At 36.6% G+C, this 129210-nt stretch overlaps 2 long non-coding RNA genes across 2 annotated transcripts; one reads left to right on the top strand and one right to left on the bottom strand.

The window, feature by feature from the left end:
* Window positions 1–30725: 30725 nt before the first annotated feature.
* Window positions 30726–105171, bottom strand: LOC308189697. The gene is made up of 5 exons (XR_013946520.1): window positions 105099–105171; window positions 82691–82768; window positions 39768–40009; window positions 32886–32994; window positions 30726–31984 (listed from the first exon to the last, which is right to left on the bottom strand). It is a non-coding gene; the product is annotated as an uncharacterized lncRNA (long non-coding RNA).
* LOC308189693 lies at window positions 78128–80830 on the top strand. The gene is made up of 3 exons (XR_013946514.1): window positions 78128–79113; window positions 79318–79407; window positions 79629–80830. It is a non-coding gene; the product is annotated as an uncharacterized lncRNA (long non-coding RNA).
* Window positions 105172–129210: the final 24039 nt, after the last annotated feature.

Below are 129210 nucleotides of genomic sequence, written 5' to 3' on the forward strand. Positions count from 1 at the left end.
GCAAGACTGAGAAAATGCTCATAAATATATATAGCCATATATTCTTATTTTTCTGTGACCATCTAGAAGTTCTTTAGGTATTCCAGAGAGTTATCTATGTCTGTGTTTTGGCTTTTTATTTTTTTATTATTATTTTTTTTTTAACGGCTGAATCTGATATTGACAGGCATTTTCTTTGTAGTCCAGAATCAACTAGGTCTGCATTGTGCACCTGCAGGCTGCTAGAGATGGCTGCAATTTCCAGTCCACAGCTTCAGAGTTGCTTCACACCTTTTCTTCAAAGGCATAAATCTGGACCTGTGTATAATTTGTTAGACCTCAGAAAAGAACAGCTCACCAAAATTTTCAATGATCTCTCATTTTAACAAAGGAATTTCCTACGATATAAGCCTCTAATCCAGAAGTTTCTGAAATTCATTACATTCAACAAAAAGAGACTATGACAAGTGTGGAATTGGAAGATATTTTGCTTAGTTTGCAAAAATAAATAATAAATAAATAAATAAATAAATAAAAATGGGTTGAAAGAATCCAAAATTGTATATGTATATATATATATACGTACATATATATATATATATATAAAGTTATTTCTTGAGTTCCTAGCAAAGTTTTTTTTTTCAGAGAGAACCCAAGAGAAGTTTTCTGCAAGCCTGATGATATATAGTACTGGCAGTATGTTACTTTAATGTCGAAAGAATTGACATGTATATTATAAAGGATAGTTATAAGTTCTAACCGTTGTGAACAAGGGAAGTATCAGACAAGTATAAAGCCAAAGTATCACTATTAAGACAGATTTTATTCACCTTATATAGAAGTAACCTGAAATACAGAATGTGCCATAACAGGGTGAAATTTGATGACTGTACAAAACTGGAAAATAAGTCAAAATGAAGGAAGTGGACACTAAAATAAAGAGCAGTTGGGAAGGCTGAGACCAAGGACAGATATATGGTTATGAAATAATACAGAAAAATGTAAGAGAAAGACACTGAAGATTAAAAGATTTTCAATTTTCTAATGGCAATATAGAAAATCTAGGGGTAGTGGAATACATCATGTAAACCTTTGACCTGTTGCTTATATGCAGTAAATTGTAAGAAAGTGAAACTGGAGCTGCATTAGAAGGCTTGTGAAATGTAACTGAGCGGTAATTATTTGACTAATATACAAACGGGGCCAAGAAAAGAGTGTTTTACTGGGCATAAAACCCACAAATAATGAGTTGCAAGTGTTAGATAAGGAAATTCTGGTAAGTACTAAATTCTATCCTGGGAGAGATTTTGTTGAGATGAATGGGCTTCTGCATATGTATCCATAAAAAATAAAGATGACATAATCTTCACTTTCACTTGTTTTTAGCTAGCATTCTGATTACTCTAATGAGAAACTCAGGTAGTTCATTACATTGTATCGTTCAATTCAATGAATACAAGTTCATTGGAGTTCAGCTTTTTGGGTAACAAAGGCTTCTCTCAATGCCCAGAAGAAATGGGCTGTCATTTGATAGATGGCTGCAGCCATCCCTATGCCTAATCTCCCCACGCTGTTATTGTTGTACCTTTCTAGTAGGTCTCCCTCCAGGAACAAGCTGTCCAGGGATATGTTCACTTTTGGGACTGTAGCACCTGGCTATAGATTATCCATGATCTCAGTGTTCTGCTTTCAGTTGGGGCAGCAGCATTGAGATATCTCTGCAGCAGCCAGGAAATTTGTGTCCCCAAAGGCAGAGAAAGATCTGTTTCTCAGCAGCTGGTTCTTCATCTGAAAGTTTCTGGCCTCCTTTTTTTTTTCTGTAATTGTCCTGGGGCCACACAGCCCCTGAATGGCTTTTCTTTTCATTCCCTAGTCATCTGTGTAGCTTCCCTGAAGTCTTTCTTTATTTCTTCTATCTAGTTTATTGCCCCAATGTTGAATGTGAGGTTTACACTTCTGTTTTATTTCACTGAGATTGTCTGGTGAATTGGTGGGAGTTTGTGATGTTCATACCCCAGTACACTTCCAGTATGAACCCCTATACAAAATAAACCAAAGGCCTGTACGAGAATGTGACTAGTATTCCTGGTTCTTCTTTCTGCCTTCAGATAGCTATTGTTGTTGTGTACACATGGAAGAAACACAGAAAATAAACAAGATAGAAATCCTGGGCTGACTCCAAACCATCCACACTTACCTGCATGTCTCTCACATTCTAAGCATGTGATTTACAAGCAGGTAGTTCAGGGAATTTCAATGAAACCTAATAGACAAAGCAAAGTCATTAGACACACTGAACGCTTTGCAATATTTTTGATGCTTTAAATATAATTAATAAGTTTGGTTAACGGGGTTTTGTGAAATGTTACAGTGGACAAAAAAGAGAAAAAGAATGGATTTTGAGAGAGAGAGAGAGAGAGAGAGAGATTTGCTTTTTATAGTAATTGGGATATAAACACCTAAAATCAGGATTTTGTAGGAAAAGGGCAAGCTAACCTTACTAATGGTGATTACTCACTGTATAATAGAAAAGGAAATAAAAGCTTTTTTATAAAATGTATCAAATCCTAAGAGTGCTGTTAAACTCATTAAAGAAAAAATGAAGTTAGAGAAACTGGTCTTATTTTTTTTCACTCCCAGTAGAGTTCATTTCTACTTCAACAACTAAGCCAAGGTCACATTTAACTCACTTCAATTTCACCCAGTGCACAAGCTAATGTCAATAGTACAGCTGCCATGCAGAGCTAAAGACTGATGGTTAGACAAAGCCATTTACACAAGGCTGGGTCTTTCATCTTCTCTCAGCTAGTGACATAAGAAAGCACTGAGGTTATTCTCAACTAGAGACTAAAACTGGCATATTAGAAAAAATGTTATTCTCCTTAGCTGTCACACAAAGGATCTGAAGAAATGTAGAAATGTTTTTTTCCTTGGTCATCTAGGGAGATCACAAAGTGACTCTAATAGCCTTCACTCTGAAATTTTCACATGGTTTAAGTGATTGCCAAGTCTGATATTTTCCATTTACACTTCATTGCCATCAGAAAAAGAAAAAAATCAATATACCTACCTACTCAAGTGTGTCACAGGATGAGCTTATAAAAGAAGACATCAGTCTTTTTAGGGCATGAAAAATATACTTATTCAAATATATCTTATTTAAAATGACATAAATTGCAGTGGTTAGTCAAGATTCGATTTCCTCTAAAATATAAGACTTAAAATATTCCCTGACTTGCCAAGGAATAAGAATCCTTCAAACTGTTGATATGTACAAATGTACTCGTTTACTGTTGTAAGTTATACCCACTATGGTGTACCAATATTAGTGGCTATACTTATGAATTTTAAAGGGGAGGTGAAACCTAACATCTTTTCACATTTTTTTCTGAGATGGAACAAATAACTGGAACATTGCCAAAACATGGGTGCAATATTTTTGTATTTCAATTTTACTGTGTATAAAAATATGAGGTGCCTTAGCTTGTTGGCCCTCATATGATTCCATGTGATGTCACACAGCACTGACAAACTCATACACCCTAAGCAGAGCTTTCTTTCATTCATCTGCTATAGCTGTTACATATCTGCCCTATTAAAGATTTCTAGCAATTTCCCTGCAGCAATATGCAATGCCTTTGTTTTAGATTAGTAAGTATCATAGGTACACTGGAATCTTCTTGTCAGGCAAAGAGATTTGTCTGCTTGACTGTTATCAAGTACATTTGACAAGTGAGAGCCAAATTTGTCCCTGACTGTTTTGCTCTCAATGGAGGCTGAAAGGTCATTATTCACCTTATGATGTCGTTTCAACCCCATTATCTTTTTTACCTTGTTTTAGCACCTTTCTCTGGCAAAGGGAGTGAGCAAGATCTTGAAGATCTGAGATGGTATTTCAAGCTATCTGCCAGCAAGTGCTAAATAATAATGAAATTTGTTTGCTTACAAATTGAGCAATTGAACTTAGGCATTGAACAGGTCACCTCAGTGATTTTTCCCATCTTTGCCTGGTCAGTCAACTAAAAAGGCAGAATTACCAGGGTCAGTCCCAAAACTCTCTCCCCCAAGTGGTAGCACAACATACCAACCATACAGCTACTAGGCCATCCCCCACAGTTACATGTATTTCAAGGTCAATTTATCAATTTAACAGCTTCATCTTCTTAATCACTAAACTTCTGTCTCTTTGAGCTTGTGCTGAAAGACTGTGGCTGCTAATTAAAATGGAGCTTTACTAGCAAGTACACAAATTAGATCCTGTCAGTAAGTTTATTCTAACTATTGGTCATTTCTAAATGCCTTTTTAATCCCCTAATTTTTACATTAAAATTCAAAAGCCTAACAATCTTAATCACCCCTACATCAAATTCATCATTAAGAACAGGAAGCCAGATGGTATAATTTTGATTTACCGGACTTCAGCGTGAATTAATGTACTGAGTGCCGATAATGAATACATCAAACCTGATATTGCAGAAACCTATGAATCTGGCATGTTAAATTAATAACACACTTTGCACAATGAAAGCATGTAAGCTCATATAAAACTGAGGAGTAATGGTCCCTTTTATTTTAAATGGTCTTTATTAGCCTGCAGTTTTGACTCTTTGAAAAAAAAAAAAAAAGATGAACATTGTTCTTAAGAAAGTTCTGTCAATTTCATATCTTTTCTTCATCATGAAAGCATGAAGTGAAATATAAATAAAAATCCATTTGATAATAAACTTTTTTGTTGAGAAGGATATACTGGAGGAGAAAGATCTCCAGTGACTTGACTAAATCCATTCAGTTTATGCTGAAATTATGGGTAAAAATTGACTGGCATGATGGAATTCACTTAGCTGTAGATGTTGTAGTACAACCTTGTTTATGGCGTGGGATAGTTACTAACCACACGGCCCGCAGCAGATTTTTTCTTTTATCCTTTCCTTTCTAATATGTATTTGTTCTTGCTCCAATAAACCTTAGCATTTTCTGGTGAATAACATTTTGTTGGAAAGGAGAGTCAGAAATTGGTTATACTTAAAAAAAAAAAAAAAAGAATAATCGAACACTCAGAAACAGTTGCTATAAAAATACTGTATAATGGTGGTCTATGTCTACCATGTATTCTGGTATAATGGTATTCTACCATTAGCTGGCTATTATACAACATGGAGATGGTGTGAGGATTAGAATTTTTGAAACAAAATGGATTGATCACAATTTTAAATATTCCAAACCTTGTGAGTAGCTTAAGTTCTAGCAAGAGAGGTTACATGAAAATACTTACAAATGTATAATTTTAAATATACTTAGTGCAAATCAAAAATATGTCAGTCATTACATAGTCTGGTGGACCTAAAAATAAAAAGATGCAATGTAATTCCTGTTCAGACCAAAGACAAAATTGCCTGTCACTTTAATGACAGCAGGATTAGGCCTAAACACTTACAAGAGGATCTGCAGTTTCTGTTAAAGATAAGTAGTGGTAACAAATAGAAGTAGATTCTCTAATATGAATTTGAGCTCTGAAGTATGTCCGAGTTATATAACTTCTAAATGAAATATAGTTTTCAGCAGTTATATACTGAATGACCTAAAACATACAAACATAGACTGATGGACCATCAGCCAGAAAGGTAGGATGAGAGCAGTCTCTGTTTTGGAAATCACAGACTGTTTGTTATAAAAGCATTTAGAGAATTAGAAAAAGCCTAATCCAGGCCTGAACAGGATAAAGCTGACTGAATAAGTTAACAGGAGCATAAACACTTCCCCAGTTTTATTCTGTCTCTCAATCTCTGCACAGTAAGTGAATGTTTCAACAGTCCCAGCATAGCTGTAGGAAATATATTCAATATAGTGTGGGTAGGATAACATCAAGGAAAATGTTGCAAACCTGAATTAGGTGCTACTTTTCAGCTAGTTCTGCTTATTGCACGAATGTGTTCTTGCACTTAGAACTACAGCATATAATTTGTATTGCTTAGAGATGAACTGCTAAGGCTGATTGAAAAAAAAAAAAAAGATGCATTACAGATTGATTGCATTACAGATTTGTCTAGAGAGGATATAAAAAACCTCTTATGCCTCTTCCTTTTATATTTTACTGTTTTTATTCTTCAAAGAAGGAATACTTTACTAATATTTGGGGAGGTTGGGAGGGAGGAGTAAAATGGTGGTTCCCAAAAAAGAAATACATGTTGCAAACCATTCTAGCAACTTGAACAGAATGTCAGTCTTTCCAGGATGAAAATGTTTCTCACTCTTAAATTTATATCAGAAGCTCATTTGACAACCCTATTATAAAATGAATAAATGTAGCTCTGTGTGATTTGTCCATTGTCAACATGTTAACACACTTTATTTGAAGGTAGATTGATGAAGGGTGGCTGAAGGAGTTTACCCTCCTGAGTTAAAGAATAGAAAAGCCTTTTTTCTTAGTATTTTTTTTTCTTAGAAGTTCACAAGAGTAGATATACAATTATCCCCGACTTGCTGATGCAAAGGAACAGAGCATTTAGTTTCTTGTCACTGTCTCTGAAATTCCTAAAGGTACAATTAGCATTTCATTTGACATAATGTTGAAAGGTTCATAGATTGATCTTCCCTAAAATGCAGCAAGAATTTTTTGAAATGCAAATTTTGACATTTATTAACTTTTATTCCAGATCTGTTTATAGACTGTAAAACTGTGCATACATTTAACTCAAAGAAGCTAAAAGGACAATGTTTAGGTGGATACTCTGTGTTACAATAAAAGTCTATTTTATTGTTTCAACAATGAAATTTTTAGTATCAGAGATTTATGATATCAGCACAGCAGTTTTTACTGCATGATTCACAGTGTTTTTATAGATGTATATTCAACAAAACAAGGAGAGAAATTGTACTGCAGTGTTCTCTCTCAGGAGTGCATTTCCCCATTGAAATAATGTCAGCAGTTTTCCACCTTCAAAGCCCTATGTTTTCAAATCAATTAACAATTCTAATTGTGCTGGAACAGTTGTTCACTTAGCTTGGCAAATGGGACAGGAAACATTATTTCCTTTCTTTGCCTAAAATGAAGACTTTAATCTTCTGAACCATATTTAACATATAAAATACACACAACTGAAAAGTTAGGCAGTTTGGAAACTCACTCAATTGTAATTTTTTTTTTTTTTCTTCAGTGTTCAGGCCTTGGTAGCAGAGTGGAGCAAGGGCACTACAGTTTCCCCTCTGGGTGCCAGCAAACCATCTTAGGATTCATTTTGAATATTTCAAGTGAGATTTGTATCTATCTGGACAGCTGTAAGAGTTATTGCTTTTGCAAGATGGTAAAATAAACACTGATTCTGACCAAACTAGTGATACCAGAATGTAGATCTGTATCGTGTTACACAGGACTGACATCAAGTAAGTAATACAACATACCAGAGCCCAGACTTAAAGGCCAAATTTACATTCCATTTTATTTATATACATATATATAGTGTGCTTGGATAGGAGCATAGCGAAAGAAATAATTACTGTGACTTCATGCAGAGACTAACACTGAACAGTTAAAATAAATGTGCCTGTTTCTTCTGCAAACCTCAAAGTGATTTACCACATGACCAAAATAATATTACTCCATTTAGCAAATGGGACAATCTCATGATAGCATGTAGAATCATGGGACAAACCTTTTTCAGAATTAAGGAAGTCAAGAATCTTGTAGTTGAACATCATGCATAATACTCTACACTAAATGTAATGAGAATCCTTTAACCAAGAAAATGTACGAATATGAATGTAAGGTTATATATTTTCATACAGCACCTTAATTATTCAGAAGTTCATACAAGCAGGAATAATGTATATGGTTCATATCACAAGTAATTTGTACAGATTATCTATATGAATGATCTGGTGAATGCTAACATATGTATATTCACCTTAGTCTTAAACTTGTATAAGAACTTGCCAAGAGTTTGGTCATATTTTGTACATGAAACTCCTGGGTGGTTAGAACATCATTTTTACCACAACTGTAGCTGTGTCTTAGTGCAATCTAAGCTGTCTTCACACAGGCAGCATTGTCCTAGTTCCTGTTTCCAATATGATACTTATTCAGATCAGTTCCAAGAAAGAACAAAGTGTTCATTCCTGTGGTTATTTTTTTTCTTTTACTGATTTTTTTACTGATTTTTTTTTCTTTTTACTGATTTTTTACTGATGACTGTGGAGTCATTTATTTCTCTGCTATTTATTTGTTTACTTGTATGTAGTGCAGTTAGACAGGAGGCCAAAGTAAAAATAGAAGGAAACTTTTAGGATTTTTACTTTTTTACTTTTTAACTTTTTAATTAATTAGGAATCCATGGTCTATGGTTGAACTTACCTTAGTATACATAGATAACTTTATTATTATTATTATTATTATTACTATTATTTTATTTTATTTATTATTATCATTATTTAATTTCCCCCAGGTCTTCCTCTGTTTAACACTAATGCAATTGTTTGGAGTTTGGCACACTGCTGACTAAACTTAATAGATCATTGCTGGGATGGACAATACTTTTATATTGCACAATTTTAATTATTTGCTGATGAGCAAACTCTCTCATTTGTTGCATCTGTTAGATGAATGGCATCATATGAAGATACTCTTTATTGTATTGTCAGGTTTCTGACCCAGAGTCTGAGACTTCACATAAAAGAGAATGGAAGCTAGATGAAGCTAGTGTCACTCTGGGGTGGTGAGGAAAAGGTTGTGAAAAATGGGTGGATAATGGTCAGTACCTATCGGCCATTCATGAAATGATAATAATATTTGGCATGGATTAAGTTCCTTTGTCTGCTTTATCAACATACTCTTCTCTGCATAGCTTGATATCAATTCCCTATTTTGTAAATGATGAATTAAGCCAGACATTATTCAGTGTGTTTAGTCACTGTGACTACAGCATCTAAATTCAAGAAAGCCTGTCTGCCATCCAAGGCTGCCAAATCTTCACTTTTTCTGTCCTCTCAGTGGTGATGAGTAGTCATAACATCTAAACTAGGTAATGATAGGAGACAATATTAATGTGATTTACTCAATGATTTTGTCTAAACTGATAGCAGAGATTACAGTAGAATACAGATATGTGTGTGTGCTACTACAGATGCACAGACATGTTTTACCCTGGGTGACTATACTTTTGGAGCAGTACTAGTCGCAAGACTAGACTTAAGCAACATATACGGAGATTTAGGAGGAAATATGATCAAAGCAGCACTCTTAGAAATATTTGTTGCTCACTGGGCATCTTAATCACTTTCTAGGAACAGCAGGAGGCCCATTATCAAGCCCTAGTTTCTGCCTAATATTCCTTTCATTTGAGAAATGGAGCCTCTATTTAAGTTTCCTTGGGGCTCCACTCTGAGTTTTCATACTGATTTTGTCTAAGCACTACCAAGCTTCTCACAGAATACCAGAGGATTGTCTTTTTGACTGGATAGAGCATTCATACAGGCAGTTCCTCTTCCTTCATACCCTTCTGGGAGAACACTCTGGTCACTAGGACTGTAACATTCGCAAATCTGAGTGTGAATGTTTAGAGCACCTATTTCAACGGGAGAGACCTGGGTTTCTTGCCCCTGACTGCAGTTCCATCGCTGAGTTTTAAATTAAACTATTGTAGGCTAATATGCCAAAATGCCAGATATTGTTGGAGACGGAACATAGAAGCAGCCCTCCTCACTGGGCTTTCTAGAAAGCTATACTCCCACCTTACTTTTTCCTTCTGGCCCAATGAATCTCAAATCCACCTTGGTGTAGTATGGAAATATCTTATAAACAAGTAAAAATGAAAGCTGTTTGTTCCAGCGTATATTTAGCTTTGAAGACTGAAGCTTCTACAACAGACATTTTTAAAAGTTTTTGTCCCAAAAGCTTCTTTTTTCTCCATTTCAGGCAGATGGTGTAATACAATATATTATCCCTTCTTACCAGCCTTGCCTCTTTCTTGCAAACTTTCTTATGGAGGGTGAACAATGCTCCTTCCTCCCATGCAATACTCCTGTGCTCCTAAACAAAAGATAACGGCAGAGCAGGCTTCAGCACTGAATCCTTACTGCCTCTTAACTCTTAGCTTACACCACATTTATGCTGCCTGCAGGGTAAATCTACTCCAGAGGAAACTTCTCTTAAGGAGTATAAAATCTGCCAGTTGGAGACTTGAGGCCTCACAGCCAGGCCTTGGTCTTTGGTACCCCTTTTTTTTGCCAGTATATACACACTCAGGCTACAGTGCTCTACTGTGAGAAATGGGTTTGAGAAGTGTGATATGCAGATAGCTACACAAAGCTACCTTTTTCTTTGAATTGGAGGAAAAGGCATTGCTAAATTCTTTGAAAGAAGAGAAAGGAGAGCTTTTCTTCATAAATCAGTTCTGAGCTGTGGATTCTTAGCTGGCAAAATACTTTTCCAAAGCTCACAGTGAGACATCTCAACTTGAGGATGATATTGGACTTAGTTGAGTTTTGTCATTAGTGTTTCTCACTTAACCATCTTCAGTTGTTCTTGGTGCCATTCAGATACTCCTCTTCTATTATGCAAGTGTCTTAGGTACCTAATACAATGTTAAACTCTGCTCTGGAGTCACTGCTAAAATTTAGAAACCACAATACCTGTCTCTGTCCTTTAATACATATAACCTTGTTGAAGTCTGACCCTGAGTAGGTCTCTTTGACCTGGAAGCAACTGCTTTTATAGAATCTGCCTCTCATTTGCACCTCTGGAGAAGAACAAGTGGTTCCTTTCTGGTTTGCTTCAAGGTTTATTCACTTTATTATCAATTCTCAAATGCCTGTGAGAAGATCATCTCAGTTATGGATTATGTGGCATGCTTAAAAAAGCACAATTTTTTTTTCTGACTTCTTCTCATGATTATATTCTCATTCTTAAAATGTACATATATTAAAAAGAATATGTTAGTGCTTACGGTACATGTGCTTTGAGTTATCTGTGCTTAACTTTATTCAGTTATATTGTTCCCTCCTCTCTCACTACTCTTGACAGTCTTGACAGTACTTATGCTTGAAACCTGCTCCTGTAGAGTTAAGGGTTTTTTTTCCTCTCCTCTCCTCTCCTCTCCTCTCCTCTCCTCTCCTCTCCTCTCCTCTCCTCTCCTCTCCTCTCCTCTCCTCTCCTCTCCTCTCCTCTCCTCTCCTCTCCTCTCCTCTCCTCTCCTCTCCTCTCCTCTCCTCTCCTCTCCTCTCCTCTCCTCTCCTCTCCTCTCCTCTCCTCTCCTCTCCTCTCCTCTCCTCTCCTCTCCTCTCCTCTCCTCTCCTCTCCTCTCCTCTCCTCTCCTCTCCTCTCCTCTCCTCTCCTCTCCTCTCCTCTCCTCTCCTCTCCTCTCCTCTCCTCTCCTCTCCTCTCCTCTCCTCTCCTCTCCTCTCCTCTCCTCTCCTCTCCTCTCCTCTCCTCTCCTCTCCTCTCCTCTCCTCTCCCTCTCCTCTCCCTCTCCTCTCCTCTCCCTCTCCTCTCCTCTCCCTCTCCTCTCCTCTCCCTCTCCTCTCCTCTCCTCTCCCTCTCCTCTCCCTCTCCCTCTCCCTCTCCTCTCCTCTCCTCTCCTCTCCTCTCCTCTCCTCTCCTCTCCTCTCCTCTCCTCTCCTCTCCTCTCCTCTCCTCTCCTCTCCTCTCCTCTCCTCTCCTCTCCTCTCCTCTCCTCTCCTCTCCTCTCCTCTCCTCTCCTCTCCTCTCCTCTCCTCTCCTCTCCTCTCCTCTCCTCTCCTCTCCTCTCCTCTCCTCTCCTCTCCTCTCCTCTCCTCTCCTCTCCTCTCCTCTCCTCTCCTCTCCTCTCCTCTCCTCTCCTCTCCTCTCCTCTCCTCTCCTCTCCTCTCCTCTCCTCTCCTCTCCTCTCCCTCTCCTCTCCTCTCCCTCTCCTCTCCTCTCCCTCTCCTCTCCTCTCCCTCTCCTCTCCTCTTCCTCTCCTCTCCTCACTTCTCTTTCTTTCTCTTTTTCTCTTTCTTTTTCTCTTCTCTTCTCCCCTCTAATACCTACAACACTGTAAAACACTCATCATGAATTTGGGATGCCTTGTTCTTGACCACTCTTGTCTATTCAGCCTGTAAGTCATTCCTGCTATTCCCTTTTTCCTATTCTTTGTACCTGTGAGCCATTTATTTCTTTTGATGAAAAGTTTTATTGATGTTGTCTTGGTTAGATATCTGAGCTTTTTGAGTCTTGTTTTAGTGTTTTTAGTGCTTTGTACAGTAGTAATTGTATAGCACTTAAATATTTTAGGAACCAGAGAGATGATTAAAATAAATAAAATTGTGTGGTATGAAATGTTATCCTACTTTGTTTTTCTTCATATATTTTGGTTTACTTAATTAATAGCTCGCATTTTTTCAACTGATATTTGTTAGGTATATAGTGTAATAATAATTTGTGGATTTCTATACTGAATGTTCTTTCTTTTTATACAAAGTATTGTATGACGCTTATTCCAACTAAGTTGATTATTTTTCCTGTCATTATTTATTATAGTTCAATGTAACTGTGATTACAGTTCATAATGAGAACATGCTTATTGATCTTATTTTAATCCTTCAGTTTTATCTAAAATATAGAATTTTAAAAAGTGATTGTTTTCCCTTCTGCTACCAATGCTTATTGCCAAAGTCTTATCTAATGGAAATATTTCATCATCTTTTATGGAATTTTAGTCATTTAACATCAATTTAACAATTGCATTTCTGGACCTCATGCACAATTATGCAAGTGCCTTTAATATTCTGATAAAAAAGATCAACTGTTCAGGGGAATGTTGCATGAAGCTTAATAGAACCTGTCCACCTTTTGTCTGACTTGTTCTTTCAGATGAACTACAACGGTTGCTTGGATGATGATGATGTTAGTTATTAGATTAGAGCAACAACAAAGAAAAATATTGAAAACCTGTGATTAGGTATATAATAAATGTTTTGAATCCAGTTGAACCTAACAGATATTTTACTTAACTAGAATGTAATTTATTGTATGATTATGACAAATGTGAAAGCTTTTTCATTATTATTATTTTCTTTATTTTTCCAACATATTAAAATACATAGTAGTTTTTGTGATTCAATATTCTTACTGCATATGCTACAGGACATTAGTGCAACAAAAATCATAAATATACATTAAATATACATAAAATATACAAACACATTCAGTATCATATCTAAGAATACAGACTTGAAATTCTGGCACCAAGGTTTGGTACAGTTCACCCTGTACAAAACAGGACAAAACAGGAACCACTACACATTATTTGAAGTCAATTAATTTGATTTTCATTTAAAAAGTACCCTGAATACCATCATAAAACATTTTTCATTTTACCCATTTTAATGGTTGAAAAACTGAGGTAGAATGTTACAGTAAACTTGTGTCAGCTACTGTCCCAAGAGAAGTGCCCAAAGGAGGTGAGCAACTGGTTTTGATAGTATATTTTCAGCATTGGAATTTCCATTCAAGAGCTCTACAGCTAGCTCAGCAGCATCTTCCAAGTTTCCAGTTTCCCATGATCCCTTTATTGGGCTTTTGCAAAGGCTTTTGTGAGACCAAAGGCCGTGTTTGTGAGAAATATTGATATCTGCAGGAGGATTTTTTGGTTGAATTACTTTCATGATTATTAATTCTGTTATTTAACAAGTATGTTCAGATGCACATAGGGAATTTGATCAGTAGCTTGTACTAAAAAGATTAAACATTCACCAATATTTTCATTTACTATTATTAATCATGCAGAATGTTAATCATACAATTATGATATGTAAAACTTTAAATGTCAATAAATAAAAATGTAATTTCAGTACTTTATTACATTATTAGGGTGAGGGCTGTGGGTGTCATGATTGTTATATAATTCTGCAGGGGACAGGGGGAAGTGAGGAGAGAAGCAGGTGAAGGTTGGAGAACCAGACAATTTGGCTGGAAGACCTTCACTCTGAAGTGTTGCTTTCTGGATTACCTCTACATTACACATTGCTGAATTAGACTGTGAGCCAACAAATAGGCACACGCTTCCCTTCTTTTATCTTCAAAAACTGACTGAATTGCAGGTGTTTTCAGAAGTAAACATTCTCAGGGACCTTTTTATCATGAAAATGCTGAGACTTTGTTACTATTTTTTATTATTTTGTTCATTTTTCATATGCACCATGAGTGCTAAAAAATGTAGTATTACAGAAAAGAGTTATGAGAAAACTTATGAATTTGTTGAATATGTTAAATTGCCTTTTCCAGTTTTATTGAGTGCAATTGTGTACCGTCTTCCTCCATTTTGGGCACCTGTTACTGCCAAAGCATTTCTGTATGTATATATATATAAAATAAGGCCATATATAACGATTCATTACTGAATTATTGTGTAGTATAGGAGTGCAGAAACTTTGCATCTGTCAGTTCTGGCTGATTTTCAAAATCATGTGGAAGTGTCAAAAAAATGACTTGCCAGTCTGTGCTAGTGATTAAGGTTCCACTCAAACTCTTCAGTGATTTTTAAAAAGGTGTTTATCCTTGAAGGGTTATTTCTGTATGAATCTGTCTATCTCACACCTAGCATGTGAAAAGTTTACTGTCTAAATGAGAGATAAAATGATAGCTCCAATGACAGTAGCACAGCACTGTCCATTTTGTGGTTAGTTTGAAATCACATAGGGTGAAATACTGGGCCTATTGAAGTCAGTATGAATTTTGTCATAGATTTTCAACCTAAATTATTTTGTTAGATTAGCTGTATCTACAGGTGACTGGTATTATAACAGTTGGGTTCTTTTTCCTGGGACCAAGCTGTTCCCTGAGGGAACAATTCACATTTCCTAATAAGTGCCTAAATGATATGCCCAGGCTGGAATTCCTAAATTCTGTATAGGTCATGGAGAGAGAGGTGGGATCCATGGTCCTTTCAAGAGGGTGATTCAGAACATCTACATTAACCTCTTTTTTCAAAGTGCCCTTTGAAGAAACCTGTTTCTCTTCTTGTTTTTTGAACATACAGAGGGCCTGGGAAGATCACAAACCTCAGTTAGGTGCTGAGTTTAGACCATAGAAATAGTATGTACGGTCAGGACATTTTGTCTGTCTACTGGGGAATGTCACATCTGTGAAGAGGTGAGCAGGCATTTCATTACCCTTTCAGCTTGAAAGTAGGATTAGTGAATTTTCTCAGTAAAGGCTGAGAAATTCATTTCCCTGAGAGACAGAAAGACCTGGAAGAGCTAAATGAATGTTGGTATCTTCTTCTACACACCATTTCTTTACTTGGCAGTCTGAAGGAAGCCATGATATTAAGCTCAGTGTTATGCTGGGAATCAGAGCTGCTGGGGCTGGCAGGGCCTCTTATCCTATTGTGCATTGAAGACATTCTATTAAATACATTTTGGAGTATGCATTTAAAATAAAGACAGTTATACCAGTTACATAGTTATAACAGATGAGTGTTTACCTAGCCTACTACTGTCTAAGCAGACCTAACACAGTATATGATGACTAAGAGTTGCTGCACATACTAAGGTCCCTTCAACTAACTGTGTCCAGAGGCATTTAAAATCAGTATTCACATAAAGCATACATCTCTGCAAATGCAGTCGGTATGCTGTAGGAAGCATAGCCTCTTGGAAGTCAACAGTGGCTTTCAAACACTGACATTACGTAGTACATGTAGGAATTCTCCACAGATCACAGTTAAGAACGGCTTGTGGGGCTTAACATTGGGTAATCATATTTTAGTTGCAGAAAGGCAAGCAAAGCCATGAATCTTTTCTATCTTCTACATTCCTCTATGCTGGGCAAGAGTTATGTATTTACAAGAACAAGTAAATGTGGCGACACTGGGTAAAATCAAGCTTGCTCTGAATAACAGAATGGTCCTTCTCTTGAGCAGGACCAACACATTGTCTAGCAGGTTTAGATACTTGCATAATGAATCCTTCATGGGACTTGATCTTGAAGGTGTTGATTATCTCCTACATGTCAGGACTAACTCCCTTTTCCTGCTCAATAGAGGTTTGGGGGTTGTAGTTTCTTTTATATATATATTTATTTATTTATTATTACTAGTAAGGAATGTCTTTCCTGGATCTTCACTCTGATGGGAAGGAATGAGCTACATGTATCATCAAGATATAAAATCAAGAACATATGAGCTGAAAGAAATAAAGGATTTTGGCCATCGCTTGCTCCAAACCATGTTGACTCACATGGGTTGTGTCTGATTACTGTCTTTTTAGCTGCATGCATTTTGTTTCCTTGGGCTGTGTTCTGATTTCTAAAATCTGGTGTATCTTCTGCAGCACTTATTTCAGGGTTTTGTGGGAGAATGGTTTGGTCAGATTTATGCTGACATTCTTTCTCCATATATTAAATGGTATAAAATTAAATCAAGTAAAATCTTTTTTATTAGGACAATTTATTTATTTTTTTTAATTATCTCACCTGTAGTGTAGACTTTAACCATGTTCTAGACACAAATACCAAAAATCATTCAAAGTCTCTGCTTACAATTTTCCTTTAGAAGATGTGCTGATTATACCTGACTTGTTTTTCTATGTCACTGCAAAGACAAAGCAAATGCTGATTAAAGCAATTAAAACTTTCCTTTGTTTGTGGAAAGAGATGTATTCAGATATGGCTTTTTTCTTTGTAGACATCTTAATAAGCACCAGCAGATTGAAATGAAATCTGTCATCAGTTATATTTTCTCTTAGAATAACTGTCTACTTCACATACATATTAAGGAAGATTTGTTACCGAAGCTTCCTTATATGTTTTCTATTTGTTGTTGTAAAATAGTAAATGTTGAAATAACACTAGATCTATCAAACTGATAATATAATGCAATACATCTGACAGCTGAAGAGAGGAAAAAATGTAATGACTTACTTATGTAGTATTTGGAGTACTGCATTTTTTTGTTGTTATGGTTTTCTTCAAAAACACAACTGTGCTGTTTGGGTGTCTGCCACCATGGAAGGATATAAAGCATTATTGTGGATGGAGAATTCAGCTTTACAGAATATAAATTAACTGCCGTGTAAATATAAACATCAATTAAGTTCTGTCACTTGTTAAATATTTATTTACTAAAATGATTTAAGCAGAAAGGCTTGCTGAGGAGAAAATTGTCTGCTTCTATCTATGCAGTGCTTGTTCGCCTTAGGAGCCTGCTTTGTTTCTATTGTTTCGTTATTTATAATCTCTTATGTGTGATTGCACAGGTTGCTATTTCAAGCAGCTGAAAATTTAAGGTGCATTTCTCACCAACGTTGAGCAGAATTAAGTGACTCCCATTAATACTAATGGAAATTAAACATAAATACCTTCTTGCATTAGTGGATAAGTGGACTCCCTTTTTCTAAGGTGATGCAGACTTCATCTGTGCAGCTGGAACATGGTTGTGCATAACAAGATCAGTGAAGTACTCAAATGCAGAGGGGAAAAATAAAACATCTGCAATGTATTTAGTCTTCTATTTTGATTATCTCATCACAATAAATTGTCAATAGCTTTAGAATAAACTCCCAATAGCTTGCAGAGGATGGTTAGGTTTACACAAACTCATGGGGAAACATTGTTAAGTTTACACTCCTGGCTAGAAGATATGTGAAGGGATAGTTATGACGCTCAGTGGTCCCCAATTCTTTCTCATATTAACATTATTCAAAAGTGGGTTTCTTTTTTCTTCTATTGTCATAAAATAAGAACATCAGAATAAAGTCTTATGAAATAGAAGTAACGGAATGAGTAATTTATATCTCAAAAATATCCACATAATCATTTTTATTTCCCAAAAGAATAATTCTCTTACCCTCATTTGATCTCTGTGTTATGCTGGATCCCATATTTATCTGACTCAGGCAAATGAGAATTATTTCAATGAAAACCTAGCTATTCTTGACAAATGGCTATAAAAATTCAGAAAAATCCTATTCCTGTTCCACAAATAAAGATTGACTGGAAGCAAATGTGGTCCCACAATTAAACCTTCTGGTTTATGGTTCAACTTTATTTCAGGCTGGGTTTAAACTATAGAATGCTTCCATCTGTGGTATAAAAATGTTTGAGTTCAACTACACAGAAATAAGAAGACACTGGGAAGTTCAGAACAAGCATTAAAATATAATATCACATGTGCAGAAAACCATCTCTTTGGAGCCATGTAGAAATTTTAAAAGGCAAATCAAATTTCTTAAGATTTATTTGATTTCAATACTAGATTTTTACCTGTTCCTAGATTTACTTTCAGGAAGTCTTGTCAGATCTTCTTAAGCACAACTAATCGTCCACAGAGAACCAAATTGGTCAATACAAACCACACCAAAGACTCTAAAAAATCATTGTTAAAAGTGTCCAAGAGGTAGGTTCCTAATTGCCATAAATACTAATTCCCAAAAGTTCTTTTTGCATCCCTATCTAAATTTTCAATAATGATAGCAATCACACAAACCATTTCAAAATCCTAATCAAATGTCTTCTCAGTGCATTCATAAAATGAAATGCTGATGCAGCACATTCCATATAATTGAGATACACTTAAACTAGGAAGTCCGCTTAATCAGGACGTCTCCCTGGGAACAATTTAAGTCCAATGATAGTTAATGGCAATGACTACTGCTTAATGGGGATGGTAATTCTGCTTAATTGAGATTTCTTCCAGTGATGTAGTAGTTCATAGCTATACACTTTTAAATAACTGAGACTAATTTTGTTATGTTTTATGTTTTACTAAATGTATTTTAAGTAAATGTGATGAATTGCATGGAATAACATTTGAAAAATGTTAGTCTGATGCAAACAAGGTCTTATAGTATTTTAAAATCTATCTGTGGCAAAATACGCAAAGCAGGAGATATGCTAGAGAATATTACATCTGAAAACTGTTGTGTTAAAGAAAATGAAAAATTTGGCCTGTGTTTCTTTTCTGTGAAATTACTAGCATAGGTAGTCTTAGTGGTAGAGGGCTTCAGAGCTCAGTTTTTTATCTAGATTAGTGTCTTCTCAAGCTTCCACTGTCAAAAACTGGGGACCAAACAAGTGGGAAGTACAACCTAACAATAGGGCCACAAGAGTAAGCACAAAAAGCAGTAGATACTGCATATCCATCATGCACATATCACGAAGGGCAAGAGGAGAGATCCCTGGGGTGTCTTTATTAGTGTTATATAACAGTGTTATATATAGTGTTATAGTGTTATATAGTGTTGTATAACAAGATCTTCTCGTATATGAGAATTGGCATGGAAGAAAGCAGGAAGGAACATGTTTAACATATAGCTATTCAGTGAAGACTGGAGTGCAACAGAAAGGGGATCAACCACATGAAAAACAGAGAGGGTAAAAAAACCTCCAAGGTGGATGTGAAAGAGAGAAAATGTAAGTGAGGAAGGGGGTCCAAATCCTACTCAAGACTACTCACATCTTTAACTATGTCTTGGAAAAGAAGAAGAATGCAATGTGGCCTTCATGGGTACCTAATCTAGCAGCTACATGGAACTGTTAATGAATTGCATATTTGATCTGTATGAATAGCCACATCATCTATGCTATGACATAAGTTCATTTTAAAAAGGTGGGCCAGATTATTATCATTGTACAAACAGCTGAGGAACAGAGCTGTAAATGTTTAAGAAGACTACTGTGCACACCAAAGATTTCTGGCAGTGGTATCCAGAGCAGTATTTGGGATGTGGAACCACATAGACTTTTGTTAGAGCAACTCAGCCATAGGACACATTTGTAAAACAAGGAAGTTCAGTAAAATTCTGAGCAGATTAGGTGAAGCAACAGGCTATTATTATGAGAAGGAAAGCTTAGGAGGACATAACATTGAACAAGGGCTTCTCTCTGGGGAGCAGCTAGACATCAACATTGCAGTAGGAGTTACTGATTTTGAAAAAGTCCTTTTTCTACAGTGGACAGTGGACTCTGTATGTTGATGAAACATTGCACAGATGTGACAGTTGATAAGTGTTTTCATCAGCTTTAAATTTAACTTGTGTAAACCTTTTAAAAGCATTTGAGTAAATGTAGTGCATTTGCGACATTAAGATTGTGTGGCTAAGGAAGTTATAATGCTGTCACATTTCACAACACTGTCTGCCTATAGCTCTGCAAATAGTGCTCAGTTCTCATCTTCAGCATCTTTTCCATCTCTTGCTCTATCCCATGCTGAAACTGCAGGTCATGCAAAATTTAGTGTGGTGGTTTTATGATGTGCAGAATAACAAAGAAACTACCTATGGTCTTTAAAGAAGTAAAACCAGGAACATGTTCCCTTCTTCTTTCTTTCTTCATGCTTAATAACACAATTCCTTCCACTGTTTCTTATTTGATAGCTGCAGCACAAATTCTAAGAAGTGGAATTTAAAATATGATACTCTGTCAAGCCTACAAAAATCCTGAATAATCTGTAGCAAATCTGCAACTTCCGTATCATCAGCAGAGGAAGGTGGTTCAGACTTGTTGAACCCTAGTTATTATAGGCTTGAACAACTCCTGATATAGAAGAGAGATATGCATGATTATGCAGGCAAGCACAAGTTAAGTAAGGCTGACTCCTGCTCACTGCAAATCTAATTGACAATTTTGTTGCCCTTCTCTGACTATTTAAGAAGAGTAGTGAGGTCAATGGTAATGACATGTCTCATGGTTGGAAAATGCCACCCACTTGGTTTCTTTTTACAAGGCATTGATTTCAAACTTCTAAACTCAGCTTTGTTACAAGGAAAGAAGATTTTAAAAAGCCTTGCTGAGTTAATTTTCTGCTTGTGAAAGGTGACTCTTACTGACAACTGCAGAGACTGGAATGCTCTGTTTTCACAGAGTAGGTGCTGTGTTCTTCCTTTCAGTATTATGATGGGAGTTCAGTGCCCTCTTCCTCATGTTTATCTATTTACTTCAACCTTGATCTTGGGGGGTTATTCCTAAACTAAGCATTTCTGCATCTTGGCTGATTCTGGAGACTTACAAATTAGGGTCCCAATTAATGACATTAACCAAGATGGTAACAGATTTTTCAACATTGCTCATTTTGAAGAAATAATGATATAATTTTATTGTTATTGTTGTGTGCATCATATTATGATTAACAAAAGCAAAGCAGAGACAGAAATAGGACAGAAGTGATACAGTAAAGCCTTCCATCTGTGTAAACAATTCTCAAAACTAACACACAAATAAATGAGTGTCCTCTTGTCCTACAAGCCAGGAAAGCTCCTTGAATTCATACAGTATAAAATACTGTTAAGTAAGAAAGACATTGAAACAGAAACAGTTTCTCTGGTGGGTGCCAAAAAATAGTAGCAACAAAATATGTCAGTTACTCTTCAGCCATTAACAACACTTTCTGGGGAATATTCATTAACTGATTTCTGTATACACTTAATATTTATTAAGAAGTTTACCACCATATGGCTTCAGATGAATAGTTTTTATTCCTAGTTTGCTGAAACTAGACACATGGTTAGGAGTGGCTTAAGAATATTTTGTTGGTATCTAGCAGACATGAAGAAGATAAAAGTTACAGTGTTAATTTTTCCCTAATTAGAATACACTAGCGAAAGAGATTAAACCTTGACATTTTAGTGGTTGTCCTAAACCCAAAATAACTGTGGAGCATAAAGAAATACGACAGCTTCAGAATACCTCTCCCACAGTAAGGTCTAACTGTGTTTGATTCCATGTACTGACACTTTGGATTCAGCTGGCACTCAAGTGAAATTTCTCTATTAAGAACTTCTTTTTCCACCACTGGCTTTTAGCAACCATATAGTGTAGTATTGCTCTTCAAAGAGCTTTAGACAGATTGTGAGCAGAGGTGATGAATCAGTATTGCTTCTAAAAGAGTATATTTTACACATATTTACCTATGTAGAACTGTTTCACTGAAGGTGACATTTAGCTCCAGACTGTACACCTACATTTAGGTGTGCAAAGATAGTTGGTTATGTGTAAGCAAAGTGTCTGTCAAAGCAGTTGATGAAATCTAGAAAGTGGTCAAAAGTAAAGGGTCAATTTGTTTGGCCAAACAGAAGTGTCTAGTATTATCTGAGATGCCTCAGAGTATCTGAGATGGACATATGTACTGTCAGATAAGGCACAGAATGTATAGAAAACATATACTCTCCTGGAGTGTCAGTTAGACACTGCACAAAGAAGTTAAGTAATTTTAAATAATACTAGACATTTCTGTTTTGGCAACAAAGTAGAGCCATTTTAAGGGGAGTTCTAGGCCTTTTGAGTAGTACTTCATTGCCTACAAGAAGAATTCGGACAAATGCCTCAAATAAAGACACCTACATTTAGACAGATAAATTGAAATGTACACTGTCTGTAGCTAAATTCCATGTTGGATGTCTGAAATTTAGCTAGAAATGCCTAATTCTCATGCACTGGATCTCACCCTTATGGTCTATGAGCAGTTTAGAACAGCTGCAGTTGAGCAAATACTTGCACTAGAAAAAAAGAGAAATGCAAGAAGAGAGACGGCCTTTCAGCTTTGCTCCTTGGTCATGGTATAAACTATAATTTTGACCTCTCCTAAGGACTTGCAGAAGTAAAACTTTTACTTTTTGTTTGCTCTCTGTATCATATTCAGTAATCCCATACTTCATCTGTAGTTGGTGGAAATGCTGTAGGTACTGCCAAAAATGATTCCTTTTGTAGATGGGCTGAGCTCTCACATGGTGAAGTCTGCCTCTCCCCATTTTATAATAAATATATATATATATATATATTAATAGTATCCTTGCCTAACACCTTACAGTTCAGTGATAAGAGAATTCATCAAAGATGTGAGTGACTTGGAATCTAGGCTTCCTCTATCTTATTTCAAATAAGGAATTGGATCTTTCGGATGAGAGCATGAACTACTGTCTGGGACAGTGGATATGTAAATGTTCGGTACAAGTAGAACAACTTTGGTAAGTGATACCTAGAACAATGCATGCCAACCTGGGAAATCAAAGATTTGGATTCACTTCCCATTCTGCACATACAGTGGAATACAATCCAAGCTTGGGTTCGAATGTCATTACCTCCCTCTGATAGGGATTTGCACTAGACCTAGTCCTATAAAATAAGTCTGGATTGGTCAGCAAAGTGAGCAGGTCTGCGGGTTTTCTCACCATGACAGAGAGCTCAGTGACTTCCGCATGAGGGTAGTTATGTGTATGGTCAGCAGAAGAAATTTAGGCAGAATGGGAAAGGTGTATGTCATACAGAAAACCTGTTCATGGACTGCTGACACCCCAGCTCTCCTTCAGGGCTAGAAGCAATAAAGACTCATCAATACAGCACGGAGACTGGACTAATGATACCCTGTTTGGAGAACCCTGCCTTGCCCTCCAATAGGAAGATTTTGTTCTCACCAAATCTTTGGGTCCTTCCAGAATAAGCTGTCACATGGGCAAGAATTTGGGGATCTATACATCAGGATTAGTTACCAAACCTTGGATATGGTTTAAATACCAAGGTTGCAGGGAGATAAACACAGGTGTTTTAACAGTGCACTAATTCCCTACTGAATCACTTCTCTCTACCCTGTGCCTTTTGGAGCACATTTGTAGGTGCTAAGAAATTTATATTAATAAACATACTTGCAAAATTTCCTGAATAAAGCACTTCACATCTTGCTTTCAGTAAACAGAGGTGCTTATCTGCACAGCCATGGGGAAAGAACTGTGACTCAGAAGAACAGATTCCTTTGGACCCCTGTTTTTGATACAGTTTTTTACAGTTCAAACAAACATTCCCAGTTCACAACCAGTAAAACACTAAGAAGACACAGCAGCTTTTCTACCTGTTCCCAGTTAGTCCCACCCTGGCACCGTAATTTGTCTACTTCCACTGAATGAGAAATCTAACTTTATTTTAGCATTGTTGAAAAAATAACAAATGATAGACAAGGTTTCATTGTAATGCTTAACACTGATGAAGATGGTCTCCTGTGGGTATTGGACAAATTAACAAATGTTTAATCGAAAGACAGAGAGAATGTATACATGCCCATAAGCATCTAGGAAAACATAGGTGCCTTCAGGGTTATGTGCCAGGTGAGGAGGGGCTACCCTATTATTCTATAGCATAATTGAATGCTTATTTTATATCTGCAGCTCTGCCAACTCTTCTTGTACTTAAAACCCCAGCCCTGAGTTCATCTGTATATGCTCAGATTTCATTTTAAACAGTAAAAGGAAGTTTCTAGCATCACAATTGAAAGGAAAGCTTGAAATCAAGAACTATAAAGACCCAAAACAAAAAAAAGAGATAGAATTAAATTGTGTGTGTGTGTATGTACATTGTTTATAAATGTAAATATACTTACACATGCACACGTACTTTTAACTAACTGGTTATTAACATAATCTTGGTTTTCTTTACGGTTTAGCTCATGACCTTTTAGAGTATGTATTGGTAAACCTGTGTCTATCAATTTCTGGTACAGAGTTATAAATGTAGATATCGCTGGTTGATTAATGTACTTCAACATATATAATAATTAAACATTACCTTAAATCATTCTCCAAACTGCAAATCCCTAATGGGATAGAGAGATATGGTTTTGATTTTACTAATGTGAACATCAAAACCTGTAGGATTGCCTGTATTATAAAAAGAAACTAAAGTCTCCTCGTTGGAATCTCTAAGAACCTCATTGAACTTCAGCAAATAAAACCTAGGCTGTGCATTTACTAAAATGAAAAATATATAGTCTACACACATTATTTTATTGTTTAAATGGTTCTCATTCATGTTTCATTTCAATAATATTTCCCCAGCTTGTAAAGCTTATGTTACATTGAGCTCCTCTTTAAATTCACAATGCATAAAACTGCCAGGTGGCCTAATAACAGAGCGCATTAACAGATTGAACTATAAATCAGATGGTTGTGTTCACATACTGTAAAAACACCACCATTTTCTTTCAGATCTGAGTTTGTACACAGGTTCCTCAGAGAGCATGATTGCTCTCAAATATTAAAAAAGCCCATATAGCTAAACTTTAACATTAAGATTGATTTTATATTTGAAACATAAAATTGTTCTCTTCAATGCTACCAGAAAATGGAAAATGTGCACAAAATATGATTTAGTGCTATACTAAATAGCATACTAAATGATACTCCCATGTCAAAACCATACTGTGACAGAAATGAAAAAAAAAAAAAAAGGAAAAAAAAGGAAAGAATTTGAATGAATACTCATAATCTGTTTTTACTGATTTCACAGTAAGAATATGACTCCAAACTAAAAGTACAACTCTCAGCCTTTGTTACTATGTGAAAAATACCTGACCTAGAAGAACTGAACCCCTTGAAAAAGCATCGACAACAATCATAGATTAAGACCATTCCTGAGAGGGGTATATGAAAATAGTTTCTGATTAATGCATTCTCTGATATCCTAAAATAAACTCTTGAGTAAGCTTCATTTTTATTTTCCCTACTAAACATAGTGAATATATTTTCATGGGACTAGAAACAGAAAGGGTTTCTGAAATACTATTCTCCTTACACACCAAAAATCTTATTCTACCATTCTACCAGTAAGTGAGGAACACTGACGAACTCTGAAAAAGATAAAATTTTATTTCAGAAACCTTTAGTAATAAGTTTTATCTGTATAGGAATAGGACATTATCTGTATATTTGTATATATACATATCTTCTTTCCACATTTGTATATATATTTTTAAACAGAAATGATATTTTCCTGATATTTTTTATGTTTGGAGGAGACAAATGGATGATAAGAAACAGTTTAGGTACATAAAATCATAGGATAGTTCATATACAAAGGGAGCTAAGGAAGTCGTTTAGTCCAATCTTCTGCTCAAAACAACTTCAGCTTCAGTGAGCTCAAACCAGTTTACTCAGGTCTTTATGCAGTTTGGTTGGCTTCAAGATACTGGATTCTTCTACTACCATTTCTCATCATTTACTGTTATTATTATTATTACTATGATACATTAGTTACTAAATGATTCACATTTATGTGCCAGCCATGTGAGATACCTCTTTCAAGAGAAAATATTTAGAAAAATATAGAAACCACAGTCTCATTCAGTAAAAGAAAATTATTTTCAAGTGAGTAAAACCTATAAATCTATACCCCAGAGAATCTCATGAAGCAGAAATTTGTCAGAAGTAGGGCACCAGAAAATAAATAATGACCATTCAAATAGTGATGAAATAGCTGCTCAGGATGTTAAGAAAGAGTCCAACATTTTCCTCTATGTAGAGGGACTATCTTTCCACATGCCTGGATAAGACATAGCAAAGACCGAGTACAAATGAAAAAAAAAAAAGTTAATAATGTTGGTGTGGTTTTTAGAGAAGTAGTTTCTATAGATTTTTAATGTTTAGTTTTTTGTGTGTGATCTCTGGGTCAAAGACTATTGATAAAATTTTAAAAACACTCAAACTACTTAATATTTTCATTTTTGAAAGCACTAAATATCCCAGATTCTATGCTTTTTCAATGTTACCTTAGAAGTTATAGCTTTTTTGTTTGTTTTTTTTTTGTTTGTTTGTTTGTTTGTTTGTTTGTTTGTTTGTTTGTTTGTTTGTTTTGGGGGGGGGTGGCTTTCAGGACAGAGAATGGCATGAAAAATAAGACAGGAAATTGTTTGGAAATATCTGATAAGTTTGGTCCGTATTTGAAGAGTATCCAGTGCTATATATTTTTACAACCCCTGAAATGCTGCCTCAAATTATTTTTAAGTTTTTCAGAAGATGTTTCTCTTCAGAATATTTGTATCCTTCTGATGTTTTCCACAATGTATAAAAGTGCATTGCCATGATAAAGGTCGAATCAACCCCCAAAACTAACAGCATTAAACAAAGTTGAAACTCCTTTATTTGTGCTTCTATGTAAAAGATTATTCTAGACAAAATGAAGTTTATATTTTTTCACCCTTGTGTCAGGTCAGAGCTGGGATCCATGTCACCTCACCTGAAACACCTAAAGAATATTTTCTCAAGATAGATTTACACAATCAAATAACTGATCTTCATAGTTCACTCTTGGGTCTCAGTTCCCTGGATATTTACTTTAGTTCACTTCTGAATATGTTTTTTGTTCACCATCTAGTTCTTTCCAAACTAAAACTGGAATACTTTTAGAGATAGTTTTTGATGGGATTGATCCCGAAAGATAGGCAAGACAAGACTGAGCCAGGCTTGGCTCTCTTTGCCATGTGGAGTTCCACAGCTATTCCTGAAACACTACCTTACACCCTTCTTCCAGGCCTCAAGGTATGAAATGGAGCCTGAGTTTTGTGTTATAAACACATCACGTGGTAACCTGCAACACAGGTTTCATATTGTTTCAAACTTTCTGAAATAGATAAAACAAAAGAGACAGATAATGTTTTAGGTTCACAGGAGAAACACACAAGGATAAGGGTCACTCATTACCGAGCACAATGTTTTGTGGATGGAGACAAGCTGCTTCAGATGAGTCAGTTTGAGCAGTGTAAAATGAAACCTATTGTGCCACTTGGCCTCAATAAATAAGTTTGCTAATAGATTCCTTGGGATTGGACATGGTCATTGTTAGGAATATGTGTAGTACTGGTCTAAGTTAGTGACTCTGGCTTTCCTTTTACTCAGTGGACCATATGCTGACTAGCTGAGACTAGTGGAGATTTAGGGCAGCCCAACTACGGCTGGGCATGCAGGGCCCCTACTCGGTTCTGCCAGCAGCACTAAGAGGCAGGAGCCCTGGGAACAGGGAGCATATGGAGGAGCTCCGAGGCCCCTTGGTCCCCAGCCCTGCTCCTCCAGCCCTGACCCTCCCTCTCTAAGGGACCACTCACCCTCACCTGGGGTCCTGACCACCCCCAGCACGGGGGCCATCTCTCCCTAACCACTCCTCGCTCCCAAAACTCTGTTGCCTCCTTCATCCTTCATCCTGGTGCACATGGGGAGGTCCTGTGTACCTCGCCCTGCCACAGGCAGGACCCCTGCCCATGGCCTTCTCCAAACTGGGTGTCTCCCTAGCCCTGACATGGCTGCAAGGAGCCCCATGAGGGTTCCAGACTCAGGGAGAGCCTCCCGGATGCATGCCCTGTGGGGAGCCAGTCTTTCTGTGCTTACCGTCCTTAAAGATCATGGAACAGATCCTTCTGGAAGTAATGCCAAAACACATGCAAGACAAGGAGGTGATCCAAGACAGCTAGCACAGCTTCACCAATGGCAAATCATGCCTGACTGATCTAGTGGCCTCCTGTGATGGAGCGACTGCATCAATTGGCAAGAGAAGACCAACAGTTGGCATCTACCTGGATTTCTGCAAGGCCTTTGACACAGTCCCACATGGCATCCTGATCTCCTAATTGGAGAAATATGGTTTTGATGGGTGGACCATTTGGTGGGTAAGGAATTGGCTTGAAGGTCACACCCAGAGAGTGGCAGTCAATGCCTCTACGTCCAGGTGGAGGACTTTGAAAAGTGGTGTCCCTCAGGAGTCTGTCCTGGGACTGGTACTGTTCAATATCTTTATCAACAACATAGACAGTGGGATTTAGTGCAGCCTCAGCAAATTTTCAGATGACGCTAAACTGAGTGGCACATTTGATACAACAGAACGAAGGGATGCCATCCAAAGGGACCTGGACAAGCTTGCGAATTGGGTCCACGTGAACCTAATGAGGTTCAACAAGGCCAAGTGCAAGGTGCTACACCTGCGTTGGGGCAATCCCAGACATGAGTACAGACTGGGAGAAGAACTCATTGAGAGCAGCCCTGCTGAGAAGGACTTGGAGTTCTGGTGGACAAAAGGCTTGACAGGAGCCGGCAGTGCCTGCTTGCAACCCAGAAGGCCAACTACATCCTGGGCTGCATCAACAAAGGAGTGGCCAGCAGGTCAACGGAGGTGATTGTCCCCCTCTACTCTGTCCTTGTGGTGCCCCACTTGGAGTATTGCATCCAGGTCCGGGGCCCCCAGCACAAGAAAGATGTGGACCTGTTACAGTGGGTCCGGAGGTGGGCCGTGAAGATGATCAGGGGGCTGGAGTACCTCTCCTATGAAGAAAGGCTGAGAAAGTTGGGGATGTTCAGCCTGAAGAAGAGAAGGCTCAGGGCAACCTTCTTGCAGCTTTTCAATGCTTAAAGCGGGCGTATAATAAAGATGGAGAGCAACATTTTGCTTTGGCAGAAAATGGCAGGACAAGGGAGAATGGCTTCAAACTAAATGAGGGGAGATTTAGATCAGATGTTAGGAGGAATTCTTCACTGAGAGGGCTCTGAGGCACTGGAACAGGTTTCCTGGAGAAGCTGTGGATACCCCATCCTTGGAGCTGTTCAAGATTAGGTTGGACGAGGCCCTGAGCAACCTGATCTAGCGGGTGGCATCCCCAGCCATGGCAGGGGGATTGGAACTAGATGATATTTAAGGTCCCTTCCAACCCAAGCTGTTCTATGGTTCTATGACTCTATGACTTAGGCAATTAAACTATAAATTCCCAAGGTGGATGAGATCAATCTCATCATCAGTGTAAATCATGAAAATATAAGGAGCATGCACGTCATTGTATATGAGAAGAACTTTGGGAATGAAAAAATATATTTACCATTTAAAGAATTATGTAAGTAGTAAAAAGGAGAATGACTTAGGAGCAACAAGTGGGAAATAAGAGATGCAGTAAAGCACAGAATTTCTTGTTTGGGGACTGTTCTTTCACCAAGCTGTTGATTTTCACTCTCTAAACCCAGAAGCTTTATTTAATTTAGAAGTTCTTCCAGTTCTAGTCTCCAGTGTCTTCCTCTATCTAGTTAAGGGCATTTTTATACAAACATTAGATTTTAAATAAGCATCTCCTAATCCACTGTGCTGGCCCAGCTCACAGAGGCACAGGCTCTGTCACAGTGTTTCCTTTTTTCTGACTGATGGGGAAAATGATTAGGGAGCGAGGGTGTGTGTTTATACTATGGATAAACTAAGGTAACACACTAATGCAGAGAAAAGTCATGAAAAAAAATCAACTGTTTTTGTCCAACAGACGCAATCCTACAAAGGAGAAACCAGGATCTGAAGCAATCTTATTAAATGATCCTAATACAACCACCAATCTGTGAGTTTTGAGTCACGGTTTGTATAGCTACCCCATAGATGCACACCTGCCTGGCAAAGGATTGCAGTTTAAATACTTTTACTCTCACAAGGTCAATTGTGGTTACTGCTCTTGCTGGGACCCTGAAGCATGGGTTGGAACTGCACAAATGAATCAGGCCTCTAATATGAAGTCTTCAGCTCTTTACCATCTGTCTGTATATTGTTTTTGTCTCTCTTTTGGTTTTTAAATATAGAACATTCCCATATAGAAGAAATCAAGGTAAAAAAAAATCCTAGTGTTAGAAGTGGACATTAAAATGAATATATGATAACCTCAGGGTGGTAATATACCCACCGCTGTTACAACTCTTTTTTTTTTCCATTCTTATAACATTTCACACACTTGTTGTTTCTCATTATGATGTGGGAAAACTTTTAGATTCAAAGGTATCTTAAAACATACAGCAGCTGATATTTACAGTTACACGTGTTGTGAATTGATGCCCTTTAGCACTGCACAACAAGAAAATTAAATAATGATGATCATAAGAAAACTTTGAACAGGGAAACACAGAGGAAAGAAGTTCAATTAATGACTATAGTTTCCAGTTGCTCAAACCTTTATAGAAATTTGCTTCTTTATCTTAATTTCCATTTCCACAGTAAGTATAGGTATTTATCTCAGCATATGTAACTCGGGAAATTATTTAAAATCAATTTTATATGAATAATCAAAATAACCAGAATCCTCAGAATATGTTGCTGGATAACCATGACATTCAAATGGTAGCTGATGTCCACACATTGTTCTAGGGGAAATATTAACTTTCTGATGTTATTCTGTTCTTAGCACATCTATCTCTCCTTTCAATCTCCCAAAGTCCCTGACCTTTCTTTTATTATCCCTACTTTTCTCTACAGAGCCTGCACTTATTTCTTGATTAAAACAGCTAGGACTGGAGCACACAAGATTTAGAAAATTCCAGTCATAATGGGTATGATGAGTTTGTTGTTTTTCTAAACAAACAAAACATCCATGCAAAAATTAGATTCTAATGATGACACACTGGGTGTCACAAACAAACAAACAAACAAAATAATGATAATAATAATAATTATAAAACCCACTGTTTTCACACTGGCGATGCCTGTGTGTTTGTTGTTTTTTTTTGTTGTTGTTTCTTTTGCTTAGTGTTTTCAACTAATGCATTTTTGATGTCTAACATTCAATGCAAGTATTTATTCAGCTTCATTTAATTTCTTATTATGTCCCACTCTTTTGTCAATAGTGCATTTGGAAAGCATATTTTCAATGCTCTACACAATAGGATTCTTATTGCTGCAGTCTTGACAGGAATTGGGATATTGATGCCAATTGTAGGTATTGATCTAAATTTGTTTCTTGCCCACACGGAGCCATACAGGCTGTATACAGGATGTTGGTAATAGTGTTATCTTATGCTATACAGTTCTGGGCCAGAATGAGGCTTTTAGTTATTGAACCATAGATCTAATGATCTAGAGCTTATGATGGATTATTATTATTTAATTATTTGTAATTGATATTCATGATTTGCTCTCAAGGAACAATTCAGATTAGGTGTCCCTGCTCGAGCATGGGGTTGGATGGGAGATCCCTTCCAACCTCAACGATTCTGTGATTCTGTGATATAGAGATGTACTCTGATTTGTAGTCAATAAGTCAAATAAGTATGTTTAGGCAATAAATATCCCATTCTTAAGTAAACATTGAAAACAGCTTAGATATATGATGAGAATCATGTCTTGGAATAGTTTCCTCCTTCTGATTATGGGACAAGTGACAGGTAACCAGATCAGATGAACACATTTAAATCTTAGGTGCCTAAGTTAGATAGATAAAACCCACTGAAGTCCCTGGTTTGTATTTCTGTAGCAATGACATGGTGCAGTTCTGATCATTTCTTGGGGCTTCTAGACCTCCTGCAATATAATTAAACAGAATTCAACAGATAAACAAAATAAATGGTAAGATAAAAACAATGACATGACTTTTGAAAGACCGGGTGGAAGGAATAGGCAGTAGTTGAGGCATGAAATAAAATATCCTGGACACATCTTTTCTTTGTCTTTTTACCTCTGGGTGAGACCCTTTTAGTAATAACATTGGAATTTGACTTTCATTCTGGCTCTTTATCAAAGAGTACAATGGCATAAATCTTCTTAGTTTTCCCTTGGACTGTGATTAGGAAAAAAAAAAAAAAAAGAGTTATTATTTTACATCTGTTTGTCTTTTTCCCGGAAGAGGTTCTTTTATAGAATCATAGAATGCTTTGGGTTGGAAGGGACCTTTAAAGACCACTTACTCCAATCCCCCCAGCAGAGACATCTTTCATTAGACCAGGGTGCTTAAAGCCCCATCCAATCTGAAACATTAAGATAGTGCATCCTGTCTAGTGCTCCATTACAATATTTGGTAGGATTAGCTTCGGACAGTGTTTAATCTCAAACAGATGAAAAACTGGCACAGATGGCTTTTTGCACCACTGACAGGCAACTTAAGGTTCTTGGTTTTGATTTTTTTTTCCAGTTGTGCATTCCAGTGGGAATGTCTTCATTATTTTTGGGCAGCACATTGTTAATGGCATGTTTGGTTTTTTGTTTGTTTGTTTTTGGTTGTTGTTGTTGTTGTCTTTTGTTTTGTTTGTTTGTTTCAGCATACATTTAGTTACCTTTATTGTGTTTACATGGTTTTCTAGGTTTGAAATTTTTCTATATATTATCATATTAATAGTGGAATCTATGATATTCTGCATGAAGCCTAGTTTCTCATGGTTGAAGTAGAGATTTCAGACTACTATGAAAATGCCATACTAATACTCACTGCATTAGCTTTGATCCAATAGAGTTTTATACATGATTCTTGCATCACTGCTTCAGCTTGGTGTCTTTCAAGAAGGGAGATGCTAAACTGATGAGTATTTTGAATATTCCTAGGGACAGGTGTTAAAAAAGACAGACTGTCATAGTTTGTTTTTGTTTGTTAACATTTCTTTTTAATTTCTAATAAGCTCTGTTATGATGGTTAATAAATTGGCTCCAATGCAAAAGTCTGTAAGAAATTGCTGAATTTATGATAACAACCATTATGACGCACACTGTATCATATCACCCTATTTCTTTCTTTCAAAAGCAATATAGGATGTAACAAAATACAGTCCCTGTTTAAAGGTCAATGCAGTAGAAAGTCACTGGAGTCAGACTGGAAAAACTGCACGAGCCAACCTGGCTGAACTTGTTTTGTCTGAATGCTAATCAAATCTGTATCTTCATATAAACTTCTGTGCTTGCTTAGCCTTGTTTTAAAAACAACACCTTCTAGCAGTTGGGATCAGGTCCAATTTTACACAGTTTAAGGTTGAACTATATAAATATTATTTAGCATTAAGATGAAAAGTAGAATTACACTTGTAACACTGAACATATTTATCCCAAAATATTACTCAATAATGTAACCACAACAGTAATCATTTTAATTAAAAATACCTTCTAATCTCTATGTGAATAAGGAAAGAAAATCTCTGCCACAAGTACACATGAATACACAGAATAACAACCATCTTTAGGAAGAAGACAATACTGCTCTATTGTTACTGATTATTCATTGTCTTTAAAGACATAAAAAGCACCCTATATATGGATGAGGAAAAAGGTGTAAAATTTTGGTTTTAATGTCTTTTTGATAATTTCAGTATCTAAGGTTATTAGAAATATATCTTGTGATTAAGAATCTCCGTTTCCTCTAAGTAGGTTGCATTATGGACCAGGACTTGTCAACAAAGCAGCCTCAATGTTTCAGGTTAGATATCTAACCTGAAATTTTAAAGATTGTTCTTTACATTAAAACAAAACAGAAAAACTTTGTATCAAAATGAGATGATCTTAAAATCTGAGTCTAAATGTATTTTCACAGCATTTGGAAAAGTTCAGACATCAAGGTTGCAGTTTAAGCTGCAACCTGGGCTATAACCTGGGCTACAATTGGACTATAACCAAGTCTGTTTTGTTAACAAGATGGAATCAAACTATTTCTCATTATTCACACAGTGTGAAGAGACATTCAGAACCAAAAGAGTGAAAATTATCTTTCTCTAATAAAGTCCATATAAATTAGAGGTTAGTTGTTAAAACAGTGTGCAGAGTGCATCAGAGGAAGGCCAGGTATTGGGTAGCTAGATTAAGAAAGAAAAGTAACCTTTAAGTCTCTTGTCTTTCATGTTAATAATGTTGAATCCAGTGAGTCCTTCCCAATGTTTTACTTGCAGAGCAAATATTTTCTCATTCAGTTATGGAACCCATGGTGTGATGTCAGCTAACAACACCTTCAATTCCTTTAACTAATGAATAAAGATTATCAGAAAAGTGATGAACTACTACAAAGTTTTAAGGGATGGTGAGACAAACAAGTTTTTACTTGTAGTGCAGAGGTTATCTCCGAGCTTTTTTGATGGTAAGTAAAGAAGTTTGATTCTAGTAGAGGTAGACACATAGAGTAATTACAAGTCTAGGAAAGGTCCCCTGTGGTTTCAGTGAGACAATGTGGTAAAATTCAGCTGACCTGTCTAGAGAATATTTGGGAACTTGTACTACAGTAAAAGGGAAAATATTCAAGAAAAAAATATTTTTGTTTTCATTTTTGTTATGTTAATAATGCTAAGTAACAACTCAGAGAGAATTTTCAAGTGTTACTGGATTTATCATGCATCTGGCAATTTTGGCAGTATTCAGTTGTATAGTTTCCTTCCTTATAAGAATCTAAATGCAATGATCAATGCACTGGTACACTTGCTGCCTTTAATTGTGACAGATATTCACAGAGGTTTACCTACCTTAACTTAGGAGTCTAATGGTAAAATTATACAATCATAGAATGGTTTGGGTTGGGAGGAACCTTGAAGATCATAAAGTTCCAACCTCCCTGCAGGGACACCTTCTACTACACCAGGCTGCTCAAAGACCCATCCAGCCTGGCCTTGGATACTTACAAGGATAGGGAACCAACCACTTCTTTGGGAAATCCGTACTAGTGCATCATCACCTTCCAAGTAAATAATTTATTCCGAATATCTCATCTAAATCTATCTTATTTTAGTTTAAAGCCACTACACCTTGTCCTATCACTGCACTCCCTCACAATGAGTCCCTCTCCTGCTTTCCTGTAGGCCCCCTTTAGGTACTGGAAGAAGGTCTCCCTGGAGCCTTCTCTTCAGGCTGAACATTCCCAGCTCTCTCAGTCTGTCTTCATAGGAGAGGTGTTCCAGCCCTTTGATCATCTTCATGGCCCTCTGTAACAGGTTCACATCTTTCTTGTGCTGGGGGCCCCAGACCTGGATGTAATACTCCAAGTGGGGCCTCAAAAGGGCAGAGTAGAGGGGGACAATCACCTGTCTTGACCTGCTGATTATACTTCATTTGATGCAGCCTGGGATACAGTTGTTTCTGAATACTGCACATTGCTGCACATTGCCGGCTCGTGTTGAGCTTCTCATCAACCAACTTCTCCAGGTCATTCTCCTCTGAACTGTTCTCAATCCATTCACCACCCAGCCTGTATTTGTGCTTGGGATTACCCCGACCCAGATGCAGGACCTTGCACTTGGTCTTGTGTAACCTCATAAGGTTCACACAGGCCCACCTCTCAAGCCTTCCCAGGTCCCTCTGGATGGCATCCCTTCCCTCCAGCGTGTCGTCCACACCACACTGCTTGTTGTCATCATCAGACTTGCTGAGGGTGAACTCAATCCCACTGCTTATGTCGCCAGCAAAGATGTTAAACAGCACTTGTCCCTGTACTGACCCATGAGGAACACCACTTGTTACTAGTCTCCACCTGGACATTGAGTCATTGATTGCAACTGTTTGAGTGTAACTATCCAGCCAATTCCTTACCCACTGAGTGGTCCATCTGTCAAATCCATGTCTCTCCAATTTAGAGATAAGAATATCACTGGTGGAGACAGTTGCTGCCTCAAATGCTTTACACAAGTCCAGTTAAATGATGTCAGTTCCCCTATCTACCTATGCTGTAACCCTGTTGAAGAAGGCCACCAGATTTGTCAGACACAGTTTGCCACCAGTGAGGCCATGATGGCTGTCACTAATCACCTCCTTATTTTCCTTGTACCTTAACATAGATTCTGGGAGGATCTGCTCCATGATCTTCATGGGCACAGAGGTAAGACTGACTGGCCCATTGTTCGCCAGGTCTTCCTTTTTTTCCTTTTTGAGTGGTGTGTGTCCGTGTGTGTGTATGTATCCCTTTTTCCAATTACTGGGAACTTCACAAGACCACCACTACTTAAATATGAAAAAGAGTGGTTTAACAGCTACATCTGCCAGCTCCTTTATGACCCTATATCTTATCATGTCCCGTGGACTTGTGTACCTTCAGGTTCCTTAGATGGTCTCAAATCTGATCTTCTCCTACAGTTCTTCATTCTCCCAGTCCCTTTGCCTTTGCCTTCTGAGACTTGGTATGTGTGGCTAGAAGGAAATCCATTTTTGCCTGACTTCCTCTTTGTTGGGATGCATTGCTCTTGAGCTTGGAGGGGGTGATCCTTGAATATTAATAAGCTTTCTTTGGTGCCTCTTCCCTACAGGGCTTTCTCCCATGGTACTCTACCAAGCAGATCACTGAAGAGGGCAAAATCTGTTTTCCTGAAGTCCAGGATAATGAGCCTTTTGTGTGCCCTCCTCACTGCCCTCAGGATCCTAAAATCCACCATTTCACGGCCACTGCAGTCAAGGCTGCCTTTCACCTTCACATTCCCCACCAGCACCTCCTTGTTGGTGAGAATGAGGTTCAACACAGCACCTCTTCTCATTGGCTCCTCTATCATTTGGAGAAAAAGTTATCATCAGCTCATTCCAGGAATCTCCTGGATTCCCTATGCCCTGCTGTGCTGTCCCTCCAGAAGATATCAGGGTGGTTGAAGGACCACCCTGAGGCCACCATGAGGACCGGGCCAAACATGAACCTGCTCCTATCTGTTTATACGGGGTCTCATCCACTCAGTCTTCCTGGTCAGGTGGCCTGTAGCAGACCCCCACTATAACGTTATCTGTCCCTCTCCTCCCTTTAATCCTGATCCATAAACTCTTGGTCAGCTCCTCATCCATCCCCAGGCCAAGCTCCATGCACTCCAGCTTATCATTGACATAGAAGGCAACACCCCTCCTCGCCTCCCCTGCCTGTCCTTCCTAAGGAGCCTGTATCCTTATGCTCCAACACTCCAGACATAGGAGCCATCCCATCACATCTCCATAATGCCAATGAGGTCATGGCCCTGCAGGCATGCATACATCTCTAACTCCTCATTTATTCCCCACGCTACAAGATTTAGCATAGAGACATTTAAGTTGGGCCCCTAATGAAGCTGATGGTGTTTGAATTCCTTTGTGCTGCTCATCAGGTGCTCTCCTACTGACCCATTATATTTCTCCAGGCTCTGGGCATCTATCACTGACACTGTCATCAAACTGAGAGGAGTGGGATGGACTGAGGTTCCCCTCGCCCAACAATTCTAGCTTAAAACCCTCTTCACCAGCTTAGCAAGCCTTTGACCAAAATGTTCTTCCCATTCTCTGAGAAGTGGACCCCATCTGCTCCCAGCAGACCAGGTTTATCAAAGAGAGTAGCCAAACTCCTGTCTGTGGCACCAGTCCTTGAACAATCTCTTGTTGTGCCAGATTAAAATGGCCTTTTCAAACCGCTTCCATTTGACTGGGAGGATTAATGAAAAAACTATCTGCATTGATGTGTCCTTTACTGCTGCTCCCAGGGCTCTGTAATCCTTCTTGATACACCTCTAATAGCTTATAGTCTAGTAGCCTAGCTACGACTCTGCGGTCTCCTTGTGAAAAGAGAAAGAAGAATTTGGAAAGAAAATTTAAAAGATGTAGAGGGTGATTCATCTGACTTAAGAACCCCTTTTTGGATTGGAATTTACATCAGCAGGTACTTAACTACTCCATTGACTATAAAAGGAACCCTGGATGAAACTATGAGATTTAAATATTTGTAGGAATATATGATATTTATTCATGTTCAGATAAACAATATTAGTTAATGTCAAAAAGAAGCAATAAACTACAGTTTGTTCAGTTAATCTGTTGCATCTGTTGATGTCTAGGTCAAATTATTATGTATAATAAAGGTTCTGTTAAGGTGGTAGATGGTTTAAAAAACCGAAGATTAAAATCTGTGAAAAGATTCTGTGGTTTTCCTAAATCAGATGAACTCTTCATTCATCTAAACCCATACTCTAGATCCTGTACCTGTATCCTGTACTTAGTGACACATGCATAAATATGCATACAGTGCTGTTTACCATCATCAGAGGGTAAATGGCTGATCAGTCCATGAGATGAACCAAATTTTATCACTATTTTGTATTTAACAACTTCTGTTAGGCTTTTCCATGTATTAGTTTTTGTGTTAACACCTTTTTCATATCTGTCATCTTTAATATATTACTTTGAATTGTGAGAATATTTCATTTTTATTTGATGTTCCCAAGATTTTTATTGAGAAATAATCAAAATAATCATCTCTTATTCACAAATATTATATGTTTAATTCTCTACAATATTATGATTTTAAATAGCCTTTCTTATTTTCTCTCTGTCAAGTTGGAAATATCTCTTTTTAATCTATTTGTAGCATTTTGAATATGTTCTGCTTCTGATGTCTTTGAAAAAAAAGTTCATCATTAGTTATTTTGGCTTTAATGAGTTGTTCTAAAAAAAAGACCCATAGTTTCATGATGGATTTACATTTGTCTTGCCAAAATTTATTCTTTTTATTTATTTATATATATTTTTTTCATTTATACATCTGGACATGTTTTCCTTTTTTTTGACAGATTTTTTTTTTTTTTTAACTTCTAACATCTCCTTTAATTTAACAGTTAATCAGAGTAAAGCTTTAGTAAATCTTTGTTTTCTCAGTCCTCTTGAAGATTTTTTTGATGAGTATCATACATTTACTCTCTGGTCTTGAAAGACTACTCATACTATCATCAGATTTTTACACTTTTGGCTGCTCCTGCTCCTTTTAATTTTTATTTTTCTTTCTCTTTCTTTTTTTTTTTTTTTTTAAGAAGTTAACTCTTTTTTTTTTTAGAGTTGTGACTTGAAGTTAAACATTACAATGGTTGATTATTTTTGTTTTGTTTTGTCTTGTTTTCAGTCCTACAGAAAAGTTGAATTTGTGGATGATATGGTCCCTATTAGACACGTTTTTCAAAAATAACTGTAACCTCTTTTTTTCTTACATCAGTCTACTTGTTGAAATGTACATATCTTAGCCAATATCCTCATCTACAGATGGTAGTGCCCTGAATCTGCTTTTTCTACAGATTTTCTACAGATTGTTCTATCTCATCAGGCTTTAAAAACAAACAAACATACAAACAAACAAAGTAAAATTATTTAGGAATCAGCTTAAAAGGCAAAGTAAAAATAAACATAAAAACCCAAGAGCCTATATTGTGGTTTAACCCAGCAGACAGCTAAACACCATGCAGCTGTTTGCTCATTCCCCCACCCTGTAGTCATAAAACTTGTGGGTTGAGACAAAGAGAGTTGAATAGGAAAGAAAAAGGAGGTGGAAAAAGAAAAAAAAAAAAAGAAAAAAAAGCAACAATAACAACAACAACAACAAAAAGAATACACAAAACAAGTGATGCACAAGGCAATTGCTCACCACCAGCCAACAGATGCTCAGATAGTCCCCAAGCACAACAGTAGCCTCCTTTGCCAGCTCCCCCCAGCTTTATTGTTGATCATGACACCATACGGTATGGGACATCCCTTTGGCCAGTTTGGGTCAGCTGTCCTCATTCTGACCCTTTCCAGCTTCTTGTGCACCCCTAGCCTCCTCCCTGACAGGGCAGCGTGAGAAGCTGAAAAGTCCTTGGCTCTGTGCAAGCACTGCTCTGCAACAAACTAAAACATCAGTGTGTTATCAGCATTATTTTCCTATTAAATCCAAAACACAGCTCCATAACAGCCCTTATGAAGAAAATTAACTCTATCCCAGCCAAAACCAGGACAGCCTAACACTCAAAATAAGAACATCCAGAACTGAATGGGAGCTTTGGTGCACAGCTCTTTTAAAACTTGGATTTGTATTACTTTTATAATATTGCACTTTCCAGAATCTCTCTGCTAAACCCATTCAGAGGCTCCAGCACATGTGAAGGGATATATAAGTAATAAGCAATAAGTGAATACGGAAAGATCATTTCCTTTTCCATGCCCTTTTTTTATTTAGTAAGTTCCACTGATATCAATTGTTGATTTAATGTCATGTTCTCCAGAGTTGGAATATTGTCCTTTTTCCTTAAAAACAGCTATCCATTTTCATCATTGCAAATGAAACAAATGATCAGTGGGATTAGTAAACTGTAAATTGCATCACATTTTTGTTCAGGACAGATGAAAGACAGTTATTATAATTTGGCATATGTGAGAAATGGAGTCCTTGCCTTTAAATTCGTGGCAGTCCCACCATTATTTCTTATACACCATTGCCTATGTTGGCATTGCAGTTTAGTTATCTTTAAGCGCTCCCAATGCTTAGGTGTCTGGTTTTGTGTGTTAAGAGGGGCTCCTGATTTCCTGCTCCCTGTATACCAGTATTTGAACTTTTTTGTGTGTGTGTGAAATCTTGCTAAAAGCTGTAAAATAAAATACTGCCTCACTTAAACTGCTGTGATTCTATGAAGCACTCCTAAAACCAAGATTCTGCAAGTCTGTGTGTATTACACAGGTACAAAGTTTTTCTAACATCTGGCAAATCTTACTTTTTTATTTATTTTATTTTATTTTATTTTACTTTTATTTTATTTATTTTATTTTATTTTTATTTATTTATTTATTTATTTTTATGATTGGTTAAATAGAGGATGTTTTAATGGTTAAATATTAAGTGAGGAAAAAAAATATGCAAAATTATGTATCCAGACTTTTCCGATTTCTTTTTTTCCTTTCAGAATATCTTAAGCATGCACAATGCCTACATGAATCAATATCAGTTCTTACTTTCCTGTTAAAATTTAGTTTCTTAGATTTTCTCTTGATATTTTTTGATTCACTGTCATATGTTCTTGATGTAATTAAAGGCAACATATCTAATATTAAAAAGATCTATTCAAACATTAATTATTAACTCATGATATCACACAATTTGGTTTAATGCTATATGTCCTAATTTAATCTCTTCTAGATGTATCCTAATTCAATCTCTTCTAATCTAAGTCTTTAATCCAGCTAACCTGATTAAGAATTTGACTAATTCTGTGCATCAGTTATGGATATTTATGCTCATGTTCTGAATATGTTTTTCTTTTTAGAGGTATCATAGCATAAAATGTGCTACTTATTCCCGGTCATTGTTTTCTTTTTCCAATCCTTTACCAAAACCTTTTTTTTTTTTTTTTTTTTTTGTGGGGTACAGTGTGTTGGGTCTGTCTAGGATGGAGTCACCTTTCCCTGCAGCAGCCCACACAGTGCTGTGCTCTGCACTCGTAGCTGGAACAGCACTGGTATCACTCCAGTGTTGTGTCTATTGCTGCATAGTGCTGGCACAGCATCAGGACTCCCTCCAAGCCCCCAAGAGCCAGCAAGCTGGGGGTGGGCAAGTGATGGGGAGGAGACATCACCAGGGCAGCTGACCTGAACCAACCAAAGGGATATTCCGTAGCACCTGATGTCATACTCAGCAATAAAAAGGGGGGGCTGTCATGGGGGAGGGGGCTGTCCTGACCTGAACAACCGCTATGCGTTTTGAGGCCCTGCTTTCCAGGACATGGCCGAACATCGCTCGTTGATGGGAAGTAGAGAATAACTTTTTTTCTTTCTCTCTGTGCTTCCATGTGGCCTTATTGTTTCTTCTGTTTCTTTTCCTCCCCATTCCCTTTCCCTTTAATTAAATCATTCTCATCTCAGACCTCAAGCTCTTTGTGTTGTATTTTCTCCCCCTTCCTCTTTGAGGAGGGGGGGGAGTGAGAGAGTGGTTGTGGTGGAGCTCGGCTGCCCACTAGAGTAAAACCACCACATACAGTAATGAAGATATGTCTGGAAATAATGGAGGAATTCTGCACATGAATTAGCAAAATGAAGTCCACGAAATGAGATCCTGCAACTGAAAGTAATCAAGAATAAATATAAAATTGTGTTGTTTGATTGTTTGTTTTTTAATCAAAATGCACATGTAATCTAAATTAGCATTTTCTGCCTTTTGTTGGCTTGATGACAAAACATTGAAAATTGGTATACTTTTTTGTATAAAATAATAATACTTTTAAAAAACAGCTTTTCAGGATGAAATAACCCATACAAAGTCTAAGATTCAGGATCACATTTCCAATAACGTCATTTTCAAGTCTTCAGCCAGCTTTCTTGAAATGTTGTTAGGAAACACAGAGAGCTAGGTGAGATCACAGAAACACAGAATGGTTAAGGCTGGAAGTGACCTCTGGAGGTCATCTTGATCAACCTCCTTGCTAAAGCAGGGGCAACTAAATGAGGTTGCCCAAGACCACGTCCAGGTGGCTCTTGAGTATCTCTAAAATGGGAGACTCCACAAACTCTCTAGACAACCCGTTCCATTGTACCCACTGCTCTCCCCGCACCCACCAGTCTGGTCATTTCATTGTGGAAGCTTATCAGGTTGGTCAAACATGACTTGTCTTTGGTGAATCCATGCTGACTACTCCTGATGATTTTCTTCTCCTTCATGTGCCTGGAAATGCTTTCCAGGATTAGCTTTTATCACCTTATCACTGAGGTGATGGTGACTGGTCTGTAGTTCCAGTGGGTGGGTCTTCCTTCTCAGCCTTATTGAAGATTGGAGTGACATTTGCTTTTCTTCAGTCTTTGGATACTTCTCCCAGCCATGGTGATGGCTGATCAAAGATTCTCAAGAGTGGCCTTGCAATGACATTTGTCAGCTGTACCAGGGTCCATAGACTTATGCATGTCCAGTTAGGTAAGTATTCCCTGACCTGATCCTCCTCCACCAAGGCTATAGCTTCCTTGCTCCAGCCATTCAACCTGGCCTCTGTGACATGGGATTCCCGAAGGCCAGTTTTGCTACTAAAGACTGAGGCAAAGAAGGTGCCTCAGACTTTCCCCTGTTCTGTGTAATCAAGTTCCATGTCTCATTCAGCAATGGTCTCACATTTTCCTTAGTGTTCTTTTTGCCATTTATGTACATAGAGAAGCCCTTCTTGTTGTCTTTGACATCCCTGTCTAGATTTAATTATATTTGCTCTTTAGCTTTCTTGATTTCATCCATGGATGCTTGGACAGCATTTCTGTATTCCTTCCAGTTTACCTGTCCTGTCTTCCACCTTTTGTGTTTAGTATATGTCTTCTTTTTGTGTTTGAGTTTGTCCAGGAACTCTTTTTTGTCCACACAATCCTCCTGGCATTTTTACCTGGTTTTCTATTCTTTGGGATAAACCTCTCTTGAGCTTGGAGAATGTCATCTATGAATATTAAGCAGCATTCTTGGGCCCCTCTTCTTCCAGGACCTTATCCCATGAGACTCTGCCAAGTAGATCTTTGAAGAGGCCAGAGACTCTAGTTGGGGCAGGATCTCTTCATGCCAGAAGACACCGGCTTCCATCCTCTCACATCTCTGGAGATTACACTTACCTTAACAGCAGGGGTGGAAACTGCCTCTTTCTCTCCTGCAGTTGGGTTCTGAGGCTCTTGAGGCTATTGTGTCTCAGAGAAGAGTCTGTCTATCTCCTTTTCGTCTTCTCTTATGATGCATAACTTCACTTTCTCCTGTAAATCTTCCACTTTATGGCACAGCTCTTGCAGAACAGGGGACCATCTCACCTGGTATCAGAGAAAGATCATAGTCATTCCCCATCATCTGGGACCTGAAGGGCTGTATTTATCATCTCATGTTCTGCCTGCATCAAATCTCCACCGCAGCAAGGAGAGCTGCCCAGCTCTCCAGCCTGTCCAGGTCTCGCTGAATGGCAGCACAGCCTTTTGGTGTGTTGACCACTCCTCCCAGCTTTGTATCATTGGCGTACTTGCTAAGGGTGGACACTATTCCCTCATCAAGGTCATCAATGAAGATGTTGAACAAGACCAGACCCAGCACCAGCCCCTGGGGAACACTGCTAGTCAGAGGTCTCCAGCCGGACTCTGTGCTGCTGATCACCACCCTCTGAGCTCTGCCAGTCAGCCAGTTCTCAACCCCCCTTACTTGCTTTCTCAGCTTTGCTAGCAGGATGTCATGGGAGACAGTATCGAAAGCCTTGCTGAAGTCAAGGTAGATGACATCCACTGCTCTCCCCCCATCTACCCAGCTGGTGATGCCATCGTAGAAGTCAACAAGGTTGGTCGAGCATGATTTCCCCTTGGTGAATCCATGCTGACTATGCATAATCTTCTTCTCTTCCAATTGCTTGGAGATGACATCCAGAACAAATTGTTCCAATACCTTTCCAGGGACAGAGGTGAAACTGACTGGCCTGTAGTAGATTTTCCTTGCCCTTTTTGAAGACTGGAGTGACATTGGCTATCCTCCAGTCTTCAGGCACCTCTCCTGTTCTCCAAGACCTGTCAAAGATGATAGCGGTTGATGAGAGACCTGTCAAAGATGAGAGCAGTTCGGCAATCACCTCTACCACCTTGAACAACACAAAGTTCAAATTTCTTTTAAAAGTCTCTCTAAGTCCTAGCAAACTGAAGTTTTTTTTTTACTCATATAACTGAATATGCCAATTATACGTTCCTTTTATGGGAACACAGTACTCTTCTGCATGGCCCAGACTGTCTGTATAATTTATTACATTGTTTGGGCTGCTGATTTGAGGAGGTACATACTGATGAAAAATCAAGACTTTCCTTGTTCAGTACTTTCAAAGTACAGTTCGATCTAACAGAAATGGAACAAATTTCTATTCAGTCTTTCAACAGTAAGAACCTGACCCAGACAAATATCTGTTTAAGCCACATGCAATTGCTAAAGTTTATCCACTTCCATACACTTCCTTTCTGTATGACTTCTCACCATGTTGAGATGCATTTAGTCAGAAATGTAATGTAACAGTAGTTTTATATTGTACTGCAAGTTAGAATAGACACTTCAGGGGATTTGAACAATTCTTTGCATCACTCATAAAATGACAGTTTTCCTGTATCACCACTACAGAGTAGCATCTAATCTATATATTGGTGCATAAAATGTATGCAGAATATCTCTTTCTTGGTGTTAATGACAATACAGTTTCCAAAGGAACTTAAGTGTTACATGAGCAAAGACAGTACCCAGAAGTTAACTTTGTGATATAAACTAATTTTTTTAATTCATTGACTGAAAACATTGACCGTATTGGTAGCGTCATACAGGAACAGACTAAAGTAGGATATAATTTATCAGCAACATATAATCAAATACTTGGTAATTTATTTATAAACAATATAAGACAATAAATTTTTGTTGGATTTTGTTGGGGTTTTGGTTTGGTTTGCCTTTTTTTTTTTTTTTTTTGTCCTTAGAAATAAGCTGTAAGACTGATACTGCAACATAGGTTAATTTTAATTTTTCAAATAACTTTAACTGATCTTATGTGACTCTTGTCTGGCATAATATTTCTCAATTACCACCAAGGCATATGTTTTTGCACAGAACATCACAGACCTTGACACACATACCCCTAAGCTTATGAAACATAATTAGTAGCTAATGAAAACAACTGACATATTAAAGAAAAAGAAACTTCTGTAAAAGGAGCTTGCAGCAGAACTAAAAAGTCTACTAAGTCACCCACAAAGTCTCAGGTTGATTATATTAAATAGTTTTGTGATTTACAAGTAAAAGTATGTTTTAGTACATGCAGTGGAGGTGTTTCTATCGTACTTCTCTTGAACAGCTCTTCAATAAAGATTTAATATGTGCTATAATAAAGGAGCTTGTACATGAATTTAATACATTTTATTTTATTGCACTCTACTTTATCTTAACCAGTTTTCATCCTACTTTATCTCAAGTGATGCCTGTAAGCATTAGGATGATAAAATCATTTCAGTGTTGCAAAGCAATTGTTAAGGAGTTCTAAGTATATATATACATTTTCTTTGTCTGTTTCTAGTCATAAAAAAAATAATGATCTCTTGCTGGTTAGATTACACTGTATTGCAGGAGCATAACTAGTTTGCATTGTCAGCTCTATAGAGAAAACCCTGTTCTACTGAAGGCTAATGAATTTATCTTCAACAGCTGTCCAAATTATTTTCTCTCTTGTTATCCAGATAAGAGATTCCTCTTCTGAAATATCACCTCCTTTAACATGTGTCACTTTTTTTGTGTGTATGTTTGTCGGTTTGTTTGTTTTAAAGCATCACATTTCCATAGAACCATAGAACAGCTTGGGTTGGAAGGGACCTTAAATATCATCTAGTTCCAATCCCCCTGCCATGGCTGGGGATGCCACCCGCTAGATCAGGTTGCTCAGGGCCTCGTCCAACCTAATCTTGAACAGCTCCAAGGATGGGGTATCCACAGCTTCTCCAGGAAACCTGTTCCAGTGCCTCAGAGCCCTCTCAGTGAAGAATTTCCTCCTAACATCTGATCTAAATCTCCCCTCATTTAGTTTGAAGCCATTCTCCCTTGTCCTGCCATTTTCTGCCAAAGCAAAATGTTGCTCTCCATCTTTATTATACGCCCGCTTTAAGCATTGAAAAGCTGCAAGAAGGTTGCCCTGAGCCTTCTCTTCTTCAGGCTGAACATCCCCAACTTTCTCAGCCTTTCTTCATAGGAGAGGTACTCCAGCCCCCTGATCATCTTCACGGCCCACCTCCGGACCCACTGTAACAGGTCCACATCTTTCTTGTGCTGGGGGCCCCGGACCTGGATGCAATACTCCAAGTGGGGCACCACAAGGACAGAGTAGAGGGGGACAATCACCTCCGTTGACCTGCTGGCCACTCCTTTGTTGATGCAGCCCAGGATGTAGTTGGCCTTCTGGGTTGCAAGCAGGCACTGCCGGCTCCTGTCAAGCCTTTTGTCCACCAGAACTCCAAGTCCTTCTCAGCAGGGCTGCTCTCAATGAGTTCTTCTCCCAGTCTGTACTCATGTCTGGGATTGCCCCAACGCAGGTGTAGCACCTTGCACTTGGCCTTGTTGAACCTCGTTAGGTTCACGTGGACCCAATTCTCAAGCTTGTCCAGGTCCCTTTGGATGGCATCCCTTCGTTCTGTTGTATCAACTGTGCCACTCAGTTTAGTGTCGTCTGAAAGCCCTCATCTACAGGATCAGGGAAACAAGAGACATGACAAGCCTGATTGGCAGTGAAAACTGAGGAAAAGAATTTGTTGAGTACCTTAACCTTCTCCATGTCTGTTGTTATGAGTTCACCCTTCTCATCCATCAAAGGTGGTACGCTCTCCCTGACTTTTCTTTTCTGAGCAATGTCTGTTTAGAATTCCTTCTTGTTATTTTTTGCATCTTTTTTTCAAGCTCAGTTCCATCTATGCCTTGGCTTTCCTGATTTCATCCTTGCACATATGGGCAGCATCCCTGTGCTCTTCCCAGGCCACATGTCCCTGCTTCCACTCCCCGTGCATTTCTTTCTTGTGCTTCAGTTTGACCAACAGTTCCTTGCTCAGCCATCTTGGTTTTCTGCCCCCCTTCTCGTTTTCTTACACAAGGGAATGGAGAGTTCTTGTGCTCTAAGAAATACACACTTAAAGAGTTGCCAGCTCGGTTCAGTTCCTTTGACCCTGAGGACAGTGTTCCAGAGGATCTCTTCCACTAGGTATTTCAATAGCTTGAAGTTCACTCTTTGGAAGTTCAGGGTCCTGACTTTGCTCTTCATCAGGCCCATATTCCTCAAGATCACAAACTCAACCAGGGTGTGGTCACTGCAGCCCAGACTATCTCCTTAATCTTAACCTCTTTAATGAGTTTGTCTGTGTTGGTGATCTTTCATTTTGCTTTTGTAAGGTCTGCATTTTCCACCTAAATTTTTGGGGGGGCTCTAGATGATTTTCTCTAAAGCTCAATCATATTCTTCTTCTGGTTATTTATGCCTGCAGATGACAATTGTAACTTTTTTCTCTATGTGGCCTTCTCAAATCAGAATCTTTTATATTGGGCATTGTTTTGTTCAGCCTAATTAACAATTTGACATTGGTTACTAGTGGTCTTTGACACCAAGCTTCATTTCAAAATTACTGTGGCTGCAACTGAAGCTGCCATCTCATTTTCCTTGTCTTCCTTTATTTTTAAGTTCCTATGGATCACAGCTTTCTGCTGTTCTGTTTTGGCACTAGACATTCTCATGTTGTCCACCTACACAGATAAGCAGACTAAATCTCATAGTACCAGTGGTCTTTCTCTTGGTAGTTTCAGATCATCCAACAAAGCTAGCAAAGCTCAGAGATTTTACAGTTACCTTATGCTATATACCCTGAGTAACAACAGTTAACCACAGTAAACCAGAAAGCATTTAAGTTTAATTTGTCCTCTTCTTAGTCTTCATTAAAATGGGTGCTGTTATCATAATCCAGTAAGCTTGTTTAAAGCTAACTGCATGATATTTTAGTCACTCTTGTGGCTACGTGTCAAAATACTTTAAGTGCAAGCAATGTTTTCTTGGTTTAGTTTTACATTGTTCATGATCCATTTTATTTCTCTGTTTCTTAGTGAAAATTCCATACTGGCTTGGCTGTTGTTTTCATTTATTTATTTACAGCCCACCAGGAAGGAAAACAGAAGCGTTAATATACCATAAGTGCATCTATCTTGATATTTGTGGTCCGAAAAGAATGTAGACACTCAAGGTAGTTTAAAAGCGTCTGCCTTAACAAAAATTCTATGTCAGTTTTTTTTGTTTGTTTGTTTGTTTGTTTTTTGGTCCATGAGAACTGTTGAAATGCTTTAATATATGAATTTCATCTTCATTATATTAATGTGAATTTATTGTGGCAGCACTTTTCAGTATGCTTACCTACTTTGGCAATGGACAAGAGAAATCTGCTTGCCCAGAAAACAGCCTTGTATAACATTGAGGATGAGGTGAAACCATAAGATGCATATAAAATATGACAGATCAATGCAAAATAATTTACTTTCTTAGGACAGTTTTTACAGTTTAGGACAGGGTATATTTACAGACAACCTCACCTTAAGCATAGAAAAAAATCTAACAATTTACTTTCACACTGTGCATTTTAGATTACTTTTGATGCTCAACTTCTTGTTTGTTTGATTGTTTTTTCTTTAGTGGTAAAGATCAAAATTCTGGGCTCTGTTTTCAATGCTGATCATGCATGCATTTTACCCAATGAGTCTAATGTAAAACGATACCTTAGATTGGAAACCAGTATTCAGACTTTCTACCACTCATAAAAGTAGAATCAAGCTTATTTTTTGTTGCTTTTTGTCTCTACCAACATGGTTAACATCACCATGGAAGTTACGTTATTTAAGATAAAAGTTTATAGAAGGTCACATAAAACATATATATAAATATAGAAAGAAAAATTTAAGCTTAAAGTTTCTTGCTATGTGAATTATTAAAATAACATTGTTATTTTATTTAGCAACTTATGCACTAACTGTGGTCATTATGATATCACAGAGAATACAGAAGATGCATTTCTTATAAGCAGAATACATTATTTAATTATATTCAAGTAGAAAGCTACTGGTCTCTCATTATTGTTAATAATTTACTAAAGCGTTGTCAGAAAACTGCTTTTCAATCTATAAAATATAGTAGGATATGGGGGCTCTGTCCTGCAAGGTTTACAGTTAGAGAAAGGTACAGGAAAGACAAGATTCCCTAAGTACTACAGTAGTAGGTAACTATTTCAGTGTATTTCCCCTGCCTTCAATTTCTGTTGTTATTTTGGTGTGTTTATTAGTGAATTTAGATTAGAAGAGTGATTACAAGAAGCTCTTGAGTAACTTTTCAGGATTTTAGTTTATATAGGATAGTTTTCTCAGTCCTCCAAACTTTTGGCTGTTCTTGATTCTGATAAACATTACGGGTTATTTGTCAACTGAATTAAGAACATAAAAAGGATATGCTTTATGTGAAAGTAGTTGTACTTATATGACAAAAAGACAATGAAGGAGAAGAAATAACTACCCAGGCAGATAGCAGCAGCAGATGGTAATTTCTACTGGGAAATGAATAAAAGGATTCAGAAATTATGTACAGTATTATGGTACTTTTAAAATCCTATGGCAGCACTAACATCTTTCAAAAAATAGAAGTTGAACTATATCTCAATGTTTTAACAGAGACAGGGCTGTTAACTGAAAACAACAAACAGTATATAGATAGCTTTGAATTAGTAATCAACCTGTTTGTCATCTACGCCAAACAAATTACTTGCTGGAGAAGGCAACAACTAGCTGCAAAATGGTTGAAACTAAAAGAGAAAATTTGAATGGACATGTACTACACAAACTCTGTTGACGGAAACTCAGCACAATCAGGGACCAGTGCTGAAAGTGTACTATAGAGTCTCTAGGTCACGCTGGCTTTGCTTTGGAAGTAGAACTCCCTCCTCCAAGTTACAGCAGCTCAGGGGCTGATCCGACAAAGAAAACTTGTGGAGGCAAGCAGTACACCTGTGAATGGCATAAACAGTGCTAGCAACCTGGCTGCTCATTCTTCTCTCTGCCAAGATTCTCCTTCTCCTTTGATTTTAGTGACAGAGAAAAAGTGTGGCAAAAAGGCTTCAATGCTGACTTTGAAAATACACTTTTTTGGACCAACATGGACTTTTTCAGTACAGGATATACCATCATGGAAAATAAAAGTCACTAAAAGCACATGAAATCTGGCCCTTAAAGAACAATCTTCCCAAGTGTGTGTGATACACCAACTGCCTTGTGTTCTTTTCCCTGTAGTTTACTTGAGGAAAGAAAGTTATAATTAAAACAACTGCTGTGAACATCCTAAACTTTCTGTTGTTCAGAAATATTTCCTGTTAGTTTTCCAAGTTCAGAAATGGTGCTACTCTTATTTGTGATTGCATTGCCATATTCAGGATGTGACATTACCTTGCTCTATTCATTCTCAGTTGTGACCACCTTAAAATACATAATATTCCTAACAAACACAAAAAGAAGGTATAAAAACAATAATTAAAACCTAAAAATCCAGGTCTGACTTTTAGTTCTGATTACAGTGTACCTACACTTTTTACATGTTGGAATGTGTGCCTGAATATTTAATTTACTTTTATTAAAAAAATAATAATAATAAAAAAAAGAAATAACTGTCAAATTCAGTGAATTTACTTCCAATACTGTATTCCTACACATCTTTTTAAAATGATTCTTCATATAGTGAGGACTTGGTTGTTTTATTTTACACTGAAATAATCTTCCATTGCATGAAAATTGTAGTGTTCGTAGTCTCTCAAGTTCAGCTTTAACTTTAACACTGTTCCAGGTACACTAGCTTCACCTCACCTTCTTTGAGGTAGGAGTCATCTCATTGATTGTCTTGAGTAAAAGGAAATGGCTCATGCATCTTTTGTACATTATAACAAATGTCCTTTTGCATTATAATTGAATGGTGATTGTTGTGTTCAATCAATGAGAAAGGTTAAAGGAGCTTCTCTGCCAGCATTTTTAATGGAGAAGTCGATTAAGATTCAGTTTAATCATTCTGGCTGCTTCAGAATTAAAGCAACAAAGACCATCAATGGCACTATAATTACCAGTCTTTCTGTAAGTTTACACTGCTATTTATGCAGCCATAAATTTTGTTATAATGCACAATGTGACCAGGTTAACTTGCTTTGTTTGTAATGCAAAATATTTCCCTTAATTGTACTGTGGATAAGAAATTGTTGTGATGAAGTATATATAATTCAACCTAATAAAAGAAGAAAAAAAAAGTTAAAAGAGTCCTTTTGTAACATCTGACTGAGTTGAATCAGCCTGGTAGCTTGTGTTAAATAGTTTAAAGTCATGGTCTTAACCTTGGGACATTAGAGACATATTTTACTTTATTGAACATGGAGACTAGCATCACTCCCAGGTGAGTAAAAAGGGTCAAATATATTATTCTAATCCCTGTTCCAAACAGAGAAAAGGTCATTATACACTACCTAATGCATGCTGCCAAAGAGTGAAAAATTCACACTGGGGACATGGGTGCAAATTATTTTAGACTTGGCCTTTAAAATGTTACTAAAACAAATGATTAACTGGCTTTGAACAAGAAAAAAATCTTGAAATTGATCTCATTTATTAATTAGTTTGATCTTATAAAGGTCTTACTATAAATAGTTAGAAGACTAGAAATAATTGCTCATTTCAAATAAGAGTGAGGCTATCAAATAAATTTGTTTTCTTGTAACATTAGTACCTGTAAGTATGGTTATCCATTTCATTTACTTTTGCTGAAAGGAAGATGACAACATATCTTGATTTATCCAAGATTTTTACATGTCCAACTCTTCAAGCTAATTAGAGGTGGTGTACCATTGTTACTCTTCCTTTTTTTTTTTCTTTCTTTTCCCTATTTTATACTCTCAAAAGAGACTGAAGTTTTTTTTTTGTTTTTTTTTTTGTTTTTTTTTTCTCCACAGAGATGGACTATTTTTGACAAAGCTTCTCACTAACACTTAGAAACACACTTTCTTCGTGCAGAAACACAATCTCCAGAGATGTGACAGTGTAAAAGAGAAAAAGAGTCCTTCAGCCTTCATAGTTAGGAAGAGGGCAAGATTGTTATTTTTATTTTTCCCAAACTCGTATTTTCTTAAAAGCTCAACTTCCCTGAAACAAGTATTGTTTTATTTATTTATTTATTTATTTATTTATTTATTTATTTTATGTTAGCTAGTAAAGCTGTTTGCAAAATTCCATCAATACCAGAAATAGGACTGTATTTTCAGAAGTAGAAAGGGTAGCTTCCATGTGGGGAAGAATTGCAGACCCAGCGTCAACTATAGGCTTCAGAGATTTAAATTGCAAACAACCTAAAATGAAAAAGTCTTTCCTTGGGATTTGAAAAAAAAAATCTGTACTTTTTCTATAATCTTTTGTGATTCTTTATTTTTATTGATAGCATACTTTACATCTTGTAGCTGTCCTTACCTAAAGATGTATTGTGTTGTCCATTAAATTTGTAGCTAGCTGTTGTCTTAGAATAACTTTTCCTTCCTTTTCAGCAGGTCCTAAACTAGTATGAGAGGACTGTCTGACTAAAAGCAGCTATTGAATGTCAATTCAAATAAAATACGACATCACGAGAAAAAAAAAATTGTGTGCAACTTCTGAGCTTCCCATTTGCTACATAATTTATGCTTCTTAGAAAGCTGGGCTTGAAGGTGTAATCAAAGGTATCAATATATACAAATCTGGACCTCCTACTGGCTAGAAAACTACATGAACACATGGTAGCAAGATATGGTTCTTTAATGTATATCTGTATCAAGCCAGCTCTTTCAGTAGCAGGAAATTATGAAAAGAGCTAAAGACAATTTAAAAATGTAACTCCTAAAATCTGTCTCCAAAGAGGTAAAGACAAACATGTAAATAAGCTGTTTATGAAACATTCATGTTTGAATTTAAAAGGCATATCAGTATACAGTGAGCATCACTGATATTAAAGTCAGAAGCTTAATCCTCTAAAGAAAACAAAACACATACAGTGCGTAGGCAGCCTGGCACAGTTCCCTCAGGTTTTATACATGTGCGTTAGGGTGCAGAAGCTATACTTAATTTAAAAATAAGATTGACTAATCTATTTGAGTGCTTACTGCCTTGTAAGCAGAGAAAAGAGAAGCGTGCCAGAATGGAAATCATACGGGCCGGGAATTCCCCTTCTGTTGACCACAGAAGGTATAGGCATAATCCATCAAGAACAGAATGCATGCCATACTTTGTTCATTAGCATTTAAAGAGGCTGTTTGGCATCAGACAACAAATACAGTTCTTGCAAGAACTTGGCAGCAGACTGTCAGTTAATGACAATCCACAGCTTTTTCAAGGAAATACTAAATGTTCCCATGGCTATTTCTGAATTCTTTTCAGCATGAAACTTGAAGTGAGGATAACACATTTGTATAATGGTGACCAGCTTCCAAAAGAAAGCATCAGTTCTGAACCTGAAATCAAAACATATTTGTTGGCAACACATCAACAAATTGTGATGGAATAACAGGATATGTGATATCACATATCTTTACATTTATGCATTTCCTAAAATACACCAGTGTACTTAGCATCTCCATAGTCTGCAGTCTGGAATGTACCTTATTCAGGACTTGAATATCAATGCAACCAGTGCGATAAAACAAAAAGAGAAAAAAAAAAAAACTAAAGCTTTTGTCTTTTTAAGTTAATTATCAACATGCATTTTTCATTACTTGCTATGTTGTTATCAGTATACCAAATTCCTTTCATTCTCTGTCACAATCTTCACATGTGCTTAGAATCATAGAATGGTTTAGGTTGGAAGGGACCTTAGAGATCATCTAGTTCCAAGCCCCCTGCCATGGGCAGGGAAACCTTCCACTACACCAGGCTGATCAAAGCCCCATCCAACTTGGCCTTAAACACTTCCAGGAATGGGGCATCCACAACTTCTTTGGGCAACCTGTTCCAGTGCCGTACCACCCTCATAGTAAAGAATTTCTTCCAAATATCTAATCTAAATCTACCTTCCTTTAGTTTAAAAACATTACTCCCTGTCCTATCAACACACTCCTTGATAAAATGTCCCTCTCATACTTTCTTGTAGGCCCCCTTTAAGTACTGGAAGGCAACCAATTCCTTATCCACTGAGTGGTCCATCCATCACATCCATGTCTCTACAATTTAGAGACAAAGATATTATGGGGGAGAGTAACAAATGCTTTGCACATGTTCCCTTAAACTAAAAATAAATAAATATTTTTAAGATGGGATCCAATTCCAGTCATAGACAACTAAGTTTCAATTTATATAGGTGAGTCTTTCTATATGAGACATCAATGGGACTCAGTAGCCTAAACATATGTATCTAGTACCGTCTGAGATTCCCTACAGTAGCTGAGACATCCATGGAAGCCTGGCAGCTATGACACAAGATAAATAAGGAATTCATATCCACCAGAATGGCCATGTGGGATGTGTATCTGAGGACATATTGAATAGAATTAAACATCCATGTTAAGGCAGAATAATCACAGAATGGCTTGGATTGGAAGGGACCTAAAAAGATCATCTAGTTCTAACCTCCCTGCCATGGGCAAGGACACCTCCCACAAGATTACATTGCCCAAAGCCCCATCCAACCTGGACTTGAACATGTCCAGGGAGGTGGCAGTGCCTCACCTGTTCCAATGTCTCACCAACAGCACACTGAAGAATTTCTTCCTTTTATATAAAGTCTAAATCTCCCCTCTTTTAATTTAGAACTGTTCTCCCTTGTCCTGTCCTGCTTTCCTTGATAAAGCATCCCTTCTCGTCTTTCCTGTAAGCCCCCTTTCAATACTGGAAGTCTACTATAATGTGTCCCTTTCTCTATAACAGTCTTCTCTTCTTTAAATTAAACAACCCCAACCCTCTCAGCCTGTCTTCATAGGAGAGGTGCTCCAGCCCTCCGATCATCTTCAGAGCCTTCCTCGGGACCTATTCAGATAGGTCCTTGTCTTCTGCTGTGAGCCCCAGAACTGAATACATACTCTAGGTGGGTTTTCACGAGAGCAGAGTAGAGAGGGAGAATCACATCCCTCGACCTACTGGCCATGTTTCTTTCGATGCAGCCCAGGGTACAATTGAGTTTCTGAACTGCAAGCACACATTGTTGGTTCGTGTTGAGGTTTTCACCCACCAGTACCCTTAAGATGTTCTCCTCAGAGCTGTTCTCAACTCACTCATTGCCTGCCTGTATTCATATTTCCGATTGCCTCAATCCAGGTACAGGACCTTGCACTTGGCTTTGTACTTCATGAGGTTCACATGGGCCCACCTCTCAAGTCTATCAAGGTGTCTCAGATGACATCCCTACAACATGTCACCACACCACTCAGCTTGATGTCATCCACAAACTTGCTAAGGGTAACTCACTCAATCCTACTGTCCATTTCACTGGCAAAGATCTTAAATAATTCCAATCACAATACATACCCCTGTTGCAGAAGGCAACAAAATTTGTAAGGCACAAGTTTCCCCCAGTGAAGCCATGTTGGTTGTCATCAATCACCTCTTTGTTTTTTGTGTGTCTTAGCATAGTTTCCAGGAGGATCTGCTCCATGATCTTGCTTGGCACAGAGGTGAGACTGACAGGCCTGTAGTTCCCAAGGTCTTCTTTTTCTCCCTTTATAAAAATGAGAGTTATATTTTCCTTCTTCCAGTCACTGGGCACTTCATCAGGCTTCCATGACTTTTCAGATATGATGGAGAGGGGCTTAACAACTTCACCTGCCAGTCCCCTCAGGACCCTTGAATGCGTCTATCCCATCAGATTCCATGAACTTGTTCAGCTTCAGGTTCCTGAAATGGTTTCGAACCTGATCTTCTCCTACAGTGGGTAGTTCTTCATTCTCCTAGGCTCTGCCTTTGCTTTCTGGGACTTAGGCTGTGTGGCTAGAGTACTTGCCAGTGAAGACTAAGGCAAAAAAGTCTGAGTACCTCAGCCTTCTCCATGTTGGTTGTAGCCAGGTCTGTTTCAGGGGTGGGTACAGTTTCTTTTGTCTTCCTACCTTGCTCCATGTAATTGAAGAAACCCTTCTTGTTACTTCTTAAATCTCTGGCCAAGTTCAGCTTCAGTTGTGTTTTAGTTTTCCTGATCCCCTCGCTGCACTGCCAGGCTGTATCCTATAATCTTCCCAGCATGTGTATCCCTGCCCCTATCTATGCATTTTGGTTTTGTGTTTTAGTTTGTCCAAGAGGTCCTGACTTAGCCAAGCCAGTCTCCTGCCTCTTCTGCCCTACTTCTTTCATTTTGGGATTGAGAGCTCTTGTGCCCCAAGTGTGTTTAAATATCTCCCAGCTCTCGTTCAGTCCTTTCTCTCTGAAGTCAGTTTCCCAAGGGAACCCTAAACAGCTGAAAGTTTACCTTTCTGAGGTTTAGGATCTTAACCCTAGTTTTTGCCCATCCTGTATCCCTCAAGACTGAAAATTCTACCGGGCACGATCACTGCAGCCCAGGCTACCTCTGTTTGTCACAGAACAAATTACTAAACCCAGATGTAGGCCTAATGCATAGCTGTAATGTTATAAAGTTAGACTGCTTTATAAGTGTTGTATTGTGACCTACTATTGTAAAGGCAGGGACAATTTTCTGTCTCAGATGAATGATTTTGAATTTTAACTTTCTCTCCCAAAAAGGATATAAAACTATTACAGAGTGTCCAAGGGAGGGCTATGAAGATGGTGAAGAGTCTAGAGGGCAAGACGTGAGGAGCAGCTGAGGTCCCTTGGTTTGTTCAGCCCAGAGTAGAGGGGGCTGAGGGGAGGCCTCATGGCAGCCTGAAGCTCCCTCACGAGGGGAGCAGAGGGGTAGATGCTGAGCTCTGCTCTCTGGGGACAGCAGCAGAACTTGAGAGAACAGCATGGAGCTGTGACAGGAAGGGTCAGGCTGGATGTGGTGGTTTTACTGTGCTAGGCAGCTGGACACCACAACCGCTCTCTCACTCCCCTTCCTTAGATGAGGAGGGGAAGAAGGAAAGAACAACTCACAGGTTGAGATAAGGATGATTTAATTAAAGGAAAAAAGAAATAATTTAATTATTAATTAATTATTAAGGAAAGATTATTATTAATTAAAAAATTTAACTAAACAATTTAACTAAACAATTAACAATTTAACTAAAGGGGAAAAAAAAAGGGAAAGGGGAAAAGGGAGGGGGAAAGGGAAAACTAAACAAAACAAGTAAAGGTTATGTGGAAGTGCAGAGGAAAGAAATTACTCTCTACTTCCCACAAATGAGCGATACTTGACCACGGCCTTGAAGCAGGGCCTCAACGCACGTAGCCGGTGTTCACGAGGAGGACAGATGTTTTCACAAGAGCACCCCCCCCCCCCGCCCCCCCTTCCTTTTTCCACCCTTTATTGCTGAGTGTGACATCATATGGTATGGAATATCCTTTTGTTTGGTTTAGGTCAGCTGCCCTGGTGATGTTCCTTTTCTCACATTTTTGCCCACCCCCTAGGAGGGTTAGAGAGAGTCCTGATGCTGTGCCAGCACTGCTCAGCAGCAGACACGACACTGGTGTGATTCCACTGCTATTTTAGCTACAAGTGCAGAGCACAGCACTGTATGGGCTGCTGCAGGGAGAGTTAACATCCCAGCCAGACCCAGTACACTGGATGTTAGGAAAAGGTTCTTCACTGAGAAGGTAGTCAGGCACTGGAACAGGCTCCCAGGGAAGTGGTCACAACACCAAGAAAACCAAGCCTGACAGAGTTCAAGAAATGATTGCACAATGCTCCCAGACATATGCTTTGATTTTTGGTTGGTTTTGGTTTGATTTGTGGAGCCAGGATTTGGACTCAATGGTCCTTGTGGGTCCCTTCCTACTCAGGATATTTTATGATTCTATGACTCCATGATTCTAAGCTTCAAGATTTCAATATAAATTTTTTTGTTTTGTTTTAAATTTCTACAACTTCATATTTAGCCTGCAGGGGCTGAAGTCCGGTTGCTAGTAACAGTGAGCTTCAGGAAGACTGAAAAACAGTTGTTGGGCTGAGGGTACTGGCTGGTGTGATTCCTAATGACCAGTCCAAAAGTCTAATGAGACTGGAAGAATGAGGAAAAGGTAAGTACTTAGGAGGCCTAGAAAGAGATGCTTTGTTTAAAGAACCACAGCTCCTATAGCAAGTGATCACTGGATACTCTGCAAGGTAACTTCTGAATATTCGTAGTTGAAGAAATATATTAAGCAGTAACATAAGCAAGAAAACTGACAAAGGAGTTCTTATTAAGCTTGAATTGTAAGCTGCATTGCTGAAGTTGCATATTGATTGTAAACTGAAAATGTACTATTGTCAGTTTTGAAGATTTCTCTGACAGAATCTTTCCAGGGACACTATCGATAAATTATATTTGCACACACTTGAAGATACTTTTACATTTCAGTAGTTGTGGAAAAGAAAAAAGTCTGAGGGTAATTGAAGTCCAGATCCAACATCCATTAAAATTTTCTATGACAAACTTCATTTACTGCATAGATGATTTAATAAGTATACACTTTTGTCCTACAACACATGGACTTCATTGCTAAAGAGGGATGATATTTTACTGAATCTATTCAGTAATCTTCTCTCCTTCCACATTTTCTACAACATAAATATGGATTACTCACAGTTCAGAATGTATGTTGACTGTGAAATTAAAAACTGATTGTAGGAGATACTAGTATAACCTTTCTAGTTGGTCTGCTTCATGCAGCAGAGTAGTCGAGGTAGCATTTTCACTTGTTGGAAGCCGGAATATAACTAAGAATCATCATTATATACACCAACATTTAGATTACTGGTATGATATATTTTAGTCTGCTACTTTTTTCTGATTATGTTAATTGTGCTAGTCAGGTTTATCTACCACATGCTACAATCACACTTTCATTTTGCTATAGAGAAAACTCCTGTGGAGACCCACACTGCAGCAGCTATAGGACAGGATGCTCCAACTGAGAATTTAGAATCCCTATCAGCTCACAAGGTAAGACAAGTGTTCTACTACTGCATGAGAAGCCGTGCCACTACAGCAACAAAGCAGAAAGAAAGTCATAGCAAAGTCATAGCGGAGAAAATATGATGTATGGGTTACTCAGCCAGCACTTAAATGGAAGTTAACTGGGCTAGGATTTGTTCCTGATTCCACTACAGACTTCCTGTGCTGTCTTCGTAAACTGATAGTTTTCCTTCTATCTCACAGAAATAGCAGATCTTCCCTTCTGCACACAGGTGTGGAGAATAAAGATTTTAAAGACAGTGAGACACTTAGAAGTTACAATACTTCAGACCATGGATACTGATAACATAGAAAGACATCATGTACAATGCAAAAAAAAAAAAAAAAAAAAAGCAATTAGAAATTTAGAGGTAACGTGCTCAAATCTATCCAGACAGAAATAGAGTGTCTCATTTGGAATGAGATGTTCTGCTCCGTTGCTCTCCACTGACTATAAAGAAACTGCAGTCAGACCTCAGATCTAGACATATACGCTTAGATGAATCCAGCCCTCAGACTGTAAGAGGAGATTGAGCTTTCTGTTGCCTTTCTGCAACATTTTGTTACTGCAAGGTTTCTTGTAAGTCAGCTTGCTGAGTAATGTGAGACCTGGTAAGACCTCAGTCTTGAGCAACATTTTAAACTCTGGACTGTGGAATTTGAGGATCTGTAGAGAGGAGTTTGGGAGAGGTATATTTGCCTTCATATGTTGGCAGTCAGAAAAAGCAGCACTGATAAGTTAACTTGTTATGGAATTAATGAAGTTCTATATGTATATATACATCCCTTTTAGCCCATGCCATTCACAATAAAATCATCCTTTCATGTTAATAAGAGTCCAATCGTGCACACATTGAAGTAAAAAAGAGTTGAAGTATATTATGTAGAATGATTGGCAATCATAGGCTGAGGTAGACTGATCATCCAATTAAATCATAGAATATTAAAAAGGTCAAAGTAATATACAGCTAGTCTAATTAATAGACAATGAAATAAAATTCTGATTCTCACACTCTTGAATATAAGCCCAGTCCTGAAAACAAATGACCTACTTTATTTATGAAATCAGTTCCTTTGACTTCAGGGTACTTCATAAGGGCATGTGGATCCTTGCCTATAGATTACCTTGAAGAATAAGTGCCTAAGTCTCTAGTTCTTCTATCCTGTCCAGGTAGTTTTACTAAAATATTTATTTTCTTTTTCGTTCTTTATCTGTATCTTACAAGGAAGCTCATATCATCCTTTTTGTCTTCATGAACAGTAGATAAAGATTCAGCCCTTTAAAACTTCATTAATATGTTGTCCTAATGATATCAAAGGTATAGTATAATTCAAACGTCAGTTCTATGTCTGTCTTCTGTGGTTTATGTGGATTTCTATTAATATTTAATTTGGTTCATTACCTAATTTATTGTGTGTTGGTTAAAGGAATTCGAAGACAGAGGTGCTGTGTTAGCATAAAAGTCTCCTCACACTGAAGCAGGAACCAAATATGATGCATGCACAATAATGCTGGGACTTTGTTTATAATAAACATTTTAAATGACTGATTTTTTCTCATAAATACTCTAAGTAGGATGATCTATGAGATTTCTAATTTATTCTTGTTTAAAATTTAACCATGCTTTTTTAAAGCATATCAATTTTGTTAATACCATGTAATTAAAACATGTCAGTGCACAGCAAGTTTTAGTCTAAATTAATGACTATGAGAATTATTTTAATTAAATAACCAATTATAGAAAAATCGCAAGCATGAGAGCTGACATTTAAATGAATTTCATTTAAATTGCTTCTTAACATTGTCCCATCTAGGACACTAATGCAAAATGAACTATTGTATCAACATAGATTATCACTATTTTTGTATGCACATAATGTATTCATATTCAATCACTGGAACAGAGATGAATATTTTGTATTGATCTGAAATGTCTATGAACAAAATACAACAGAATAAGCTGAAGCACAAACAAAAATCTCTTGTAGCTCTGTGACACAGTACAGCTGTATTTCTCTTGCTTGCACAAATATTTCATATTTCCATTCTTCATACACTTATAAATTTCCCATTTGATTGAAAGTGAATTTCTAAAATTACTTTGAATTCAAATGATGTTGAAATTCTAGCTCTCCTATAAACACATGTGTAGAATCATGATGGGCTATTCAGTTTTCATCCTTTCAGATTTAAAGGGAAAAAAAAATCTTCTGTTAGAAGCATTTGCTGAAATGTATCTTGCTCACTTTTAACTGGAAAGTAAGAATGGCTTACATAGTTAACCATATTATTCTGCACTGCACAAATCGTTACTGCATTTGTCTAACAATCACAGTCAATTTAGTTAGATGCATGGTGCAAACAGTGCCAGGAAACTCCTAAAGCTATTTTCAAAAAATGACTAACAGTATAATACATTGCAAATCTGTTCTTCTCTACTGTAGCTTTAAAGATGTCACAGGAAAAGGGGGAAAAAAAGGCTTCTGCATTTTTGTTCATTGATTAACCAGTAATGTTATGTATAAATAATGTATCTGACAGTATGGCAGCCCACTTGGGATATTGTGCCATTTACTACAAAATAGGATGCAACATGCAGCTGAGCAGCAAGAACAAATTAAACATCTTTCCTTGGTAACTTTAGCATTTTTATTAGGTGATAAACATCACAGTGAGAAGAAAAGCAGATGTAGATATTTCAGCAATATTAACCTTAATCTAAAGCTATCTATAGGCACGAAATAATATTTATACATTCCTAAAAAATGCTTAAATTGTGTCCAAAATATGCTGTACTGATCTCCTTATATTTTATGGGACTCCCATGGAAAACAGTTGATATGATCATGGTGTAAAACCAGGATTTTTTCCAGAATACTATAACTAAATTCAGTGAAGTGTTATGTACAATCTTATCTTGTTAACTCGTAACATAGGGATATCACTGCAATATGTACTGTAGAGCATATGCAATGTTAATATAGGTGAGTATTTTAAAACTATTGCCCTCATCAAGTGTTGGTATTCTAAGTCTAATTAAATGATTATAACTAAAAATTTCACAGGCTTTCTGTGTTTAGGTTCCAAAATGTTAATGAAAAGATTTTATCAGTAGAATATTAAATTCCTTTAAAAGCTATGATTATATCATTTTGAAAGTTACCTAAAACAGCTCAAAGTGTCTTGGGTCACTGAAAATACTTTAAATGAAATCAATGAGACCCCTAAGAAAAGCCATAGAAATTGCAAGGTAAAGAATGATTATATTGTAAAGTAAGGAAAAAAAATGCAAAGGATATTTATTACATCTGATGAAGTATGGCTTCACAAGCGTATATTTATTGGTATGTTCACACTAGATCAGTTTTCATAAAATTATTTTCCACCCCAGGCAAGTACCTGTATTCACTGATTTTGATAGAAAAAAATAATAATAATTAATTTTATTGAAATAAAAACTTTTAACATCAGTATTGTATAATTATTAATTTTGAATTACCACTAATAAATGCATAGTAATGGTATTTATATTCTCAAATTAATCCAGAGGAGTTAGATAGCCAAACCTTAATGAAAATCAATATGAGTTTTTAGCCCAAGCCCCTTAGCCTGCTGTGGTATTTCCAATAATTGCATTAAATACCGTTAAATGGAACAATTAAGTATTATTCAACATGATTCAATACCATACACCTTGAATTTGTAACTATCATTTCAAAATCACATGATCACTACATCTTTCTGTGTATTGAGCTAAATACCCAATTTAGACTCTCTGTTCATTGTCCTCTTTACAAACAGCAAAAGCTGTAGCAGTTTATTTCACATCTACACAATAATTAATCTAATATCCCCTCATATTTAATAGTTACAATGGTTAATGTTTATACCTGAGGTAATTCCCATTGCACAGTGAGGAAGATTATCCACTTGATTAAAAATAAATCTTTTCACCCCTGCACTTGATACTGTACCTCCCTGGGGAAGCTGACCATAATTCTTGCTTGCCGTACCTCATTCTACAAATGATGAGCCCATTTTCCATGGCCAATACAGAATGTAGCACTGGGGTTTAAACAGGACAGTAACTGAATGACTTTTCTATACCAACTCCATCTGGAAACAAATCCCAGTTATTTACTTACTTGTTGCCATTAAAACCCAATGGCTGCCATGTATTTCCCAATATTATGGCCCATGAGATGATACAATTAGTATTTTTATCTCAAAACAAGGAATAACTTCAGCTGGAGCAGAAATAATGAGAAGAAACAAATAGAAAATGGTTGCTGAAAGACTATTATACAGTTTCAGGTACTGAGATACCTGGAACAGGAAAGACCAGATAGCAGGGACTGAAGGGCCCAACAGCATGAGATTGATTCAGGTATCCAAAGGAGATAAGCACCTAAATTGACATCCACAACAGCTGGCATGTTTAGGCACCTCAATCCCATGCTATGCATCTCTGTGAATACTGATCCAAAAGCAGCACAGGTGACTAAGCATGTTAGGAAGTAATCATTAGTCTGCAAGCAAGCTCCTAATTGTGACTAAACAGTGCTGCAAAATTCCAAATGGTTTGTTGTACCTGGCTGCATATATTTAATTTTCCATTGTGTTAGACTAGAGATGCTACACCACGTCAAATGGACTCATGTATAAATTGTTTCAAAGGAAAGACAGCTTCCTTCTCAACTGATAGAAACCCTGTGAGTCATATCTGTCTGCTTCAGAAACAATTGTGTTTTGACTTTGACTTGTAAATTCTTTTATTTTATTTTTTTTTCCCTGCCTAGTAGACCCAATAGCTCTGGGGGAGTAAGCTGGATTCTAGTCAGGCATGTATGTCATCAGTGAAGATATTCTATCTCCAAATTTCCCGCTGGAATGCCAAATGCTGCCTTTATTTGCACCTTCACAATCCCACTGGAGACAAGGTGTCTACTCAATTGTAATAATCTGGCCTGAGAGAACTCTACTGTTGGCAGTGACTTTCAGATCCCAGAAAAAGGTTTTCATGTCTGGCAGTTAAAAAGAAAAACATTTTTGTGCTTAATTTGAGTAAAATTGATAGAAATTCACAGAGATAAAACAAATAAAGAACTCTATCGTGTTTTTGCAACATTTCTTTTCAGAACTAGAGCTCCTCCCTCATCAAAAAAAAAAAAAAAAAAAACAGCTCTGTAAATCACCTCAGGATGAACATTTGTCACGTGGTGATTTTTAAATCTTTATGATTTGTACTTTATGTAAGCTTTTGAAAGTATTAAGAAAACTATGTATTGTGCTGCTATATACTCATCCAGAAAATTATGTTTGCCCACTGAAAGAAGAACTTAATCTTAATAACAGATGAGAAAACTTTCATAATTTTCCATTATAGTTGACTATTATGGTAACAAATTAGAACAGATTTTCTGTTGAATAAAAGTGACCTCCTCAGTTTTATTACCCAGCTCTGCTATAAGTTCACATATACTGCAGCAGGTGGATGCTATGTAAAAGTTAAACAGAGAAAGTACTAACAGCATTAACTTCTGCATGGGATTCTTACATTTAATAGTTTAGACCACAATGGACAGAATTTCATGTACTTGTGCACTTCTGCATAAGTGCCAGGTGGTAGGTAGATATGCAGTGATTTTAAATGAGAAAGCTTGACAATCTTGATAACCTCTAAAGGATGCCCGAACTAAACAGTGAGCACCAGTGTTCAGGTTCATCTTATGGAGACCGAAGATTGACAAGGGCAGTTCTATGGTTATATTTGAGCTATATTTGAGTTTGTGAGGGGAAAAAAAATCTTGCTATCTCAATTTATATGCTATTCAGCTGATGTTACCTACATATTCACTGCTAAAACACTACTGCCTTGGCAGTTGTAACTGTCTACTATAGTATCCACAATACTTTGAACAGATTTTTAGTCAGTCATTCAGGGAGCAATTTCATAATTTATGGGTGAGGTGGAGAATAGACTTTAGTAAGGTACCCAGAACTAATACAGACAACTGAAGTGATAATGGGAAATATAAAAGATACTTATGTAAGTTCTCTCAAAGCTCTTAGGAAAGCGTGCTTTGTTTTAAAATGGAATTTGTCTACATTCAGGTTTCAGCTATATGATCTTTTTTCCATCTCTCCTGCTATATTAAGAATCCTCTACTTGCAAAGGTCTCTTCAACTTATGAGGAACATGCCCATTACATTCATGCTGAGTTTTACTCTTCTAGAGAAATAAAACAGCTTGAGATTTTTAAGTTTACCACTGTTTTACTTCTCTTTTGTAGCTCCCCTCAGATCTCTCAGATTGTTATTGCAACTGTAAAATGTAACAGCAAAACTGGACATTGTACTCCTCTATTATGCATTTTGTAATGAAGAAAAAAGTCTTCCCTCTTGTTGTCTGCCTGTTGAAATATTTGGGGATTGCAAGCTCACACAAAGTTCATAATAACTTCTCTCCCTCATCTGGAAATTACTGTCTTGTCTTCCTGAAACATGACTGCTCATTGTGTACATGATCCTGTTTTGTTGCAATATGGAGTAAAATACGTTCATTTGGGTCAATTACTGTCTTCTGGCTGAGGCACAACTATTTTTCAGCTGTTCCGATGAGGTCACAGAAAATTATATTAAAAACTCTCAGATAAACCATCACACTGGATGGCAGCAATTGGTTGGTTTTCTTCTTTAATCTCTAAATCATATCAGTCATTGGACACTGTTTTCTTTTAGGTGTGAGCTTTCTACTCTATTTCTAGATGGCAAGTTTGCATTTGACTCCACTAGACAGAATTTGCTCTGTAGGAAATGATTAATATACTATGTAATTTTACAACAGTGTTTATATTATTACTGTCACTAGTAATATGTATAGATATATAGACTACTATACAGAGAACATACGGCAGAAGTATGGGGCTAAGTGCAGTAGAAAACATACACCTTTTACTGCTCCCATCTCAGTTAATGTTGAATTATTATTAATTTATTCATTATTATTGTATTAATTCCTTTTTCCTTTCAAATGTTGCAAGGAATAAGAATCCTGCCAAGAAAAGTTTAAACAATGAGAGCCAGATTCTGACCTAATTATTTATTCACACTAAGTAAGGGTACTTGACTGTTAACTTGAACACATATTTTCATCTTAAGTGAAGACCTTGACAGAAAATTAAAAATTAAAGATTTTTCAGGATATAACTATATATTATATAACTATATGTTATAAAAATATTCTTGTAGCCTTTCCCACCTATCTGGATACCCAAAGCATAGATAAGTAGTAAGCAGTAGTCACTTCCAGGTGGAAATTCCAACTTTACCTTTTAGGGCTGAATTATCCTCTGGATTATGACTATCATTTTCCATTTATGCTACTAGTAGCCTCTAGCTAGCTTCCCAGAATCATACAGGATAAAACCAGACTCCCATGCTTAAACTTGAAAATTTTTCGTAGGTAGCTGAAAAATATATATATATATATATATTTGTATGTGTTGTGTTTTTTATATATATATATATTTATATTTTAGCTTAACAACAACAAGAATACATATTTAAAAGAAATTTTATTAATAATCCTAGAACAATCTTATATGGTTAAGGTAATGCAGTCTCTGACAAAAATAAATGAAATGCCCGCAATTTCCACAGAAACTATTAACTTCCACTAGCAATGATTTTTGACAGTAAAGATACTTGTTATGGATGCAGAAATACAAAGCAGGGTTGCAGCTCTTCCCATTGGTAATAAAGTATTCCATAAATAAACATTTGCTCTGTTTCTTTTTTAGCAAAATTACCTTTACTGCTTGCATAGATTTTCCAATATATAGGTCAATCTGTCCTAACCTTTTCTGAAGGAAAGTGAGAAATGTTCCCTATGAACAAGATAAGACTTACTGTGTCTAACAGCACTATTTGCAAACACCAAAGAGTAGCAGATTCAAAAACTGCAATATAAAGCTATCAATTAATTTTGTTGTAACTGTATGCACCTGTGAACAACTGCTTAATTAAAGAGGCAAACAGAAATATCTCACAATAATGCTTCAAATTACTTGCATTTATGTGACTCAATTAGTTGGAGTGGATAAATACAATTGGAAAGCTGCCATACGGACTTCTGGAAATAAAAAAAAAGATAGAACTGCAGAGATACAAAACCAAATGGGAGGATTTAGGCAGATAAAAACAGATTATTCTCAGAGGTTCATAGGCCTATACAAATAGAGAAGATAAGAGAAAAAGATTCTGTGTAAATATATATAAATATCTATCATGGTTTTGTCTGGAACAGAGTTAATTTTCTTCATAGAGGCTCACACAATGTTGTGTTTTGGATTTTTGATGAAAATAATGCTGATAACACACTGATGTTTTAGCTGTTGCAGAGCAATGCTTACACAGAGCCAAGGACTCTTCAGCTTCTCAAACACTGCCCTGCCAGTGAGGGGGCTGGGAGTGCACTAGGAGCTGGGCAGGGGGACAGAACTGGGACAGCTGGCCCAAACTGGCCAAAGGGATATTCCATAGCATATAGTGTCATGCTCACCAATAAAAGCTGGGGTAAAGAAGGGGGGGGATGGGGGGGGGGGGGTGGGGGATGAGGGGATGAACGGATGGATAGACATTGGTAGTGATGGTGTCTGTCCTCCCAAGAAATCATTACACATGATGAGCCCTGCTTTCCTGGAAGTGGCTGAACCCCTGCCTGACGATGGGAAGTAGCGGATTAATTCCTTGTTCTGCTTTGCTTACACCCACAGCTTTTGCTTTACCCAGTAAACCATCTTTATCTCAACCTGTGAGTTCTCTCACTTTTACCTCTCTGATAATCTCTCCCATCCCACCTGGGGAGAGTGAGCAAGCAGCTGTGTGGTGCTCAGCTGCCTGCTCAGGCTAAACCACAATAGGTCATTTACTGACACAGAGTTACTCTTTCAAAGACAGTAACATTAAGGGAATTGCCTGTTTTGGGCAGCGTACTCGTGGGCCCCTTTTCTGTCCTCTATTTCCCATCACAAAGTAGATATGGAACAAGTGGACCAGGATTTTGGGGAATTAAACTAATCTAGAAGTTCTCCACAAGCATACCAATTGTGCTTCATCCTCTGAGACCAGACTAGAGAGAGGCAAAAGCGAAAGAATGTGAGTTGTGTATGGTACAGACACTAGATCCTTAGCACTGCATATCTTAATCGAGTGTTTCTCTTGCTTTTCGCTGTTTCCTAACATAGGAATAGCCTAAGTCATCTAAAATTACACCAGACAGAGAAGGCCCTTGAATTCCTTCTTCCATTTTCATAAGCCTGTTTTGGGATAAGATTTAGCCCTATATATGTGTAAATCTGTTACTGAAAATGTCTTTTTCTCATCTTCATATTTAGTTCAGTGTTTTTCAGTATCATCTAGAAATGTCAAAGGGGATCAGAAAGGAGAGAGATTACACTTTAAAATGCTTCAAAATGTAGGGTTCAAAATCTATTTTAGATATTTTTAAAATAACAGTCTTTTCTCAGCTCCACTTCCCACACATTCTCTTCCTTAAAGAGTGGTCGAATATTCTTGATTTTGTATGTGAGTCAATGATTTGTACAGGTACATTGTAACTTAAGTGGGAATATTCTTCCAGGTGTAGCAGGGAACAGATGGACAGAGCGGAGGAGATAACAGGACTGGCTGATAAATAAACATTAATAATAATAATAATTAATAATAATAATATAATAAATGAAATGTTTATTTTCTGTAGGAACAATTATTTTTAAGCCAGTTACCATTTTTGGACTTATATTCAACAAAGTGATCAGGTTGTTTTATTTTTTTTTCCTCTCTCTTTGGAATACCTACACATTAGTTTACAACATGCTGGTTTTCAATATTCAAATACATTCACAAGTTTCTCTCTTCAAAATTTTGAGAAGTTAACACTGAAATGAATTTTATTAAGACACAATGATTCATGGGTTAAAAGAATATTTGTTCATTGGAGGTAGAAGGGCACCAAGGGTAGAAGTTTCATTACTCTGTTCTTACAATCACTTTTGATTCCCCTCTATTTTCCACTTTTTTTTTCTTTTTTTTTTTTTTTTGTAACTATAACCTGAAGATCATCATAATAGCTTTTTTTTTCATAAGGTCATAAAATATTCATATCTGACCCTATGTTTACTTCCCTTTCCCAAAAAGCAAACATGTAGGTAAAAGCACAGGATACAAATGCATTTGTTAGACAACCCAATCTGGCTCTAAAATCTACCTGCGACCTAGAAGACAAAACTCCTCACACTTCTAATTGAAGGCAACTACCCAGCTGACAGGCAAATATGCTTCAGAGAGCTCTTTTGCTGCTGTGATGATAGCATCTTGAGGTTGTTCCCAGGTGAAGGGAAGGGAGGTAAAAGTGAGAGTCAGAGGGTGTGACAGTTGTTCATCTATCTTGGAAACACTGAGGACCTTGGAAATATGAATTAAATTAGGCTATGTTTTCATGAACACATTAATCTAACTTAAGTATAAGAAGCTGCTAAAGGAGATGATCACTCCATCCTTCTCTCTGTTGTCTCTTAATACCTTTTCCCTTGTGCCAACAGGTGAGGTCGTATGTTTACTTTGTAAACTAATCCAGAAACTGATTCAACAATCAACCTCTCAAATATTAACACTTTTCAGTATCAGTTCCTTTTGTTTAAATATTAATGGAGAGTTGGGGGTAGGAGGGGCCAAATATATAGACAGAGGAAGAGTTGAGAAAATTGCCACTGAAAGTGATAACTTCCAGGCTTAGATCATCTCAATGCTGTTGGTAAACCACAGCCTTATTCACCCACAGGGCTTTGAATGCAGCTCTGACTCAACAGTACTGAGCCAACAATGTACTTTATGGGCAATGATGATATTGCCCTATGATATCATGAAAGAAAGTTGTCACTTTCAGCAATTGATGCAGTTCTTATGTCTGAGAAAACTGATGCAAACTGCAGTGCAATTGTGATAGCACTGAGCATTTTAAAACGGGAGAAAAAAGAGCTTATTTTAAATGATTAAGGCTAAAAAATCCCATGTCTTTCTTTTTTTTTCTCTCTCTTTCTTCTGAAGGAGTCAGGCTTCATAGTTATTAAATTAACTGAGGTTGCTTCTGCCCAAGCATATTTTAAGTAAATCTAAAGATAAGGGAGATATTTCTAATCAAAATAATGTTCCATAAAAATGGAATACAACTCTTCCTAACTATTTTACAGTGGCAGGTGTCTGTTTTTTTTTTCTTTTTTTCTTTTTTTTTTCTCCTTGCTAGGTAAGTATGTACTTCACATCAGTAACAAAGCAGAACTCCCATTTCAAAAAAAATATAATTTAAAAATGTTCATCTCTGTCTTCCAACATGGTATTTGTTACCTTTGGTTAGCTCCTCATGGTCAATGTAACTGTGAAGACATCTGCATACTATCTGTACAAATGGTAACCAAAGTGATGAGAGGCATCATAGGATTGCACAGTCTTGACATGGTAACCCATGAGAGCTCTGTAACATGTCATTGTGGCTATAAGTGCAGAGTTCAGGGAGGATTTTGAACTCATAGGACAATGACCCTGTCTGATATCTCATTTGTGCTCCAGAGTAATCCCCTAGGGACTGAAATGATACTATATTACTTCATTTCATTTTTTTTCTATATGTCCTCAGGCCCAGTTCTGGTGTCTGAACATCCAGGAATAATGATGAGTACAATGAATATGTCTTTAGGGTGAAGGTTGTGCTTGGTTCAAAAGTCTTGAAATTGATCTTCTTTCTCTCTCTCTTTCTCTCTCTTCTTCTTCTTCCTCCTTCCTTTCCTTTCCTTTCCTTTCCTTTCCTTTCCTTTCCTTCCTTTCCTTTCCCTTTCCTTTCCTTTCCTTTCCTTTCCTTTCCTTTCCTTTCCTTTCCTTTCCTTTCCTTCCTTTCTTTCCTCTTCTTTCCTTTCCTTTCCTTTCCTTTCCTTTCCTTTCCTTTCCTTTCCTTTCCTTTCCTTTCCTTTCCCTTTCCTTTCCTTTCCTTTCCTTTTTCACTTTCCTTTCCTTTCCTTTCCTTTCTTTTCCTTTCCTTTCCTTTCCTTTCTCCTTTCCTTTCCTTTCCTTTCCTTTCCTTTCCTTTCCTTCTCCTTTCCCTTCCCTTCCCTTCCCTTCCCTTCCCTTCCCTTCCCTTCCCTTCCCTTCCCTCTTCCCTTCCCTTCCCTTCCCTTCCTTCCCTTCCCTTCCCTTCCCTTCCCTTCCCTTCCCTTCCCCTCTCCCTCCCCTTCCCCTCCCCTCCCCTCCCCTCCCCTCCCCTCCCCTCACCCTCCCCCCTCACCCTCCCCCTCACCCTCCCCCTCACCCTCACCCCTCACCCTCACACCTTCCCTTTCCCCTTCCTCTCTTTCTCTCTTTCTACCATAAATAAATTAGAATTTCTGCAAGAACTTTTCACATACTCCCATCATTTATTGGTTCAACTAAATATTAAGTCTTCTGCCCAAAATCTATTTTAAATGGCATCATTATACTAGAGGTGGATACATGTCAGAGCAATAAATGAAAAATGCATAGCAAACTTCTCAGTTCCTCAAGAAAGGCCTCTGTTAATTTTCCCCTCAAGTGCTAAGTAAAAATGTAGTTTGAATAGATCTGGCAATACAAAAAAATCTTAATTAAGACAGTTCAGCTGCAATGTACATTTTTCAAGAATATTTTCATTTCTTTTTATAAAATAGTACTTCAGACTAAGTTTTGAAATTGAAAATCAGTTTTGAATGGCAAAATATTGTTTGTTCAATGTTCTGTTTCCAGAAAGTTTTTGTGTTACAAGGGCATTTCACCATTATTCTCCCCAATTTCTTCATCTGAATAAAAAAGAAGGAGAACAAAAAAACCTTGATGTGTTGTCATGCTGTGATGGGATATGTTTTTTGAAGTCTTTGCATTGCCTTATTTGTCTTTATTATTTAAATGCCTGGTTTAAATTTATATGATGAATTGAAGTCTGGGGGGCGTACCCATATTAACTGTAATCCAGCCAGCACTTTGGAGTTTGCTGCTACCCATATTACTTTTGATTTGTGTGGCAAATCTCCAGGTTTGAAGTTTCATTGCAAGTGCCTGAAATCGGAGTAGGATGAGTGTTGTTATTTTCATTGTTTGGAAAACAAAAATGTACCTCTGATAATTTTTGTCTTTGATTACTGCTTCTTCAAAGGATTTAAAACAGAATGAAAGCCTTTGAAAATTTTAGAGATGAAGAGACATGAGAGTTATTCTGTATGCACCAGATAAACAGATGTCTTAGCTTTCAAACTAAACCCAGAAAATATAATCACAAACTTCATCAGAAGCAGATAACAATCTAGGTGCACAGTACTTTACATTTTACTAATGTGCAGTGGGAGAAATAATAATACTACTTCCTTCACTTGTCTAAATATTTGTTTCAGACTAACAGCTCAAAAAACATGTTGGTAATAGCAAACAAAATATGATAAATTCCTTTGAGGGTAAAATATTCTCAGCATAATGTCATTATAAGCACAAGTAAACACACTGAAAAGTATTTGCATGTAAGTAAGACACTCATAACGCTGAAGGTCTTAAATTGTGAATTCCCAAATTAATAGGTATCAGATGTCATGAGTGCTTTTCATCCTGTAGTAGAGTCTCATTGAAAAGTCCCAATAAACTTAAATTGAAGTTGTAATCATTCTGAGGATGGCTACATGACAGGACCCATTCTTAGTATGTAGAAAAATGCCTGTTTGGAAGTATGTAAAACAGTTTAGAAATAGCTGATGATGTGTTTTACTAAGCCAACTTCTGCAAAATAACTTCCATTATACCCTAAAATATGGTCAGCTTTAAATAACCCACAGAAGAATCATATAAGAAATGTAGGCTTCTTGTATTCCTCTTGGTTCCATACACTTAGGATGTTAAACCAGTGCATACACCTTAGCTGTAGATAATGGGGAGGGTAGTGAAAGCCACAGAACCTGACTAAATTGAGCAGAAAAAAGCCTAAAGGGATTCAGATTCATTTTATGGTTTCCTTCCACCAAAAGGAACAAAGTGATTTCTATAATTCCAAGACAAGTTCAAATGCGTTACCTCCATTTATGAAACGACATGCTCCCACGTCAGAAAATCAGTTTACTCTAAAATGAAGGCAAGATAAAGTATGAATAAGACACCAGCACATTGCTTTGGGCAAGCTTCTCTGATGCCCCCCTATGTATCAGACATATTTTTCTTGAAATGGGTCCTTGTGGTTACATGTCTATTTTCACATGTGTATTTTTGGTTTGAATGCTCTGAAAGGATGTGATGACTTCTATTGCCATCAGCAAGATTAACGGTTTTATAACAAAACTGAGGGAAAAGCCTGAGGACAGTGAGGGTACTTGAGAATCAAAAGCCTTCTGGGACAATGTTGGAGGACTGCTGAGGGATAAGGGATAAAGAAGGGATAAAACATGGTGTGGTTTAGATGTTCAGGAAAGATCCATTGAGTGAATTACTCTCAGACAGATGCTTAGTCTTTGTCTTTGGTAGAACTAGTTGTAGTGCAATGTGTGAATGATCACTTGTCCAGCTCTTCGCTTGCATCTTTTGTTTTCCAGTAAATATGTATCTTTAGCCCTGATTCTGACCTTGATTTTCAGTCATGTAATCTAAGCAAAAGTCTAATTGCATTCATATCAATGGAGGAAAACAACTGCTATAAGTCAGAGCCCTACACTACATTTAGTCTGCTGTCATGTCTCAGTGTATTCAAGATTATTTTGATTCATAAAATAAATAAATCAGAAATTTTATAATGCAAATTATATCAGGTGTAGGCACAAAACTGAACAATAAAGTTCTTTTTATGCTATCCTCCATGCCCTGTTTTCTGTTTGTTCTTCTTTTTTTGTTAGTATTCGTGTGTTCTGATTTACTTCTGACTCCCCATAGATCCCACTGTCTGGTTCCTTTTGACACCAGCTTGGTCTAACATCAGTTGAATATAAAACTGAATTCTTAAGGGAGACCTTTTACAGTTAAAATAGCTAAACTTCATTTTAAGACTTTTTTTTGTTTTGTTGTTGTTGTTTTGTTGTTGTTGTCATATTTTTTCTTAAGTTTTAGTGGTTTTGTTTGTTTGTTTGTTTTCAAGCAAATCTCCAGCCTGTATATAGAGAGAAATGGTAACAAATAACTATGCATATAAATTCCTAGTTATCGAAAATGAAACTATTATAGCAACATAAAAATCAATGTTTGTCTAATTATTTTCCGCAGGCAGTACAGTACATTGCAACACAGTTTCTCATTAGATTAAATCAAAATTGTTCTTAAATACCATTTTACCAGCTGTTACTAAATAAAGGGTGAAACAAACAGTTTGTAGTATCGTATATGTAGCTTTCTTGCACACATCTTTGCCACCATTACAACAGCTGTATACAATGTTTAAAAGAAATAAACACCCTCAATGGTTATTATTCAGGTTTATTGAAATTCACCTCTCCTCCACTAAAGTACCATCCTATGTTTGTGCTAGTATAAAGTGAACCCACTTCCAGCAAAAATACATCAAAAATTATAAACTAATTCTTACATTTTATTTCTTTTCAATAATTAAAAAAGTGGTGTAAATATTCTTACAAGCAGTCACAGTTCTTAAATAATTACTTAGGAGGACAGCTTCATATTTATTTATTTATTTTCATAAATACAAATGCAATATAATATACATAGAGACTGCTAGCGTATATTGCATGTATGTCAGAAACATATGTAGAAGTCTGTGAAGCTTGGGCCCTCTTGAGTTTCTCGGTTCTGTGACTCCCTCAACTAATCTCAGCCTTTTCGGCATATTTATACTTGTTCCCTGATTTCACAGGGGCTTCTGTGAGCTGCAAATAGCAGAAACAGCCCAACATGTGGCTGTTGTCTGCTTCAGCTTAGAAGGCAATATAATTGTGCAGCCACAGGAGGGGCATCCCATCAGTTTAAGAAAATCTCAGCCACAGGACAAGTTGAAGATTTTCTTCTATGTGCTAATTCCAGAACTAAACATGGAAACATGGATTCATCTTCTTGCTTTGTCTAGTTTTGCTTTCCTGTTTGTAAAGTAAGGATAATAATACTTTAGCTTCTTCCAAAGGTCCCGGTCTCCTTCCCCCCTCCCCTTCTGGAATAAAAGTATAGAGATGACTAGAAGGGAGGTGAGGGGTAGAAATCTATTAAAACCAGAGAGCTGAGGAGGAAGGAAACATAAGAAAAGCAGAGACCAGAGCAACAGGGGAGGTTCGTTTGCCAAAGAAAGAACGTCAGGCAGAAACATTCTGCTTGTAAAAGAAATTAGCATAACTGATGAGAAAAAATGAAACCTTAAAGAAATATGAAAAAAAAAATGAAGAAAGGGATATTGAGTAGAATGGACTGGGTTTTACACAATCAAATAAATGAAGAAGAAGAACAATGTTTTTTGCAAACTCTTCCACATTTGATGACTAAAAGAATCACAGATTGCCTTGCAAAAATAGCAGTTTATGGTACAGAGAATATTATCAGCTAAGGTTGTGGGTGAAATCTTGTCCCTGATGAAGCTGAAGCCATAATTTTCTTTACCTGCAGTGGACCTATGATTTGTCCTCTGGGAACTGGGAATTCTCATAAGAAAATTAGCTGTTTAAATTAAACTAAATTAATTAGGAGCTCAATGTGGAAAGGTATTTGAATATGCATGAAAAAAAATACTTAATTTGGCAAAAACATAAGAAGCAAAACAAATAAAAATTGAGCATTTAACTCAAAATAGGTTTTGATGTGAAAGTATTATTATTTTAAAATTAAGATCATTTACATAATAACATATATTTAAGCAACATTCTATAAAAATAAATAAGACAAGTTTCCTGCCCTGGAGAGACTTCATTTTTTAAAAAAATAAAAATAAAAAGACAAATAAATATAATGCAAGTTAAAACAGGTTTGAGAAAAAAAAAAAAAAGAAATAGCATGTATAAAATCAAAATATATATATAGATGGTAGAAAACTGAAAAACAAGTAGAAATATAATTTAGTAACTATGTTAGGTTACAAACAATTCCACTTGTGCAAAATTGTGCAGAAAATCCCTGTTCTTTATTTAAATTTCAAGTGCACTGGTGTGTCTGTAACTTGTATCACATGAGATAAATAATTATTAATATATTTAAAATTTTACCAACCCATCTAAGCTTACAAAATATTTTGAGATAACCTCTTTTATTTCTCTCCTGGTAGAATCATTTTTCTTAAATAATACTTTTGAAGCTTACAAGAAAAGCTGATTCTTACACGAATAAATTATCTTATACTCCATCCTGGGCAGTGGTTTTCTGTATGGGTACCAAATATTTGTATGCTTTTAAATTTCAAAATGTTCTTTTTTATTGAGTATTGAGATCTTTCAATTGATTTACCTTTCTAATTGCTAGGAAGATAACTTGTATACCTCTCCTCCTGACCTGGAAGACAAGCAGGCATAAGAAGGTGGAGACTGAAACAAGCTAAACAGTTTGAACATTACATATACAGTGGAAAAGGAAAGTAGAAGGCTGCCAGATCTTTAGATCATATGAGACTTTCTCCAAATGTAAAGGTTTGTGAAGTGGATTAATCCAGGCTAGAGGGTAGGCTGAAAGTTCAGAATGAAGGCAGATTATGATTTAATGAATGGCTGAACCAACAGAGGGGAAGACACGTGAAACCATTACATACCAGTGAGGAATTTATAATAAAATACTTCCATTAATTTAACTTGCAGATGAACTGGTTAGCGATGGATATAGCTTTTTGTACAACTGAACCCATATGCTTCTGGTATTATACCAAATTACTTTAAAATATTATTTATATAATGTAAAAAGAAATAGTCTTTGAAAGATTAATAGCTTCAAGCAGTGGCTTGATTCAGCATAAACAGAGAATATTTAGATAATTTCACTGCACATTCATACTTCACAGAATTTATTTATCTATTTATTATCATTCTTGATGTCTCAAGATTCTTCCTTTACACTAAATCATCTGCAACATTAAGCCTCACATTCTCAGCTACTGGATTTTTGGTGATGGTATTGCCATTTCAGTGTAGGGCACTCTTGAACAAAATCATACTGCAAAATTGTTTTACAACTGTACTTTAAATACTACCATTACAGTGATATAAATTATGCCTTTGCACTAGGTGAAAGATAATAAAAAATAATAATGGTTAAGAGATATTGAAGACATAAGGAGCATAGTGTTGAGTAATATTTCACTCCCTCCTCCTTCCCCCCCACCCCCCCCAAAAAAAAAATCAATTTCAGAATATTTGTGGCGGTAAATATGCTAAAACAGAAAAGTGATTATGTAGGTCCTCTGCTTCAAAATAATAATAAAAAAATATCTGTATCTTCACATTTATCTTCTCAAAAGTAGAACGGCTGGATCTGGTAAGAAATAATGTTACACTTATTCTGCAGTCAGCGTACCCTTACTTTCACTATTTCAAATCCAGTCTCCTTTATCCTCTAATGCCTCTCTGTCAACCTGATCCTTATGCTTGTAATACATTTCTTATTCCTAAGTGTATTCTTATTATCAATATCAAACTAATAGTGTAATGAAAATAAAGAATTGCAAAGTTATCTAATTAAACAAACATATTTCACTGCAAGTCCTGCAAGTAAGGTGGCCCTACTTGGAAATCTTGTGGTTTGTAGTCCTCAGTACAATTTGCCATTATACTCTTGACTGCAGTATTTTCTTGATTGGTTTGTTCAATGAAGGTGATTAACACCATAGGCTTGCAGCACGTCTATTTAATGTTTAATAAATAAATAAATAAACAACAACAAAAAGAAAACATGCTTCATAGTATTACACTCGTGTACATTCCAGCCCTTATTTAAGCATAGTTAATGTCATACTTCTTTAGCAGAAACATTTCTGGTTTGTTTTGTTATTCAGACTTTCAAAAATCAGTTTTGTCACAGCAGAGGAATCTGATTCTGAGAGGAAGCTTTCTACTTCTTTTATTTTTTGTTTTAACATTGTCTCGGAGAACAACTTTTTAGTTTGTATTCTAATTAGACACTCCTGAAGATCAAGAATTAGAGAGTTTGCTTTATCTTGAAACAGCTGGGTTCCCAGCTGGGTTTGTGTAATGACTTCACTAATTTCCTTTCTTTTAATGTGTTTGTTTTCTATTGGTTAGATGCATTGTTTGGAGTTAAAGTTCCTTTGTAAACAGTACTGCTTCCGCTGTTTTAGTTATCCTGAAGTAGATTCTATAGCTCTGATTTATGAGCTAACCTATTTTATCCAAGTGCTTTATGATAACATGTAATCATTTTTAGGTTTTCTAGCTTTTCAGCTGCTGTTTAGTTTTCAGGGATTTGAAAAGCATTCTTCCATGATATCATTAGGAGTTAACAGAATGTTTTCATATATAATAAAGTATCTTTAGGCTAATTTGCTAGGAACTTTAGCACCCTCATTAGTAGCTTTCTGTGTATGGCTTTACAATTTTATACATTTGTTTTTCAGAAATCCTGTCTTCTGAGTAAGGGGACTTTGTGTTTGGGGTTCAGAAAACATGATGGTTTAAATGTCTGAGCAAAGTAACACAGTAAAATTGTAAGGTTCTCAGATTGTCCTTAAAATTTCTCTTTTTATGAAATTGTGTTTTTACTGCACTCCACACCAGAACTGGCTACATTATATGTTTTTGTATTTGTTGATCATTAGCAATGCCATAAGTTTTGCAAGGATAAGCTTTTACTAGTGTTTGTGGGGTTTTTTGATTGGTTTGGGTTGTTTGTTTGTTTGTTTTGTTTGTTTGTTTGTTTTCTTTGCAGGTGTCTGCCAGAGCAGAAATGTCTGCTTTTGAAAAGAAGGTTCCTTTTTCCTCCGTAGAGCTTGAATCTGCAGCTTGAATATTACCCTCCAAAATACTTCAGAATGCTCTCCAGATTTATTTTTTAACCATGTTAATTAAAGTTACTATTCTCATTTCACAGAAGGGAATACTGAAAGAACAAAAACAGTGTTTTGCTAAGTAAATAGGAAAACTCGGTCTTTTTTTCTTGCTTTTCTTCTTTGGTACTTTATTTTGCCCCCTCTTCTTCCTCTCACACAATACGTCAGGATTCAGGCAATTGCACATATTTACCTTTTAAGTAATTTGTATTATTTGGTCTCCAGGAGAGCTCCATCTTTTTCCCTGAAGTCAGAGAAGAATTCAGAGAAGACAATGAATGGAAAAGAAAGAATTTCAGGGACCTGCTGACATTTCTTAAGCCACAATCAAAACAGCAGGTCTAAAATGCCTTTCAGAAAGAAGTACATAACGCAAGTACACTGAGGCAGGATTACAGCCCTTTTGCTGAGAAATGTCCCTCATCCCTACCCACAACAATGCAGACAGCTACTCGCCTCTTAATATCACAGGCAGAGAAGGACAAATGTGGAAGAAGGTTGACTTTAACACTGCCTAGGTGAAAACTGTTTATACTCAGGTTTGAAGAAAAGTCCAGGCACTTTTTGTGGTTTTGTCACTATCAGCTTGTTGCTGTCTGTTCCAAACTTCAACTGCCCTTCAGCTGCCCTTGCTTTTTTTCTTACTTCTTCCCCCATATGCCAACACTCAGCTTTCAATTTTGATCTGATGAAGGTAGATTTTTACCTGAAGAAGTTATTTTTGACTGGACACAAAGCAAAGCTGGGGAAAATCCCAAGACAAATAAAAATCCCTGTCATCCTTTTGTGGAACAAGCACAAAGGCCAGATTTTGAATTGACTTAATTTAAATTCTGTGGACCATGAGTATGCTGAATCTCATGTGTCACTCTGGAAAGTTGACTGATTTCTCATAGCTACTATTTATATAATAACTGTATAGTAAAGTTTTTAGAGATCCCTCATGGCAATGTACTCTGCTACTGTATTAAATAAGTTTATCTGGAGATTATCAAAAACTCAAGAGTGAAATCATAGAGCTCCTTAATATACACTGCAGTCAACTATATTAAGTACAGAAACACTTTTTCTCCCACATAAACCATATTTCTAAATGTTTAGAGTGGTATGTAATCATAGTGGCTACTGTAAAAGTCAGAATTCTCCTGTGAGGTATTAATGTTCTATTTATAAATTATTGTTTTCTAAAATGCACAGTAGTAATTATGTTTGTTCACAAAAAACAGATGTTCTTGTTTCAGGGTGGGGCTCTTCTGTTTTGTTTCTTTCCAAGAAAAAAAAAAAATCAGCCTATGAAGCAATAATGCTATCTTAGGCAAGAAGGTGCAACCATTTCTTCGCACAGACGCATTCAGTTTTCATTTACCTGCTTTATGGACTAGCTATACTGTGAATTGACACAACTAAGTCTGACTCTGCTAAGAGACAGCATGGATCCAGCTGGATCTATTAGCTCAGACACAACTGCAAACATGGTTAACCTGCTACCAAAGCCAGATTAGATCAAAAAATAGTAAAGCTGCTTTCATTTGGCAGAAGGAAACAAACTCTGATGATTTAAGGTGGTTCTGTGCTGGCCAGAATAGATGTTTCAACAGTTTGTACCCGAAATTAGAGGTAGAAGGTAGAGTGATAGACAACTGTATAAAGTTTGCTAGTGTTAATGTGAGTACATGAGAGTATTTGGTATATCTGCACTGCTAAATTAACCAAAGACTGAAGAGGATGCTTCAGTGCTGATCCTTCTTCATCCACACTGTTTAATTGCTAGTTTATTTCCTGGACTTGTTTATAAGGTTTTAAGATTGGTATTTAAAAAAAAAAAAGAGAAAAAAAAAAGGTCCTTTAGACCATGAGAGCGCAGCTGATCACTTCAACCTGGCCCTTGGGTCATGCCCAGGCTGACTTTTATTTAGCAGTAGCCACTGCTTTATTACTCCCCTTAACTCAAGTTCAGCACAGCTGTGACAGCCTGAGCTGGCTCTTGTAAAAAAGGATTCAAGCCTCATCTTCCAGAACAGTGCCCCTTTATCACTCCTGTTAAATTGTTTGGTGTCTAAAATAGTGCACTGAGTTAGTAAGAGTAAGTCAGTAAGACTACTTAGCTTCGTTGTTGGGACTCTGTCCTCATGGGAAAAAGATGTGTATCTGAGGTTATATTTTAAAAAATAGAAGATATTACATTGTATAGTATGTATAGAGTTTGTAACTTAAATAAGCTCTGAAAAAGGAAGGAATGCCTTGGAGACTCAACAAGAGAGTACCTAATTTCTAAGTGTTCTTTAAACACAATCTATGTGATAATGGGAACAGACTTGCCAAGTTTCATACTTACGTACTGTTGCTGTTTATGCAAGGCATTTCTACATTTTTGACTCCCCCCTCCATCAGTTTGAGTTGGATTTTTGCTGTCTGAGAATATGTATTTGTACAATCACTAGACATTAGTGTATTGTTTCAAATGCATGTCTCCATAGTTACTGTTTACAGTATCTTCTGCTTAGACTCTTGCGTCAATAAGCTTCTGCATTTGAAAATAATGTTTCTATTTTTCAGAGAAAAAGATTCCTCTCCACGCAGCTTGCTGAGTAGTTAAATATTTAGGCTGATATCTTTGGCCATCTAAAAATTAGGCATCTATCAAGACATATCTCTTCAACTGTCTAAATGTGGTCACATAGTCTAAACTGGTTACCTAGGCTCACTCTATAAACAATGGAGAGAAATAGTTGCAAAAATGATTCATTCAAGTTATTTTAGATGGTTACCTTAAGAAGTCTGGAATAAGATCCAAGTAGAGATGAACGCATACACCTCCTCTCACAAGTGGCATCTAATTTTTTCATATCAAGAAACCAAAGCTGTGAAAGTTTTAACTGCGCAGGCTCTAAGATAATGTTTATCAAATATAGTCCTTACAGATGGCCCAAGCCCAGCAGACCTCAGAGGTGGAGCAGTATTCAGAATTTCCCAGCCCTCTGTATGACGTTGTAAAATGAAGATGTTTCTGTCATTCTTACTACCTAGATGAAAACAAAAAGATTAGGAAAAAAATTAGTAGATAAATATTTCTCTGATTTTTGTCATTATTTTTTTCTTGTAGACTAAGAGCTCTCTGAAAAATAATTTCCAGCTGATACTAATTTATGTAATAGATCTAGAATGCTATAATACTTCTGAAAAGTAAAACTAATATCAGAACTCTCTCTGTCTCCTTGTTCTTTCTTTGCATTTGCCCCATGACATGTCCTATATCTGGCATATTGTATAGCTGGCATAAATGATAGTTGTCATCGTGGCTCAGTGACTTCTCCAGAACAAACTGATCTAATAATTTTTATTTCTATTTCTGTTCATTTTGTGGCTGTTCCTCTTAGGAGGAGACTCTCCATTAGATTGAATTACACTGTCTCAGAGACTTGTGGGCTTACTAAACTGGAAAACAGTTTAAAGAATAAAAAGGTTGCCTATTGTGTTGGGTCTTCTCCACTTCCTCTAGGCCCAATGACATAATCTCTTGAATATTTTGAAATTCAGAACATACAGCATTCATTTTCTCCCAAAGCATGTAACTGTTCTGAGACAAGCACACCTCAGAGGCCATCTTATTAGAACACTGAAAAAGCTAATGCACTGAAAAACTAGCAGAAATAAAGTAAGAGAGCAGGGAATAACATCCTTGTGAATCATACAGAATAATCTTTCTATTTAATATATCCACTAACGAATAACAGCCCTTTCTCAAGGACCGGTTTGCACTGTCATGAAAATATTTTATAATGTGGTTCCACTATCAAAACCTGCTTGTGGATCTGCAACACTGAAAAACCCTCACCTACCTGATCTCTGTCTATGGCACATAGCCAAAGTCCTCAAGAGACTATGTAATGTATTTTGTACAGGAAAAATATCAGAAAATTTTGACAATACATTTGTGATTGCTCTGTTACAATGTAAAATAGGTTTTCAGGAGGTATCATTCTAAAACACAAAAAGACCATACATGGGTCAAAATGCAAAACTCTTATTTGGAATATATTTTCAACCACTACTGTTTCCATGAAACAGAAGGAAAAAAAATCAGAACCTAAAATGGCCCAAACCTGAAATGAAGAAGAACGCGTACTAAGGACACTAGTTATTAGATAAAATAAAGAAGTATCTATAGTATCAAGCACTTCTGAATGAGTGCTTTAGTGAGCTGTCGATAGAGTCAGACTTTATTATATCCTCTGTCTCTGTTGCAGTAAATCTTAAATTCATTACTGCATGGTAACATACCTCCAGCGGGGAGGGTTCTAGGTCACAATTTCCATGCATTGCATTGCACCAGTGTATGAAATTTGGCTTTACCTCTTCTATCCGTTCTTCTTTGGCATGAGAAAGCAATTGGATTAGGTCTCCCTTTTCCTAGTCAGGTGCTTTCACCTTTTCTATCTCTCTTGTTATTTTCAAAAGAAAACAGTGTTAAAATCAAGTCCATGCCATGTGTATTTTACCTAGATTTATAATTTTTTTTTAATATATGTATATTTTAGCTTTATGGAAATGTTAAAAAGAACATCTATCCCCAGTTTTCCTAAATATATTAGGATAATATGGATAATTAGGATATCAGGAAATGTGTTTTTTTAAGTGATTTTTACTTGAAGCTATTTAGAGGTCCATTAGCACAGCTTAGTCTAGAATATGTGGCTTCCAAACTCCAAGTCTTATGGCATTTTTGCCTCTTCAGGGTATCTGGTCAATCAAACAATTAGCCCAAAGCTGCACTGTGTTTTTTAAGTGAGACGGGACTAGAATCCTTTTACCATGTTCACAAACCTAATCTTGATATACTAAACTCTCTCTCCACAGGACATCATTGTTAACAATGCAAAAACTCAAGTTCATTTTAAACATCATCTGTCTTAAAGCAAATAACAAATAGCTCTTTCCTAGCTTCCTAACTAAAAGTTTACTGGAAATGTTGCAGAATACAGCCACGTAGTATCTTTGAACACATGCTTTATGTTAGAGCATATAGGCTGCAACATTTTTCACTGTTCTGTGTTAAATCATGCATTCAGTTGTTTCCATTTATACCGCATCAAAGCAGTTGAAATCCAATTGAAAAGTTTCTTTAGACAGCCATTGTGCAGGAACATGATGTCAATATTAATAAAGGCTGAATTTCCCCTTGGCTCACTTCTTACAGATAAGCTTTTCAATAATACACTGCTTGCACCAAAGGTCTGATGGGACTGGGAATAGTAAAAAACACTAATAAAAGAATGTTGAATGTTTTTATATTAAATTTCCCCACAGGCAAACTGAAAAGCCTACTTAGAGTACGCCAATCAACATGGCGCTTATTAAATGTAACAAGGGTCCTGTTACAACAGATTTTTAAAGCCCCTAAATATGAATTAGAAAATAAAGACAAAAGACAATTACAGATGTATTTCTAGATTGAAGCCCTGGACACCTCACCTGACACTTACTAACATGACATTATGTTTGATCTTCAAAAAGACTCCATTTTTATCAGCCTACAGCTATATTTTACTACCGTTATTTATTGCAGTTAAGGATTTTATCTTTTTCTTTTCCAGTCTTTTAATGTGCATTTCTATGTTTGATAAAAAATACTGCAATTATTTAGAAATAAGTGAAGTCAGTAAATAGGGTAAAATGCCTACATAACTTTGAGTTGAGTAATATAAGGAAAATGAAATCATGTGAGCAAAAGTGATGATCACAGTTTGACCAATTAGAACAAACACTCATGATTTCTAATCAAACATGGATGACCGATCACCTGAAAAACATTTCATTCTGAGGATTACATCTGTTTCACGAAAGCTCATCTCTTACACCTGAATTTAAGCAATATTTTCACCCTGTCAAGGTAGTGACAAATATATTAAATCTGTCTGTCTTCTGAGATTGCGAACTCCAATCTGAGATTTTGCCTTGGGCACAGCAATAAAAAATAAATTCAATTATTAAGAATAGGTTGTTTTTGTTGTTTGTTTGTTTGTTTTTTCCTTTTCTGCAGATGGAAAGAGAAAGGAAAAAGGTTGCAGGACCTTTTGCAGGACTGTAGTTTGTCTTTAAGCAACTGGCTTAATCTAAATAACTGTGAAGCATTTAAACCTCCATGAAACTGACATAATTCCTGTAATATTTCTGGTATTTATATTAATCAGTATGTATTAATTTGGAAAATTAGGTGCATTTTATTAAATAAAACAGAAAATGAGATTTTTATTTAATCCTTGTTAATTTTAAATATTTTGTTCAAAGCTGTACCATAACATACATAAGAAAGCACAAGGCTATGGTTATCAAAGTCTGTTCTGTGAATTCTGTAGTTTGTTAAGTTTGTCACATGAAAAAGTAAATGTCATTTAAAAATGCTGACAACACACTAAATATGTTCCCATCACATTTTGATGAGCCTGCACTGAACTCCATTGGGATCTTTCAGTTGATTTACTATTTATGTTGAATCATATGCTAAACAAACAACTGCTGTCTATGTCACAAAGTTACACAATTATTAACAGGACAAAAGGTGGTGTTTGTCTTAAAATGTTAATCCAGGCTGTGAAATATTTTGAAACCTTAGGTTAGGACAGCTTTATATTTTCTGTGGCCCATAGCTCTAAAATCTATACAATAACATCTTGCACCTATGGATAAATTCTGAAATAGACAGAAATAGGTGCTGTAGCTTCCTAGATGACTTAACAGTTGATAAATGTTTGAGTTACTGCTCTAATTTCTGTATTTTATTTTAAGAATAATATGCACATTTTAATCATAATTTACTTAAGAAGTTGCAGAGACATTCTGCCAGGTTTGTTTTATTTGTTTGTTTGTTTGTTTTTCTGTAGACTTGCAGAGTCAAATTTGCGTGTATGATCTTTGTAATGCTGCTAGAGAGAAATATTTCCAATTGTTGTATTACAGGAAAAAAAAAATTTCCCATACACACACTAGAGAATGAATACTATTGATATCAGCCAATATCAGATATTCCTCAGTGTAACAGCTAGCAAACTTATTCACCATCTACCAATAGAATCAGGAAAAGTTATTCTATTTTACATGTAAATTTGAAATTAATTAGCATGTGATAGAATATTCAGTCTATAGCTTGCATGAAGTAATCGTAATTTCATTCTGTCTATTACATGGAGATATTAACAAAAACAAACCACTAAAGGTTGAAGGAGGTGATTCTCCCCCTCTACTCTGCTCTCATGAAACCTCACCTGGATCTCTGGGGCCTGCAGAATAGTAAAAACATGGACCTGTAAAGTGGGTTCAGAGGAGGGCCACAAAGATAATCAAAGTGCTGGAACACTTCTGCTACAAAAATAGGCTGAGGGAGTTGGGATTGTTCAACGTGGAGAAGAGAAGGCTTCAGAGAGACCTTAAGCTTCCCAGTACTTAAAGGGAGCCTACAGGGAAGACAGGGAGGGAGTTCAATTAAACGCACTATATTTCTGCATGGAGGATCCTGAGATCTTCTACTGATCAGAACTGGCTGTATCTCTAGTATTAATCCAGAAGGATCATAGAAAGGCTCAGAACAGTTTTGTTTACTTGTTTGTTTGTTTGTTTAGTTAGTTAGCTAGTTTGTTTTTTAATCTACATAGGCACATTGTATGATTTGCCTGGCTGCAAACACTAAGGCAGTAATTTAGGGCAAGTCTAGTACTTCTGTGCAGTGTTCAGAGGGCTATGTTTCCTTCTCCAAATAACATTTTCAGATTTTCCAGGAAAATTGATTTTCCAAGAAAATTGAAAATCTCACCTCTTGGAGAGGATAAAATGTGAGTTGACAAACTCGTTGGTATTTGGGTGAAATAGGTATTCAAGATAGACAGCGGTCTAACACAGACTGTTAGGATTTTAGTCAAAATTCTGGAGCACCTTTGGAATGGAAAGAGTAGGGAGACAGCTCTGTCTTGAATTTATAATCTTTCTCTGTCAATGTTCCTACTTTATGGTGTTCAGATGCCCAAACAAGTTTGCCTTAAATATGTTGAGGGTTTTTTGTTTGCTGATGCTTAATTTCCGTGGAAATCCTAAATCAATTTTAACTGTAATCAAAGCAAAAGTAGGAATTTAGGATTTTCAAAGCCAAGAAAAAGGGCTATATTAGGAATACTTAACCAAAATGTAAGATAAACTTTTCAAGTGAGTGGGATGTCCTAGTTCTCTGTTACTATAGCAACCAGCTAATTATTCAATTTCTTCCTCCCCTGCCCTTGTGTGCAGGGAAACTTTCTTTTTTTGCATATAGGATCTATTCACCATGCAGGAACTATGTAGAGTTGGCATAATGGTTTGGTGGTTCCAGCTTTTTGTTCTGAACTATTTTTGCCAACTAAAGTTTCACTTAAATCTTCACAGTAAAGCAAATCACAGGGTTGCAGATGAAACAGTCAAATCATTTTCTTTAGGGACCAAATGCCCAGAATGCTTTTTAAGACAGTACCTGAACTAATAATGGAAATGACAATGATGTACCTCCTGATTTTACACAGAACTTCATTTCACTTCACGTTTGCAAAATCACTGATTGGCTTGAAACTGGTGGCTATGTGCCATTTTCAGAGATTTCTTTATAATTCTACTGCCTTGAGGACTTTAGGAGTTAGTATAATCAGAAAAAGCATTACTAATTATTTTATTTTATTTATTTATTTAAGTTTGAGAGTTTGCTTATACATTTACTCACTTTTTGGGGAAAAAAAAATCACCCTTTTACTCTCTGGCATGCATGTAGTGGAGGAAAGAGAAGGTGTTAGTACATTAGTGGACTCACCTTTCTCTGGCAATTAGCTGTTTTTTGTTATCTGCACAAAAATATTGCCTGGTACAGTATAGCAGGCTACCTGTTATGGCAGCGGAATCTACATGGCATAGCATTTGGCCCTGCTGCTTTGCACTTTTCAAGACTCCCTTGAGAAAAGAGTGCAGATGTTCTTAATGAGATATATTTGGCATCCTGTGTATACAAAAGGAAACAGAGAACTATGCAGTTTCCTGCTATCAATCAACAAGCAGTCCTGATAAAGCTACTGCAGAGAGATTGGCTTGCTCAGGCCTGCTTAATGTCATGGAAATACAAGCCATTTTATCACTGACTCATTGTGAGCGTCTCTTTAGAGGTCTTTTGGGACAAGACTTTTTATTTCTTTAATATTTTACAGCTAAACTTTATGAATATAATCGGATTTCTACTTAATCAGCTATTGTGTTGACAGTTTTCATTTATTTTACTACTTGTTTTAAATCTTAGACACTGCACAATGTGACGAATAAATGTAAGAATTACACCTACTTAGACTAATTTAGAATTTAACATAAAATTTAGTAGTTTTCATAAATAAGTTCAAAATTATCTATCAGAAACAAGGGATTGCCATTCCTGTTCGTTAACTGGAAGTTCATATGCTTAACTGAGGGGTAAATGAGGAAAAGGAAAGGGAATCTTGACTGAAAAACTCCCTTTTTTTCCTCCTCCAGGTTTCTGCTAATGGAAAGAGAAAGGGAAGAGCAGATAGATATCTTATTTATATATAAGACCAATGTTTTTTGGACAACATCCCTCCCACTCAGATATCAGTGTGAAGTGAGAAAAAAAAATGTTCATTTGACTGTTTAACGGCATTGTCTCTACTCAGAAACCACTACCAAAACTTAAAGTGATAGCATAAAGTAGTGGTGGAAAAGGCTAAGCCATCTTTTACTTGTTGAAAATGTGTATGCTTATATATACTCTTCGTCAAATCAAGATATTCAATCTTTCTATCTCTATTCAATTCCACACAGTGATACGGTGCCCTCTTTTACCTGGATGACCTATTTTTTCCATAGTGGGCTCTAGTTTCAGATCAGGGAGGGAGAAGTAAATGTCCTCCTTAGAAGTTTACCTCAGATTTTTGTTTTTACTTCACCGATCTTTCTTATAATGTGTTCCTGTGGTTTTGCTGGGTGAGATGATACTTAGTTTAAGAATATCATGCTAAGTTAGTGACATTTCCTTGAAGTTGTCTGCCTCCCTGTACAGATAATGGAATGTTTCATCAGCTTCCCCACAGGAAATGAATCTTAACTTTTAACCTCGTTCTGTATGTGTGTGTGTTTTCCTGCTAGGACAAAGCAAAAAAAAAAAAAACCACCAAACAAACAAACAAAAAAAAAACATCTTTCAAGTGCTTATTCAGTCTAAATATTATCTTGTCTTTCTGAAAAGTTTCACAACTTTCGGCTTCACAGAATCCAGACATGAAAGTAAAAAGGGTCTGACAACATTTGGGGGAGGAAAGACAATAACTGTTTCATGCTGCTCTTGCACAGAGGTGAAAAGTAATATCATGTTGAGTATATCACTAACTCTGCAGATAGCTTCAAGTGCTGCTTTTGGCTAAACGAATAGCAAACGAAATATCTACAAAAATATAACATAGGTATTGCTGTATCATTAGCAGCTTTCTGATACAAATGGAACTCCAGAAACAAAGGGAACAATTTGATTGATAAGAAGCTAATATAATTCAGAAGGTAACATACCTGCAATATAGACATGTCTTTGGTACATGATGACATATTTTATGACATATAGATTCTATCAGCGCGGGTCTTCCAATCAAACCAATATATTTTAAAATCTTTGCCATAGGTTAAAGAGAAGTCAGTGGTTCAGTGAAGAGATTACTGATGAGATTGTATGTATATTGGTGAGACTAGGTTACCAGAGTAGTTTCTTATAACCTTTAATCTATTGATCCAAGGATTTATGCAGTCATAGATGATTCAAAAAACATAAATTGCATTTACTCAGATGAGACATACTTATTCCTAGATAAGTGCAAGTGCACTTAAAATGGCTTAAATTAAAAATCCCTTTGGTCGGTTTATTTCATGTTTGCGCTGAACTGAAGTTATTCCATAACAGTGAATGAAAGTCATTATTACAGACTTAAAGTTGTCTTGATGGATTTCTCCCCCTCTTTCTCCATTGAAACATTGTATTTTTTTTTCTCCAGGTATATTATTTTCATTGATGAATTGATAGAAGCTACAACTGGACCTGTAATCCCACATGCTACAATTCTGGGCAAGAGAGAGAACAGTCATGTGGTTTGAGAGTATTGATACTTAGGTGTTCTGTTCCCATCTTGTTTTTAATAATTCTGTGTTTATAGAAACATTCTTATTATTCATCTGAGTTTTGACACTATAGCTAGCTACGGTATCCTTATCAAAAAACAAGGTATTAATTAATGACATCTAGTCACTAACTCTATAGGATGCATCTTTCTTCCCATGTTTTAATTTCTGTATTAGAAAACTTATTTTGTTACTTGTTTCAGTAAATTTTGCAGTGTCTTATTTAGTCTGATTTTTTATTTCTTGGTTTATAATTCTTCACCTCTTAGGAGTTTTAATAATTTTTCTGTTTTTGCCTCAGCATTTTGCTATCTGCATTTTCTTGACATCCCTCTTAACATAGATATTCGTGTCAGTATGTCAAGACCATCTTTTTCCAAATTCATCCCCCTTCCCAAAGAATACCAAGTGTCCTCTCCATTTTTGTTCCTTAACTCTCTAGACCAATTGATTCTACCAAAATTTTACTGAGTTTTATTCAGAAGAATTCTCCTAATGAAATCCATAACTTGTTTTAAAATCACAGAATCACAGAATGGTTTGCCATTCTATGTCTTGGGTAGTGATACTTTCAATTAGACCAGGTTACCCAAAATCCCATCCAACCTGGCCTACAACACTTCCAGGGATAGGGCATCCACAATTTCTCTGGGCAACCTGTTCCAGTAGCTCACCACCCTCATAGTGTAGAATTTCTTCCTTATATCAAATTTAAGCCTATCGTCTTTTAATTTAAAAACATTACCCCTTGTCCTGTCACCGTACGCCCTGATGAAGAGCTCCCCTCCCTCATCTTAACTGTAGGCCCTCTTTCAATACTAGAAGGCCACTGTAAGGTCACCCCAAGCCTTCTCATATTTATGTTAAACAACCTCAACCCCTCAGCCTGTGTTCATAGGAGAGGTACTCCAGCCCACTGATCATCTTTGTGGCCCTCGTCTGGACCTGCTCTAACAGGTCCATGTCTTTCCTATTCTGCAGGGCCCAGAGCTCCAGGTGAGGTCTCATGAGAGCAGAGTAGAGGGGGAGAATCATCTCCCTAGAACGGCTAGCTACAATTCTGTTGATGCAGCCCATAATATGACTGGATTTTTGGGCTGCAAGTGCACAGCCAAAAACTGTGCATACTACATGCAGAACAGAAAGATGCCAGTAACATTAAGAATGGAAGCTTGCAATGGCAAGGACTAGCAGAAGGAAGAGACTTCCCCTGAAGCCTGAGGAGCCTTTGCAGAACTGCTTTATTGCAGACTGAAGAGGAAAGATCCGTCACATCAGGTGAAACATTGGCGTTGACTAAGACAGACTACTCTTCTCCATTTAACAACAAGCGCAACCAAGAAAAGATGATCAGAGACAGTCGTAGGTGACTTTCTTCTGAGAGGTAAAGAGCCACCCATTTGCAGACTTGACCCACTCTCAAGAGTGCTTTGTTGCTTACTATGGGCTCATATTAGGGACATTGGCAAGAAACTACCAAGCCTTGTACAGCCCACACATTACCACCCACTGCTACTACTTCATGTTGGCACCAATGACACAGTCAAGAGAAAACAGGCATATCATGAATGACTTCAGAGCCCTTGGAGCAGAGGTAAGAGTCTGGAGCACGCATGTTCTTCTCTTCAATCCTATCAGTTGAAAAGGCATTGAAAGGACCAGTCAAACCCAATGGATCAATGCATGGCTTCAGGACTGGTGTTATAGACAGGGATTTGGCTTTTTAGACCATGGGACTCTCTTTGTGAAACCTAGTCTCCTGGGGTCAGGTGGGGTCCATCTGTCAGAGGAGGGAATGAGCATCTTCAGCTACAGGCTTGCCAAGCTCGTGAAGAAAGCTTTAAACTAATGCTACTGGAGGAGGGGAGCATTGAAGGTAGTGTCAGCAGTGGCTGCCCAAAGATAGTAAAAGCAGCAGAGGTTAGTGGGAGAGCACCCTGGGAGAGAATCCCGGCTACAATTGGTGTTCCCCAGGCCTCAGTCTTGGGACCAGTTTTGTTTAACCTTTTTATCAACGATCTTGATTAGGGGATCAAGTGCACCCTCAGTAAGTCTGCAGACAATATCAAGTTGGGAAGGAGATTTGATCTGCTTTAGGGTAAGAAGACTCTATGGAGGGATCTGGATAGGCTGGATCAATGGGCTGAGGCCAACTGTATGGCATTCAACAAAGCTAAATACTGGGTGCTACACTTGGGTCACAACAACACAGTGCAGCAATGTAAGCTCAGAGAAGAGAAATAGCTCAGCAGAAAAGGACCTGGGGATGTTGTTCAACAGCCATCAGAACATGAACTGGTTAGACATCAGGAAGAATTTCTTCACATAAAGAGTGGTTAGGCATTGGAACTGGCTGTCCCATGAAGTGGTAGAGTCACCATCCTTGGGAATATTTAAGAGATCTGTAGATGTAGTGCTTAGCAACATGGTTTAGTGGTGGATTTGGTAGTGTTAGGTGATGATTGGACTTGATCTTATGAGTCTTTTCCAACCTAAATGATTCTATAATTCTGTGATGGCTGGCTCCTGTCAAGCTTTACATCTACCTGTACCTCCAAGTCCTCCTCCATAGTCCTGTTCTCTATCCATTCATTGCCTAGCCTGCATTCATATTTGGAATTGCCCTGCCCCAGGTGCAGGACTTTGCACTTGGTCTCGTTGAACTGCATGACGTTCACACAGGCCCACCTGTCACTTGCTGAGGGTGCAGTCAATCCTACTGTCCATATTGTCAACAAAGATGTTAAATAATTCTGGTCCCAGTACAGATCCCTGAGGAACACCACTTGTCACTGACCTCCACCTGGACACAGAACTGTTGACTGCAACTCTTTTAAGTGCAACCGTCTAGGCAAATTCTTTATCTACAGAGTGATCCATCCATCAAATTTGCATCTCTTCATTTTAGAGACAAGGTTGTCACATGGGACAGTGACAAATGTTTTACACAAGTCCAGGTAGATGATGTCAGTTGCTCTCTCCTTATCGACCAATGCTTCAGCCCTGTTGTAGAAGGCTACCAAATTTGTCAGGCATGATTTACCCTTAGTGAAGCCATGCTGGCTGTCCCTTATGACCTCTTTGTTTTCCATGTGCCTTAGCATAGTTTCCAGGAGGATCTGCTCCATGATCTTGCTGGGCACAGAGGTGAGACTGACTGGCCTGTAGTTCCCAAGGTCTTCCTTTTTTCCCTTTTTAAAAATGGCGGTTATGTTTCCCCTCTTCCAGTCACGTGAAACTTCATCAGACTGCCATGAATTTTCAAATATGATGGAGAGGGGCTTACCAACTTCATCTGCCAGTTCCCTCAGGACCTTTGGATGCATCTCATCAGGTCCAATGGACTTGTTCACCTTCAGGTTCCTTAGATGGTCTCAGACCTGATCTTCTCCTACAGCGGGTGACACTTCATTCTCCCAGTCCACTCCCTTTGCCTACTGTGTCTTGTGTGGTAAATGCATGATAACTGAACATCTCACAGAAATTTCAGTTGGAAACTGGAGTGCTTGGTATGCAACCAGATTTACTCTACAATGTTTCCTCAACTGATTTCCAGATCAGATATAGACTGATCTGTGCTGCTGTAGTCAAAAAATAAAAAATAAATAAAGATCACGAGACAAATAGGTAGTTCTTTTGAAGACTTTGGCTTCTATGTTAGGCTCAGTTTGTCATTTTATATAATGTTATTTTATAACAATGTCCAAGTGAGATGTTAAGACGGAAGTTGCTATAGGAATATAAGGTATTAATAGTAATTGCACTTTTATTGATAGTATGATTCTCCATTTGTCAAAAGAGGATTAATGGTGTTAAAGCAAATTCAATACTATTCTAATATGCATACCAGATACATCAGTTTTCTCTTGCTTCTTTGGTCTTTTTTGTGTCATTTTGTTGGTTTCTATTTTTCTACCTTTTCCTGGGATTAAGCTGAATATATTAAGCACTTTAGAAAATAAACATTCATGTACATTTCTTCCACCATGGTGCTATTCCCCAGTCACTGCTAAGAACTGTGATTTATCTTTGGAAATTAAACACCTAATGAAAATATTATGTTTTCCAGTAATGTAAGATAACATATGTAACTATCTAAACATGGACCAGATGAGACATATCTTAGAGAAACAAGAAACGGGAATGAAAAAAAAAGGTAGATTTGTTGATAAGTTTTCTATTTTTCAGAAATGTATGGTGACATTCTGAACATGGAGGTCAACATCAAAATATTCTTGCGTTCACTGGTGATGCATTACAGACAAAATTTAACGGTAACATTTGATTTACTCCAATAAGACAAAAATATACTAATGTGAGTATTAATAATCCATTCAGAAATAATCTGAAGATGCTCTCCTGTGAAAGCTGGAGGAAACAAATGTGGTCATAAAAGGTATGTTATGGTCTCTTGTGCAGGAGAACTGTCTTCATTATTAATATCAGAAAGCGTGCAAATCTCAAACATTTTTAGAAGCTGGTCTTCTGATGTTCATGATTGTCAGGACATATTTTTCTGTTTGAACTTGAAGTTTATCTGCATGAAGCCAGTTCCCAGAATATTTTTGGTGAATTATCAACCATTGAAAGTAAAGAAACAAATTCTTATTTTAAAAGTTATTCTATCTGTATGTATTAAAAAAGGTTAAAAAAAAAGTCATTAAAATTTTAGAGCTCTGTTCTAAGTGATACACAATTGACACATTGAGCAAGAGACAAGAAGAGCACTGGAGTCATTTCTGTTCGAACTATACTGACAGACAGGCTAGGTAACCCCAGAACAGAAAACAACCGAAGGCAGTGGTGTAAAATTGCTGCCTTTCTATGGAAGTGTTTCCACAACTAAGGTAATTCTGTTACACAAATGTTAGTTATATTATCCTTCAACTATTTTCAAAAAAATAGACTAGCCTTAATAGACTGATATGAAGCTTGGGATCTATTCTTCACATAAAACTATACATCTTTCACATCTTTCAACTGCCCTGACCTCGGGGTAGATCCTCTTGGCTAAGTAGGAGATGAACAGCAAATTGGATTTCAATATCACAATTTGGAATGCAAAAGCTTACATTTTAACTAAATCCCTCTTTGGTCACTAATGTCCTTATTAGGTTATGGCCCTGCATATACTGGACAATTAGAGCCATGAATTAGATAAACTGCTTTTTCTAACTACTGTAAAAAGATTTAGGTTTTGGGTGACTAATTGCAGAACCAAGTACGCACAGTTTACTATGAGCTATTTGTCAGGTTTCCAGAGTTCTACCACTTTACAACCATTCTTTTTGGGGGAAAAAATGCAGAAGGAATTATTCAGTATGTAAAAGTATGTTTTTCACTCTCTATTGATTCCATCTGATTTTATATGAATAGCCATACTTTCTAATTAAAGAAAGTGACAACTGTTACAGTGTTCTCATATGTGCCAATGCATCTTAGATCTACATGATTTGAAATTTAAAGTATTCACAACATTAAACTTTACTTATCTTTTTGTAACAGCAGGAAAAAATACTTTGAAAAAAAAATTAGTACAGAAAGGACATAGTTGCACATTTTCCATTCCTAGTAAGTGACTAATCAGTAATTCATTCACTTCTTTAATATTAATAGTTAAAAGATTAATCATGATGAACTAACTTATTATTAGTGCCCACGTTATACGTGCATCCATAGATATGGATCTCAATATGGCAATTAACTAATGTACCATTATTTTAAAGTTAATTATTGTAACATTAGAAGTAACTATGAAGAGGGGATTCAGGATTTTTTCTATTTTTTTTTCTTTAAAAACAATTTTGTATTTTCTCATATTAGAAAATGATACAGGGAAAGAAAAAGCATGGATTGGAGCTACTTCATTTTATTTTCCCAGTTTCATCCATTTTAGGTTTGTGCTAATAATTTTGTAAATGACAAACACCATAGCCTAATCTTTCTACCTAGAACTAACAGCTGTCAACTCTGAAAATGAATAGTTCTCAACTTCTTCAAAGTTGTTATGAACAAAATAAATTAAAAAAAAAAATCAAAATTATATTATTATACTGCCTCCCAAACTAGAATGTTGCAGTGGAAGGATACAGGCGCTTTAGGAAGGCCAAGCTGGAAAGACAAGGGAAGTTGCCCTCTGTGTGACAGTGTAGTGGGTTTACATGGCAAGGTTTGGGTAGCTATAGGGGTGGCTTCCGCAAGAAGAATCCAAAAGCTACCCCATGTTTGATAAGGGGCCTGCCGCTTGCCAGAGCTGAGCCAGTAAGTGATGTTGTTTGTGCCTCTGGGAGAGCAGATTTAAGAACGGGGGAGGTCGGGGGGGGGGATGGGGGGGGGAGGGAACACGACACAGCGGAACAGCTGCTGAACAGCAGGTGGGAGAGAGAGGAGTGAGAACCAGCCCTGCAGACCACAAGATCAGTGCAGAAGGAGGGCAGGAGGTGCTCCAGACACCAGAGCACAAGTTCCCCTGTGGCCTGTGGAGAGGCCCCTGGTGGAGCAGGCTGTCCCCCTGCAGCCCATGGTGAACCACGGTGAAGCAGATCTCCACGCTGCAGCCCATGGAGGAGCCCCCAGTGGAGCAGGTGGATTTGCTCTGAAGGAGGCTGCAGCCTATGGAGAACCACTGCCAGAGCAGATTCCGGGCTGGACCTGTAGCCCACGGAGACCACGCAGCAGCAGGTGACCTGGCAGGAGCTGCTGCCCATAGGGACCTCGCTTGGGAGCAGGGGAAGAGAGTGACTGAGAAGGAGCAGCAGAGACAAAGTACTATAGACTGACCACAGCCCCCATTCTCCGATTCCTCTGCACCGCTGGGGGGGAGGAGGTGGAAGAGGGTGGAGGGTGGGATCGTGTTTTTGGTTTCTTTCCGTTGTTTCTCACTTCTCTAGCTTGTTAGTAATAGGCAATAAATTTTACTATGTCCCTACTCTGAGTCTGTTTTGCCCTTCAAAATAATTGTTAAGCGATCTTCCCATCCTTACCTCAAACCTTGAGCCCTTTGAATCATATTTTCTCCCCAGTTCCCTTTGAGGAGGGAGAGTGAGAGAGTGGTTGTGGTAGAGGTCGGCCGCCCACCCGAGTAAAACCACCACAAACAGAGCAGCTGGAGTGCACGGGGCTCTGCCTGGGGATGGATGGGGAGCTGACAGAGAATATATGTGATAAGATGAAAGGGAGGAGAGGTAAAGGTGACATTATAGTGGGTATCTGCTATAGGCCACATGAGTAGGCAGGACTAATAGATGAGGCCCTCTACAGACAGATAGGAGCAACCTCATGTTCACAAATCTTGGTCCTCATGGGGGACTTCAACCACCTTAGATTTTCTGTTGGAGACAGCACATGAGGGCACAGGCAATACAGTAGGTTTCTATAGTGTGTTAATGATAACATCCTCCTCCATGTGACAAAGGAACCAATAAGGAGAGGTGTTCTGCTGGACCTCATTCTCACCAACAAGGACAGGCTGGTGGGGAATGTGAAGGTGAGAGGCAGCCTTGGCTGCACTGGCCATGAGATGGTGGAGTTCAGGATTCTGAGAGCAAGAAGGAGAGTGAAAAGGAAGCTCACAAACCTGAGCTTCAGAAGAGTAGACTTTGGCCTCTTTAAAGATCTGCTTGGAAGAGCCCCATGGGATAAGGCCTCGGAGGGAAGAGGAGCCCAAGAATGCTGGCTAGTATTCAGAAGTCACTTCCTCCAAGCTCAAGAGAGGGCCATACCAAGAAATAGGAAATCAGGTAAAAATGCCAGGAGGATTGTGTGGACAAAAAAGAATTCCTGGACAAACTCAAACACAAATAGAAGGCATATGCTAAACACAAAAGAAGGTGGAAGACAGGACGGGTAAACTGAAAGGAATACAGAAATGCTGTCCAAGCATCCACGGATGAAATCAGGAAAGCAAATGTAATTCAGTCTAGTCAGGGATGTCAGCAAGAAGAGCTTCTATATGTACATAAATGACAAAAGGAACACTAAGGAAAATGTGAGACCATTGCTGAATGAGACATGGAACCTGATTACACAGAAAAGGGGAAAGGCTGAGACACCTTCTTTGCCTCAGTCTTTAGTAGCAAAACTGGCCTTCAGGAATCCCACATCACAGTTGCCAGGCTGACTGGCTGGAGCAATAAAAATGTAGCCTTGGTGGAGGAGGATCAGGTCAGGGAATACTTACCAAACTGGATATGCATATGTCCTGCGGCCCTGATAGGATGCACCCAAGAGTGCTGAGATAGCTGGCAAATGTCATCGCAAGGCCGCTTTTGATAATCTTTGATCAGTCATCACCATGGCTGGGAGAAGTGCCCAAAGACGGAAGAAAAGCAAATGTCACTCCAATCTTCAAGACCGGGGTCAATGCTGGTTCCAGCCCTATATCCTTAATTTTTAATCCGTAGAACTTTAATTTTGCACCACCTTTTTAAATAAATCTAATTGATTTGTGGTCTGGCTTTGTCATCCTGTTTAAAATTTCATTTGATTTTTTTTTCAAAACAGTTTGATGTGTAGACTTTGGTAAAAAGATACCTCTGAATAAAATAAGCAGTACTTCAAGCTGCTTGCAAATAATATTTTCTACTCTGGTCCAGAAGGCTGCTAGACCACAAACTGAGACCAGTGGGATTTAAACCTTGTTTAGGTACTTTCCTAAATAATTTTCATTTATCGTCACAGCAAAATGGGAAAAAAAAATCTTAACTTTGAAACAAAAATAAATTGTGATACCAATATTTCAGTGAAATTTCCTTTTTTATGTTTTTGAAATTAGTTGCATTTAACACAATAGGATCTCTTGAAGTCATCCTTGAAACTCCTAATGTTGATGCTTAAAGAATTTAAGAATTTAGAGGAATATTTAAAATCTAAAAGATTTCTAAAAGACCATGCTGGTAAACATTTCCATACTCACATATTAAATATGACATAGAAAACTTGTCAAGGGAAGTATCTATATCAAAGATTACATCAACCAACTTTTGAAGAAAAAAAAAATCCCCATCTGACAGTTGTGATGATACTGATCAGTAACCAAAACTGCAGACTGTTGGCTGATGCTGAAGTTAAATGTGTATGACAGAAATAGCACCAGTGATGGATGGCTTTGGATCTGCTGAACTGACAAAATGCTACAATGCTTAGGATGCTTAGTTGACAGTAAAACAAGCAACATAGGGACATGATATTTGAAGTCTTTACATGACATAATATGAAATGATGGTCAGGACTGAACTTTGACTATTTGACATTAACTGTGTTAATTTATATGTAAGAATTTGTCTACCAGTGTTGTGATACAGGTCATCTGTTGAAATATCAACATGGAGTACAAAATAACATATTGAAGTCAAACCTGATGCAGCTACACAAATTTCTGAAAACTCGTACTTTTGCGCAAGCGACTAAGTACTTATTTGTGCTTATATGTGTCATCCTCTCTAGATTTCATTTCAAAAGTAGGTGTTATTAAGGAAGTCATGTCACACATACTCAGGGGACACTTAAATTCATGTTATAATTCCTTTTTTTCTACCTTCACATAAATTAGAGGATATGAAAAGGAAACAAACAAAAAAAAAAAAACAGATAAGCCAGGAAAAGCTGGCAGCTCATAGAACATCATGAAGTGTGCAGGTTACTTTCATACACCGTCACCATTTCTGTCCATCCTTAGTGTTTCCATTCTCTCAGTACTACATAGCTGCCTATGAAACTTTTTCCCATTACATTATGTACACAACTATGAGGTCTCGGTAACTTCTTAAACTGCAGCAAACTCCCGATGCTTTTTCTGGTACAGAATCAGCACAATCGGTGTTACCTGCATGATCATTGACTGTAATGGTAAATCACTGTCACTATGAAAGCCTAGTCAATAGTATAATCCTATTTGGATTTCATCATTTATTTTTTGGCATCAGTCTACTATTTGTCACTCTAATATCCTACCTCTGTTCTGAAGAATGAGATTCACTCACACAACTTTAGCTGGAGTTAAAGGACAAAATTGCCTATACTTTGTCCAAAGTAAACAGAGGCAGACATGTCCAGAAGATTCAATCCTTCTCACTTAGGCATCTACCTTAGAATGCAACAAGTTGCTTCTGGAGATGCCTAGCTCACTCTTCAAGACCTGAAACCTATTTGATTGAAAATCACTGTAAATAATTTTACTTAATATTTATTTTCTACCAAGCAGCCAAATTTTTTTTCTCATTCCTACATAGGTATAAAAATGGGTGTTAGATTCATATTTTTATTTCTTCATCATATTTCTGAATATTTTTATTATGCTTATATTTCAGTGGTTAATCTGTACCCTTCCCAAATTTCATGGTGGGATTTGTAGCTGTCATCCTTACCCTAATGTTGATTAAAATTAGCAAGAAGCAGTTCTGACCTATTGATTGCAAAAAGAAACTGAATGAAGATATATACTGTTCAGTAGGTGTAAGGACTGGTAGTGCTGATAGTACAAGTGAGGAAATTAATTTTTAAGTTTAAATCTCAGCTTTTGAAAGAAAAACAAAGAAAAAAGTTCAAAGAGCAAAGCAATAGGAACTACAGATCATTCTATCAAGTATTAGATGGAAAAAGGAGGTGAAAGAAGAGAAAGGGAGATCAGTAATAGGAAAACTAATAGAAAAACAGATCCAATGTGCCTGAATTGATTTTTGTGATTACCGTTTATTAAAATGCAGTGGATACAGATTATCTTCCTTTCAAATGCTCCGTATTTATTATTGCTTCATTTGCCTTGAAATGATAACTGCAGGCACTTAAATAAATGGATTCCAACATTGCCTAGTCTCATTGTACCATCCTTGCCTATGATAACTACCCCTATAGAAATGTTATTTTGAAACTTCTTCAAGCAATGCATCTCTATTAATCACAAAATCTTTCTTTGCATGTCTTCTGAAGTACTTGTACTGCCTACATTTTATTTCTTACCCTAATGATAGGAGAGTATTTTGTAGTGTGAAAAAAATGCTGTTCTTTTGGAAACAAGTTTTACTATGATTTTTCTTTTGCATAATTTGTAATTTGAATTTGGCATTCTAAGGAATTATGGGATTACAGGCTATGCCATAGAGTTCATAGGTGATCTTTTGCCTAAATTCATCTAGGTTATGGCCATCTAAATAAATTAAAGGTGACCTGGCACATTCCTGGGAACTGAGGCCCTCTGGCATGGAATGTCTATATCTATGCTAATAAGATTTATTTTTTTTTTTTTTTTCCGTGGGCAGGCTATTCATTTGCAAACTGTCTATTCAGAATGGTCCCTAAAATTACAGAATCACAGAATCACAAAATGATTGAGGTTGGAAGGGATCTCTGGAAGTAAAACCCCCTGCTCAAGCAGGGACACCTAGAGCAGGTTGCCTAGGACCAGGTCCACATGGCCTTTGAAGATCTCCAAGGAAGAAGACAAGATCTCCAAGGAAGAGACTCCACAGCTTCTCTGGGCATCCTATTCCAATGCTCCATCACCTACACAGCAAAGAAGTGCTTCTTGATGTTGAAAGAGAACCTCTTGTGTTCCAGACTGTGTCCATCACTTCTTGTTCTATCAATATGCATCACTGAAAACAGCCTGGCTCCATCTTCTTTGCACCGTCCCTTCAGGTATTTACAGACATTGATAAGATGCCTCTTGAAGTGCACTTCTTCTAGGCCTACCGGTCCAAATGGTCTCAGCCTCTCCTCATAGGACAGATGCTCCAGTCCCTTGAACATCTTGGTGTTCCACCACTGGACTCTTTCCAATATGTTCAGATCTCTAACTATCTAACCCCAAACCATAACCATAGAATCATAGAATCATAAAAGTTGGAAAAGACCCCCAAAATCATCTGGTCCGACCATTTTTATAGTGTACTAGTTGGATAGCCAAAATCTTGTCAGAAACTACTCTAACAGTGTGTAGGAACATTTCCAGGTGCTTCTTAATTTACTATTAGAGGCATATGTTTAAAATTCGTGCACCAATTTTCTGAAGTTTTCATGATACAGATGGGTATATATTACAATTCTAAGAAATTATATGAAATGAAAGATAGGTATGTAAATGCCTATGAAAAGCTCACTAAGTGCCTTGTTGCATAGCCTAATTGCATCTTTAGATGGTTATATGCACTTTAAAATGTCTGCCTGTAAAATACAATTTATTGTTCCTCCCTTGTTTGTCTTGCAGCTCTTGGAGAATGACTACACTGGAGTCAGTAGCTATGGGATAGAAATCCACGTGCTTATGCAGACTCCGAGTCAGGTTTTACAGACAATGCTGAGCTCTGTACTACAGTGATACACCAGCTAGTCTATTTAAAGCTTACATAGGGTGGGTGTGGGTGGCTTTAATGATAATTTTTATCATACCTATAGAATCAGAATTGACTCTCTAGGGTAAAGAATGCAGGTACAATTCCTTTATTCACACAAACTATGAATTTATAGTACAGCACCTATTGTGTCAGAATTATTCTCTCCCATCTGTAAAGCAGTTTTTTATTTCACATGGTTATGGAATACTGAGTGTTGCTATTGACTAAATACTTTCAATAGGTTAATTGCAGGTGTAAATCCACTTAGAAAAGCCTACAGTGTCTGTTTGGAAATTTCCCATTTTTTAATCACAATTTAAATATTAACATCTTTCACCAGCAAGAGCCAAAAACAACCTTTCATTTTTAGTAATAATCCCATAATTGCTGTATTGTTATAATCTGTATTTTTGCTATGTATGAAGGTTTTTTGTTTTTTCTCTAATAAATTATACTTATTCATAATTTATTTAAAAAGTTCCTTTGCTCTAATTATAGTTCTAAAAGTGTTTTTCCTTACATGTTCCCACCCTTATGACTTCAAATTCTTAATTCAGGAATGCGGTTAGACTACTTCTCTGAAGGCTTGAAAAGCACTGAGGAATGCCTGATGGGTATATCAAATACCAGAGTTTGATATATGAATTAAGATATGTAGAGAGATCTCCATAATGAACACCCTTGACCTCCCTTTCAGAGTGAAATATCATGCTTACAAACTTCTTATGGTTGTACAGTTGCATTTTTTTGAAGTAGTAATTTCATAATTCTCAAAGATACTTCACTAGCTACTCTATAACAGCATAAAAATACCATGGAGTGTCTTTATTAGATAGGAATAGGTATATGATTTTACAAAGTAGTTGGCAGTTTTTTTTTGTTGTTGTTGTTGTTTTTTCAAATTAGAAAGAAAAAAAATAAACACGCAAATTCGCTATAAAAACAGAAATGAAGTAATGCTGTGTACCTTCTCCTTCTTACTAGTACAGACCATTTCCTGTGCACATTGTCCATGGCAATGCCAGTCTTACTGTTTTCAAGCTCTTCAGTAATTCTGTCTTTCTCTTCCTTCTGCATATAAAAAGTAAGATGGCATTGGGCATTTTTCTTACTTCCTATGTGCCAGTTCAGGGTATACGTTATCAAAAATGTTCAGAACTCAAGTGCTTAGTTTACAGGACTATCAGAGTGAAGAATGGTGCAGCTGTAGTACTTAGAATGAGCAACCATGTTGTGTCCATACCATGTAGTACTTTCTTTCAGAGTTCCTCTGGGCCTCACGCAGTGTTTCTGTTGGTCTGTCACTAAGCAGTATATTTTGGGTCTTGGCAACTTAAACTGTTTGAAACTGTGCAAGGGCTTTGATGCAGCTCAGCAAAGAGGTTGTAATTCCTTAACAGGAATCTGAGGAAATGGTGTTGAGCATTGTGGTATATAGCATGAGAGGATCTAGAGGATCTAGAGGATGCAAGGTTTTCCAGGGTAAAGCTGAAGCACATCTGTGGCTGGAGAGAGCTACATATGAGACTGTCTTTTGGGAGAAATCCTTGAGATTAAATATCCCCTCATCTCTGCTTAGGTATTGTTTTGAAAAGAGCTAGTCAGAGCAGTCCAGAAGACAGACAACGAGCTAACAGCTAACAGTGAAGACAGAGTGGAGACATCATTTATTCAAATTTTTGTCCTAGATCTGTTTTGCTTAGTAAGTAGCCATACATCTTAGACTGCAAGTGCAGGGTCAAGCATTAAATACTGGGACCAAGCTAGTATTCTTTGCCAATAATATTTCAGTGAAGGCCTGCATTTGAACTCTGAAATCTGTCTAAGGAGAAAGATGTGGCTTACTCACCTGTCAGAATGCTCCCAGGCCTGCTTCTGTTCTGTGAATAAGGTCAGTGATGCTGTGCTGAGTCCTCCACTGTTTTCTATCAGCTCTTGCAGCAATGTTACATCATTAATGTTAGACCGGCCCTTCCTAAAAGGCCTGACATCATGTAAAACAGTGGTTGTTGAGATATGAAGGATGCCTGCAGTTAGTCTGAGAGCAATAGTGATCTTGCAACATTTGAATTACAGGGTACTTGGATGAGCAATGTAAATGTGTAAAGTCAGGTGTCAGGGTATATCATGCTTTTAATACATAGGGGAGGACAATTTTCTCTCATATATGACTCAGAAAAACAAAAAGAGGTACTACCCAAAGTTCATACAATCTGATACACATTTATCAGCTGTACTGACTGTATTAGGCTTGCATTCTCATAGCTCCTAGGAAACTAAGACTAGAGAAATATGCCACAGGGAATTATTTCTTTGAATTAACAAAGTCTCGAAGTCCTTTTTTTGTTGTTGTTTTGGAAAAGGTTTGTTTGCTTTTGTTTGCTTGGTTGGTTGGTTTTGTTTATTTGTTTGTTTTCTTGTTGTTGCTTTTTGTTGTTGTACCAAGAGATATACAGCCAATCTATTCAGCCTAAGTAATTCCACAAAGAGGAAAAAAGGATCAAGGAAACAAAGGAATCAGTGATTGACTCAAAAAGTTCATTGTATTTAATGCCTTTTTTTTTTTTATGATGATTCTAGGAAATATTGTCCTGTAAAAATAGTTCTTTGTTTGCATTTCTTTTCAGAAAAGAAGTGTTTTAGTTACACTTGGGTGTCCTTTTTAAACAACAACAAAAATCTTTTCTACAATTCCCAATTGCTTGCTCTTCTCTTTCTAACACTAAGCTATTTGTCTTTTGTTAAATAAAAACCTAGGTCTGTGAGAACTACTTTAAAATAAACAAAACCCACAATATACACCTGACAAGCTTTGCATGGTATGTGTTGTAAGCAAATCCAACCATATGCAAACACCTGAACCTCATTTTGAAGTTCTCAAAGGTCATTTAAATGAATGCACAATTAAGGTATTTTTATGAGTTTGATTATATCTCTCTTGCGTATGTTTTTGAGGACTGAAGAAGGGGGTCATAAAATATTGCTTCAAAGATAATTCCCTAGCAATTCTGGGAATGTCATCATAGCGTTTACAACAAATGAGTAATGGAGAAGAAGAAAAATGGCAATGTAAGCAACTTGGAACATAAATTTAATTTAAAACTGATAGTTTATGAGTTCTTCAACCACGTTTGAATGGCCAAAGGAAGGAATCCTTATCTATTTCTTATCAGTATTTTGCCTGTGTTTGTGATCTGTGGTGTAAATTCCTTAGGGCAAGTATGTTTGTGTATTGGCTAGTACTGTAATAATTTACTCTGGATTTAGAGCATTCAAGTAATGTTTTTAAGCAAAAATAATAATGTAGTCCTACCTTTATATAGACAGATATGTACAATTGGGTTTACCCCAAAATAAAAATACATGTTCTGTGTAATGTCTAACTAATAATTGCTTCTAAATTATAGCGCAGTTTTCTCTGTATCAATCTCTTCTTCCATCCTATTTTAAAGAGGTTTGTTTTTAATGATGATTGGGAGGGCTTTTTGCAAGGCACCAGAATGAACACTTTCATAATGTCATAACGCCCTATATTTATTTATTTATTTATTTATTTATTTATTTATTTATTTATTTATTTATTTATTTATGGAGGGGTATGTTGGCAGCAAGATTCCACTGATTAAAAGTATCTGTTTAAAATTGGTCAGATAAATACTGCGCTAAATATGGATAAATTTTCACTGTAAGTACAAGAGATACTGGTGTAACTATTCACACTGAAATAAAATCACATGAATCCCAACTTTCCTGGCTGTTTGAAGAGGAAAAGAAACTTCCATTTATATTTTGACCTTACTACTATGTAGTAATTTCTTATGAAAATGTTCTTCTCCATTTAAAATGCAAACACACATTCACAGTGTGTTGCAAATTATTCTTTTAAAGTATCATTATAACAAAATGTTCTGCAAACACTGCATATCCACACAGGAGGACAGCACACAGTCATTAGTTTACCATCACTTTTCCCCTTCTATTACTGAATTCCAGATATTTTGTATGGACAAAAGTCTTAGAAAATACGAATTATAATGAACTCTGCTTCATTTCTAAAACATTCAGATTTCTTCCTGATTTAAAAAAAAAAAAAAAAAAGTGAAATGTGGTAGTTTGTTGTAAAACACGGTCTGAGTTGCAGTCTTGTGCTCAAAAAGAGATACGTTCTCGTCTTACATGCCTAGCATGTACTGAGTATCTATTAAAGTGCTTAACAGCTCACATCAGGTGACAAGTTCTGAGTTCTGCCTCCAAGAACACCTGTGTATTTTACATTAATACTCCACTTTCTTTATTTGGATATTTCTTCACTCAATAAAGAATAAGAAGGAAAACTCCTCTCTGGGTACATTCCTTCCTTCTGAAATCAATGACAGGTTTGAAGCCCAAACTGGAGTTAGGAGCTGAAACAATCTGTTTTAACCTACATAACAGAGGAGCATCAGAATAAAAAATAAATAAATAAATAATAAAAAAAAGTCCTAATTATTCATGAAAGTTGGGGTCTTAGAATTAGGTATCTGTTGCAACTCTTAGGTTCAGAATGGAAAAAAAAAAAAAAAAAAGGAAAGCTCCTGTCTATCTTGCTGTAGAAATACTTTGTTGTAACTGAGTCCTAAGTTTCTTCCTGGGAACTGTGTGTTCCAAGATTGCTTTAGTTCTTAGGCCAGGCAAACAGGTTTGAGTGGACTATAAATCTAAAAAATTCTAGCTATTATAGGGGAGGATTACACTGTCTGAAATTGCAGCAGGGTATTATAATTTAGTGGTCCTAATGTTACAGAATTCTTTTGTATGCTTGTTGCTCCCTACATGTTAACTCTCTTACTGAATGCAGGGAATTAATAGTTGCATGAATTCCTAAAACTTTGTACAGACATCAGAAATAGCATGAATGAGTAATTTATTTCTTCTGGTATAGTACTTAGGAGTTTGGTTGTTGTTGGGTTTTTGTTGTTGGTTGGTTGGCTGGTTTTTGGTGTTTACCATCATTTGCAGAAAATTAATAATATTAATTATAATATTAAATTTGGATATGTCTTCTAATAACATGATTTTATACTTCCATATATTTAAATGTTCTTAGTTTGGCTTTATTTGTTCATTTCCTCTGTTTTTATTAAAAGAATTTTCCATATTCTTTAATGTTGTCTTTTTCAAAAGCTGAAAAATCATGTCTGGCTTCTGACAGTAATTATGTTCCCAATGGATCTTTCTCAAATTTTCAATTTCATCATGAGGTGGGATTTTTCATTCATTTATGTTTTTAAAATTTCAGAATAGTAGTAAATAAAATGCTAACAACATTTCATTTAACATTCATTTTGTGTAGGTTTTAACAGCTTTGTTGAGCTTTGTGGAACTTACAGAACGGTTTAGATTGGAAGGTACCTTAAAGATCACTTAATTCCAGCCCTCATGCCATGGGCAGGGACAAATGGAGTTCTTCCTAGTGACAGAATAGTAGGGAACCTTGAAATAAAATAGTCTAGGGTAACAACTACTTAAAAAAAAAAAAAAAAAAAAAGTGAACAAATTGAAAAGCAGAATTTAAAACCCAAACAGAACTGTAACTGTGTCAATGTAAAAAGATCATGTTTGTCATTTTTCAGTCTATTTTCATATGGCAGATTTTAGGTTGAAAGAATTTTGCTCTATCCTAATCCTGGAAATGAATCAAGAAGAGTTTTCCCTTAGATTCTGTATGGCTGAACTTTTGGTTATTGTACATTATCGTTTATAAAACAGGTGCTCTAAACTATGCTTTTGATGTCTTTGCATTTTAAAATTCTATGGAAGAGGAAATATTTTATCTACCTCTGACTGGTTTTATGTAAATATCTTTACTGTTTACATATACACACAACGTAGTCACAAGATTCATTGTAACTGCAAGATTGGGCTGGATTATGAGGTTGTCTAGCAAGTCTCTACTTATCATGAAATACACTGAAGACAATTGTCTTATAGAGAAGTATGCAAACTATAATGAGGTCCAAGAGGAGAGATAAAGAAGGAGAAAATGCAAGCAGCCTTTGCATTCAATCTTCTTGTATTGTGGAAAAGAAAAAGCAGAAGGTACTGGAGGTTTAGTAGCTAGGAAGGAATTTAAGGTGGTTGTTTTTGTTGTTGTTGTTGGTTGTTGTTGTTGTTGTTTTTTAGGGGTGTTTTTTTTTTTTTTTTTGAGAATATTGGATTATATCAAGGCCATGGAGAGGACTTTTTATTTCAGACACATAGCTCCTCAAAGGAAGGCAAAGAAACTTCTTGTCTTTTGTGTGGGTGACAGGAAAAGAAAGATTAAAAATGGAATAGGAAGGCATCAATGAAGAAAATGTAGATCAAATCAGAACCTCAAGAACAAATCAAAACAATGACCAAAAGGATGAAGAAAATACATTTTTTTCTGTTGCTTATATGTTGAGGTAACAAGCAAGAAGAAATGGAAATTCTCATTGAAAGGAAGAAATTTAGCACAACTGAACCAAATGAAAGCTGTTAGAATGGTTCATATAATTGGAATACTTAAATCATTGGTTGAAACCTGTTTGAGAGGGGTAAAATAGACAAAAGAGAAAGATGCTATGATATTGGCACCCCAGAATCAAAAGACATTGAACACAAGAGGCATGGGTCTGTTCTCAGATATCTGTGACTGGGAGGCACAGAAAAATCTGCTTTCTGGGATTTTCTGTAATGTGTGGAGGGAAGAGAAAAAAAAAATAATATCGTCATGGAGAATTTCATTTTGGAAGGCTTGTATAAAAGAATTTCAAACACTGGAATAAGTTTGCCAGAAAGGTAGTGGAATCTCCATCCTCAGAGATATTTAAAGCTCAAGTGGGCATAGTCTTTGGAAACCTGCTCTTGGTGATATTGCTTTGAGCAAGGGGACTGGACTAGGTGATCTCCAGAGATGCCTTCTGATCTCAGCTACCATGTGATTCTGTGAAAATCGATGAAATCCAGCAGTTCAAAGTTACTACTAATAAAAGCTTAATAACCAAACATGATAGAGGAAGTGGAAATGACAGAAGCACCTGGATACACAGTCTTGTAGCATAATAACGCATATAATATAAGTGAGACACCTATAGGATATCAGACTTGTAACCAGTGTAAAGATAAAAGAATAAAGATTTTTTTTTTTTTAAAAAAAAGGAAAACAGCTAATGTGTTATTTGTGGTATTTGCTGGCAATAGCATGGGCCTGGACCTCAGGACTCCCTTTCAGTAACTAAATATACAGGGAACATCGGAACCATGAAACAAAATACACTGTCACTGTAATATCCAGCAAAAGACAATTTTACTTTGGATGTGAGTATGATGGGTAAAAATGGCTTAAACACTAGGCTGGTTTAGAAACTTCTTATTTTGGCTTAAGCTTGTTTATTATTTCTTATTATGGTAAGTTTTTTGACATACATGCAGGTAGGCAAGGACAAGACCAAACAGCAATATATATATGCTGAATTTTTGCAAAAAAAATATTTTCACAAAATTGAGTATGAGCACAGCTCACAGCATAAAAGCAGAGAAAATTAATTAAACTAAAAAATATTTAACAATTTTATATTATATCAGAATCTAATCTATTAGAAGACCAAAATCTAATTTATTAGAAGGCCAAAATATTTTGTTTCTACAGTGAATAAAGAATAACTTTGGATAATTTTGGCTAGCTGGAAAAAATAAGGTAATATATTATAAATAATACAAAATAATTATAATTCTTAACATAATTTTATATAGGCAAAATAATATGGGATGAGAACATTAATGTGGCAAAAATATTGTCTTATTGCTACATGGAGGTAATAAAATTGTTGAAAATCATGACAAAAACCCTACAAAACCTGTACTTCCAGTTTCACACCTTTGGGGCTGACATGCTAGAAAAGCAAGAACACTTAGGTGAAAGAATTTCTTAATCACAGAGACTTTATTCTCAAAAAAGTTCAGAAGCCACAAGTCTTTGAGAAAAACATTATTTGAAGATCTGTTGTCCGTCACTGTAACTTTGTGCTTTCTGAGAATTTTGTTGATATTCCAGACTGGGATGAGTCCTCATGAAACTTGCTTACCCTGCTTCTGTGTAACAACAGGCTGATGTAATCTCAGCCCTGATCTAAGAAACTCTGGCCTCCATGATGCTAAATATTGAGTTAAATATTTTTCTTACTGAAATCATTCTGATTTACAAAGAATGTACACAGAAGTTCTATTACTCCAAACACAGTACAATTAAACAACAGGAGAGCATTTCCTTTCTCACAGTTCTATGCCAGCTTTCCAGACAGCATATCACTTAAAAAGCTCTCCCTGTTTTGTTTCTTTCATGACTACTGTGTTTTTCTTTGTTTTAATTTTCTCTTGGTTCTATTTTTTTGGCTTGTCTTTCAGCTTTTTCTCTCTTATAGATGCAGGTCTACATGCAAATCAGTTACATTCCATTGAATTTGTATGCAGTGTAATCATGGGGTGATAACTTTTACTGTTTAATTATAAGGAAGATGTTAAATTGCTTCCTCATGTTTCCCTGTATTTCCATATTTTGCCATATTTCCATATTTAGCATCTCCTTTGACCTCAAGGACCTCTGTTGTTGCCCATATGTCAAAAATGCTTGGTCAAAGTTTCCTAATTTCAACATATATTGCAAGATTAATAAGCAAATGGTACTTTAAGCAAAGAATAGAACATCACTCTTTTTTCTAGTCAAATAATGTTTTCATATATAGGTGGCAAGAACCAGGAATTAGAAGAAGTTATTCAACATTCTCACATGCTTTAGTAAATACCAAAACATTTTTGATATATTACTTTACTGACATAGAGATTGGCAGAGTAGCACATAATTATGAAGACCAGAAACTTATAAAGAAAATTTGGATTGCTTGGCAAGCTGAACCCATTCAAGTTACATGCAAAATTATGCATCTAGGTCACATCTAAACTGTAGAAAACTATATTCTGGAAATCAGTAGCTCAGGAAACAATGAGAGGTGTCATAATATCATAGTTTCCTGCATGATAACATGACAAAAAGAATTGTTTTAGCTTTTTAAAGATACAAACAGGCAAAGTGATATTTAGGTCCAAAAAGATTATAGTGTTCAAATTAGGTATCAGTCTGAGAACGCAGCTCATACTTTTACCACAGAACGATTAACCAGAAGAACAAAACAGCAACAGCAGTAGTTAATTTTTTTTATTTTTATTATTTTTTGTCATCTAAAAATTTAAGACAACATGGCTCACTCAAAATATGATTTCTTCAAACACCAGGTTTCTATAATTAAACTAAATAGAATAATTAATAAAATAGTTAATAATAAGGTTATCAAAAGGTTATAAAGATTGTGATAAGGTTATAAAGTTAACATTTTCAACTTCTGTAAAGAAAACTTATTGATTTTGAAAACTTCTGGGTTCAGCCTGGTACGCTGAGAACAAATGTATGAAAGGCTCAGTCATAAGGTGGTGGCCATGTTGTGAACAAATATTTCTACTCTCATTTCTATAAACCCCGTGATCTACTTAGCTAGTATAATCATAGGGTAGTGCAGTCACTGGGGACAGGCATGTTATCCAGTTGAGGTAAAGCTCCTGAAGGGCTTAGGTGGGAGTTTGGCTGAGTATTCTGTATAAAAGTGGAAAAGGATTATAAAACAATGCAATATGTACCTGAATGCAGAAAAGAAATATATGTTTTTTTCTTTTTTCCATGATTAGGAGTTGTAGATGTCCTTCACAGCATTGTAAGTCACCACTGCCTACCTAGCCAATCCTACACATGTAAGGGAATAGTAGTGATGACATTATCATGCTTATCCAGCACCCATCAGGCATGTCAGCAGCCTGAAATACATAATTTCTGGACAGTGATAATGTTCTCTTCTGAACACATTGATATGACTGTATCTTTCTTTTGTTTGAATTGATCCAAGTTTTTTTTCTAGTTTAAAGAGGGAAAAGGGAAAGGGAAAGGGAAAGGGAAAGGGAAAGGGAAAGGGAAAGGGAAAGGGAAAGGGAAAGGGAAAGGGAAAGGGAAAGGAAAAGGGAAAGGAAAAGGAAAAGGAAAAGGAAAAGGAAAAGGAAAAGGAAAAGGAAAAGGAAAAGGAAAAGGAAAAGGAAAAGGAAAAGGAAAAGGAAAAGGAAAAGGAAAAGGAAAAGGAAAAGGAAAAGGAAAAGGAAAAGGAAAAGGAAAAGGAAAAGGAGGTGTAAGTGATGTACACTCTTTTGATGTGAGGGGGATATATCCCACTTCAATGAGGTGTTTAATCCCAAGGAAGGTGTTCTGTCTCTAGACCCAAAATATTTTAGTGTTTTTCCTACTCTGAATGCCACAACTGTTTTAGAAGTCTGTATGTTAATTTACTGATGTACCAGAATTGTGTCAGTATTAAATATTATTGGGGATAAAAGAAAAAAAAAAGCACTACAACTAGTTAATTTTGACATAATATGAAATAAACTGTTATACTTTCATAGTTTTATAGCTACAAAGTATTGCTGACATTTTTTTAAAAAAATTAAACTCACGAAGCAGATGTCCTGTGGGAACAATCTGTTATGGTCTGGCAGCAGATTCTCTTTCACTGGCTTGAGATATTGTAACTGAAACATGTACATTAAGTTTAACTATATATGTAATTATGGTAAATAGTGTTTTATCACATTTCTACTTATTAAATATCCTCTCAAGATTTAACTATTCAATCTCTTTGTACTGCTGCTCATTGCTCTACCACTATTGTACCACTATCTTTTATACTACATACTATATAATACCTCATTTTAACAATATTTTCCAGTCTTTGTATTGCTATAGAATCTTTATGTAAAATGTTATCATCTTTATATGAATAGATATTTCTAAATCATGCTTTTTAAGAAGAAAAGCTTAATGGCTAAACTTGATTAGAAACTGTAAAGTTGGTGGTTATGCTTCAGACATCTTCATTGGTCATTAAAATCATCAACCTCAGAATCACACACAACAGATATGGGGCAAATTAAATACTTAACATCTATAGAAGACAGGTATCAGAGCAGAAGTTGTCAATGTGAAGAGAGACTAAAGTTCAAGTGTAACCTTTCAAAGAGGTGGTCTATGCTTTACTCAGCATAGGAGGGACTTCTCAATTTAGAACTATTCAGGAGAGGTCAGATTTTTCTTGCAAATAGCTTGCTGGGGGATGGATGAAAATATACACCCTTTTAGCTAAAGCAGTGACCATGGACAAAACAGATCCATTTTAACTGAAATGAGCAAAGAGGAACTAGGCATGGTTTATCTAATCGTAACTAGGGTAAGATAAGGGAGGTCTGAGGACTTTGTTGGCATGTAGAACTTGGCATTAGTATACCTAGACTGTAAATACCATCATATTTTGGAGTATGACTGTCACTATATGGTTTCTACATTGTCTGCACTGCAGTACGTGGTCCCAGGGTTGGCATATCCTTCCCCAAAATCAGCACTATAGAATCATCAGAGAATCCTCAAATGGTCTGGATTCAAAGGCACCCTTAAGGATCATCTAGTTCCAGTTTTCCTGCCATGGGCAGGGACACCTCCCACCAGACCAGGTTGCTCAAAGCCCCATCCAACCTGGCCTTGAACACTTCCAGGAATAGGGCATCCACAGCATCTCTGGGCAACCTGTTCCGGTGCCTCACCACCCTCTGAGTAAAGAATCTCTTCTGAATATCTGATCTAAATCTACTCTCTTTTAGTTTAAAGCCATTACTCCTTTGCCTATCACTAAGGTCTCTGACAAAAAGTCCCTCTCCTGCTTTCTTTTAGGCCCCCTTTAACAGCAGTATTATTTAACATCAGTAGTATTAACACCAGACTGACCCACAAAATTTCATAAGAAATGTCAGAATCTGGAGTTCCTCAGCACAGCACAGGCAGAGCGTTGCTTGTGTTTGCTGCTTCCATGGACTGTGTATTATCACTTTCATGCATCTTGCCTCACATTGCAGTAAAGTTGAAACTAAAAAAGGAAATATTTATTTAGTGAGATTTAGGTCAGGCTTTTAATTACTGTAAATGGCTACAACCAAACCATGTAAAATGCAATCCTAGTTGATACTAGAGCTTCCTAATTACTTAGCTCATCTTATCTAGAATTCCTAAAATATCCCTCAGCCTTTACAACTGTGAATCCTAAAGCCTGTAGAGCATGGGTTTTCAAATATCCATTTCAGACACAACTTTCATTGTTTTTTCTTTTAGTTTTGAGTGCCAGTGACCTCTTTCTCACAGGGTAATCTCAATACCCCATCAGCTCCAGCTTTATATTTCTTTTGTGTCTTTTTCTGTCATCATAGAATTGTATTCTAGGTTATAAAACAGTCTAATTTTTCCTTAATTACTTGCATCTCCACTGTAAACTTTGGAAACAAATAAAAATGACCTCGATCATTCTAAATGAATCCAGTTCTCTTTACTTACATCACTGGCCTAACAAACTGTGAGCTATATAAATCCCTGGCTCTGGGTGCTCCATGTATTTAGAGACTATTACTCTTTTGTTCCTATTTAGCCCACTGGCTTATCTTCCTCCACCAATCCTGGTTGTTTAGCTCAGTGGTTTGCAAACTGTGGTGCACAGAACCCCAGGGTTTCTCCACAAACTATTTCCAAAGGGTCTGTGAAAAGTAATTATGGAAAACAAGCCTATCATTTTGTGTGCTGGCTTTAATTTGCTAGCTAAGGATCCCATAATTTCAGTGGACCTTTTTTTAGGGAAATTATGTTTTTAAAAAGCCTTATTGAAGTTACTTATACTTTACATTAAACATTATGCAAAACGTGTTATTTTTTTTTCTGTTAATCTTATTATCTCTTGGACTTTACTAATTTTGTGTAAAGATTATACATAATGTACTGATAATGAAGGTGGCAGTCTCAAGAATAAGTTGCTTTTCACAGTCATACTTAACAAAAAGTATCCACCAAAAACAATTCCACATTCCTCTATTGGGACTATTTTGCATCTAATTATAATTCCATCTGAACTGCTAATAAATATAGTTTTGTAAATAGTTCTTAGATACCTATTTGTTCATATCCCAGATAATTTGAGTTCTCAGGCATGTGCCTACTTTATTTACTGTCTAGTCTTTTCTTAATAAATTGTTTGTAATAAAATCTTTGTACTTTCGTACACATCTTTAGTCCTGGTAAATTATACTGGCAAGCCTCTAAATGTGTCATGATACATCTCAAAAGAATAAATTACATAAAGTTTTTTAAAAATGAATTTAACCATTATGCATAATTGCTTAAAGTTGCATACTCCTTTCAGCCTTCATTTGACCTGTTATGAGAAGACATATATTGAAATAGTTCCAGAATTGGAGGTTACCCAAAGTTGAGCACAAGAGTTGAGAAAAAGAGAGAGAAAAAGAGAGAGAGAGAAAGAAAGTTTAAATTTGGTGAATTAGAAAAATCAGTAACATTGTCCATATCCACTGGAATACATTTAATTCTCATAAGTGCTGAGTTGTGAAACATCTTTATAGTAAAATTCATATCAGTATAGTTGCAGCTTCACACTATGGAGAAAACAGCAAGGTCTCAACCAAGCTATGAGTATGTCAGAGAACAGTCTCTCTGACCACATATCTGATCACATATGCTGAAAGTCTGTTTTATTTTTTCTCTACTCCATAAGCAAATCTTGTCCTGTACTTTGAAACAGGAGCTATTTTACCATGGGAGATTTAATACAGTATTTGAATGTTCCTTAGAAAATTTTAGACATAACCAGAAACCTCTTCTCTGCAGTCTCCTCAATATATGCCCCAATACAAAAGTGGCAAAATGTGGGTCATGTTTACTTGTGGCAACAGAGACCAGGACAGGCTTTCAATCAAGCCTGTGATAGTCATCCCTGACAAGAACTTTTTGCCCTCTGAAATTTGCCTTCTCCAAGGCTAAATAATTTTTAAAACTGCCAGCTTTGACACCTGGGCTCTGCTGCTTCAAACCATGGGTTGTGCTAACTTTGCAATTAAGGTTCTTATGCTGCAGGAGTTGTCAATTAATGCTAAGTAGTTTTGTAAGACACTGACATCCCAAAAGTAATAGTATTTTGGCTTGACAGGTTTTGATAGGGAGGTGGCAGCCCTGTTTAGCTTGTCTGTTTCCTAATTCTTATTGCTCCAGGGAGAATGGTGGTAAAGACTGTCTTCATGGCAGGACTGGGTATACTGTATTCTACTTTCTTTTACTAGTAGTAAATGATTAGGGTCCTAGATTTTGAATAGTATTTTTATCTTTCAGATATAAATTATTCCACAAATTGAAATAATTCAATTGTTTCTCTGGTTTCTAGATAACTTTTTCTTGACTTGAACATTCCCAAGAAGTTAGTGACTGTAGCACTAGGTTATAGCCTGAATAGGCATACAGAAAGAAAAGCAAGAACTTCTTTTGCTTTCCCACAGTTTTAACTAGTACATTTTCTACATTTCCCCTAGTAGGGAAAAATAAATAAGGTTTTATAGGAAACATTAATTTCATTTGGCTTCTTTCAATTTAGAATTGAATTAGTGAGAGTTCTCACTGAATTTATTTGTAAGTAATTCAGATCTCCCTGCTGGTATGGTTCTGCAAAATTTGGTCATGCATATTATCTACAGAATACACACATACATACACATATATCATAGAATCATAGAATGGTTTGGGTTGGAAGGGACCTTAAAAATCACCTAGTTCCAACTCCCCTGCCATGGGCAGGGACACCTCCCACCAGACCAGGTTGCTCAAAGCCCCATCCAACCTGGCCTTGAACACTTCCAGGGATAGGGCATCCACAGCATCTCTGGGCAACCTGTTCCGGTGCCTCACCACCCTCTGAGTAAAGAATCTCTTCTGAATATCTAATCTAAATCTACTCTCTTTTAGTTTAAAGCCATTATTCCTTTGCCTATCACTAAGGTCTCTGACAGAAAGTCCCTCTCCTACTTTCCTGTATGCCCCTTTCAGGTACTGAAAGTTTGTTATAAGGTCTCTCCATATATTTGTGTGTGTTCTGAAAGTTGTGCTTGCTAAAACTAAGGGAAAAAGTAACAAGTTCTAATGATTTTGCAGGCAAGTATCTTAAGATTTCTGAATATTAAAACAAACAGTATTTTGAAAAATAAGGCTTTCATCTTGTCGTATTAGCTATAGCAAGACATTTCAAGACAAGCAGATGATTACTTCCTTTAATAGAAATTTCTGTAGTGAAAGGTACTGCAGAGCCGTCATATAACATCTTTGATTTTCTAACCTTGTTTTAATGACAGAAAGTACAGTTACCATTTCCCTTCAGACAAAGGAATATATATATAATATAGGGAGTTAAAACTATTGCATACACTACTCTGCTCAGATTGTGAAAATGAGGACAACAAAGGTTTTATTTAAAAAAAAGTTTAAGTGCAATAGAATATAATAGCAAATGATAAATATTCTTTAAAATTTTAAGCTGTCTTGTAATATTTTATAACAAGGATAAAACCTGATGCATAATTCCACCAATCAGTTTTAAACTTTTAAACAAAATGTTGACTGTTAGCAAAAGATAAACCAATAACTTGTTATTTAATTAAGTTCATCCTTCCAACTAGTCATACGGAACTTACTAAAGCTATTGCAGAAAATATTGTATGCCTATATGGCAAAAGCAACAAGAGATTAGTCTGTTTTTTATTACTATCTTCATATGAGTCTAACAAGAAAACCTCAACAGTTTTTTATCAGACTCATAATCCATTTGAGTTATTCAAGATGACTTGCAGGAAACAGAAACATTTTTTTCCTCTGCAAAACAATTTTTCTAACTTAGCTCCTAAACATACTGTTTCTAATTCTTGCACTAATTGTATGATTTTGTAAACTGTACTCATTGGTTTGTGCCTCAAACAATACTCAACATATCTTATTATATGACTGTTGTTCTTATTATTCTTATTACAGCATCATCAGACACATTTTAACTTCTTAAGTACATTAAAAACCTAGCCTGACTTCACTGAGGTCCTGTAAGAAAGATAGATATTTAAACGTACTTATTATGGAGTTTATGAGTATCTTGTATTTTACATATGCATTATTGTACTACAAGGTTAATTGCTTTTATTAATCTTTTTGTAAAACCATGTTTTCCCTTATATTAAAAATAAGTCATCATATATTCATTTCCATTAGTACATCACAGAAACAGAACTTTAGGCTTCTTAAAAGACTAATTAATATCTGTTTGCATATTTCCATGGCCATTGTTGCTAAAAGCACCAAATAAACAACAAATGCTATCACAGATGTTTAAAAAGGGATGTAATTGTATATCAAATTATTTAGGTTTTAGTGTATTTTCCCTGGAACCCGAGTGGTAGACTTTCTCATTTTTATTTTATTTTATTTTATTTTATTTTATTTTATTTTATTTTACTTTTTTATTTTATTTTATTTTATTTTATTTTATTTTATTTTATTTTATTATTTTATTTTATTTTATTTTATTTTTTTAATAGAGATTTTCCTGCTTCACAGAAATTCCAGGATTTCTGAAGGCATATTTAAGTTAAAATATGCAGTCTTGAGATACGAAGTCTGTATTTCCTGTTTCTCTGACACAATAAACATTGTCTACAGTGAATAAACATTTTTACTGGAAGAGGCTTGAAGAATTGAATGACCACTTTTGTCATCATGGTAAATCCTGGAAGGGAAATGCCCAGACCAAATACCACCAGGAAAAAAATTAATTGTCAGAAAATATTTATGAGTTGTTCTGTCATTTCTCCGACAGTTTGGCTCAGATCAGTTTTTGTGAATAGGAAGCTGTAACTTCAAAACTAGGTGGGAATGATTTCAAACTAAGCGTGTCCTTAGAAAATGTTTACACTGCTGTAATATGGCTAGTTGAATCTCATTTCTCTGTGCAGCAACACTTCTAAGGTTTCAGTACTTCTTATTTTATATTCTCCCCTCCCCACCCCACCCCGAAGAGGCATTTCTAGATTATGGTTTTGGAGAAGAAAGAAAAAAGAGCCATCTTAGTGTTCAGCTTCGTAATATAGGTAAACTGATTTAATTGCTGGACTCTACTGAAGGTGGGGGTGGCAAAGACACATTTCATTTTCCCACTTTCTGCTTCTTTTTCCCATCTCCTTTTTCTCAGTATTTACTGGACACTTCAGTGATCTGAATCAGGGAGTTGGACTGGCAGAAAATTAACCCTATTGAAAAGGAAACAGAACAGAGGGCAGGCAGCGGGATGGGGGAGAGAGGGGAGGGAGTGAGGGAAGAAAGGAAGAAAAGGAAGGAAGGAAGGAAGGAAGGAAGGAAGGAAGGAAGGAAGGAAGGAAGGAAGGAAGGAAGGAAGGAAGGAAGGAAGGAAGGAAGGAAGGAAGGAAGGAAGGAAGGAAGGAAGGAAGGAAGGAAGGAAGGAAGGAAGGAAGGAAGGAAGGAAGGAAGGAAGGAAGGAAGGAAGGAAGGAAGGAAGGAAGGAAGGAAGGAAGGAAGGAAGGAAGGAAGGAAGGAAAATCTCAAGAGGGCATGATAGCTCTTGAGATGATTCACTGCCTTAACTGAATTAATCCAGTTGTTAGTTAAGTAGGCAAGTGGAGCAGATATGGTGGAAGAGGCAGGACTGTTGGTGGGAGCTTATAAGACATGTTTTGAAGCCATAGATATTAAAGTGGCTTAGCTACAGTGCGCATGGTCTTGGGGAGAAGATAGTTCAGGTCACTGCTGCGCATGTCCAAAAGCCTGAGGAGGCTACTATTTCACTTCCTATGTGATCAACTCTGTGCTGTGTCTAGCTCTGTGTTACACTGAGGTTGAAGGCAGGACTCACCTCGGTCTGTGAGACGTTGCCCAGCAGCCTGGCTTGCTATCACCCCCCTCCGCTCCACCTTAATGTATTGTCTACCTTGGAAAGTCTTTTGCTATCTCCACAAAACTGAATTTTATCACTGTCAGTGACAAGGAAAAACAAAGTAAGTGATGTTGTTCCTTGACATTGAAAGAGTACACATTTTACTTTGCCTCCACTGCTGAGAAGCCTGGACCTGATTTTGAACAAACGCAATTATACTGATTTGGAATGAAAAGATATTTAAAGCTCTTTTGACACAGCATCACAAAGGGAAAGGGTCAGACTTTCCTAGATTTGAAAATGTTCACCTCTTTCCTTTCCATTGCCATTTGTGAGAGAGAGTTGAGAGAACCTCTAATGCTAATGATCACCAAGGAACTCTCTTTGTTAAGATTTCCATAATGCATACTTCTGAGGTGTCTATGTCATGATGTGATTCCTTCTGCCAGCTCAAGCATGTCATCTATCCGTGTTCAGAGGCAGAAATCAATGGTAAAGCATGCTGAGTGAGTATAATAGAGGCATTCTTAGCCTCCAAAATTGCTGAGAGCTCACCCATTGTTGAGCCACTGAAGAAGAGTCCAGTCAAAAAAAACTCTACAAAGTATCTGGCAACTGAGACTTTTCTCTTTTCTTCCATTAACTCATTAACTTTGAAAAGCAGCAAGGGACGGAACAGAAGATATACCTGGGTGAAGAAGTGCTTTTCTTTTTTTTTTTTTTTAGTAAAAGAATAAGTCAGGAATATGAACTACTGCAATGTATCGTGCTCTAACCTTCTGCCAGCTTCCTTGCCTGATGTCACAAAGGCCAAGTGAACTTTAAAACGTGGTGAAATAATGTGCCTTTATTTGCTAATATGTAAACTGCAATGGAATGTGTAGCACATTATTTCAACCACCACAGAAACTAATATTAATTGCAAATAACACTGAAAGTATGTGAATCAAAGTTTATTCTAGTCTGACTCAGGAAGCAAAGGAATTCTGTTCACAATATGAGTCTTTGTTTCCCTTACAGCAAAACGTACTTGCATTAGTCATTTATGGTATTAAGAAACATTGATAATTGCCTTTTATAGTTTTTCAAGCATCACAATTTAGTACACCTATAATTGAAAATCTGGATTTTGCAATCAAAAAGTAGAATACAGAGAGTGTTGCTATGCAAAAGTGAAGAATTTCCTCTTTCTTTAGCTTATTAATTTTCAAATATTGCTTTAGGGCTTGTTGTGATAGTTCTTTACAAGGTAGTAAATATATAACTAAACAGACTGTCTAGGCCGAAAACTAATTACCATTAGAAACTGAAGCATTTGGGCTTGTTATTTCTGCAAATCAAACAACTCGGAATACAATCTCCATATTAAATAAAATGCTCAGTGAACCATGAAGCTCTTCACAAATCTGGACCATGTTTTAAGGAACTCTTTATTTAGTTATTTTTGTATGCATGTTGTTGCATGCAGAATAATTGGAGTATTAAAATATATATTTTTTTATATTAGAGGGTGGGGAGGAAAATGAAAAGATGGCTTTGGAAATTTTTAAAAGTTACCAGCTATGAAATAAATGTCAAATAGAAAGTGTATACCTGAAAGTTAAAGTTTTTACATGTGTACAGAAATGATAATGGGGAAACATACTGTGTTCGCTATATTACAACGGCTTACTTCTCTGAACTTGCTTTCATTCCTATGTGATAGAATCATAGAATGGTTTGGGTTGGAAGGGACCTTAGTTCCAATCCCCTGCCATAGGCAGGAGCACCTTCCGCTAGACCAGTTGCTCAAAGCCCCACCTAAGCTGGCTTTAAACACTCCCAGGGAGGGAGCATCCCATGGACAGATGCCATAAGCTATAATAAAGAATATATGTTATGTGCGTCTCAGAACTACAATGAAGTGTAACATGTTAACATTTCTAAAGCCTTTCCAGAATATGTCTAATAATTAATAAAGATCTTAATAAATAAAATCTTAATTAATAAAAAGATCTTAATTAATAAAATAAAAATATAAAAAAAAATATATAAAAAATATAAAAATAAAAATATAAAAAATATAAAAATAAAAATATAAAAATAAAAATAAAAGATCTTAATTAATAAAAATAGGCAGTTTCTCTCCAAAATGTAGTGTTTTATTTTCAGAGCTGAGTTTATTTACAAACAATAGCCAAAGAGCAAACAACACGTATGTAAATGAAAGACCTTTTTGTCCAAAAATTAGAGAGAAAAGGACAAAAAAAAGAAGCCACAAAGAAAGTGACTAAAAATATAAACATCCCACATCAGTAAAGCATATAAGCGGTGAGGGCAAAAGTAAGGCTGTTTTTTTTGGAATCATTCTTCAAACTAATTGCCTGATATGCTGCCTATGTTTCTGTCAAAAAACATGAAAGGAAAGCGCTGACTGATTATAGATATTGGAATATCAAATTAGGATATACAGTCTGAAATATATGAAAAGAATAAACTACACATATAATAAGGTTGCATTCTTATCAGGGATTTCTGGTGATGATATAAGCCATGTAAGGCAGCTCAAGTACTTTCACACAGTAGCTGTCATCTGATAGCTGAAATAAAATATAACTTGATGTACAAAAAAAATAAAAGGGGAAAAAAGTCAAAATGAGAAAACAGCTTTAGATACTCACAAAGATAGACAACAGTATAGAATTGTCTGAAATCTTGTGGCTGTAATCATGGTTCAGCTCAGTATGTTTGACCATCAAAGACTGATAAATTATATCAGTTGCTTTGTAGCACCTATAACGGTTAAGAAATTAAAACTAAATATATAAGCTCTTCTTTTCATATACTCCATCCCACATGCCTTTATCCAAGCACAGTGATTTGTTTGTTTGGCTTTGTTGGAGTCTAATTAAGATTGAGACTTGATGAGAGCTCATTGAAAAGAATTCATTCTGGATATAAGAAAGGAGGAATACTTGTTGAAGAAAAATAATTGGAGGACTGCACGGAGGGATTATCTCTTTTGACTAAAGTCATATACTCACCTTCTATTACAGGGTTTCTAGACTGAATATTTCTTGAATCTTTAGCTGTTTCAAAATGTTTGGATAGGAAATTGTAAGTGCTATAATTATGGGAAATGCATTCTGTGTTCATTATACAAGATAAGAAGTTTAATCTCTGTTTGAAGCAAAAACTTGACTTAGCTATCAAGTGTTCATAAAACCTCTCCATTCCTTCTTTTTCTGTTCCTCTTTTCCCCAAAAAGAGCTTCAGTCTCTGGGAACTGAAGGCCAGATTCCCAAAGCACTAACATACAGTAACTCTTAGACACAGATTTTCATCACCCATTAGCTCTCACTGGGGGTGAAGATCTCATCCAAAAATATACAGAAAGACCAAGCTAGCTCATCAACGTCAGAGACAGGGCAATCTCATTACTGCGTAAATTACAGCAGTATAGAATTTTAAAACATCTCACGGAAAAAAAAAATAAAAAAATCTAACAAACCCCAGATCATTTGATGGGATTAAAATAAGATAAAAACAAACAAAGTAAAAAGGTCAAGCAAACAGACTTGAGGATGGCATCAGTAATCAAAGAATACAAGCTATTGCTTGATATGTTTATCTGAAAAATATGTATAGTTATAGTGATTGGCATATTATAATACCCAGTTCTCCTGGGTCTGTCTTGACTTTTTAATTTCCATTTTGTTTTGTAATTTATAGCATCATTTAAAAAGTCTGACTAAGTGATAAACATTTATATACTTATATATATATAGTATCACTTACGAAATTGGAAAGCACAATTCCTTTTATCCTGTAAACTTTCCTAAACTGATACTAAAATATCTTTTAAATATCACAGTTTGAAGTTATAAAAAAAAAAAAAACTCTAAAGATGAATCAAATGTATGCATTGACAAGTTAAAATGAAGAATAATGGAATAATAATAGTTTTTTCAGTCACTTTTCAATTACCTTTGATATTCATCTTTCATTCTGTTATTTTTAGATAATATTTTGTTTAGGAATCACTTGATGTTAGAAGTGGTCAGTATAAAATGCTGTATGTGATGGGTCTGGGCATAAGTAGAATGAATATTAACTGAGTTTACTTTAGTAGAGAGTTAATCTTTTTGTTGGCATATTAATATTTAGCTTCTAGTCCTTTAGGGTATGGTTTGCAAAGATGTTTTTAAATATTGGAATTTTTTTAAATGTTTATTCCAATAAAACCACAAAGAAAATATATTTCCTGCTTGAAACAAACCCTTTTCGGAATGCCAGGACTCACAAGGATGCATAACTGGATTTAGTGACAGCTGATGTCTGTACAGTGGATGTTTAATAAATGGAGACATTTTATACCAAGTTTTTCAGATTAATATTTTTCCAGTAGTGACATATGTATTGGGAAAAAAAAATCTTTTCAAAATGAGGTCACTGCTTTAAAAATGTAAGAAACATTGTCAAATTTAAAATGCTCTTTTAGAAAAGACTTCAGTAACTGCACATTAAGAGTGCCTTAATGTCAAGCAAAACATCTGCTTCAGCAGAGGAAATGGAAAGTTAATACTACAGATAAGCAAAGAAGGTTTTGAAAAAAAAATAAAAAGAACTGCTCTAAACCTTACCCCAAAACCATATGAATTCCTCTTTGATCTAGTTAGTTCAAATGGAACAAATAACTCCCTCTTCCAATTAGCTACATATCCTCTATCCCTATTAGCTTTCTTTCCTCACACTGTTTTTCACCAGATTTCTTGGCTTGATCTTTATTCTACCATGGAAAGGAGAAAACTGAACCCAGTGTGCACTGTGACCTGGCCCCACATATCCCCATGGCAAGTTTAATGTATCCATAAGGCAGAGTGATCTCTTGCTTAAGGAGTCTGTAACTCCAGATACTACCTGCCCTACTACTACCATGTGATCTTGGAGATCTCAGTTGTCATACTTACTGCCTAACAGCCACATGTCTCCACAAGGGAAGACATTGAATTAGCTGAGTAAGTCATATCCCCTTTACACTGCTGTAAGTATATACCGGGAGCTTTTCCCCACCCATGTGTGAGTCCAATCTTTCATTCCACAATATGCCCCAAAATTTGTTTATGTAAACCTGAGAGTATGCTTGTATATAAACAGTATACCTCAGATCCACATTAGAAATAAATAGAATTAGAAATAAATCTAGCCATTGTACTCTGTCAGTATCCTTCAAAAAATTAATTGGGTGAAAGTGATTGTTTTGTTGCCTTCTGCGTTTGCATTACTAAGGCTTCCCTTGGATTTAAAGATTTGTGGTTGGTCCTGGGTTGGCTGAATCCAAATATAAGAACACAGAAACTGCAAATTCAAGTCAATGCACTTAGCACAGTGAGGCTTGCTGGACCTGCATGGAATACTTGGCTAGCTAACAACAAGGAAAAAGTACCATGGAAGGAATAGAAGTATAAAACTAGGATCGAACAATTGCAAATGAAGAAAAAACACAGATGTTTCCACCTCCACCAAAGGAAATACATTAGAGTATGGGAAATATGATTTTGACAAGAGAACAAGAAAGTAAGAGAAAACAGAGGGAAAGAGACAGAAGGAAAGTGCAGAACTGCAGGACAAAAAGGGCTTTCTAAGAGTACATAAGAACTGTAAACTTAGAGAACCAATATATATATATTGATCAATTCTTTCTAGATCATTTTCATATTTGACATTTGTCTAAAGACAAAGTAAATAGCACAAATTTCTACAAAATTCTGTTCAAGTGTAAAAGCAAAATATAATTTCTTAAAACTGTTTTCCATGCTTAAGCCTAGCACAAACTAGCTAAGTATCAGCTTGCATCAGAGGCAGAAGACTACCTAATCTATTGCTGTAAAGGTTATGGAATTCCAGCCACTAAAATAAAAGACCAAACCAATGATAAGACCTTTGCATTTACAATTATACAAATATATATAACACTATAGTTAAAATGCAAGTACACATCTCATACACTGTGGATTATTAAACCCAATTTCACTTGGATTGGAAATTCATAACATGCTTTCTTCAGCTATTGGGTTTCCAAATGAGGTCATATAATGTGAAATGGATTTTTTATATAATCAAGTACTTAAAAGCTGCATTATATATATTCTAGATTGTTTGGTTCTTTAGAATCAATTATATTCTAAAAGTTGCTGTATAAGAAAACACTTAAACACTTTATGCACTGTATAGTGCACTTGTTGCTATGTAAAAATAATAATAGAGGTAAAAAGTCATTGCAGACTTTAGCTAAGATCTCTATTTTTTTTTTCATGTTAACTTTCACATTAACACGAAGTAGCTATAGAGTTTCTTCAGCAAAAGCCAGTTCATAGTTCTGAGTCGCAGTTACTGTTGATACTGCTATAAGTGTATCAACAGAGACACCTGGGAACAGTGGCCAACCTGCTGCCTTGAAAACTTAGAGATGGCATGCCAATAACACTTGAAAACAATACTGACAAGTTTTCTAACAGATTTTTTTCCTGTCTGCAATGGTAGTATTCAGTCAGAGGTTAAGTAACCTGAATACAGGCATCATCTACCTGTAGGCAACTATGTGCACAAGGAAGTACAGCAGTAGCCTGATCTCTAATGGATAGTTTATTTGAAATTTTGTGGTTTATCTCTCCTGGCCTTCAGGTTCTACACTAAGAGGTCATGTGTTTCCTATAGCTCTTGTGTGGTATCTACAAGCCAATGTCTTAAATGTCCTAGGGCACACAATATGGTAGTAGGTCTGTAAATAGAACAATAAAATTACACCCTAGGCATCTAAACTTCCATTGTAGCCAGCAGAGGTAGAGACCAGGATTCAGCTGTGAAAGCACATGTGTCTAGGATTATTTCAGTAGCAATAAGCTATCCCACCTGTCATCCTTTTACTTCTCTGGAGGGACACAGTCACATATCATATGTGCCATGAAGGTATCTTAGATGTCATGCAGAATCTCAGATGGTATTAGGTATATCATGTTTACATAAGTGAATTGTGCCCTTACTCAGTGGAGTCAGTGGAGTACAAAAAGAACCAAAAAAATTTAAGGCACGAATTCAGCTGCCTACATTGGCACCTAATGCCATCTGAAACATCCCCAGATATTTCAAATATCCATGTAAAGTGGGCAAATACAACAGATCTGAAAGATTAATTCTTCTCTGGAAAAGCACTGAGGGCTAAATGGATATGGACATCTTGAATGTGCATAGCTGAATGAAACCCTTCTGAGAAAGCTAAATATCTGTAGGTGACTTGGTTGTGTCAACTGTATTGCCTAAAATGAGATCCTAAATGCATGTCTCACTTATTGATGTCTATATTTAGTTATCTTTCAGTTGAGATTCCACAAAATAGACATTGTGCTTACTGTAGTTCAAAACTGGTGTATGTAACAGATACTGAACAGCCCTCTTCCTGAAACTACATGAAGAAGATCTCCTGTTTGGCTCCTACACTTCTATCATGTATAAAATAATCAAAACTGGAGGGTGTGAGCTGTGGTTTCTGTAAAATTCTACATATCATTGATTGTCTTATGTACTTTAAAAAGAAACTAGAAAAGGTAATGATTTCTGGAACTTGCCAAATAACATCTGGTGTCTGATACATTGTTTTCCATTTACACGATTTCACAGGGAAAAAAAAAAAGGTTAAAAAAAAAAAAGTTGACCTCAACTGCATCATCTGAAAACAGGTCTCATATCTAACATGCAACAGCATGCCAGGTAGCAGATGTCAGCAATGACTACAACCCTTGCTCTGCAATCGAATCACAGCAGAAATACTAAAAGTATTTGACTCTCCTCTCTGATGAAACTGATAAATGTGCTTGATGATATCTGGGAAGGCAGAGAGGAAAAGGCTTTTTGAATAACAGAAATAAAACACCATGAGTAGGATACACTGAAAAGGTCATCTCACTGACTTCAACTGGAGAGAACTCGTGCTTTCATTCATCACAGCAAAAATCATTTCCTGTGTGATACAACCCACCAGTAAGTACACACATCTTATAGAAGCAGACAAATTCTGTTTGATAAAT

The sequence above is a fragment of the Anser brachyrhynchus genome, assembly GCF_964034855.1.
Source record: "Anser brachyrhynchus genome assembly, chromosome: 1".
NCBI lineage: Eukaryota > Metazoa > Chordata > Aves > Anseriformes > Anatidae > Anser > Anser brachyrhynchus.